The 144,179-nt window shown below is 40.3% G+C and overlaps 2 protein-coding genes across 5 annotated transcripts; one reads left to right on the forward strand and one right to left on the reverse strand.

Annotated features, from left to right (window-relative positions):
- Window positions 1–39,067: 39,067 nt before the first annotated feature.
- Window positions 39,068–44,947, reverse strand: nr4a2b (nuclear receptor subfamily 4, group A, member 2b). Its single transcript, XM_060918098.1, has 8 exons — window positions 44,692–44,947; window positions 44,443–44,520; window positions 43,350–44,191; window positions 41,540–41,669; window positions 41,264–41,427; window positions 40,975–41,177; window positions 40,700–40,878; window positions 39,068–40,613 (listed from the first exon to the last, which is right to left on the reverse strand). The coding sequence occupies exons 3-8, from the start codon at window positions 44,187–44,189 to the stop codon at window positions 40,378–40,380; spliced, it is 1,752 nt and encodes a 583-aa protein (XP_060774081.1). The 5' UTR covers window positions 44,190–44,191; window positions 44,443–44,520; window positions 44,692–44,947; the 3' UTR covers window positions 39,068–40,377.
- Window positions 44,948–50,484: 5,537 nt separating this feature from the next.
- On the forward strand, window positions 50,485–104,491 carry gpd2 (glycerol-3-phosphate dehydrogenase 2 (mitochondrial)). 4 transcript variants are annotated; one of them, XM_060918660.1, is made up of 18 exons: window positions 50,485–50,566; window positions 58,681–58,785; window positions 66,526–66,697; window positions 69,208–69,332; window positions 70,412–70,509; window positions 74,037–74,200; window positions 78,018–78,182; window positions 79,696–79,840; window positions 80,426–80,619; window positions 88,362–88,496; window positions 90,921–91,096; window positions 92,046–92,177; window positions 93,610–93,768; window positions 97,190–97,302; window positions 97,401–97,479; window positions 99,907–100,005; window positions 102,323–102,479; window positions 104,256–104,491. In XM_060918660.1, exons 2-17 carry the CDS (start codon window positions 58,687–58,689, stop codon window positions 102,446–102,448), a joined length of 2,181 nt encoding a protein of 726 aa, XP_060774643.1. In that variant the 5' UTR covers window positions 50,485–50,566; window positions 58,681–58,686; the 3' UTR covers window positions 102,449–102,479; window positions 104,256–104,491. The 4 variants fall into 4 exon arrangements, with proteins under 4 accessions (XP_060774643.1, XP_060774642.1, XP_060774644.1 ...); XM_060918659.1 differs by having other exon boundaries at window positions 102,323–104,491; XM_060918661.1 differs by lacking the exon at window positions 102,323–102,479.
- The last annotated feature ends 39,688 nt before the right edge of the window (window positions 104,492–144,179 follow it).

Here is a 144,179-nt window from a genome sequence, read left to right on the forward strand (position 1 = left end):
TTTTTGCTTATTGCTGCTTTTTTTTTCCTCCCACGTTTTTATATGAAGGTGCCTGTGTGATCTTGGATTGTCGATACACCATTAATACAAATTAGGCAACTGCCAGAGCAACATGGTGACTGTAAAAAGAAAAAGTGACCAAAAATGGTTATTCATGGGAGCTGTCCTAATGGTTCACATCCTATACAGATATTCAGATTTCCAGCAGAATCTAATGGTTTCAGTTACAGTTAGGTCCATATATATTTGGACACTGACACAAATTTTGTTTTTTTACCTGTTTACTGAAACATATTCAAGTTATAGTTATATAATGAACATGGACATAAAGTCCAGACTTTCAGCTTTCATTTGAGGGTATCCACATTAAAATTGGATGAAGGGTTTAGGAGTTTCAGCTCCTTAACATGTGCCACCCTGTTTTTAAAGGGACCAAAAGTAATTGGACAATTGACTCAAAGGCTATTTCATGGGCAGGTGTGGGCAATTCCTTTGTTAGGTCATTCTCAATTAAGCAGATAAAAGGCCTGGAGTTGATTTGAGGTGTGGTGCTTGCATTTGGAAAATTTTGCTGTGAAGAAAACATGCGGTCAAAGGAGCGCTCCATGCAGGTGAAACAAGCCATCCTTAAGCTGCGAAAACAGAAAAAAACCATCCGAGAAATTGCTACAATATTAGGAGTGGCAAAATCTACAGTTTGGTACATCCTGAGAAAGAAAGAAAGCACTGGTGAACTCATCAATGCAAAAAGACCTGGACGCCCACAGAAGACAACAGTGGTGGATGATCGCAGAATAATTTCCATGGTGAAGAGAAACCCCTTCACAACAGCCAACCAAGTGAACAACACTCTCCAGGAGGTAGGCGTATCAATATCCAAATCTACCATAAAGAGAAGACTGCATGAAAGTAAATACAGAGGGTTCACTGCACGGTGCAAGCCACTCATAAGCCTCAATAATAAAAAGGCTAGATTGGACTTTGCTAAAAAACATCTAAACAAGCCAGCACAGTTCTAGAAGAACATTCTTTGGACAGATGAAACCAAGATCAACCTCTACCAGAATGATGGAAAGAAAAAGGTATGGCGAAGGCGTGGTACAGCTCATGATCCAAAGCATACCACATCATCTGTAAAACACGGTGGAGGCAGTGTGATGGCTTGGGCATGCATGGCTGCCAGTGGCACTGGGTCACTAGTGTTTATTGATGATGTGACACAGGACAGAAGCAGCCGGATGAATTCTGAGGTATTCAGAGACGTACTGTGTGCTCAAATCCAGCCAAATGCAGCCAAACTGATTGGTCGGCGTTTCATAATACAGATGGACAATGACCCAAAACATAAAGCCAAAGCAACCCAGGAGTTTATTAAAGCAAAGAAGTGGAATATTCTTGAATGGCCAAGTCAGTCACCTGATCTCAACCCAACTGAGCATGCATTTCACTTGTTAAAGACTAAACTTCAGACAGAAAGGCCCACAAACAAACAGCAACTGAAAACCGCTGCAGTAAAGGCCTGGGAGAGCATTAAAAAGGAGGAAACACAGCGTCTGGTGATGTCCATGAGTTCAAGACTTCAGGCAGTCATTGCCAACAAAGGGTTTTCAACCAAGTATTAGAAATGAACATTTTGTTTACAATTATTTAATTTGTCCAATTACTTTTGAGCCCCTGAAATGAAGGGATTGTGTTTAAAAAATGCTTTAGCTCCTCACATTTTTATGCAATCATTTTGTTCAACCCACTGAATTAAAGCTGAAAGTCTGAACTTCAACTGCATCTGAATTGTTTTGTTCAAAATTCATTGTGGTAATGTACAGAACCAAAATTAGAAAAATGTTGCCTCTGTCCAAATATTTATGGACCTAACTGTATTTCAGAAAATCTTTTCATTACCTTATGGGGGGTGGGTGGGTGGGGGGATCACATCCATTTTACATGTAGTTATGTGAATAATACGTTTAACCAGGTTACGTCCTGAAAAGCATTCATGAACTCAATGAGATGGCGTGACAAGAATTATTCATGTTAGAAAAATCACATAAGTATGAAACCATAAACCACATATGTTGAAAAGTCACATGATTTGAAAATGATTTAATCATTTCTAAAAACTGCACATCATATAATTATGTACGTGTGAATTTTCTGAAAGGATTTATCAGGTACAGATCCAGAAATCTAGGCCTGTTTGCTGTGCCATTAAATATTGAAGAATTATTCCATGAAATCGAGTCGTACATGAGCTGATAGCCGACGAGGCACGTAGCACCAAGATTGAGTGGAATGACTGTTTTATTCTATCCACATTCACTGGATTTTGATAAAGAAAGCATTTTTCTTTTTATTTTTTGCAAATTTGATCAATAAAAACTTTATACAAAACGTCCGACAAAATCATTTCCGCTTAGAATGTAAACAAACCGGCGAAATGACAGGAGCAATTTGTGAAAAATGCGATAATAATAATAATCCTTGAAAAATAAAAAAGATAAGTTTTTACCATCAAATACTTTCATTCCATATTTTGTTTCTTTTTTTGTATTTTTGGGGGTTTTGTTTTCGAGTAGAGTTTTCATTTCATCCTCGGTTGGTTCACCAACACACTGCCATTTTGTTTTTCTCTCCTCACAGTAAGAGTTGATATCCTAGTATCTGATTAGAGTAGCCAATCAGAGTGCGCGATTACTTATATTCAGTGAATGTAGATAGAATAAATTGCTATATCTTCATGGAAGATTTTCTTTCTTGATATTCACTGATGTTTTTGCATGTTGACAATGATTGTGACAATACAGAGCCCAAGGGTTTGACATGATTAGCCCTTTATTTGAAGATAAATAAACCCCTGTTTCCTTGTTCTAATAAATTCTTATTGATTGTCCCATTACTGGTATAACTGGATCATGCTGTGTCTGTTGTTTCCATTGAATTTATATTTTACTTGGAAAAAAAAGAAAAGACACAAGCTTACAGTATATGCCAAGTAACTTTGCCCAAATGTGCAACCTGCATTCTTTTGTTATCACACTCATCTCTATTTATTGGCGTGCTCAGCTGAGCCATGCCTCCTAAGGCATCAGAGGCGTCTGGAGCCGGGCCCTATGCTGTGAATAAACCCATCATAATCCTCAAACGCTCTCAAATTCCTCCAGAGCGCCTCTTCATCTTAAATCTGCTCAATTTTCTTCAAACGGAGCCCTCGGACCCCAGCGAAAATGGTATGGATATTTAGTGATGGATGGGCGATGGAGGGTTTCTTCAAGTACACCATTTCCAAACATCCCAGCATGCACGCGCGCACGCACACACACACACACACACACACACACACAAACATCTGAAACCAGAGCAATGAGGAGTTTTTCTCAGGTCAGAGTGTTTGATTGATTTCCTGCAAGCTCCTAATTCCTTATCTTCATCGGCTTTAGGTCTGGAGTCGAACCGTCCATGTGAGCAAACCTGTAAAAAATTACAAGCTTGAAATGTTCTGCATGGAGGAGTTTCCAAGATGATCTCAAAGTTTCTACAAGTTCGTTTGAAATCACAGGAAGTGATTCAGAGCTGCTCAGCTCTCCAGCAAAGATGTCACCAAATATTACCTTTTCATGGGGCGCCAATAATTTTGCACTCTGGCATCTTGTAGCCTCAGGGTCTTTGATTTGATCCCAGCATGTTCTCCCCATGTCTATGTGGGTTTCTTCTGGTTTCCTTCCATCTCTCAAAACATGCCATGTATGTACTGTATGTATATAAGTTTGTGCATGTTTATATATGTGTGTGTGTGTAATGAACACACTCACCCTGCACCATAGCGGATGAATTATTGTCCAGTGATGTGGACAGCATGTTGGTGTAATTAACAGAAACGCATGTCTGTAGAAGCAGAAGCCGAGCCTCGGAGCACTTTAATTAGCTGCTGTACGAAGAGTGTGTGGAATATGAGGTGATGAATGAGGCCGTGATGGCTGGAAACTCTAATGACTGCACACTAATGGTCACACACACTGCCTGTTAGACCAGTGTCCAAAAAAGTGCAAAGCTGATGATGACTAGGAATTAGTACAAAGGAGATATGAGCTCTACCTCATTCCACACACTCCAAATATTTATGAATTCAGCAGTATCCATCTCACCTAAAAGCCATCAACTTCTCCAATTTGGTCACCTCCCAATTCCAACCCACCAACTAAATCAAGAAGTACCACCACTGAGCACGATGAAGGCTGACATGTCTCATGGAGTTCCTCCGAGACACATGGAACCAAAAAACATGGATGTTTTTCAAACTGCTGCTCATGCTTCATCACAGAAGGAAAGTGCTATCCGCCGTCTCCCACATACACGAGCTCATAGACGCCCAGCAGTGTAGTAGTTGAGTCACTAAATCTCGAGTCTGAGTCCAGTCACTAAACCTCGAATCTGAGTCCGGTCTCTAGTCCCTAGTGTTCAAGTCCGAGTCAAGTCCAAGTCATTAAAGAAAATTTCAAGTTGAGTCCAAGAACAAAACTCCAACGGCACCATTTAACGGTGGCTGTTGCTACCTTTAGGTGAAAGCGTCTCTGCTACTGTGTTGGACTAACGTTACTGCTCGACTGGCCCATTTTAGTTAAAGGAGAACTGAAGGCAAATTTTTTATTATCAAATTTCTATTTCTCTCATTTTATTAAATATAGGAATGCATTTTTGATAGCTATTTTGTCACTGCTATAGCAAGTTATGAGTGTTTGAAATATGCTATGTAATATCACTGGATCACTGGATTGGCCAGACTTCAGATGTTTCCATCGCTGGCCACAATGCGCCTCCATTCCATACGAGATGACGCCCTTCTCATCCATGTTGTCCCGAGATTGTTGTTCAGCTCATCTTTCCATCGTTTTGGAGGTCACCCACGTGGTCTTTTCTAATTTCTTGGATACCACTCAAAAATTGCGCGAGTCCATCAGTTGTCTTTAAGTCTGGCGACATGGCCTGCCCAGTTGAGCTTCCGTCTCCGGTATTCTGCGATCACGTCATTCACTCCACTTCTCTCTCATATCACCTCGTTTCTGATGTGCTCCCTCAATGAGATTCCCAGCATCCACCTTTCCATGGCCCTTTGGGTCGTACTCAGTCTTTACTCGTCTTTGCGTGTGGTGGCCCAAGTCTCGCTTCCGTATAGCATTGCGGGTAAGACTGTACTGTTAAACAGTTTCGCACGTGTGAGCTTGGAAATTTTTGCTGTCAGCACTTCTTTGATGGAGGTGAATGCCTTCCATCCTGCTCGGATCCTTCAGGAAATTTCTGTACCCTGATGACGTTTCATGTTTGCTGTTTGTCCCAAGTATGTATACTCTTCCACCTCTTCTATTTCATCGCTTCCCACAATCACTCTTCCACGTGCTACATTGTCAGACCGCATGTACTTGGTTTTGGTGCGGTTCATCTTGAGGCCAACGGCTGTACTATGTTTGTCCAGCTCGTTCAGCATATTCTGAAGTTGACCTATGGTGGATGCAATGAGAGCGATGTCGTCTGCGAATCTGAGGTGTGTCAGTATCTCTCCATTGATGTTTATACCTCCATCCCACTTGACCTTTCAGATGATGGATTCGAGACACGCGATGAAGAGTTTTGGAGAGATGGTGTCCCCTTGTTTGACACCTTTTCCAACTGGGACTGTCACGGGCGATGATAGTACTTCGATATCTGTTGTACATCCAGAGTTGGCTTCTTTCAGCACATTTATGTCCTGAGGCTCGACTCCTTGCGTGTGTAGAGATTTCAGCACTGCATTTATCTCGACGCTATCAAAGGCTTTTTCGTAATCCATGAAAGCAACGCACAGAGGAAAGTTGTATTCCCTCGCACGTTCCAAAAGGTGGGTATGGGTAAATATATGGTCAATCGTGCTGTATTTCCTACGAAAGCCAGCCTGCTCTCTCGTCTGTTGCTCATCAAGTTGTTGTGATAGTCTGTTGACTATGATTTTAGTGAAGAGTTTGTAGAGATGAGACAACAGGCATATTGGCCGATAATTTCACAGGTCTTTTCGATTGCCCTTCTTGTGCAACAGAATGGTTTTTGATTGTTTCCAAAGTGATGGTACCTTCCCTTCCCTCATATATCGATTGAACCATATCGCGAGTACTTTCCAAAGAGCCTCTCCACTGCTTCGAAGTGATTCTGTGTTTATGCCATCCTTTCCTGGAGATTTGTCATCTTTCATCATTTTGAGGGCATTTTCAACTTCACATGTCAGAACTTCTGGCACCGCTTGTGATATTTGTGACGGAGGAGGATCGATTGTGATCGATGACTTAAAAAGGTGCGTGTAAAACGTATCGATGATCATTTTCATTTCCCCTTTGTCGGTGGTGGTGTTCCCCTCCTTGGTTTTGAGAGCCGTTCTGTATTGGGCCATTTCTCGCTTGCATTTTTTCAAACTTTTCCGTTCCTCTGCCACCTGGATCAGCTTCTTCATCCTGATGTTTTGGAGGTCTTCCTTGAGATTGTGTCGAATACTTTTGCAGAAAATGGAATATTCTAGATGATCTTCGATATTCCTTTTCATATTCTTCCTTTTCTCCAGCAGTTTCTTTGTCTTCTCCGAGATCCTTCCATTATCTTCCTTCGGGGTGGGAACTTGCGCCTTTCGAATGCATGCTTTGATCTTCTGGGTAAGTGAGTCATAGTCCTCATCGATGTCCTCCAGTTGTGCCCATATTTCCTCTTTGATAGCGTATTTTAGAATGTTTTCGTCAACACTCTTGAAGCGTTGGTTCTTCATGGATATGTGCAATGCCTTCTTCTCTCTTATTTCATCTATCACTATCTTCACCCTCAGTAAATGATGGTCGCTACCGGTGTTGAATTGTGGGATGACAGAGACGTCTTGCAGAATTCTCCTTTTGTCGACTAGCACATAATCGATCTCGTTGCGGTATTGAACATTTGGAGATATCCAGGTCCACCTTTTCTCAGCTCTTTTCTTGAAAAGGCAGTTGCCTATGTATAACCTCCTTGCCTCCGCTTCAGAGACCAGCCGTTCTCCTCTCTGGTTCCTCTCCGCCAGGCCAAATCTTCCTGTGAACTTTTCTCCTGGCCGTCCTTTGCCAACCTTTGCGTTGAAGTTGCCCATTACGATGGTATATGTTGTATGTTTAACTAGTGCGGTATCTAGCATTCGGTAAAATTCTTCTACTTCATCGTCTTCGCTACTGCTTGTAGGGGCGTATGCTTGGATAACTTTCAGATTTGCTTGGCTTGAGAGGTTAATGACAAGTACTCCAAGGCATGATGATGTTATATCGCATGAGACGATTTTCGAGGCCCATTCATTGCTGATGATGAAACCGATGCCTCCTATTGATCTTGTGCCTTCTGCCTTCCCAAATCTTAGGGCACTCCCATCTTTCCATCTTGCGTTCAGTTCTTCTTTTCGACATGTTTCGCAGATACCGAGGATGTCACACTTGATTTTCTTCTTCTCCTCCATTAGATGGGACAAACCGGTGCTCCCTGCCAATGACCTGCAGTTGTAAGTACATATGGCAAGGTTTGTAATCCTTCGTCTCAGCGGCCTATGGGTACCTGAGATTATCAGCCTCTGGGCTCCTGGATTTTGTCCCACCGCCGTTGGATGATCCATTTGCCCTGCAGGGTACTGAGGCTTTCTTCTTTGCATTGTTTTAGCCATTCAATGACGCCACCCCACTGGCTAGGTGGGCAGGCCAGTTACCTCTCCAGTTTCGCTAGCTTCAACCTCTAGATGATAGACCATTATCCTGCTGGGGTATTGCAGAACCAGTCTTCCCCTAGGGTTGGTAGTTCAGTACCTTTGTAGCATGGTTGAACCTACCAGGGTGAAACACCCCACTACCATAGCTACCGAACAGCCATTGCCACTGTTGCACCATGATGAAGATTGGAGTAGGATTTTGCAACAGGCTATGTAATATATCAGTCCATATGTCAAAGCAATGGCTGTAAACGAGATTCATTGAGACCTGTGTGAGACATCGTAGGACGGAAATAATATATAGATTTAGGCACTGCCAAAAAGCTAAGCTCCCATCTGTTTCTGGGTTGTAGAATTTTCTTATATCATAGCCAGCCTCTTTTGTTTTATTTCTTTACCGGCTAACACTGGCCACTAGGCGGTGTGTATGACTGGTAATTACTAACACTGACCACTAGGCGGCGTGTCTCATCTCATCTCATTATCTCTAACCGCTTTATCCTGTTCTACAGGGTCACAGGCAAGCTGGAGCCTATCCCAGCTGACTACGGGCGAAAGGCGGGATACACCCTAGACAAGTCGCCAGGTCATCACAGGGCTGACACATAGACACAGACAACCATTCACACTCACATTCACACCTACGCTCAATTTAGAGTCACCAGTTAACCTAACCTGCATGTCTTTGGACTGTGGGGGAAACCGGAGCACCCGGAGGAAACCCACGCGGACACGGGGAGAACATGCAAACTCCGCACAGAAAGGCCCTCGCCGGCCACGGGGCTCGAACCCGGACCTTCTTGCTGTGAGGCGACAGTGCTAACCACTACACCACCATGCCTAGGCGGTGTGTATGACTGGTAATTACTAACACTGGTATGGTGGAGGCACGCACAGGACTGAAACCATCAGAAAACAACTCAATGGGTTTCTTTATGTATGCAAACTCTATGCCTATGGGGCTCCGCTCACGTGGGCCAAAGCAGGAGCTCTGCTAAAACGTACAGCGGAAATCAAAGTGACCAACATCTGCCAACGTTGTCAAAAGACGCGTGCGCCCTCTTTCGAATGCTGATGTAATCAAGCCGGAAGTTTTGTTTGTTTTGATAGCAATCAGGAAAGTTTGAAAAAAGTAGGCAGTAATCGTCATTTAAACTCGTTTTTGTGCAATATTTCGTTTGGAAAACAGTTTTCAAAATGGCGGCACTGACACCTGGCTGACACGTCACGTTTCAAAGTCTCGCACAAGTCTCGTGAAGATCGTGTGGATAAGCGACGCCTGCTGTGGACCAAACAAACTAAATTCAACATGGTTAAAAACCGAATAGACCGATAAGTATAATATTTAATTGCAATTAGTTGCCAATACGAGTCACGATATAAGGTTACTAAAACCCAAAACGTAATTGAATAACACGTTAATTAAGAAATAAAGCAAGTTTAAAAATGACTTCAGTTCTCCTTTAATAGGCTACAGATAAAAAGCTTGTTCATCGCTCAGCAAGCCCCACCCACTATCAACAGAGCAATGAGCATAACGTGTCACTTCCTTCTCTGGGTGGAGTCTTACCAAATGGTGATTGAAGTTCGAGGTTGTCCCCGCCGTCTCCTCGATAGTTCTTCTACATATGGAACACATAGCGGTGCATTTTTTCCCGCTGCAGGAGAAGTCTGTATAAGCAAAGCGGACAATTCTAGCGGCGTCTCTCCAGGCATTTTAGCGCCATTAACGTTAGTTTGTTCCTGAACATGATATAATGAACAGGTGAATGTGCATTCAATCTCATCATACACGGCTTATAGACAACTCGGTGCTACGCGCCTTGTCGGCTATCAGCTCATGTACAACTTGATTTCGTGGAATAACTGTTACATATGCAGTGTATTGGAAAGTAGTGTATAGAGGTTTTCGACCCACGTGACCGTTGCCATGTCAACAAGTAGACGGCGCCATTTTGACGGTCACAAATATGGCGACTACCGGTAGCGATACACTGTTGATCATGACGAAGTCTCATTGTCGAGTATTTTATCCGGCCTAGATAACGCGAGTAAGAAGCGATATCACCAGAAAATCAATGATGCTGGTGTACGTGATCCGTACACGTTACCAGGCTATCTTTTTCTGACTTTGCAGCGCGGGTGATCTTCCTGACCTGCAGTCAGGCGTGTGGGAAATACCAGGGAAAAAACATAAAAGAAAAAGGAGCGAGATGCAGAAAACACCTTCACTATCCAGCGACGTAGGGCATTTACAGGGCGAGCAGAGGGAGAGGTATTTGCAAAAATTGAGGTTAGCAGGCTTAGAGAACGACGTTTATCTGCTTCCACCAGGATTGTTCACTGACGTACGGAAGTACACCAAGCCCTCATCTTTACCTGATTTCGGCCCACATGATCTGTATACCTATGTCGTTAAAAACCAGGCTTGGTAACATGCCTACATCAGCGGGTCGTCCCTGGAGCCGGTGGTCGCCATCTTATTACAGCTAAGGTTTGTTCACATTTTCATTTACTTTCGGTCCTCAGGATAAACAAAATGTTATTAAATGTCATTGAAATAACTTCTTAGTCTGTTGAGACATGGCCCGTTATAAATTTGCTGTTATCAGGCAATGACCAAGAACTGTATTATTAGGGTCGGTGTAGTTGTAGTAGTGCACTAGCAGCTAGCTGTTAGCACTAGCTAATGTCAACAACAGTAGCTGGTATGTTACTGTAGCAATGTTTACGTTCAGTCATTTGGATGACTGTTAAAACCTTTCAGTCTCAAGTTTTTCCTTTACTGTATTTACTAGTTTACTGAGCTAGCGCGCTCGGGGAGGCTGGGAGCGAGCGTGCTAGCTCGGGCGGCTGCGCTCCCAGCCTGCCCGAGCTAGCGCGCTCGCTCCCAGCCTGCCCGAGCGCGCTAGCTCAGTAAACTAGTAAATACAGTAAAGGAAAAACTTGAGACTGAAAGGTTTTAGCAGTCATCCAAATGACTGAACGTAAACATTGTTACAGTAACATACTAGCTACTGTTGTTGACATTAGCTAGCTTGACCTTCAAAATGGCGGACACCGGGGCGTCACGTCACCTGTGACGTCACGTCGAAATCCTCTATACAAAGAAATATGCTGTGTTGGCCAGTAAAAATATCTTGAATATTGACAAATTCAACGAATATTTCTCTTGATTAGATTGTCTTCACACACGAATAAGATGATTAAGCCGATTTCTAACAATTTTACTCATTTCAAGCTTGAAAACGTCTTTGGAATTGCTTTTTGGCAGATAATTTTGCTTATTTTACTTCATGCACTTATTTCTAGAAAGAGCTCAAATTAACTGTTGATAGAATAAGAATTAGAATAAATTTACGCTTGAAATTAATACGTGTCTGGAAAAGGCTTTAATGGTCTATATATATATATATATAGTTATTTTATAATGAGAACTTTTGCAGTGTAAAATAAATACAGTATAATGTATTACTCTTACCATACTGTTAGCATGTACTGTAAATCAGAAGAATTGTTAAGAAGAGCCACAGCACCAGTCAGTGGTGTGTAAATTGTGAAAGTGTTTTTTTTTTCCTGTGCTATAATTTGGTTTCATAGTAAAGGCAGGAGAAAAGGCCAACGCTGGTCGTGTGTCATCAGTCATGGGCCGAGCTGCACAGTTTAATGAAGCTCTGTGAGAGGGGCAGTTAAATCTAAACTCCACCACACATAGCTGTGGGTTCTACACCATCCCCGCAGGGTGAGCTGTACCTGCTGGGGAATGGACTTCACCGTCCTTTACCAATTATCTGTGCACTTGGCAATGTGCTGCTTAGCCGCTTTGTTTTCTGTTTGTAAAAATCAGTGAGTTTGAATGTTAAAGTTTTTCTGATTTTAAACTACCAGCTTGCACTTTCTGTACATTAAAGCGAGACGGCCTTTCGATTTCATAAAATCTGTAAAATGTGGTGATTGTGATGTATGTTTATTTCTGTAATATCTCACAAAATATCAGGCCATTCTGTGGCTGGGAAGTTATTTAATTTGAGGGGATTAAAGCAAATAATGTGCATGAAATGGCTCGCTTTGCACAGTCAAGCAGACAGAGGAAGTCCATGTGCGCATGCGCAGGTTTACCTTCCTCTTCTTCTTCTTCTTTTGGGTTTTACGGCAGCTGGCATCCACAGTGTTGCATTACTGCCATCTACAGGTTTCCCTTTGAGCGTGCACTGACAGTTCCATCATTCTGTCGCTAAACGAACAGCTGATCACACCGAGGTGCTCGCTGAGCGCCGATATTTATTAGTTTGGTCCTGCGTTTCCTTTCCTTCGTATAGAACATAACGTCTTTTCTTCTCGCTTTCTTTCCATTACTGTAGTCGGTCTTTCACGTTTCATTTGCACACTCACGTCCTCCATTTTTCTCTCCTGTTTCAAATTTGTATCCCACAATGCCTTGCGCGAACGGGGAAAGTCCACCACGTGATGCATGATGTAATAACTTGAATTGGGTCATGGTGAAGCAGGAAAAAATAGCGGAGAATTTAGGGCCATGTGGAAATAAAGTCATTAATTGTTCTATTTTTAAAAATAAACAAAGGAAATTGGAAGTCGAAGAAACGAAGAAAATTGATTTCTCCAGTTTTCTGTTTTTTCATCTTAATTATTGTTTGTGTCACAATAAAATAAACAATGTGCACCTTTAAAGTGGTCGGCATGTTGTGTAAATCAAATGGTTCTAACCCTCCAAAAATCCATTTTAATTCCAGCTTGTAATGTGACAAAACAGGACAAACACCAAGGGGGATGAATACTTTTGCAAGGCACTGTAGTGTTTATAAATGTATCGATGCATATTACAGACCTATGACATATGACGTGATTACAGGCTTATTAATGTCTTTTAAATTGTTATATTGTTCTTATGAACATATATATATATATATATATATATATATATATATATATATATATATATATAAATAATGTATGTGTATATGTGTATATGTGTATATATATATGTATGTATATATGTATGTGTATATATGTGTATATATATGTATATGTTATTTCCCAGCTGGGAGGTCCGTATCGTGAAATACCGTGACCGAGGTCTTGAAAGTACTGAGCGAGGCCCTCTGGGCCAAGGTCAGTATTCAAGGCCGAGGTCACGGTATTTCACCATACGGACCGACCTTAAGCTGGTAAATAATATATATATTTTTTTTCTTTCCCAAATTCTAACAGAAAACGAGAGCGGCCGAAAGGGAAAACCGAGCCGAGCCGCCATTTTGAATCCTCATTCACGGCTGTCATGCAAATTGCTTCCTCCTCGGTATACAAGTGCACTTCCATGGCAGGAAAAAAACAATACATTTTGCCGCCTATGTAGTCCCCTATTTATACAAAATTGAGTCATTCAGGATTCAGCCATGTTTTTGCTCGGCGTTAGCAAGTTAGAGGTTTTTAGCTTTCTCCTGAAATGTTTTCTTTTATTTCTTCTTCGTCAGGGTAGTAAAACTCGCTTTCACTGCGAACACTGTCATTATCGCTGTCCATGCTGTAAAATTAATGCTATTCTCCTGAGAAATGCTGGCAAAAATTTATCAGATTTTTGATAATCTTATAAATAAATCTTGTAAAAAAAGAGATAAATGTTGACAAAAAAATGCTACTATGTTTGTTGTTGTTGTGAACGAGCGAGTCGCCAGAGGTCCGTAACCGGGGTCCGTACCGTAGGATACAGACCCGCTCGCCAGCCAATCAGAGCGCAGGATTTGATGGAAACTGCACCGCGAAAAAAATAAAATGCGTTATGTAATGTCATTCGGACATCATAGTCGTGTGCAATATTCTTTCTAAAGATTGTCATGTAGATAAGAACGCTTATGAGAGAGTATTTATACAGCCGCTATACTGTAAGTGTGCTATAATATGTTGTGCTGTTATTGAAGCATTTATGATTAAAGCATTATGAATACAGGATTCGTCGGAAGGGTTACTGATATGACTAACATTTGACTTATGCATTCATAACATGTCATAATGCCTTATGAACATCATTATTATTATTATTTTGGAAAAGGTATTACAGTTTGCAGCCTCGTTCGTAATGTGTTTATTAATTGTGACATGAATGCATTGTAAGTTGTGCTTATAACATGTTATATTACTATTACCCTGTATCTTCATTATGCACTATGCAATGTGATATAATGTTATGAAAAGTACTTGTGAAGAATATTTTCTAAAAGATTTAAAATGCATAATAAAGGTCGCTCTAAAGTGTAACGCATTTACATAAATTATTCTAGCAAGGTGTATAATGCCTTATGAATGCATTATAACATGATATCGTTTAACTTTTGGGAAAATTAAACTCAGGCACAGAACTGGACTCAGTTTCTCCACATTTAGTGCCGACATCCAGTTTTAAAAGTGTAGCACATGAACTATTTGGTTTTATCTCTTCTCGTTTAATTACTTCAAAATCAATAATAATTGATGACCCAAATGACACTTTAAAAATGGCGTCCTTTACCACAAACACGCCACAAATGGCGTCCCCCATTTTTAAAATTAATCAATTAATATATGTGATAAAGCGTGCACTCGAAATTAATGCATGTGCCAGTTTATTGTTTTTGTCTGTATTTACATGTGCTTTTAATGAATCTAATCAATTATGCTCAATGAGTCTTTGCAAGCCATGAAACATCAATCACTTCTAAATAAGAGCAAAATCAGCACGTGTGTAATACGCTCGCTGTTCAGATAAAAATGATGGAGTACAGCGACGATCTGAATCACAAAGCACTGACTCACACATTCAGAAGCCGATTATCAGACATTATCCGGGTGATTCTGTGATTGTAGAGTTGTAGTGCTGTTTAACCCTGAAAACTCTTTAAAATTAAATTTTTTTTAGTCACTTTTCAATATTGAATATAGAGTGGGTCAAAAAAGTATTTAGTCAGTCACCAATTGTGCAAGTTCTCCCACTTAAAAAGATGAGAGAGGCCTGTAATTTTCATCATAGGTACACTTCAACTATGAGAGACAAAATGAGGAAAAAAAATCCAGAAAATCACACTGTCTGATTTTTAAAGAATTTATTTGCAAATTATGGTGGAAAATAAGTATTTGGTCAATAACAAAAGTTCATCTCAATACTTTGTTATATACCCTTTGTTGGCAATGACAGAGGGCAAATGTTTTCTGTAAGTCTTCACAAGGTTTTCACACACTGTTGCTGGTATTTTGGCCCATTCCTCCATGCAGATCTCCTCTAGAGCAGTGATGTTTTGGGGCTGTCGCTGGGCAACACGGACTTTCAACTCCCTCCAAAGATTTTCTATGGGGTTGAGATCTGGAGACTGGCTAGGCCACTCCAGGACCTTGAAATGCTTCTTACGAAGCCACTCCTTCGTTGCCCGGGCGGTGCGTTCGGGATCATTGTCATGCTGAAAAACCCAGCCACGTTTCATCTTCAATGCCCTTGCTGATGGAAGGAGGTTTTCACTCAAAATCTCACGATACATGGCCCCATTCATTCTTTCCTTTACACGGATCAGTCGTCCTGGTCCCTTTGCAGAAAAACAGCCCCAAAGCGTGATGTTTCCACCCCCATGCTTCACAGTAGGTATGGTGTTCTTTGGATGCAACTCAGCATTTTTTCTCCTCCAAACACGACAAGTTGAGTTTTTACCAAAAAGTTCTATTTTGGTTTCATCTGACCATATGACATTCTCCCAATCCTCTTCTGGATCATCCAAATGCTCTCTAGCAAACTTCAGACGGGCCTGGACATGTACTGGCTTAAGCAGGGGGACACGTCTGGCACTGCAGGATTTGAGTCCCTGGCGGCGTAGTGTGTTACTGATAGTAGCCTTTGTTACTTTGGTCCCAGCTCTCTGCAGGTCATTCACTAGGTCCCCCCGTGTGGTTCTGGGATTTTTGCTCACCATTCTTGTGATCATTTTGACCTTACAGAGTGAGATCTTGTGTGGAGCCCTAGATCGAGGGAGATTATCAGTGGTCTTGTATGTCTTCCATTTTCTAATAATTGCTCCCACAGTTGATTTCTTCACACCAAGCTGCTTACCTATTGCAGATTCAGTCTTCCCAGCCTGGTGCAGGTCTACAATTTTGTTTCTGTTGTCCTTTGACAGCTCTTTGGTCTTGGCCATAGTGGAGTTTGGAGTGTGACTGAGGTTGTGGACAGGTGTCTCTTATACTGATAACGAGTTCAAACAGGTGCCATTAATACAGGTAACGAGTGGAGGACAGAGGAGCCTCTTAAAGAAGTTGTTACAGGTCTGTGAGAGCTAGAAATCTTAATAATTAGTTTTTCTTTTGTTTCAGACATGTAAAAGCTTTTTTCCCTTTACCTGACATGTTTCGACGGTGTAACTTCCGTCTTCATCAGAGGGTCACCCGGATGTTGGTGTGTGACGTGCCTTTATAATCAGCTGATGTTTTACATGTCTGAAACAAAAGAAAAACTAATTATTTTGATTTAAGAAGAAGACATAATGAACGTAATATATTTAGCCAGAAATCTTGCTTGTTTGTAGGTGACCAAATACTTATTTTACCGAGGAATTTACCAATTAATTCATTGAAAATCCTCCAATGTGATTTCCTGGATTCTTTCCCCCCATTCTGTCTCTCATAGTTGAAGTGTACCTATGATGAAAATTACAGGCCTCTCTCATCTTTTTAAGTGGGAGAACTTGCACAATTGGTGGCTGACTAAATACTTTTTTTGCCCCACTGTATTTATATCTCCCGATCAGCCATAACATTAAACCCACCGACAGGTGAAGTGAATATTTAAATAATATTGGCTGGCTTTGAGTGGTCTATCAGATATATTCCATTCAGCTAGCATAATACTGAATGAGTCAAAGACAAGTAGCTGAATGGAATATATCTGATAGACCACGGAAAAAAGCCAGCTAATATTATTATTATTATTATTATTATTATTATTATCAAACATACACACTCTCTTCATTCTCAAAGGCCAACGCTAGCTTACTCACGACTCGGTGCTGTTAGCACGGCAGTCCTGTTACCTTCCAGCCGGTGTAGTGTTAGCGCAGGCCAATGTTAGCGCAATCAAGCTGAATAGTATTATTATTTTCCCTGTACAATTTACAGAGGAGGACAGTAACGAAGTACTTGAGTTCTGTACTTAAGTACACTTTTTGAGTATCTGTACTTTACTTGAGTATTATTTTTTTGTGGAAACTTATGACTTTAACTTCACTACATTTGAAAGACAAATATCGTACTTTTTACTCCACTACATTTCCATCAAGGTCCTCATTATTATGAAGCAGCTTTAAAAGCCAATGTTTTTTTCTTTTTTTTTCTAAAACGTGATGGGTTTTTTTCCCAGGTGACACTGAGACAGACGATCAGTAATCACCAGGGTCACATCACATCCATAGACTGGATAAAATCAAGTTTAGTGATTTCTCAGCAGTGTTATTTGAACACGATCAGTTGATGGCAGAATGGAAGGAGGCGGTTCTTCTGGGGAATGAACACACCCACGGCTTTACCTGGAACCCATGTTTCAGTTTTCAGAAAGGAATAAAGTGTTGTTTTGTTTTAAATGTTTGCTTTGTTTGCTGAAAACGAACCACATCACGGCCTACAAAAACTCGCCGTTCGACCTGCGGAAGCATATTGAGGGATATAAACGTTTTATTCCAAGAGAAAGCTTGCAATGAAGTTGTCTGTGCTTTTAGAGCTAGCAATAATGTTGCAAACATAGCTATGCAGTCTGGTTAGTCAAATGACTTTCTATGGATTTGCCCGCCAATTTGCTGTAGCCTTGTCCACGGCTAACGTTAACACATAGCTAGTTAACTTGGACACTGTTAGTTAGCATGTAAAAACGGAGTTACACTAACATGAATAACGTTAACTTATCTGAAGTCCTTTCAGAAATATGTTTTAGCATCATCTTGCCAAATAAACAGAATGTAGAAATCTTTCTTTTCTAGTAACGTTAGCTACCCAATATGATTTTGAGTTTGAAAAGAGTTTGCTAGCATGTCAGGTGGAGTTTCACTGACTAGCTAGCTTAACGTTAAACCACCATGATGGCACAGCATGCGTTCATTTTGTGAATTCACATTTCTGTCTTTGGTAACAGCGTTACGTTTTGTAAGCGTTGTGGCAATAATACAACGATGCGTTGACAGAAAATGTACTTTTAATAGTTAAGTATTTTTAAAAGCAAATACTTCAGTACTTTAATTGAAGTAAAAATTTGACTGGAGAACTTTCACTTGTATCAGAGTCACATTTAATAAGTGGGATCTGTACTTTGACTTAAGTAATGAAGTTGGGTACTTTGACCATCTTTGGTAATTTATTGAGTTACTTTTAAAATCAACATAGACAGTGACACACACCGGAGCGACCTGGCAGCCAAAATTCTCTCAAAATCTTCCACTTTTAACGAAGCAAATCTGGTGGCCATGTTTGTTTGTTTACAAACTGTCACAGTCACTCGGTAGTACGGAAGTTTTACATCTCCAATGTGTCTCTTTTCCAGTTTTTCAATATCCGTTGGTATGTTTTTCTCTTGTAAATATATGTGAAGAATATATAATGAAGTTTTGGTAGCCTTTCAGGTGTTCAGCATGTCTTCAGTTTCAGTTTATTTATTTAGTGCTTAATCCTAGCAGTAGCACTGGATTAGCCTCGTCTTCTCTCTTTCCCGGCCGACAAAGAAATGATTGTGCGCGTGTGCAGCAGAAAAGTTTTGTCATTGGATCTTCGCATGAGCTCTGACGTGTGACGTTGTGTTGTCTTGACAACGTGCAATATTGTAACAATATTGCACGCTCATTCTCCATTGGGGAGAGTGACATAATACATGGAGGATAACGATATGCTAACAATATTGCATGCCATCAATAAACCCGCAAGAAGGGAATAGAACGCATTTTTATTCCATGGGAAAAGTGTCCCATGTGTATAATAATATTGATTATCTCATTACAGTGGCACCTGTGAAGGGGTGGGATATATCAGGCAGTGAAAAAGAGAACAGTCAGTTCTTGAAGTTGATATGTTGGAAACAGGAAAAATGGGTAAGCGTAAGGATCTGAGCGACTTTATCAAGGGCCTTGTGATGGCGAGATGACTGGGTCTGAGCATCCATCCATCCATCCATCCATCCATCCATTATCTGTAGCCGCTTATCCTGTCCTACAGGGTCGCAGGCAAGCTGGAGCCTATCCCAGCTGACTACGGGCGAAAGGCGGGGTACACCCTGGACAAGTCACCAGGTCATCACAGGGCTGACACATAGACACAGACAACCATTCACACTCACATTCACACCTACGCTCAATTTAGAGTCACCAGTTAACCTAACCTGCATGTCTTTGGACTGTGGGGGAAACCGGAGCACCCGGAGGAAACCCACGCGGACACGGGGAGAACATGCAAACTCCGCACAGAAAGGCCCTCGCCGGCTGATGGGCTTGAACCCAGAACCTTCTTGCTGTGAGGCAACAGAGCTAACCATGACACCATCGTGCCGACCGGGTCTGAGCATCTCTCTAAAAAAAAAAAAAGGCACCTTTTGTGTGGTGTTCCCAGTATGCAGTGGTTAGTACTGAACAAAAGTGGTCCAAGGATCCGATGGACAACCGGTGAACCGGTAACAGGGTCATGGTTGTCGAAGGCTCATTGATTCGCACAGGGCATGAAGGCTCGCCCATATGATCCAATCCCACAGAAGGAGCACAAACTGCTGAAAAAGTTAACGATGACACTCCTCTGTTTTAGCAGTTTGTAGCCCTTCTGCGGGATTGGACCATACGGACTTGCCTTATAAGTGCGACAAAAATGACACGCCAATCATGTAATCAGCCATTACACAATTACACGAAGCTTAATAACTGCCACACTGAAGCATTATCATATATATAAGAACAAAGAGGCTAGTGAGTAAACAACTGTTTATATTCTATCCACATTCACTGGATATGAGCAATCGCATGCTCTGATTGGCTACTCTACGGCTAGGATATCAGCTCATATTGCTGGGTTTCACGTGACGTCACATCCACCTCATTAGTTATTCAAAATTTAGCTGGTGGTCTACCAAAGCTCAGCTGACAAAGCGTTTATACGGAGAAGGTGCATTGCTTGCGTTGTTGTAAAGCTTTGTTGTAAAGACGCGAACGAAAAGCTTAAAAAAAACATACTTACACGGGCAAAAACAATACAGGATTCATTCAGCAGTGACTTGATAGTGAGGTCCTTTACCCAGCCACATACAAAAAAGTCGTAAGCCTCCATACTCTTCCACGCTTTCATCTGTTTTGCGGTGTACAAGGACGTCTGCAACACCAGATAGTTCGAGATGTCGGGGAACTCGACTGAAGGGTAGTTTTCGAGATCGTATGACAAATCCTTCTTTCCCAGACTGTAGGGGTCGATTCCATTGCACATAGCAATCTTCTGAATATATCTAAAGTGAGCAGTGGCTTCTAGATTACGAGCGTACTCTGATAAGTTATCGCTAGTTGTTTGCACTACGGCAGCCGTTTAGACCGCCAGCTATTTCACTTCCGCTAAAACTTTCCGCTAAGAAAAGTCACGTAACTGAAACCCAGCAATACCATAAGTAGAGAAAAACAAAATGGCGGAGCATGCTGGTGAACCAACCGGGGACGAAATAAAAACTCTACTTGAAAACAAAACCCTAAAAATTACAAAAGAAAAAAACAGCAACAAAATATGGAATGAAAGTATTTGATCGTAAGAATGTATCTTTTTTTATTTTTCAAGAATTATTATGATTATTATTGCATTTTTCACAAATCACTCCTGTCGTTTCGCCGGTTTGTTTACATTCTAAGCAGAAATTATTTTGTCGGACGTTTTGTGTAAAGTTTTTATTGATCAAGTTTGCGAAAAATAAAAATGCTCTGTTTCTCAAAATCCAGTGAATGTAGATAGAATAAAACAGTTATTCCATTCAATCAGTCTCGTCGTACATGGATTATAGCGCTATCAGCTCATGTACAATTCGATTTCATGTAATACCTGTTAAAGGGGTACCAATTATAATATATACAGTTGCTGATGTGACAAAGTAACATATTCTTAAGTATTCTATCAAATTTATATACTAGAAAACAACGAAATATCTTGGTAATTGTAAATATAATAGTCGGTACGCTAAACGGCACAAGAGTCGCCATTTTTAAAAGACCGTGACGTCAGCCCTACCCACTGCACTAGGAGAGAAGCGTGTAATCATGGCGTCGGGCGCATCAACTGAAAGCGACAGCTCTGTCGAATCATACGAAGAGATCCCGCAAGACACACTGCAAGCAGGCTATGGCTTAGAAGGGTACCAGTTTGAACCTAGGAGAGGTACTCTCGACTCCGGTGATGATGAAAGAAGAGAAGAAAGCTCGAACTCGCTTGGTGTTTTTCAGCGGAAACGAGTGAAAAGACACGTCTGGAGGATCGTTATGCTTTCCATCGGCCCTGTTATTACACCCGAAAGCAACACACTGTGGCATTGTGTAGCCGATCACTTACAATTCATCCTACTTTCCGATTCACACGTGCTATTCCCAACCTCAATGAGCCAACACAACTGGGCACATACATACGTCATGAGTGTTACGCAGAGGAAATGAACGTGCATTCTGATTGGATAAAATTAATATCATGGCGGGCTGTTCAAACTGCGGAAATAGTTTGCTCGAGCTACTTTCAAAACACTATAACTTTCCAACCTTAGAACAAAAAACTTTTGTAAGTCTTGAATAAGGTTCGTTAATGTGTGTTTTATTGTTATATTTACTCTATATATTGCCCTCTGTTCCCCTTTAAATAGCTGCTGTAACTTGTATCACTGAAAACTTGTAACTATAATTAGATAAAAAAGTATGACATGCCATTCTTTAATAAATAAATAAAATTTCTAATCATAGGTCAGTTTGTCATATAACAGAACAAAACCCTTCATAATCAACATTTTCTATCCCCTGCTTATAATTTATTTATTCATCATGTCATATGGCACACATAACACCTCGTGATGCTTATAACCAATACTCATAGTGCTCTCATGCATTCCTTTTCACACTACACTCTAAGGTTATGATGCAATATAATCGTGCACCATCATGTCATCACGCTTCATATATCTGCCACGGTGACGCGCTATAATCAGTCGCTCTCTTCTGTAACCCGTCGTGATGATTCTGATCTGAGCGTTAGCCTCTAGCATACTGATGGAGGAGGAGAGTGACCAGAGGCATCATGGGTAAACAGAGAGCCGTATTCCCTCCGGCTCGTCACTTATTGGTGACACAGTGAGAAATCGTGTTTGCTTCGCTTCTACAAGACCGTCCATTACAATGAAGCGACATAAATCAGCGAGCTGAGCTGAAGTAGACGCCACAAATTCGAATGCATTTCCTTTCTTTCTTTTTATTTAATTATTTATTTTTAATTTTTACTTAGGTAGAGGTTAACAGCTGCACTGTATTTTTCTTTCTTTTTTTAATTTTGTTGTCCTGTACAGATACAGGTTTTTAAAATGATTAGTTCATTTTCAGACATTTCTTAATGCTGGGTGAAACATCGACGACATTCGTTTGATGTCAAACTTAAACGGTGACCAACATCCTGTAATACGATGAATACTTTCTCACTCGATTACATTATTGTTGTACCTTTAAAGAAGAACGGAAGGCAAATTTTTTATTCTCAAAATTCTATTTATCTCATGTTATTAAATATAGGAATGCATTTTTGATCGCTAGTTTGTCGCTGCTATAGCGAGTTCTGAGTGTGTGAAATATGCTCTGTAATATATCAGTCCATATGTCAAAGCAATGGCTGTAAACGAGATGCGTTGAGACCTGTGCGAGACATCGTAGGACGGAAGTAAAACGTACAGCTGGAATCAAAGTGACCGACATCTGCCAACGTCGTCAAAAGACGCATGCGCCCTCTTTCGAACGCTGACGTAATCAAGCCGGAAGTTTTGTTTGTTTTGATAGCAATCAGGAAAGTTTGAAAAAAGTCGGCAGTAATCGCCATCTAAACTTGTTTTTGTGCAATATTTCGTTTGGAAAACAGTTTTCAAAATGGCGGCACTGACACCTGGCTGACACTTCACGTTTCGAAGTCTCGCACAAGTCTCGTGAAGATTGCGCGGATAAGCGACGCCTGCCGTGGACCAAACGAACTAAATTCAACATGGCTAAAAACTGAATAGGCCGATAAGTACAGTGGTGCTTGAAAGTTTGTGAACCCTTTAGAATTTTCTATATTTCTGCATAAATATGACCTAAAACGTCATCAGATTTTCACACAAGTCCTAAAAGTAGATAAAGAGAACCCAGTTAAACAAATGAGACAAAAATATTATACTTGGTCATTTATTTATTGAGGAAAACGATCCAATATTACATATCTGTGAGTGGCAAAAGTATGTGAACCTTTGCTTTCAGTATCTGGTGTGACCCCCTTGTGCAGCAATAACTGAAACTAAATGTTTCCGGTAACTGTTGATCAGTCCTGCACACCGGCTTGGAGGAATTTTAGCCCGTTCCTCCGTACAGAACAGCTTCAACTCTGGGATGTTGGTGGGTTTCCTCACATGAACTGCTCGCTTCAGGTCCTTCCACAACATTTCAATTGGATTAAGGTCAGGACTTTGACTTGGCCATTCCAAAACATTCACTTTATTCTTCTTTAACCATAATTTGGTAGAATGACTTGTGTGCTGAGGGTCGTTGTCTTGCTGCATGACCCACCTTCTCTTGAGATTCAGTTCATGGACAGATGTCCTGACATTTTCCTTTAGAATTCGCTGGTATAATTCAGAATTCATTGTTCCATCAATGATGGTAAGCCGTACTGGCCCAGATGCAGCAAAACAGACCCAAACCATGATACTACCACCACCATGTTTCATAGATGGGATAAGGTTCTTATGCTGGAATGCAGTGTTTTCCTTTCTCCAAACATAACGCTTCTCATTTAAACCAAAAAGTTCTATTTTGGTCTCATCCATCCACAAAACATTTTTCCAATAGCTTTCTGGCTTGTCCACGTGATCTTTAGCAAACTTCAGATGAGCAGCAATGTTCTTTTTGGAGAGCAGTGGCTTTCTCCTTGCAACCCTGCCATGCACACCATTGTTGTTCAGTGTTCTCCTGATGGTGGACTCATGAACATTAACATTAGCCAGTGTGAGAGAGGCCTTCAGTTGCTTAGAAGTTACCCTGGGGTCCTTTGTGACCTCACTGACTATTACACGCCTTGCTCTTGGAGTGATCTTTGTTGGTTGACCACTCCTGGGGAGGGTAACAATGGTCTTGAATTTCCTCCATTTGTACACAATCTGTCTGACTGTGGATTGGTGGAGTCCAAACTCTTTAGTGATGGTTTTGTAACCTTTTCCAGCCTGATGAGCATCAACAGCGCTTTTTCTGAGGTCCTCAGAAATCTCCTTTGTTTGTGCCATGACACGCTTCCACAGACATGTGTTGTGAAGATCAGACTTTGATAGATCCCTGTTCTTTAAATAAAACAGGGTGCCCACTCACACCTGATTGTCATCCCATTGATTGAAAACACCTGACTCGAATTTCACCTTCAAATTAACTGCTAATCCTAGAGGTTCACATACTTTTGCCACTCACAGATATGTAATATTGGATCCTTTTCCTCAATAAATAAATGACCAAGTATAATATTTTTGTCTCATTTGTTTAACTGGGTTCTCTTTATCTACTTTTAGGACTTGTGTGAAAATCTGATGACGTTTTAGGTCATATTTATGCAGAAATATAGAAAATTCTAAAGGGTTCACAAACTTTCAAGCACCACTGTATAATATTTAATTGCAATTAGTTGCCAAGACGAGTCATGATATAAGGTTACTAAAACCGAAAACATAATTGAATAACACGTTAATTAAGAAATAAAGCAAGTTTAAAAATGACTCCAGTTCTCCTTTAAGAGGTTTATTTAAAGCTAGACTGCCTTTCAGATTTTTCAAGTGTAGATCATAAAAAGAATTTTCCCGACACCCAATTATTTTTGTTTAGTGACCAAAAGCTACTGAATTTGAATCACAGACTTCCAAATTTATTCGTGTTTTTTTAAAAAAATAGAACAATTAATGAATTTATCTCCACGTGGTCCTAAATTCTCCACTATTTTTTCCTGTACACACCATATGTTATACTGATTTCAGCAGCATCGCATGTAGACGTGAGCTTGATGATGCTGTAAAGCTCGTTCGCGTGAAGATGAAACTGGCGTATCATTATTTTATATTCAGATTTACAAAGAAGTTACCTGAAATATGCTAAACCCAACTACAGTGATATATGAAATGATCAATAAATGCAGCAGGGTGTAGAAGAGAGAGAGAGAGAGAGAGAGAAGAAAAGAAACGAGAAGATAATTTGTTGATTTTTTTTAATACATCAGCATTTATCACTTCATCTCTGCTCGAGTCGTGGATGTGTGGAAATGATGCATTTGTAAAGCGGCATCCGTGCAAAGAAAAGTAAAAGAAGGAAAGTAAAGCAGCGTGCCTTATTTTGGGACTCGCATCATTAAAGGTGTAATTACGGTCATTAGGAGCACCCTCTGGTGGAAGGTAATTGGATGGGTTCACCGAATGGCGAGTACTTTTAAAGAAGTGACGACAAAAAAAAAATTGACTATATGTTCCACCACACAGTTACAGTATCAGACGCCAAGCAGGTTTGAATTTATGTATAAAATTTTACCCCCCAAAAAAAGGTTTGGTAGTAATAGTGTGGTGGGAATTAATCATGCTCGTGCAAGAAAATACCAGGAAATAAAACCAGGAAGTGACAAAGCACACACTTGGTCCAACATAGGTCTCGGAATAAAGCTTCAGGGCAGAACCACAGGAGAGAACCGTATGCAGATGAAGGGATTAAATGCGATTTCCCCCCTGCAGCCGTGACACACTGGAGCTCCAGGTGAGAGTCAAATGTGCCATAAGATTAAGTTCAGCTCGTCCTGCGAGGCCCATCCGGGACCCGGGGAGGTCGAGAACCGTACCTCGAGTTCATTTCCATCCCAGTGGGTTTAGAGAGAACCAAGTAAACAGGAAACTCGAACTCTACTGCAACAACAGTGAGGGATTAAACACTCCGTGTTGTGTTGTTGTAGAAAAATAATCAAAGGCAAATTGGTGTGATGAGGCGCAGAAACGGTTAACATCAGGACAGGATATTGCTTATTTTCCAAAAACAGAACGTCGATACCATACCACAGCAAGTTTCCAGCATGTGTGTGTGTGTGTGTGTGTGTGTGTGTGTGTGTGTGTGTGTGCGCGCACTGGCGCCATCTGCGGGGGGGCACGGACCTTTTTGACCCCCCCAAACATAAAGTTGGGGGGGCAAAAACACCCCAATAATGAAACGTGAAAAAGTAGTAAACAGTACAGATGAATTCATGTTAACTGATGATTGAAACCAACTAAACAAATAATAGCCTAGCTTTGAATGCAAAATAAGTAATCTATAGAAACGTCACCTAAAATGTTATGATCGGACATGACCCGCCCCCTTTTCCGCTTGCAATATTCCAATGGTTGGCAGTGAGTGATTGACAGGTTGCACTCCGCAAAATTTACACTGCGTAGCACTAGGCCTACGCGGCCCAGGCAAAAAAAAAAAAAAAAACAGAAATAAAATGGTTCGTTGCATAGCAACCAAGGCAGCACTACTGAGGCGAAAAGTTCTGTGTGGCCTCCCGCAACCGTTTTCACTGAACAGTGAACATAGAAATGAAGCAAAATGGACAAGTGGATTATCCGAACCAATAGGCCGGCAGCCACCAGCAATGAAGGTGATGATGTTGTGCAGAATTTGGACACTGAAGTCTGTGTTAAAGCCAATGCGGATATATGAGTTTAACGCGCTTAAGCCTTTTTATGGAGTATGGTGCACGGGTTTTTTTGCACTATTCTTGTCAGTTGTCTGCCGAATTCATCTCAAAGAAAATTGCATTAAACTAAATTTGTTTATTGAATAAATTGTGTTTCATACAATGTTTAAAGTCGTGAGATTTTTTTAATGCATCATAATAAGTTATCGTTAAAATGGGCGCTTCCTAGCCTGGGAAATCCCATGCTGCTTTGCACAATCGTTCCGATCTGAAAAGACAGCATGGAAACTATGGTCTAAAGGCTCGCCTGAGTTAGGGAGCCAATCAGAGAGTGGGGAGGGGTGGAAAGACGGTGACGCGTACTACTCGACAAATGGAAGCTTGTAGTTTATTTGGGACTGTTTACGGATCACATTTAACATGGCGGCGAGCGATACGAACCAAACTTTCGATCAAGCTTTAGACACTGTTCTGAATAGTTTAGAGCGAAAGTTTGTTTTAAAAAAAGAACAGCGTTTGGCGTTTCAGTCTTTCTCCGCCTCTTCGTCGCTCTAACTACGTCACCGGGTACAACTGCCATGATTGGCCATGGGCTACGTATACGCCAAATGATAGACATTCGCAACGTCCAATAAATGGCCGTTGACAATCGTAAACCACACCTCCCCTATGAGAAATTCAATAGGCGGATTCCAGACCATATTTCACTTGTGATATGGTCTGGTGTTAACCAGACTAGGCGCTTCCCACTTGCAACGGTGAATCGTAATGAATGAAAATGACTTACAACTGAGTCTTTGATATTCAACTGCATACACTGCCGACGTCATGACGTCATGGTGCAAGAACATAATTCTGACCCCCCAATGTTGACATGAAGTTGGCGCCTATGTGTGTGTGTGTGTTGTGGGCCTATTCATCGGTTAGATTGCCGGCAATAAGGATTTGTGAGAACGCGTCTCTCTGTTCCGACCTGCTGCAGATTGCGATCCCCTGCTCGAGCTGCGATAAGCTGTTTTCTGCTTTGTAGCCGAATCAATATGGACATCAAAGTGGCGAACACTGGACAGACCTCCGTTTCTCCGTTTTCTCCATGTTCTTCTTCTCAGGCTGTGGATGGAGAAGAGTTTCAGGGTTCTGCGTGAGGACCCTGTGAGAGCGAGCTGGCAGAACGAGAGCGTGAACGTGTACAGAGTGGAACAGAGGAATATTCATCATCACAACTTCTGTCTCTCTTTCCTTCTCTGTCTTTCTTTCAGTCTCTCTTTAAGTCTTTCTCTCTGCTTCACTCTGTCTGTGTCTCTCAGTGCTCCTTCTTCCTCTCTATCGCTGTCTCTGTTTCTCTTTTTATGTCTCTATTTTTCTTTATCTAGGTCTTTTTATCTCTCTGTCTCCCTCTACATTCCTACATCTCTCTCTGTCCATCTCTCACTCTGCGTCTAGGTGTCTCTCTCTTTCTGTCTCTCTCTGTCCATCTCTCACTCTGCGTCTAGGTGTCTCTCTCTCTCTCTTTCTCTCTCTCTGTCCATCTCTCTTTCTGTGTCTAGGTGTCTCTCTGTCTCTCTCTCTCTTTCTGTTAGTCTCTCTCTCTCTCTCACTCTGTGTCTAGGTGTGTCTATCTGTCTCTCTCTCTTTCTGTTAGTCTCTGTCTATCTCACGCTCTGTGTCTAGGTCTGTCTCTCTCTCTTTCTCTCAGTCTCTTTCTCTCTTTCTCTGTCCATCTCTCACTATCTATCTCTCGCTCTGCATCTTGGTGTGTCTTTCTCTCTCTCTCTCTCTCTCTGTTAGTCTCTCTCATTCTATCTCTTGCTCTGCTTCTAGATTTATTTCTCTCTCTCTCGATTTATGTCTGTTTCTCTCTCTGTCTATCTCTCGCTCTGTGTCTAGGTGTGTCTTTCTGTCTCTTTCTCTTTCTGCATCTTTGTGTGTGTGTGTCTCTCTCTCTTTATCTATTTCTCACTATCCCTCTCTCTCTCTCTCTCTCTCTCTCTCTCTCTCTCTTTCTGTCTCTCTCTCTCTCAGGTCAGTTGTTTGTTTACCCGCAGCAGACGGTCTTATTAACAAAGACGACCTTATTACAGAACGTGACCACTTAAATTCCACTCACATTTCAAAGCTTCATTCCCCACCATTTAATTTCTCTGAGCGTAATTAACAGCATCCACTCGGCCATATTTCACTCGTGTGTATCCATGGCGATAGCACATCCGCCACCCGCCTCCTCTGTGCATGAATTATGGGATGGATATTTCCACGCAGCACAAGTCGATCCATTTAACCAGAGCAGGGGCCATTAACTGGAGACGGCTGGGTTCGGGTTTACGGTGAAACTAATAGCAGAGGAGGTGGGCGGGGCCTTTATGCTCATTAGCCAATGGAAAGGTGAGGCTGTAAAATATCAGATCAAAGGTGAGGACACACACACACACGCGCACACACACACACACACACACACACAGTTTGATGGAAATAATTCAATGAATAAAAGCAGTCTGTACAGGAACCGATGAAAGTCTGCGGTAATCAACCTTGGGATTTTTTTGCATCATTTAATAACAAGGATTAATGGAATAATTAATGTTATTTGCTCACAATTACTTTAGATACATACATAAAAATATAGTATGTTTTATAGCAAGTCCAGAAATAATGGGACCCTTCAGTATAATAATAATAATAATAATAATAATAATAATAATAATAATAATAATAATAATAATAATAAAACATTGTATTAAATAAACATTGTCTTTTTTGAAATGTTTCATTCCTCTTTTTTTTCTCTTTAAAAATTTTCCAAGAAATCTGTGGTTTATTTAATGTATTAAATAAACATTACACATTTTGTTTAAAATGTTCTCTCATGGTTTTTTTTTTATTTTTAATTCCTCTCTTTTTATTATTTAAAAATTTTCCAGGTAATTTCGTGTCGCCTTTGATGAAATAAAATGACAAATGCATTTGTAATCCATCACTGTGTGGGATTTTCAAACAGCTTTGATAAAAATTGAGGGAGAAAAATGAAAAAAATGTTACAACAGACAAATTATAATAAAGTGAGGAAATTGTTTGAAGTTTAATCTTAGGTAATAAAAAATGAATTGCAGTGGATTATGTAAATGTTTAAAATACCATGAAATTCAATCCTGATAAATAAACATTTTTACAAATTCCTCGCTGATTCTGATGGTTGTTAAACTTGCAGGTTATTGTATATATTAACTTTTGCTCAATTTCAGGAAGGGTGCCAATAATTCTGGAGTTGACACCACCATGCATCCACACAATGCCAGGATATAAATGTCTCAGCAAATTATTAAATATGTTTCATCCTGAAGTTAGAATATGAAGAGTTCAGATGCAAAACCCTCTAACTCCACTTGACCACTTTTTGAGAAAAAGGCCATTTTTTATCAGGCCTTTGTATTTAAGTATAGAAACCTAGATTAATTTGAAATCACAAGGTTATTAGTTAGGGGAAACACTGTGTTAATCTCACAAATGTTACTTCAGCAAAATTACTGTTTTTAACAAATATTTTCTTTCTTTTGCATCAAAACCAGTGTGCAAAAACCTCTAAATCCATTTTTTCCTTACAGACATGGGTAAGTGTTACAAAATCACCAGAGATCCAACTGGAAACATTGAAAATTAGTATGCCACACATATAGGGTGGTTGTAATAGTGATGGTGGTGTGGTTGGCACATTCATAGCTAAGTTAATGGACCTATGATCATGAGATAATCGTGTCATGTTTTTAAGCAATACCTAAATAAATACCAACACTCCTCTTCATAAATGAAGGCAAAAGGCCTGTCATGTCAACATTTAAGGAATTCGAAATCCACACAGTTTAAACAACGCCAATAGGTTTATTTTCTTCACATCAGCAGACTTTTGCTTTCCAAGCAAATGATACAAAGTACTAAACCAAATAAAATACATTGGAATAATACTGAAGTGCAATAAAAACCTGGTGTAAACAACATGAAAATCTTAACACAAATACATGTACAGTAAATGCAACAAGCAATATTCTGCCAAGAAGGGCAAGTTTAAGTTAGTAACATTAACAACATTGACACAATAACTGTGATAATAACTAGACAGGGACACTCTAACGAGTGCAAACCCCGCCTGCACAGCCATCACTAGGGGTTAACAATCAGTGACAAACCTTGACAATGACCTTAACCTTAGGCCTTTTACTTTGTTCACAAGTTTTAGGTCATTAATACATTTGGCGAAAATTTCGAAGTTCTGCCATGACCTTTGACCTTTGACCTCCAAAATTTAATGGTTTCCTTCCTGGGTGATTGGCAACACATGTACAAAATTTGGTCCAAATCGATCCATTGGTTCTTGAGATATCTTGCAGACACACAGACAGACAGACAGACAGACAGACACACACACACACAGACTGACGCAGGTGAAAATAATAACCCCTCCGACTACTGTCGGCGGGGTTAATAATAATAATTTGATTTGATGGTAAATAATATTATTTATATTATATTATTATATATTATTAATAATATTATTATTAATATTATTTTAATTATTATTAAAATAATAATAATTAATTTGATGGTCACGTCTCTTTGTCGTCTCTTCCCCTCGTTGTCAACTTGTTCTCTCCTCCGCTTAACCGGCATAATATTCAAGTGAGACAGAAGTATAGCGTCCTGTTCAGCCTTATCTTTGGACGTGTATAACTGTTTTTTGAAGTAAGCCAGGTCGATCTGAGTTAAGCTTACCGCGGCGCACATCAAGCTGTTGTGATGGCAGACTATTCCATTTTCAACATTTTCGCCGCTATATCGCTTCATTTTCACTAAATAGCGACCATGATTTTCCACAACACGACGTTTCCTCCGCCCATTCACTGTCTGGAGGACAGGTTCATTCATGCCATCGTAATTCATGTCGGTATTAGCTGCCATTTCGCAAAAATCTTCCTGTGAATAAAGTTTTCCTGACGAAACTTTGTTTACAAACGTTATGGCACGTGAGTCCAGGTCACGTTCTGATTGGTTGTTGAAAGTAGAGGCTTTTGCTGCTAAAGTGAAGTGGCGTTTAGAGGTTTTTGATACTAAACCGATATTTTAGACAAGATGGGGAGTGGTTTTTATGTAATTTTTTTACAAAAATATTTCAGTTACATATACTAGATGTAGACAGGATTCACACAACATCATTAACTCATTTTTCACAGAGATGGCGTTTAGGGGGTTTTGCATCTGAACTCTTCATATGTTATGAGGAAAATCTTTTGCGCTGCTGGATTCTGGATGCTGATTGGTCAGAAGGAAGGTGTTGATTAATTCTCCAGAACAGCAGCTCTGACAGTAGTCCTGCTCCAAATCACAGCTTTATATTAACACGCTAGTTCTAATGTGCTTTCGTTTCTATAGTAACAGCTCATTCATGACGGAATTTAAAACCAATATTGATATGGTGAAGTTTCTCGGCTGTAAAGAGATGTTTATATGATGCTGATGTGTTTATGTTTTGTGGTTTCTCCGTAATAACAAGAGAACGTGAAGAGACGTCTGTCTATAACCGAAGCGGTACGATTCTACGTCATTAAATGTAACTTGAAATGGATAAAAAGATAACACATCGATAAAACACATAACCTTTTGCAAATTACTGTTAGATAACATCATATAAAAAGCACTGTTGTAAGAAAATAATAAACATCAGGATGCTAACAGTGACTCGCTTCATGATGCCACTCCATCGCTGATTATTTTCCCATAACAGCACAACACAGAGTGCTGAGGAGAGTCAGGACGCCTGTCTATAGCACACAGTACATCATGAGCAGCACATAAAAGCATCGGCTCATACTGAAGAGAAATTCAGTTGTGTCCATGTTCATCCAACACACACACACGCTTACTATGACTAAAATTGATAATAAAAATTGATAAATGAATAAATCATTAAACATTCAATCGTATTAAAACGCTTCAAACCAGTGTGAGGGTTTGAGGTGCTGAGGATTGTTACTGATTTTTCTCTGAAATAACAGCAGCTCTGGACCGCTCAATCTTTCCAGACATTTGAATTAAAGGTCATATGCAAATGTGTGTGTGTGTGTGTGTGTGTGTGTGTGTGTGTGTGTGTGTGTGTGTGTGTTCAACATCCAGGAGCATTGTGGGAAATCCTGGATCAGATATAAAGAGAGAGAGAAATGTACAGACAGACAGACAGACAGACAGACAGACAGACAGACAGAGACGAAGAGAGAGAGAGTGAGAGAGAGCAAGAGAGAGTGAGACTTTAAGAGAGACAGAAAGACAGAGAGAGAGAGAGAGAGAGAGAGAGAGAGAGAGAGACAGGGAGAGTGCAAGACAGACAGACAGACAAAGACAGAAAAGCGAGAGAGACACAGAAAGACAGAAGAGAGAGAGAGACAGAGAGCAAGACAGACAGAGAGAGACAGAGAGCAAGACAGACAGACAGAGAGAGAGACACAGAGGGACAGAAAGACAGAAGAGAGAGAAATACAGAGAGAGACAGACAGACAAAGAGACAGAAAGTCAGAGAAAGAGAGAGCAAGACAGACAGAGTGAGAGAGAGACAGACAGAGAGAGAGACAAAGAGACAGAAAAAGAAAGCAAGACAGACAGAGAGAGACACAGGGAGACAGAAAGACAGAGAGAGACAGCAAGACAGACAGAGACAGAAAGACAGACAGAGAGCGAGAGATTGACAAAGAGCAAGACAGACAGAGAGAGAGACAAAGAGACAGAAAGAGAAAGCAAGACAGACAGACAGAGAGAGAAAGACAGAAAAGAGAGAGACTGTTTGAAAGAGATGAAGAGAGAGAGACAAAGGGCATGAAAGAAAGAGAGAGTGAGGGGCATCACAACTTTCCTCTCTACTGTTCTGTATTGTTTGTTTGTTTGTTTGTTTGTTTGTTTGTTTGTTTGTTTGTTTTTGTTAAACACTGGAAGAGAAAAAGGTGACACTTTCTGTCCAGGTCATATTTATAATAAACTATGAGTACCTTTATATAACGTTATAACGCATTATTAATTCCTAAAGCATTATCCACGCTGTTATAATGATCAGTGATGACGCATGACACGTTACTGCTCTCTTTATTATGCATTACAGTGTTAATGATGAATTCATCATCAGTACTGTTCATAAAATGCTATAATCACCCAGCGACAGATTGTGTAGTGCGTTACGAGAAGACACAATGTGTTAAGCACGACTTATAATGCATTTTTTAACAATTCATAAATGCATGATAAGTTGTTGGTGTAAATCTGTACGTTGTTCAAAGCATGACAAAGACAAAAAGAATTTAATGAAAATGAATGATGTATAATGCCTTATGAATGCATTATAACATGTTACGAATGTATGAATGAATAAGTCATTATAGATCTAGCCTTTTAGGGAAGTGTTACCAGAAAAAAAAAAAGGCTTCATTTCATGGACTTTTATAGCACTACATAACACCTACATAAGCCCTTCATGACAATTAATATAAAGCTACATAAGCATTTCTACAGGGTTAATCTCACAGCTTAGATTTTAAACGTGTTTATTTTAATGTGAAATTATGTGATGTGACAGAGATCTTTATTAATACACTCTAATTTGGGGGAGAGGCAGAGTGCATAACACAGTCATTATGGTGTTATAACATGCCGTTGAGGTATTTATAAAACTCTGTCATTAAATACACCAGTGTCTGTTACTGTTGTGTGTTTGTGTGAGGTTGTCTCATATTCATAACAGAAATGTAACTCTTACTTTAATTAAGGTCCTTAATGAACGGTCATAGTGCTGTTATTACAGTGTAATGACTGTTTGACTGATAACCTTCATGACACAGTAGGTTTTCTGATTGATCTCCACCAAGTGATGATTTCAGCAGATGCTGCAGAGCTTCTTTTCAGTTAGGTTCCTATGTCAAGCTATGTCACATTAAGACTATGACATAAGAGTCCTGGAGGCTAATTGGGAGAGGTGTCATTTCCAAAGCACGCTCAGACTAAATGTCTATGGCGCAGGTGATATAATTAATAAATAATATGTATAAATTAGAATGTCATCAGTTCTTAATGCATAATAATCCCTTATGTATGCTTTATAACCTGTTAGGAATGTGTTCATAGGGCATTATGAATACAGACTTTGGAGAAAATGTTCCCAAAAGTCTTATAGCACATCTTTTACGTTACAAAAAGCTGTTATGGCAACTTTGACATCAAAATGTACAAGTGTTTTTTTTTTAAATGACCTGTTGTTATGAGCCTTTATAAATGCTTATGTAGGTTAATGTCAGGTATCATAAAGGATTCTGTACAACCATGTCATGCCATATATCCCTGAAAAACTTATTTTGTGATGAATATTTTACTGCATGTGTCATTATGATATGCACTTCAGCTTCCTCTAGAAACTTTATGAAACAGGAAATCACATTCTATTTTTATTTTTTCAGAAAATTTTTCTCGAAATAAATTTTAGATATTCAGAGCCGAGATCTTAGTTTCAAGATGATTTAAAGCATTTATGAAACTTTTGCCGCTTGCTTGTTCTATCTTTCTGAATATGCTTTCATAACGTAATGATTCCACCCAATTAAGTATGCAAATTTATGCATATTTCATTACATGGAGGCACGTGTTTGCATAACTAAATGTAAATTGTTGAATTTGTTATATTTTTAAATATTTCTTCTAAAAGCACGTGTGTTTTCTTCTTAATTTTAATTCCAACATCATATTAAATACAAGATGTTTGGCTTTATTAAGGATTCAAATTTGCATATATTTAATTAGATGTAGCCTCATTTGCATAAATGTAAAAAAGACATATTTTTGAGAAAAATACTCCAATACTAAGAAAAGTTTGATTTAAAAAAAATACATTATTGTTTTCCCCATTGCTGCACACACACACACACACACACACATTCCTGAGGCTGACCTGCAGAGCCGTGCCCCAGCCCGACTCCCACAGAGCTGCTCCTCCTCCACTCCTTCACCCTCATAGTTATAATAAATGTGACACATCTCCAATAATATCGATCTCCTGATTTTTGCATTTCAGCGTCGCTGACAGCCGAAAGCACAGAGGAACAGGAAGCACATCGATCCACTGCCGCATTCATCCCACACGCAGATGTGATCATTTTTATAAAGCCTTCTTTCTGAAAATAAATCAATATTTCATAATTCCCAAAGCATGGAGGAGGAGGAGACGTCACATACACGGAGAGAGTACTGACACCTGAGAGAGAGAGAGAGAGAGAGAGAGAGAGAGAGAGAGACGTACAGGCAGACAGACAAAGAGTGGGAGTCAGGGAGAGAGAGAGAGAGAGAGACAGACAGACAGACAGACAGACAGAGAGAGTGGGGGTCAGAGAGAGACAGACAGACAGACAGAGAGAGTGGGGGTCAGAGAGAGAGAGAGACAGACAGAGAAAGTGGGGGTCAGAGAGAGAGAGACAGACAGACAGAGAGTGGGGGTCAGAGAGAGAGACAGACATACAGACAGAGAGAGAGACAGACAGAGAGTGGGGGTCAGAGAGAGAGAGACAGACATACAGACAGAGAGTGGGGGTCAGAGAGAGAGAGAGAGAGACAGACAGAGAGTGGGGGTCAGAGAGAGAGACAGACAGACAGACAGACAGACAGACAGACAGACAGAGTGGGGGTCAGAGAGAGAGAGAAGACAGACAGACAGACAGACAGACAGACAGACAGAGTGGAAGTCAGAGAGAGAGAGAGAGAGAGACAGACAGAGAGTGGGGGTCAAAGAGAGAGAGAGAGAAGACAGACAGACAGACAGACAGACAGACAGACAGACAGGAAAGACATAGAAAGAGTACAAGTATGAGGGAGAGAATTAGAGAGAGAGAGAGAGAGAGAGAGAGAGAGGCAGAGAGACAGACACAGAGAGTGGGGGTCAGAGACAGACAGACAGACAGACAGACAGACAGACAGACAGACAAAGACAAAGAGAGACACAGAGAAAGAGAGAGAAAGACACAGGAAGAGTACAAGCATGAGGGAGAGAATTAGAGAGACAGAGACAAAGAGAGACAGAGAGAAAGGCATATTGAAATTGTGCTGGGGAGAGAGAGAGAGAGACAGACAGGCAGACAGACAGACAGAGACAAAGAGAGACAGAGAGAGAAAGACGTATAGAAAGAGTACAGATATGAGGGAGAGAGAGAGGCTGATATAGAGACACAGACAGACAGACAGATAGACAGACAAACAGAGAGAGAGAAAGACATAGGAAGAGTACAAGTATGAGGGAGAGAATCAGAGCGAGAGAGAGGCTGATATAGAGACACAGACAGACAGAGAGAGAGACACACACAGAGAAAGAGAGAGAAAGACAGGAAGAGTACAAGCATGAGGGAGAGAATTAGAGAGAGAGAGACAAAGAGAGACAGAGAGAAAGGCATATTGAAAGAGTGCTGGGGAGAGAGAGAGACAGACAGGCAGGCAGACAGACAGACAGAGACAAAGAGAGACAGAGAGAGAAAGACGTATAGAAAGAGTACAATATGAAGGAGAGAAAGAGGCTGATATAGAGACACAGACAGACAGACAGACAGACAGACAGACAGACAGACAGACAGACAGAGAAAGACATAGGAAGAGTACAAGTATGAGGGAGAGAATCAGAGCGAAAGAGAGAGGCTGATATAGAGACACAGACAGACAGAGAGAGAGAGAGAGAGAGAGAGAGAGAGAGAGAGATGCCTGACCTTATCAGATGGAATAGTTTTCCTGCTGATGAATACGGAGTGATGTAATGTCATAAATTCACAACGCAAAGACCAAAGTATTGATTTGTTTTTATCCTGTAATGAGTACCTTTAGATGTAGCCTGAGATTTTTTTAGATGGCAAAATTAAATCTTAGAGAAAAGGAGAAAAGGACATCTGGATTTATTTAACTAAATGTAACGTAGTTACAGATCTCTGATCCAATCTCTCTATCACACTCAGAGAGAGAGAGAGAGAGAGAGAGAATATGTCTGTATGTGTTTTATTGTGTTTTATCACCGAGCTCTCTCTCTCTCTCTCTCTCTCTCTCTCTCATCATCCTTCTTTCCTTCACCTGAGAAGTACAGTCGTATCATTACGTCGCTGTAGTTGTGTGTGGAGGTGTGTTCACAGGGTCCCGACATCTAATTTGATGCTTCTCGAACACACACACACACACACACACACACACACACACTCCAGCATCCCGAGTGTGTTTTGTTGCTTCAGCTGTTCAGTAACAGGCTCACCGTGAGCTGTGACCTTTTGAAAAGAGCAAGCTGCACTTTCACAGCCGCGCTCGTGGACTCTGCTGTAGCCTGTGACCGTGTGTGTGTGTGTGTGTGTGTGTGTGAGATGAACATCACCTAATCACACGTGTAAAGCAAACATTTGTGGAGTTTAATTGCAGTGATGAGGGAAAAGAATTAGAAAGTTTTGACCTTGACATAAATTTAACATTCAGACTAAAGGAAAAGAATTTCATATTATATTATATTATATTATATTATATTATATTATATTATATTATATTATATTATATTATAGCTTTAAATTTAATGCAATTTATTGGGCACTGAATGTGTTTTGGTTTTGAAATATTTTATTTATTAATTTTTACTAATATTATTTTTTGTGTGCGTTTCTTCCATGTTGAGACATTTTATATTTTTTATCAGCTTTGACGCAGCATTCTGAGTGTACAAAAAATAAATAAATAAAAGCGTGTTCTTAAAAGCAAAGCTCAGAGCCGGAGATATTATTTATAATAAATAAATGAATAAATTCCCCCATGTACTATTTTCAATAAATAGTTATAAATAATATTTATAATAAAATATTTAATTATTAATTTATTTTAACTTATTTACGTCTATTTCATGTTTCAGACATTTTAAATTCATAATCCTATTTGCAGCATTCTCAGGTAATATTATATAAAATGTAAAAATTATTTTTGGTGTCACCCGTGTAATAATTTCTATAGTGTCCTTTATTATTTGATTAATTTTGATTTTATGTTCATGATATTTTCAGTTCATTAGTCTATATCTATATAAGAATAAAATCAATAAAATTGTTTCAAATAAAACAAATTTTGAGCCCTTAATGGTGCCACTGAAAGAGCTGGAGATATAAAATGTAAATATTTATGATCAATAGAAGTTTTTATCAGATATTTCTCAGAAATCGAACGGAGTGAAAGCGACTTGGTGATTTTTATGCAAATCTTCCGACAGAAAACAGCCTGAATGTCAAGGTGTGTTTTTTTTTTTTTTTTTGAGATACATATGTGTTTAAATAAATAAATAAAACTCATATTTTATTAATTCACAAGTTTATTTTGCAAAGCAAAGCACGAGAGATTGATATCCATACCGACTTCCTTTATATTTCTATATGTGTGTGTGTGTTTAAGAGCTACACAATGCAGAGATGCAGAAACGACATCTTGAAAAATAATAAACAATAAAAAAAGCAAGTAAGTAAAAAAAGGAAACGTCGGCATGATGTTAATGATGAAGAAGTGAAAAGAAAACAGAGCACATGAAGAAAATATTACTGAAGAATTATTTCAATATGAAATGAAGAGGTTGAAGAGCTCGTCACGTCCATGCGTCAGAAGGGGATGCGGGAAAAATGACAAAGCTTTGTACACCATTCAGTCATAAACACAGCAAACTATCAGCACGTGGCCTTCTTATTTAAAAAAATCTGTGTATTTTTCAGAGGAATTCTTTCTTTCTTTCTTCCTTCCTTTCCTTTTTTCTTCCTTGGCAGCAACGCAAAAGCGCAAAGACGCTTTTCATTAGATGCGTCTTATTTATTTATATATTTATTTATTTATTTTTACTTAAATCAGACCTTTTGAGAGATAAAATAAGGCAGATGACATTTGATATTTTTTCAGAGAAAGAAAATAAAGTGTTTTGTCTTATTCATGCTGTAAGTTTGACTTTTTAATCACTGAAATGACAAAGACTTCGAGTCGGGGCGCGGTCGTCATCTTATCATCTTACCATCTTATCATTTAATCACGGGATCACGTTATCAAAGGGAAAAAACAGGTTTTGCACAAAAATAAAGCAATAAAACAACAATGTGTAGGTCGTGATGTCTCCTAACCCAAAGTTTCTGTGACTTCTAAATTAATTCATGATTAATAATAATTTTTAAAAAATGGTTCTGGTTTTATTTTCTCTCCATTCCTGACATATATCATTTTCATCACTATTTTGTCATAATAAATTAGTCAAATTTGCCGTGTAATCCCAAAAAAAATCCTGTTTTTTTTTTTCCACTGATAATGTTTTCTGTACTTTAATAAATGCATCACAAATAGTTTGGATATTTTTCAACTGCATTGATTAACTTTAATTAATTGCCCCTTAAAACCCCAAATCCAAGCTTATTACTCAGTTAAAAAGCATACCGTGAAATTATATTGAAAGATAAGCAGTTATGGAGTTAGGATGACGACGTCTGGAAGTTTAAAAGGTGAATAAGTGATTAACGAGCTCGTATGAATGATTTCTTTCCCACCAAAAAAAAGAAAAAGGTGACTCCTTGGATTTGCTTTAGCTCTTGTTGCATCTCAGACTTTGTGGACGCTTTTAGTCCAAGGAGAGTGGAAGAAAATCTCCTTTGCTTGATATAAAACTCTGATAAAGTTCCACGTGTTTAGAACGGTAACGTGTCACGAAAGAGCTTCTCGATGATGGCGGGCGTCGGAACCAAGTCTTCGAGCTTCAGGTAAAAGATGCGCTGGAGTCCTTGCGTGCACAGCGTGCGCAGCTCGGGCAACTTGGCCAGCAGTTTTGACAGATGTCCACTGCAGGCCACGTGATCCTTCAGGCAGGTTAAAATCTTGCTCTGAAGCTCCTCCGTCTTTTTGGGCTCCTTGAGGCCGTGCCTCTCTGTAGAAAAAAAAGGAGAAGAACTTGAGTATAACATCATGAGAAAAGGTTGTCTGGGGTGAAATCTGTGAAATCCGTGAAGTCACCTGTGATGATGGTCAGAGCAGCCATGCAGGAGAACGCCGGGACGTCTACGTGCATGCTCTGGAGGCTTGAGGAGAACTCTGCGATCGAGTCGATCCACTCTCCGAACGCTCGCACGCACTGCAGCCTGTGCAAGACGACGCCGCTGCAGAACACGAGCTTGTCCTCCATCAAGTTGGATCTGGATGGAAAAAAATTGGAAGAGAGAAGCGTTGATCTTGAGATGAAGAGACGACTGTAAAGATGTTGGAGGAAAGATATGCAGTAAAAGTCTCACCTATACGCCAAGCGCAAGACAAAAAGCTCCAGGAAGGCGGAATCAAACAGCAGCTCCTGGTCGCATTTTGGGAGCTCGCTGAAGCCAGGCATTTTCTCCGCCCAGCCACGGATGATGCTCATGGAGCCCATGAGGAGGTCATAAAACTGCTGGATGTGAAGGGTCTCGTCTCCGGTGCTGTGGAAGTCCGGGTTTGGCTGAAACTGGAGAGGAAATCTTTCTGTCATTCTGTAAAATTGATTCAACAAACCGTACACTACACCTGTCATTTCAACATCAGCTTACTCACTTTGGAGTAATCCAGGCGGCCTACGGAGGGGTTGGAGTCCATGTGGGCCCTCACTAGAGCGCTCAGGAGATTGGCAGGTGATAAAGAGGCGGGGATGTCCTGGGGGCCTTTGGGTTTGGATGGAAGACGACCCCGGCGACCTTTTAAACTGTCTGTTCTGACGACTGTAAATTAAACCCCCAAAGAAACCCCCTTGTTAGACTATAACCAATTAAATTTCATTTATCAAATACATGACAAACAGATAAAGCAAGATTTAAACAGTGTCAGCTGTACCTTCTTTTACCATCCCGACGACGAGGCACTTCTGGAAGCGGCAGTACTGGCACCTGTTCCGCCGCCGCTTATCGACAGGGCAGTTTTTGTTCGCCAGACACACGTACTTGGCATTTTTCTGCACCGTGCGCTATGGAAAGACAACACCAATTAGTAAGAACTTATAACTGACAGACCACAGTTTCATCACTGAAGAAAACAAAGGGGAAAGAGGCTCTCGGGTCTGCGTTCGACAAAGCAAAGCTGGCTAATACATTCAGGAGCAGGATGGGGCACATGCTGGGTAAATACAGAACCGTGGATTGTCATAAATCGGGGCTCCCACGACATTGACTCCCTGACCTCTCTTGTCGGATTAGGGCAATTATCCCATTAGAGCACGGCGAGCTAAAGAGGCGGCTGGGAATTTCACTTCTCACTCCTTCCCCCCCATCCAACGCCTCCAACCCCCCACCCCGTCCAAACAGGAAATTCCGATTAAAGAAATGAACACGGTCACATCACATCACATCACCCAGGTGCTGAAGGATACTCTAGACTTCTAGATTTTTCCTTCCAGCTTTATTCACAAATTCCCGAAGCGATTAATAAAGGCATCATGACTTAGATCTGGTGTGTTGGGATTGTTTTGGAAATGTACTCCTTTTTTAGGCGCCAATTAATTTGGGAAGTGTGACATTCCTCTTCGGTTCTGTTAATCATAAGATTTAACCAAAAAATTTCCAAAATATTTGTTTCTGTGTTAAGCCTTTGTTTTGTTTGGTTTGGTTTCCTTTTTCTTCCAACAGTCTGAGAATAAAGGATACCAAACTGTACTTCTGCTCATCACTCAAATGGCACAGCACGCAATCTTTCACCAGGAAAGGTGTTCACATTAACGCCTTTTTAAGATACAATAAAAACATCTTTAAAGGTACAATAGTGTTTTTCCATACGAGGGGAAGTCAAAAAGTTCTAAGACAAAATGAAAAAAATATATATTCATTTGTGAAAATAACAAAGCTATTTCTCTACATATCCTCCATTTCAGTCTAAATGCTTCTAAGCGATGTTTCCATCGGAGAATTCCTTCTTTTTCGAATTCCTTTTGAAATGATAACATCCGTCTTAGAACTTTTTGACTTACCCTTGTACATATTAAAGGTACGATGTGTGAATAAACGGACCACCTGTGAGACAAGGAACGGTACAGTTTAGTACGTTTTATGCAATCCATTTTTGGCACATTATTAGATAGAGTTTAGATGATTCATTTCTATTCTTCCATCAAGTACAGCGATCAGAATCAGCGATCAGAAATAAACACAGACGGGGAAAAAAAAGGGTTTTGCTTTCACTCTGGTGGTACCATCAAATGTGTATCGTTACACTTTTGAAAAATATTTTAAGGTACATAACCGGACTGAATAAGGATCACTTTTGTGCAGTTTTAAAGCTTTATTTTATATAAAAAAAAAAGAATTAAAGGTACACCATGTGGACTTTCCTACACAAAAGAGACATGAAAGGTACTAAAGGTGACCCTTGAGGTATGTCAGCGATGAGGAGTAACAGTACCTTTAGGAAAGGTAGCTTATGTGTTTGTTTGTTTGTTTGTTTGTTTGTTTGTTTGTTTGTTGTTGGGGGGGTTTTGAGGAAAGTTTTCAATGATGTGTCTTTCGAGGTAAAAGATACACCATGTGTGTCTTTTGCCTCTCATACCTCATATCTCATACCTCATAAAGGGAAGGGGTCCAGCAACAAGGATAGGTTCAGTTTATTGAGTACCCTTTCCGACTTGTGTGAAAAAGACAAAAAAGAAAAGCCATACCTTGAAGAACCCTTTGCAGCCTTCGCATGTGCGCACGCCGTAGTGCTGACACGCCGCGTTGTCACCGCACACCGCGCACAGACCCTCTCCATGCGCGGGGCCACGCGTGGCGGTCGGAGAGCACGCAGGAGACGAAGAGGACGCCATGGGGCTCTCCATCAGAACTCGTCCGTGACTGATGTGCAGGCCGTGATGCGCGAATCCCAGGCTGTGGTGCTGCTGCTGTTGGTGCTGTTGGTGTTTCCTCAGCGGCGCGAATCCGTGCTGCGCGGCGCCGTCGAAGCGCATATGACACGCGGAGACGTGCGCGCTCGACGCGGAAGGCTTGAACGAGAAGAAGCGCGTCACGGCGCCCTTGCGCTGCTGCTCCATCAGGTAGCTCTGATGGAAGCCGTGCAAAGACGACGCGTCGTCCCACGCTGGAGCGAAGCCCGAGTGACACGGCTTGTAGTAGGAGACAGCGGGGTCCTCTGCGTGCTGCTGCTGCTGCGGCTGCTGGTGGTGGTGGTGGTGATGCGCGTAAGCAGCGTGCGCCGCCGTTCCGTCCTCCGTCTTGACCGAGAGATGGTCGGTGGCGCAGTGTGGAGGAAGCTGGTACAGGCACGGCGGCTTGGCCTCGTAGCCCGCAGCAGCAGCAGCACCGCCGGCCGAGTCAGAAAACGTACTGAAGCTGGGCAGCGACGAAGACGCAGCGGCGAGCTCCGCGTTCGTCAGGTCCATGCTGAACTTGACGAACTCGGGCGTCAAGAAATCGCAGCTGTACTCGTTGTAGCTGTAGCTCTGACACGCAGGACTGGCACCCGGAGGAGACGTGCCATACTGAGCCTGCACGCAGGGCATCTCTGAGAAGGAGGAGAACAAAAATCAGCTCAGGTTCCCAAACTTGGTCCTGAAGGAGCTTCCTGTTCCTCCTGTCCTGCGCGTCACCCTGCTCCAGCGCACAGGACAGGAGGGCTCTCCAGGACACTTTACGCGTCATAGCCATAGCCTTGTACCGTACATAACCATAACCCTGTGTGTGTGTGTGTGTGTGTGTGTGTGTGTGTGTGTGTGTGTGTGTGTGTGTGTGTGTGATTTATTCCACTTTACACACCTGCTGATTTGGGTTCTCGTGAAATCTCTGCAGTTCGCTGGTTGCACCGGTGCGTCTCCTAAATTTATTTATTTTTTCCTGCCGATAAAAGAAAAAACCTGTTCTGTTTCCTCAAAATTGTAAAAGCAACTTCAGTTTATTTTATATGAGAGAGAGAGAGAGAGAGAGAGAGAGAGAGAGAGAGAGAGCAGCACAAGTTGGAATTATTCTGGGGTTTGTTTGGTTTATGTGCTAAAATGTATTCCTTACCTCACTTTCCGTTCCTAGATGTTTTAAGAGTTTTATCCATGTTTACAAAAAGAAAGAAAGAAAGAAAAGCGGGTCCTCTGGTGCGTTCTCGCTTCCCGGTGCGTTCACGGAACTGGCGCTCGAGCGCAACGTGCCTTTGTTTATGGGCTCGGAACGCCACAGCCCACGTGCCTTCCATGCAGACGTCATGAGCGTCAGCCCCTGACGCGCTCCGAGCCGGGGGACAGAAAGCAAGCCTTGTGTTTCTGCAGCTCTTGTCTCGGGTGGCGCACTTGTTCAGAGTAAAAGGACTCAGACACTAACACGGGGTCAAAGCACTTCTCTAGTGCACTAGTTAGTAGTCTTCTCTTTTCTACACAACTGGAACACGTCCGATTTGCGAATTATGTTGATCTTTGGCTCTACAAAACGCATGGACACTTCATTGATTTATTCTCATCTTTTCCCTCAACGGCTCAGGGTATCACTGCACTGGCACGGTCTCTGCCATGGTACCATCAAGGGTACCTTTAGTGCATGCAGTGTCAGAAACAGAGTTACAGTAGGAGTCCATTTCTGTCCCCCAAGATACAATATACCCCCAAGGTATCTCAAGGTAACCAGGTGTACCTTTCCAGGGCCAAAAAGGTCCACATACACTACCGTTCAAAAGTTTGGGGTCACTTTGAAATGTCCTTATTTTTGAAAGAAAAGCACTGTTCTTTTCAATGAAGATCACTTTAAACTAATCAGAAATTCCCTCTATACATTGCTAATGTGGTAAATGACTATTCTAGCTGCAAATGTCTGGTTTTTGGTGCAATATCTCCATAGGTGTATAGAGGCCCATTTCCAGCAACTACTGTATCACTCCAGTGTTCTAATGGTACAATGTGTTTGCTCATTGCCTCAGAAGGCTAATGGATGATTAGAAAACCCTTGCACAATCATGTTAGCACAGCTGAAAACAGTTTAGCTCTTTAGAGAAGCTATAAAACTGACCTTCCTTTGAGCAGATTGAGTTTCTGGAGCATCACATTTGTGGGGTCGATTAAATGCTCAAACTGGCCAGAAAAATGTCTTGACTATATTTTCTATTCCTTTTACAACTTATGGTGGTAAATAAAAGTGTGACTTTTCATGGAAAACACAAAATTGTCTGGGTGACCCCAAACTTTTGAACGGTAGTGTATGTTTGTTGGTACCTTTAGTTCTAGGTGCATTAAAAACCTGATTAAAGTTTTATACCCATCTGTCATGAATGTGTAATAAATATCACTTTTTTTTAGCATTACAACTCATATAATCTTGTTTTGTTGTTTTTCATGGTTAATATCCACTCATAAAATACACCATTTACCTCTTTGTGTTACTTAATGATGATAATAATATACTGGGGGGAAAAACAAACCAAAACAAAATGATAATGATAAGCAAAAGTGTAATAAAATATTCCTTAATAACTTGTATATCCTCTTCGTACACCTTTTGACTCTGTCAGATTAAATCCCCACAAATGATCTACCTAATGGTTAGAGAAGCAGCTTTGGGACCGAAGGTTGCCGGGTTGATTCCCTGGACTAGCAGGAATGGCTGAAGTGCCCTTGAGCAAGGCACCTAAACCCCAGCTGCTCCCCAGGCTGCCCTGGGTATGCTGTATGTCGCTCTGGATAAGAGCGTCTGCTAAATCAATCGGCCTAACAAATCTTGATAGACCTGTAATATATACAGTAGGTGTCTGACATTTCAGTGTCATTAGGCCGCCTTTTATTTTTATCGTCACTCTGTGTGAAAGCATTACAGTTTCAGCTTTAAAGATGTCAGAAAGACATGGATGAGCTATGAGCTAGTACATTCATTCAGATCCAATCAATTCTGCATTGCATTATATTTAGTTTAAGTTGCCCAGAATGGTGGAATGATGGTACAGCTTTAATGATGGTTGCGTTACTGCTTCACAGATCCAGGGTCTCTGGGCCGATCCTGAGCTCGGTTTATTGTCAGTGTAGGTTTCATCTGGGTTCTCTGGTTTCCTCCAACCTCCCAAAAACATATCAGGTGGATTGTCAATGCTAAATTGCCCTTAGATGTGAACACTGATACCCCTTTTCCACCAAATCAGTTCCAGGGCTGGTCCGGGGCCAGTGCTGGTGCTGGTTCACAACTCGTTCAACTTGCGAGCCAGCTGAGAACCAGTTTGCTTTTCCATAGCTCGGGGTGCTAAGGGGAGCCACGTCATTACGTTGCTGTATACGTCAGTTACGTCGCTGCGTTTGCATAAACCTTGGCGCGAACATCGAAGCAACAACACGGAGAAGAAGAAGCAGCAACAACAACAACAACAATAATGGATGACTTCGCGTTTGTACAGCTGCTGCTTCTCGTCGCTTAAAAATGGCGATCTTTCGCGGTCTTGCTATTGTTGTTAGCGCCCGTCCTCCGCTGACGTAAGCGGTTCTTTCCTCTGGCCCAGCAAAGAGCTGGTGCTAGCCTTGACCCGGTTTTTCTGGTCCCAGAGCCAGTTCTTTGTCAGTGGAAACAGAAAACCCGGTTCCAAACTAAGCACTGGCCCCGAACCAGCCCTGGAACTGCTTTGGTGGAAAAGGGGCATCAGTGTTCCGGGGATAGATTCCGAATCCATCATGATCCTGAGCAGCATAAAGCGCTTACTGAAGATGAACAGATGAATGAATGAAATTCTCTGATATGTTGTATGATATTTTAAGATGAATCAGCTCAGATTTTTGGTGCAACTAAAACCAAGGGTACTAATCTGTACCGTATCGTACTGTACATGTTGCTGGGGTTGTACTATAAACACAACGTTTGTACCATGAGTTCTTTTTTTTATTTAATAGTTTAATAATTTCCTTTAGAATATATGCATTAGCTTTAAAGCTTCAAGTTTCCAGGTGAAAGGAATGCATTAAAGGTATAACAGATTCAAATATCGGCCAATAAAATAAAAGTTTTTTTTTTTTCTCGAAGGCTATGACTGGAAAATGTTCCATACTGGTCAAATTTCCAAGCACATCTTAGACTGGGAAGATAAAAACATATGCAGTTTAAAAAGTATGTCCAAGATTACTTAATGTATGAGTTGAGGAAACTCCATGGGCTCGGTGTTCATATGCTGAACACACACAACACACAAACCCAAAGGTTTCAAAATGCAATTTGTTAGCAAGGGGATTCAGTTCAAACAAGATTTTCTTGTATTTAACAAATGACCAGTTCCTTTTCTAGAGTACAATGTAAACGTGTGGTGCGTGTGTATGTGTGGTTAGGCCTTCCCGTGGCTCATTGTTCAGAACAGAAGTAGGTTACAGCCCTTGTACCAGACACGTAATAATGACGTGATTGTCTGTTTTGCCTCTTTATCACGTTTTAGGGGAAGTTTCAGTAATTTGGGATGTTGTTTAATCTGAGCCCAGGCACAGCGTCGAGCTGAAGGCTGTCCATTGTGCAGAGGGAATCCCGAGCTGACAGAGGCTACTTTGTTCATTCTGCGGTGGATTGCGTCAGCGGTGACGGCAGCTGGAGATACCACATGAACCGTGCTGAGCTCAGGAGCTTACCTGCACCTGGCGCACAACACTGGAGCAAGAAGACACCTGTGTGAGGAAAAACATCCACAATGCAAAGTGATTTGTGATACACCTGTTCTGAACGTCACAACTCTGTAAAAAGTAACAAATGTCATGAAAATTCATTAGAAGTCACTTGGGAAAGCTCAGTCGTTTCTGTGGTTTAAATATAAAACCAACAAACAGTCAATAACACTTACGAAGACTTAAAGACACGACTGCACAACTGTTCATCACTGAGATTAGTGAATATGATCCTTAAATAATTTATTTGTCCCTATTTGGATCTTTCACACCTGTTTCAAAGTCTCACACACCTGTAGTTTCTACACACGCCGACAGTCTACACATTTTTCACAAGAACAGTGCAGTTTCATAATTTACATGATGTCATTACAGACATGTCACATGAGCAGAAAGTCACATGATGAATCACATGATTCATAAGTTCCATTTTCATAAATGTTTTATTTTGGCCATGTGATTATTCTTATTCTTATATTCTCCTTCTTCTTCTCCTTCTTCTTCTTATTATTATTATTATCACACAATTTATTTATTTTCCACATTTTACATATCGGGCTTTTTTTTGCACTGATGATTCAGCACATTTTATTTATATGCTGAATTTATTTATTTATTTATTTATTTATTGACAAACCTATAATGAAATTAAAAAAAAATTCTAGCTTTAGCGTTATTTTAATTCATGTTTATTAATGGGACTTTATATGAACCACTATTTGTTTGTTTGTTTGTTTGTTTGTTTATTGGCACACCTATAATAAAACAAAAAAATCTCTTTTCTATATTGAACAATTGTTTATCTATCTATCTATCTATCTATCTATCTATCTATCTATCTATCTATCTATCTATCTATCTATCTATCTATCTATCTATCTATCTATCTATCTATCTATCTATCTATCTATCTACTGACAGCTATAATTAAAAAAACAGAAATAAAATATCTTTTCTACCTTTAGATTTTTTAAAAACAGATTAATTAATGGAACTTTGTATGAACCACTATCTATCTATCTATCTATCTATCTATCTATCTATCTATCTATCTATCTATCTATCTATCTATCTATCTTTATTTATTTATTTATTTATTTATTGACACACTGACAATAAAAATAAAATCTCTTTTTAATGTTTAGGGTTTTTTAAATTAATATTTATTAATGGGACTTTATATGAACCACTGTTTATTTACTTATTTATTGACACACTTATAATAAAATAAAAAAAATTTTAACTTTAGGGTTTTTTTATTCATGTTTATTAATGGGACTTTATATGACCCACTATCTATCTATCTATCTATCTATCTATCTATCTATCTATCTATCTATCTATTGACAGGTACAATGAAAAAAAATAAAATAAAATCTCTTTTCTACCTTTAGATTTTTTTAAAACAGATTCATTAATGGGACTTTATATGAACCACTCTTTATTTATTTATTTATTTATTTATTGACACATCTACTAAAAAAAAATCTACCTTTAGGGATTTTTAAATTCATGTTTATTAATGGAAGTTTATATGAATCACTGTATAGTTATTTATTTATTTATTTGTTTGTTTGTTTGTTTGTTTGTTTGTTGGCATACCTGTAATAAAATAAGAAAAAGTCTCTTTTGTACATTTAGGGTTTTTTAAAATTCATATTTATCAATGGGACTTTATATGAAGCACTGTTCTTTTATTTATTTGTTTGTTTGTTTGTTTGTTTGTTTGTTTAAAATACACTACCTATTTAAATAACAAAAGAAATACAGATTTAAAGTAAAGGCTTAAATAGTTTCAAAAAGCAAGTACAAATCACTGAGCTCTTATTAGTCAGTCACTGTAACTTTATTGTTCCCTGAACCTCACATACCTGTAATTATATTATTATAATTTTTCAACCAATTTCAATATCCTTTTATTATTATTTTTTTGCCAGTGCTCTCCATTCTCCATTCTCCAACACCTCCACCTCATCACTGAACCAATATCACAGGGGCTTTTTTTTTTTTTGGTTCTTTATCGCGATATAAACAGTAAAATCCTCCTCCTCAACCCTGTATTCTCTAGTCTCGTGCGTCAGAAGAACCCCCCCCCCCCTCCCCTTTCCTGAACCACGATTGGCCAAAACTGAGGATGTCGCATTCTGATTGGTTCATCCTCGTGTCTGTCAAACTCACGGCGTGTCGCGCGTTACTTCCTGGATTTAAGAAAGAGAAAGCGGCGGAACTGTTGCCTTCAGCTTCCTAACGAGCGCTTCTGTTATGCTTCAGCATTCCGTCTCAGAGTGAGTACAGCATGTGTTCTTTGGTTCTGATGTTTATATTCTTAAAAGTCTCAAGATTCCGGGTGACATCTTAAAGCAGAGAGAGAGAGAGAGAGATGGCATGATGACTATTTTCCATCCCTCTGAGCTGCTGTCACGCCTTACAGTTCATTATCATGTGTTTATAATGAGTTGTAATGAATTCTATTGTTATTCTGTTCAAAATAAAAGAGAAGATAGCTGCCCAAAGCTCTCTTTGGGTTCTTACCAAGAACATCACCATGCCTGATGCTGAGGTTTGCACTTACTGATCTCCCAGGAGAGGTTTCCCTTTCATAAACAAGTAAACATCTGAAAGTTCAAGTGCAGAAATAGCCCTGTTTATCCCAAGAGCATGCCTTACCCTTTGAGTAAGGGGTGCCAAAACTTTTAGACAAGACCAGAAATATTAAACATCTTGTCTAACATCATTAATGATCTCTGAATACTGTACTTGTCTAATTGACGTGTAACAGGGTGGAAAGTTCAATCTGGGCTTTTAATAACTCTGAGTAATGGGTACTGAACGGTACCCTAAACACGGTCAGTACCGTTATCTTTTCTACCTTTAAGGAACCGGTGAATATTTCACCTTGAAAAACAGATATTGTGTACGACTTCCTGAGCGAAAAAGAAAGGCACAGAAGCTTTTTTTCTGAAAGTGCACAAATCTAATTTTTTTAAAAATTGTCAAACAGGTTGAGTGTGCTACGAAATTCATGTAAATTGACGAAACAACAGTTTGGCCCGTCTATGAAGCAGTACCAGTCCAAAACAGGTTTACGGTCTCAGGAAACAGATATAAAACAGGTTTACACCCTGCAGCTGAGTAAATCTTTTGCTCTTGGAATTGCACAGCAAGTGAAAAATGTTCACGCTGAGCGATATGACAAAAATATTACATGGTGTATCAATATGTAAATAATATTGGCTGGGTTTTTTTCATGGTATATCAGATATTTTCATTCAGCTAGCATGATACTGAACGAGTCAAAGACGAGTGGCTGAATGGAATATATCTGATATACTATGAAAACAACAGCCATTATTATTATTATTATTATTATTATTATACACACTCTCTTCATATCAGCATTCTCGGAGGCCAACACTAGCTTACCTGTGACTCGGTGCTGTTAGAGCAGCAGTACAGTTACCTTCCAGCCAGTGTAGCATTAACAAAGGCCAGTGCTAGTACACTCCAGCTGATTATTATTATTATTATTATTCATTTCCCTGTGTGGGCGGCACGGTGGTGTAGTGGTTAGCGCTGTCGCCTCACAGCAAGAAGGTCCTGGGTTCGAGCCCCGGGGCCGGCGAGGGCCTTTCTGTGTGGAGTTTGCATGTTCTCCCCGTGTCCGCGTGGGTTTCCTCCGGGTGCTCCGGTTTCCCCCACAGTCCAAAGACATGCAGGTTAGGTTAACCGGTGACTCTAAATTGACCGTAGGTGTGAATGTGAGTGTGAATGGTTGTCTGTGTCTATGTGTCAGCCCTGTGATGACCTGGCGACTTGTCCAGGGTGTACCCCGCCTTTCGCCCGTAGTCAGCTGGGATAGGCTCCAGCTTGCCTGCGACCCTGTAGAAGGATAAAGCGGCTAGAGATAATGAGATGAGAGATGAGATGAGATTTCCCTGTGTAATTAACTTAGTTTCTTTTAAAATCAACATCGACAGCTACACACACCGGAGTGACCTGGCAGCCAAAATTCTCTAAAAATCTTCCGCATTTTTTATTTAATGAATAAGTTATTTAATGAAGCAAACCTGGCGGCCATGTTTGTTTGCAAATTGTCACAGTCACTCGCTTGCGCAGAAGTTTTACGTCTCTGACGTGTGACATCATGTTGTCTTGACAACGTGCAATATTGTAACAATATCGCACGCTCATTCTCCATTGTGTAGAGTGATGTAATACACATAGGATAAGCGATATGCTAACAATAATGCATGCTATCAGTCAATCCGCTAGAAGGGAACACAACACGTGTTTTTATTCCATGGAAAAAGTGGCTTGTGTGTAATATTTCAGGACATTTCTACAATACATGATATGTATCTTGATGTATAAGCTTTCTAACAAGTTGACAGAGAAATAATAGTGCATGAAAAAAAAACCGTAATAATAATTAGCTAATAAACCTTAGAGACACATTCACAAACAAAAGGTACCCAAGTTTATCAAAACAATTCATTGATTTCCTCACGAGCGATAGAGATTTATGTCACGGTTTTGGTTCTCCATGCCCCAGATGGAGCTCGAGTGGTGAGTGGCGTATTTTCCAGACAAACACTCGTGTCTATATCATATATCATCATATCAACAATCTCTAGGGGTCTACGGTCTACTACAGGGTCTGCAATTTTTAAAAAATATTTATGACCGAGTTGAATATATGTAAACGGGTCGAATCCAAATTCACTACGTCAAAATACAGATAAGTCAGCTGAGAAATAATGGCAATTTAAATAACAAGTTCTCCACATGCAGTATTTGAGACGTTATCTGTGGAAATTATTTTACTGTTAAAGGCGTTCCTGAGATCCGCTGGTCTAGAATTAGATAATCTAACTTCGAAAACATATAACATCCTGTATATTTGTGCTACAGTTGATATTACGACTCTCGATTATCTGTAACAGCTACACTAAACATCTAAACATCTTACCTTTAATAAAACTCCCGTTTGAAGAGGTACATATTCAATGTTACACTTGTGTCTTTTTTCTTTTTGTAATTCCCAGTAAAATGAAATAAAACATAAATAAAATAAATACTCTAAACCACTCCACATGTTCAAACACTTTAGACTGTTAGTACATGTGGAATAAGACTCATTCGTATGAAAAAGACAGTCACATGACGTGATGTTTATGTTCACAATGTTACAGCCGTGCGTAGAATGCATGATAACAAGTGGTTATAAAAATGATGTCTCTCACACACACACACAGAGATCAGTCACAGCGTGCATGAGAATGTACGAGCAGCAGCTGAATGGTCAAAAGTTTTCTATTTCTGTCATTCAGTCACGTCGGGGGTGTCTACTGAGAGATCTTTTAGTGAAAGAGATAAATATTAACTAGAGATTGGATGAGAAATGACGCACAGGCCATCTACACACGTCTACACACGTCTACACACATCTGCACACATATATCTCATCTAATTTTTGGAAATAAAACAGTTTGGAGATCCTGAGAGCTGCTATATCCAGTATATGTGTACAATTACTGGATACTTTTTCACTTTTCTTTTATTCTGTCCATCAGTACAAATGGACCACTCCTGAGTAACAGCATGCATTTTCCCCCTCAGTACAGAGTAATGTTTCTTGTAACTGAACTTTTTACTAAGGAGGATACTTAGAAATAACAAAGTGTTCCTCAAATGTTCCTCAGAGGGTTAAAGGTTATCTGTTCCATTTTTCAGGGTAAATTCACAGCGTGCATTAAGGAGGTCAACATAGGCGTGCACTTACTTTCATCCTGTCATGCTCCAGAGCTCTACTGTATACACTACACTAATGTATATTATACTGTATGGTATATTAGAGCTCTATTTATCCAGTATTCTACACTGTACCATACTGTACTGTATAATATCTATGGTGTACTATGGTATGGTGTATTACAGTGTACTGTAACATACTATACTATATCTCAGCCTTGGAGCATGATAGAACAAAACTACCGTATTTTCCGGACTATACGTCGCTCCAGAGTTTAAGTCGCATCAGCCAAAAAATGCATTATGAAGACGAAAAAAACATATATACGTCGCACCGGACTACAAGTCGCACTTTTTTGAAAGGTTATTCTATCCATAGAATCTGTGATTGTATCTGATAAGCGGCGCGTGGTTACTGCGCGACTGCATTGTTTATTTAATAAACGAACAGCTGAGCAGTGATAACGCGCCCTTTGCCCTGTAAGTAGCCTAGTCTGATTATTTTAAATACCTACTACTATCTTTAATACTATCACTATCGTTATTACTAATAGCCTATATTATTATTATAACTAATATTAGTAGCCTATTTGTTTAGTGTTCGGTTTTGATTTTGATATCTGTTGTTGAGTTCTCTCCTATGACATCCACAAAATCTATGCGAAAGGGGAAGAGGGAGGGGCATGGGGTGTATACTTCCGCTCAGTAGAACACCGGGTTTTTTGTAGCTGTTAGCTTGCGCTGTGGAAAAAATGGCAAAAAAACAAGAAAGCTTACTAAAATGTTTAAAATGAATTCTCCAACTTGTTTTGTAAACCCTTTATTTCTTAACTATTACTTGAATTGATTGCACTTATGTTTGCTGGCACTGCTTTTAATGAGCAGGAGAAAAACAGGGAGGGCTCGGAAAATGACTGCAGGTCGGAATCGAACCCGGGTCCCCGGATTTATGGTATGGCGCCTTATCCACCTGAGCCATGAAGTCCCGCTGGCACTGCTTTTAAATACCCTATGTAAATCCTTAAAATGAGTCATTCAACTCATGTCTTGTGTGATATGATCTCCAATGGTGAAATAAACCGGTTGTGATATGAGTACAGTCTGTTATTTTAGAAGATAAATTTAATATATAATTTAATATATAGCCTAATAAAAAATAAGATTTTATAACATAATATCACGACATATTACTGTCTGTAACTGTTTGTCACTAAAGCGTTTTCTAAGATCATAATGTCTGATATTATTATTATTTTTTTTACACACACAATAAGCGCGTGTGCGTAAAGTTATAGTAAACCACCCCCTGCCTTTTTTTTTTTTTGAGTCGCCGGACCCACCCACCTCCTGCGTTCCGGGACCTCCCACTTCACAAATTAAGCACTGCCTAAAATCATTACATAACTTATTTAAATAACTATAGGCCTATCATTAATAAACACAGGTCAATCAACTTTATCAAGCTGGCGACTTCACTCCAAATCAGCAAATCCATTGAATTCCTCATCCTCGGTGTCGCTTCTGAACAACTCTGCCTCCAGCGGCAGACGAAGCGCCGTTTCCTCTTCTTCTGCGTGGCTGTCGTCAGACTCGGCATCAGCTCCAGTTATTCCGTGGTGAAAAAAAAACATATATATGTCGCACCGGAGTATAAGTCGCATGGCCAGCCGAACCATGAAAAAAAGTGTGACTTATAGTCTGAAAAATACGGTACTTGCATTCTTGTGTTAGTCTTGACCTCCCTATCCACCTATTTTATGAACAATCCAGTATTATACTACATTATGCTATGCTACAGAGATGTTCACAAATAATAAAATTCAAGTCCAAATCAAGTCTCGAGTCTTTACCTTTGAGTCCAAGTCAAGTCTTGAGTCTTTACCTTTGAGTCCAAGTCAAGTCTTGAGTCTTTACCTTAGAGTCCAAATCAAGTCTTGAGTCTTTATCTTTGAGTCTGAATCAAGTTTTGAGTCTTTATCTTTGAGTCCAAGTAAAGTCATGAGTCTTTACCTTAGGGTCCAAATCAAATCTCGAGTATTTATCTTTGAGTCTGAATCAAGTTTTGAGTCTTTACCTTTGAGTCCAAGTCAAGTCTCGGGTCTTTACCTTTGAGTCCAAGTCAAGTCTCGAGTCTTAACATTTGAGTCCAAGTCAAGTCTCGAGTCTTTAGCTTCGAGTCCAAGTCAAGTCTTGAGTCTTTACCTTTGAGTCCAAGTCAAGACTCGAATTTTTATCTTTGAGTCTGAATCAAGTTTTGAGTCTTTATCTTTGAATCCAAGTCAAGTCTTGAATCTTTACCTTTGAGTCCAAGTCAAGTCTCGAGTCTTTACCTTTGAGTCCAAATCAAGTCTCAAGTCTTTACCTTTGAGTCCAAGTCAAGTATCGAGTCTTTACCTTTGAGTCCAAGTCAAGTCTCGAGTCTTTATCTTTGAATCCAAGTCAAGTCTTGAATCTTTACCTTTGAGTCCAAGTCAAGTCTCGAGTCTTTACCTTTGAGTCCAAATCAAGTCTCAAGTCTTTACCTTTGAGTCCAAGTCAAGTATCGAGTCTTTACCTTTGAGTCCAAGTCAAGTATCGAGTCTTTACCTTTGAGTCCAAGTCAAGTCTCGAGTCTTTACCTTCGAGTCCAAGTCAAGTCTCGAGTCTTTACCTTCGAGTCCAAGTCAAGTCTCGAGTCTTTACCTTCGAGTCCAAGTCAAGTCTCGAGTCTTTACCTTCGAGTCCAAGTCAAGTCTCGAGTCTTTACCTTCGAGTCCAAGTCAAGTCTCGAGTCTTTACCTTCGAGTCCAAGTCAAGTCTCGAGTCTTTACCTTCGAGTCCAAGTCAAGTCTCGAGTCTTTACCTTTGAGTCCAAGTCAAGTCTCGAGTCTTTACCTCAAGTCCAAGTCAAGTCTCGAGTCTTTACCTCAAGTCCAAGTCAAGTCTCCAGTCTTTACCTTCGAGTCCAAGTCAAGTCTCGAGTCTTTACCTTCGAGTCCAAGTCAAGTCTCGTGTCTTTACCTTTGAGTCCAAGTCAAGACTCGAATCTTTATCTTTGAGTCTGTATCAAGTTTTGAGTCTTAATCTTCGAATCCAAGTCAAGTCTCGAATCTTTATCTTTGAGTCCAAGTCATGTCTCGAGTCTTTACCCTTGAGTCCAAATCAAGATTCGAGTCTTTACCTTTGAGTCCAAGTAAAGTCTCGAGTCTTTACCTTCTAGTCCAAGTCAAGTATTGAGTCTTTACCATAGAGTCCAAGTTAAGTCTCAAGTCTTTACATTTGAGTCCAAGTAAAGTCTCGAGTCTTTACCTTCAAGTCCAAGTCAAGTCTCGAGTCTTTACCTTTGAGTCCAAGTCAAGTCTCGAGTCTTTATCTTTGAGTCTGAATCAGGTCTTCAGTCTTTACCTTCGAGTCCAAGTCAAGTCTCGAGTCTTTATCTTTGAGTCTGAATCAGGTCTTCAGTCTTTACCTTTGAGTCCAAGTCAAATTTCAAGTCTTTACCTGAGAGTCCAAGTCAAGTCTCGAGTCTTTACCTGAGAGTCCAAGTCGGGTCTTGAGTTTTTACCTTCAAGTCAAGTCTTGAGTCTTTACCTTAGAGTCCAAGTCAAGTCTTAAGTCTTTACCTTATGGTCCAAGTCAAGTCTTGAGTCTGTATCTAAGAGTCCAAGTCTCGAGTCTTTACCTGTGAGTTCAAGTCAAGTCTCGAGTCTTTACCTGTGAGTCCAAGTCAAGTCTCAAATCTTTCAACTTGAGTCTTTAAGTCAAGTCCGAAGTCAACATAATCGACATGAGGAGTATATCAAGTCAAGTCAAGTTTATTTGTATAGCACTTTTAACAATAAACATTGTCGCAAAGCAGCTTTACAGAATTTGAACGACTTAAAACAAGAGCTAATTTTGTCCCTAATCTATCCCCAATGAGCAAGCCTGTGGCGACGGTGGCAAGGAAAAACTCCCTCAGACGACATGATGAAGAAACCTTGAGAGGAACCAGACTCAAAAGGGAACCCATCCTCATTTGGGCAACAACAGACAGCATGACTATAACATTAACAGTTTTAACATGAAGACAGTTTCGTTGATGTTATAAACTCTTCATTGATGGAAACTTGAGGGCAAAACTGTTCATGACAACTGCAGTCCTAAAGTTAGCAAGTCAACTGTAGTCCTCAGCCATAAAAGCATTACTGTAAGAGTCCAGAGCGTCTTCCAGGTATAACCCTCAACTGTCCCCATGGGGCCGTCCTCCACAGGAGCGATGCGATATATATATATATATATATATATATATATATATATATATATATATATATGGGAACTTTAACTGTATAGTACACATAATGAAAGTGTATAAGAACAGTAAAGAACAGAATTGTTCACAGTAAAGGGAATAAAACCACAATAGATCATATATCAACAGTTGTGTCCAAGTTGCCACTCTGTTTTAGAAATATCACTTCTTTTCATCGAAGAAAAGGCCGAAAACTCCAACAGGTGTCTGTTGCCCAGAATTAATAAATGAAATAAAGCAACTACACTCTTTTGCTTGAGACTGAACCCAACAGGAACATGAAGTGAATCTTATTAACACATCTTGTATGTTTATTTTATTTTATAGGTTAGAAAAGTATAAAAAGAAATCCTGATTCTCTGACATTATATTTTCCAGGGACTAATGGCATTTCGGAAAGCAGTGAAAGGGACCCTGATAGGGGGCGGGGCCATAGCTACAGCCTTTGGCCTATCACAATTCATCGAATACAGAAGGAATCAGGTAAGTGTTTATGATGGAGGTGTGATAGCGTTGTATATTATAATGTATATGATAATATAAGCTCCCTGGACATAAAGTCACATTCAGCATTAGGTGCATTGGCTTTGTTATCCAACATTTTGTGCACCAGGATGAACGTAATTTAGCATAAAAGCAGATTTTTGTTAGCAGTTTGGACCAATTGGTAGGTCAGGCTCTGAGGTTTTGTTCAGTTTGTATTTGTGAGCAGCAGCAGGACGAGGAGGAGGAGGAGCAGGATCTCCAGGCAACTCGTTTTACTACAAGTCTGAGCTTAACCTTGGAATGTGTTGCTTCTCCACATTAACATTCCTCCACACTTACAAGAACCTGAAGTCAAGCAGCTCTGAATAAACTGAGCATTAGCATTAGTGTGGCAGCGGGGGCATGGTCAAGCGGCGGTCTGTGACCGGAGGGCGGAGTCAGGGAAGGTAAGTGCACCTGATGTTGATTAACGTGTGTTTGTGTGTCTTTCCCAGTGACCGCGCCCTATTGACCGCGCCCTATTTAAGGAGAGAGCGATGGCAGAGGAGGAGCTCTCTCCCCAACCAGACACCTGATGTGTGTGCACGTGTCTGTGTGTGTACGAGAGCGTGCAAGAGACAACTGAAGAGTGTCAAAATAAAAAAAAGAGTTACGAAACTCAGTTCTGGCCTGCCGTCTTCTGTGCTCCTCCCACTCCTACAAACTGCCACAGTGGTGCTGAAACCCGGGACCGGAGCACAGAAGACGGCAGGCCAGAACTGAGTTTCGTAACTCTTTTTTTTTAGTTTGACACTTTTCAGTTGTCTCTTGCACGCTCTCGTACACACACAGACACGCGCACACACATCAGGTGTCTGGTTGCGGAGAGAGCTCCTCCTCTGCTCTCGCTCTCTCCTTAAATAGGGCGCGGTCACTGGGAAAGACATACAAACACACGTTAATCAACATCAGGTGCAGTGATTCTGCCATTTACCTTCCCTGACTCCGCCCTCCGGTCACAGACCGACGCTTGACCACGCCCCCGCTGCCAGAATTAGTTATAATGTATTTATTAACACCCAAAGACTATCTTTCAGCATATCACATTAAACAGTGACGCAAATCATAGTGGATTGACTATATGTGAGGAATAAAACACCATGCTGTGGTGTTATCGGAAAATAATCAATGATCAAGCAGAGTTACTGTTACAACAACTACAACCCCGATTCCAAAAAAGTTGGGACAAAGTACAAATTGTAAATAAAAACAGAATGCAATGATGTGGAAGTTTCAAAATTCCATATTTTATTCAGAATAGAACATAGATGACATATCAAATGTTTAAACTGAGAAAATGTATCATTTAAAGAGAAAAATTAGGTGATTTTAAATTTCATGACAACAACACATCTCAAAAAAGTTGGGACAAGGCCATGTTTCCCACTGTGAGACATCCCCTTTTCTCTTTACAACAGTCTGTAAACGCCTGGGGACTGAGGAGACAAGTTGCTCAAGTTTAGGGATAGGAATGTTAACCCATTCTTGTCTAATGTAGGATTCTAGTTGCTCAACTGTCTTAGGTCTTTTTTGTCGTATCTTCCATTTTATGATGTGCCAAATGTTTTCTGTGGGTGAAAGATCTGGACTGCAGGCTGGCCAGTTCAGTACCCGGACCCTTCTTCTACGCAGCCATGATGCTGTAATTGATGCAGTATGTGGTTTGGCATTGTCATGTTGGAAAATGCAAGGTCTTCCCTGAAAGAGACGTCGTCTGGATGGGAGCATATGTTGCTCTAGAACCTGGATATGCTTTTCAGCATTGATGGTGTCTTTCCAGATGTGTAAGCTGCCCATGCCACACGCACTAATGCAACCCCATACCATCAGAGATGCAGGCTTCTGAACTGAGCACTGATAACAACTCGGGTCGTCCTTCTCCTCTTTAGTCCGAATGACATGGCGTCCCTGATTTCCATAAAGAACTTCACATTTTGATTCGTCTGACCACAGAACAGTTTTCCACTTTGCCACAGTCCATTTTAAATGAGCCTTGGCCCAGAGAAGACGTCTGCGCTTCTGGATCGTCTTTAGATACGGCTTCTTCTTTGAACTATAGAGTTTTAGCTGGCAACGGCGGATGGCACGGTGAATTGTGTTCACAGATAATGTTCTCTGGAAATATTCCTGAGCCCATTTTGTGATTTCCAATACAGAAGCATGCCTGTATGTGATGCAGTGCCGTCTAAGGGCCCGAAGATCACAGGCACCCAGTATGGTTTTCCGGCCTTGACCCTTACGCACAGAGATTCTTCCAGATTCTCTGAATCTTTTGATGATATTATGCACTGTAGATGATGATATGTTCAAACTCTTTGCAATTTTACACTGTCGAACTCCTTTCTGATATTGCTCCACTATTTGTCGGAGCAGAATTAGGGGGATTGGTGATCCTCTTCCCATCTTTACTTCTGAGAGCCGCTGCCACTCCAAGATGCTCTTTTTATACCCAGTCATGTTAATGACCTATTGCCAATTGACCTAATGAGTTGCAATTTGGTCCTCCAGCTGTTCCTTTTTTGTACCGTTAACTTTTCCAGCCTCTTATTGCCCCTGTCCCAACTTTTTTGAGATGTGTTGCTGTCATGAAATTTCAAATGAGCCAATATTTGGCATGAAATTTCAAAATGTCTCACTTTCGACATTTGATATGCTGTCTGTGTTCTATTGTGAATACAATATCAGTTTTTGAGATTTGTAAATTATTGCATTCCGTTTTTATTTACGATTTGTACTTTGTTCCAACTTTTTTGGAATCAGGGTTGTATAACAGCACGGACCTAAGGGTTTTATTCTTTACATACCACAGCAGTTTTACAACTTTTTTTACTTTTTATCCATTTATAGTAGCATTTAATGTTGCGGAATGTCCACAAAACAGGTTAGTTCCTGTTCTTATATACATTATTGACTGTTACCAATTTCTAACACTGGAGACTCCTTCCATAAATGTTCAACAAACATCTCATGATAGAAAACATCACGCTTACAAGCATGAACAGTTCCATGTGTTTAGGTTGAGAGTGTGCCAGAACCAAATGATAAGGTATGAGCACGAAGAACTGCTGACCCTCTGACCAATCAGAACCCAGAATTAAACAGTGCTCTGGTTGAATGATGAATTCAGTTCTAACCAGACAGCAGAAAATAAATGTAAACGCAAAACGTGCCTTCGAGATGCTTTGTGATCTGAGACAGGTGTGTGTTATTCTCCATAGCTCGCTCTTAACACCGTTGCCTTATCATCAGCTCATATTTGTCGAAGGAACACGGTACTTAAAGAACACCAAACAAATTGTTCCTCACTTGAATATGAAATCATGAACAATTTCATTCCCATTCAAGGCACCAGGGACCGCAGCTCTCATCACAGTGTACCTGTGTTTAGACTGGCAAGGGCCCTAGGGGGTGCAAGGTCTCATCTCGTCTGGATGCTGCGCTAAATAACTTAAGGTCAAGTAGATTAAGATAATCAACAAGGCCTTCGGAAACAAACGAAGGGGGGGGAAAAACAGGGCTTGCACACACTCTTAAAGACCAACGGGGGTCCTGATTTACTCTCTCATCAGCTATTCAAATCCACCACAAAGCGTTTTGTCCATTATCCTCCCGTGTTCAGAGCTCCGGATCAGACTCGGGGGAACGACAGAATTACGGCCTCTCAAGCATTCGGTTGCCAAGGAGCTGCATAATGTGGTCAACATGCAGTTAAATGAGAGAAAGAAAGAGAGCGAGAGAGTGGATTGACGAAAGAACCGTGTCAGATTTCACAAACTGAAGTGTTTCATGTTGTTTGAGGTAACTGAATCATGTTCCTGTTGCACGGAGAGAGTGTTCGCATGCTACTGTGGCGAGCATGGCTTTCATCACATCGGCGTATGATGGCTCCTGAAAGGAAATGAAAGTACAAGTCCTAGTATTTTTTCTTTAAAAAAAAAAATGGCAGCGCTGCTTTTTTCACATGTAGGTTCCTCCTGGATTGTTGTGTTCATCAGCTGTTTAGACGCTCAAACTCAAGCCTCAGTGTCAGACTGAAGTGACGTCACTATGTTTTTGAACGTTTGCTTTTCAGTGCACATGCAGAACCGGTCTTCTACATTTTCACCCAAGTCATGTGACTTGGACTCCAGTTAAGTTGATAGTAACTTTAGATTGGACTCAGGACTCAGAAAGACTGAGAATCTCTCACTTGGAAAGCGGAGCTGTGCGTCAGGGTTTAAATAAATGTCACTGACGGAGACGCAGGAAGCCTGCTGAACAAAACACTTGCTTCAGTCCACACAGTTCTGTACTTTTTTCTGGTTAATAATAAATATTCTTTAATAATATTACTATTATTTATGCTATTATTTATTGTTATGTTAAAAATAATATTTTCTTTTTTATGACTATATTTATTATTTTATTTATTTTTCAGGATAACTTTCTTGTTTTCTTTCTATAACGAGCTTTTTTATTTCTTAATTTCTTTATAACTACTTGTTGCTTATTTATTTATTTATTTATTTATTTATTTGATATGATAACGAGATTTACTTCTTTAACATGTAAAATACCTTCATTTATTTATTTATCATCACTTTATTTATTTATTAATTTGACATGAATTCTAGTTTCCTTCCTTCTTTCTTTCTGTGACAAGATGTATTTCTTTACAGTGTTAATTGGCTTTATTTATTTATTTGACATGATAACTAGATTTACTTTTGTTTTTAACATTAAAACAATTTTTATTCATTCATAACTCTATCTATCTATCTATCTATCTATCTATCTATCTATCTATCTATCTATCTATCTATCTATCTATCTATCTGACATATCTAGCTTGCTTTCTTTCTTTCTTTCTTTCTTTCTTTCTTTCTTTCTTTCTTTCTTTCTTTCTTTCTTTCTTTCAATAACTTTTTTTTCTTAATTTCTTTATAACTGCTTATTTCATCTATCTATCTATCTATCTATCTATCTATCTATCTATCTATCTATCTATCTATCTATCTATCTATCTATCTATCGTATTAATTAACTTTATTTATTTGACATAACTAGATTTACTTCTTTGTTTTTAACATTAAACCTATTTTCATTTATTCATTATAACTTTCTTTCTTTTGATAACTATTTCTTATTTTTTTATAACTGCTTATTTATTTATTTATTTATTTATTTATTTATTTATAGTATTAATTAACTTTACTGATTTATTTGACATGATAATTAGATTTATTTCTTTGTTTTTAACATTAAAACTATTTTTATTTATTCATTATAACTATTTATTTGACATGATTTCTTTCTTTCTTTCTTTCTATAACTGTTTTATTTCTTAATTTATTTTTAAAGTTGCTTATTTATTTATTTATTTATTTATTTATTTATAGTATTGATAAACTTTATTGATTTATTTGACATGATAACTAAATTTACTTATTTGCTGTCAACGTGTAAACTTTATTTATTTATCATAACTTTGTTTGTTTGTTTATTTATTTAATTTGTTTGACATGATAACTAATCCTTTCTTTCTTTCTTTCTTTCTTTCTTTCTTTCTCTTTCTTTCTTTCACTTCTTTAGTTATTTAACACAATAACAGTTTAGTTATTTCTTTATTCAGCATAATAAATACCTCTTTTTTTATTTATCCAGAATAACTAGCTTTATTTAATAGTGTATAATTTCTTTGTTCCTATATTAATTTATTTAATAATTTGATACATGTGCATCGACATTTCACCAAGTTGCGTCTCAAAGGCTCCACTGAGATGTTGGTTTTACTGACTGTGGGTGAAAAACACCATGCTGCGTTCACTTTCTATTCCCATTAACAAACTTTTTTTCCTGTTTTTGTTCTTGATGTTTATTTTTTTCTATCTGTTTATTCATTCATCTGCCTCCTGCATTCCCTCAACAACGCAGCCTAAATGGGTAAGCTGAAGAAAAGAAGAAAAGAACAGGAAAAAAAAGATTTTGATTTTTAAAAATGAATCTGCAATCATGCATGTGTCAGACACTAATCTTTGAGATTGTGATGTTAATTTGGGGTGTGTGTTTGTGTGTGTGTTTGTCTCCTCCATGGCAAGGGCACTGTCACACTCGCTGGCTATCTGGCTAAGTGTCGCTCGGCGGTGGCCGATTGCGTATTTGCATGAAACTCGTTGTTGCCTGTGTGTACTCGCAGGCGTGATTGCAGGACAGCCTCTCCTTTAATTGTCTGTGGATATTTTAAATAAAATGTCCGTCCTTGGAAACAGGCACTAATTATTGAATCTTGTTTTTACATGCTGTTACGGTCTAAATTGCAAATGTCTGGCTTCATTTGGTCATTTGCAAGTCAAATACACCCCGCAGGCTTTCGGAGGAAAGATTGATGTAATCATTTAAACCGAATGCTAACAACAAAATGAATAAAAACGTTCCATTATGACTAAATATCGCTCGATATCTCACTTTCCCGCATCGTGTCTTATCTTAATTTGAAATTTTCTCAGGTTTTTTTTTTTGTCTCCTTACTAAGGACACCATGAGACAAACACACGCTTGATCATCTTAAAAATATTGACTTTGAGAACTTGCTTTAGTCCTTCATATTTTATATCTATCACTTCTATTTGCACCTGGGAGAAAAAAAAAGAAACAACAGTGGCCATACAAACATATATAAACAAATGAATAAATTATAAAATTTAAAGCTTACACACACAACTAATTGCCCCAGGAGTCTGACTTAATCTAACAAGCTAGCTAATGCTATGAAAAAGCACAATAAGCTAACTAACATTAGCCTGTTATATTGTGTAACCCTTTAGCCAGGTTCACTAGCAAGCTAGCAAGTTATAGACTATTATATTGTATAAATAAGCAGCAAGAACCTCTGGCAAACGAGCTAATTAACCAATAAATCAGTAGCCAAGGTTTCTAGCCAGGCTAGCTAATAATAGTAAGCTATCGCTTCTATTGTGGAAACAAATAGCTTCGTTTTAAGCAAGCTAGCTTACATTAGGCTAGTTTTTACACCAACAGTCACTAGGCAAGGTTGCTAGCAAGCTAGCTAACAACTACATTGTGTCTAACAGTAGCTAGTGTCACTAACAAGACAGCTAACATTAGGCTAAATGAGTAGCTAATGCCACTTAGCAACTTAGCTAATGATTTTGGCTAACTAAAATATTGCAAAACCATTAGCCATGCTTGCTAGCAAGCTAGCAGACATTAGTCTGACTAGCCAAGGTTGCTAGCAAGTCAGCTAACATTATGCTAACTATTATATTGGCTAAATCAGTAGCCAAGCAAGCTAGATTTTTTTAGCAAGCTAGCTAACAATAGGCTTAGCCAGGTGGGAATTGATAATGATTAATGATTACATTTGGTGAAATTAGTATTATGTTTTGTTTTTATCTATTTTAGGGACGTATACAGTTGTTTTAGAAGAAGGATTAATTTTTCTCAGAGGTTTTGTGGATTTTTAATCATTTTAAAGATCCTTTTGGTCACATTTCACACTGAGTGTTTAATGTAACATGCTAACTAGCCTGAATATTGACCTGTTTAACATGTACTTCCTTTATCGATTTGTTTTATCACGGGGGAAAATCCTTAAATGATTAATATTGCATGCGAAAACTTTTTAATTCTGTTAATTTGCCACTTTTCAGTCATTTCAGTCCACATGTTTGTTGAGATGTTGCGTGTGAACATGATCAGGCTCGGCTGGCGTACATGGAGGCCGAAGGGCAGCTGAAGATGCCGTTTGAGGACAGACTGCCGACGCGTGAGGAACAGCTCGCCACGCTGCAGAACACGCCCGAATTCGACGTGTTGGTGGTGGGCGGCGGAGCTACCGGATCAGGATGCGCTTTAGACGCAGTCACACGCAGTGAGAGCAACTTTTTTTGTCTTTTCACTGAAACGAATAAATCAGAATGCGGGATTAGTCCATGTGCACGGGTCATAGAAATCTTAAAATATGGTCTCAGCGCGTCAGGGTAGCCATACTGAGAGAAAACATGTCTGTTTCAAGCGAGCCCTGGCCACAAAGGCAGCGATATAGTCACGCAACATAACAACATTCAGACAAATGACACTAGCATAGACTCACTGGCCACTTTATTAGAAACACCCATCCATGCATCCATCCACCTGCTGTTTTGTTCGATGCAGTTCTCTAATCAGACGATCGCTCGACAGCAGCACGGTGCGTAAAATCACGCAGATACAAATCAAGCGCTTCAGTACATGTTCACAATGTTCAAACATCAGAATGGGAAAAATTGTGATCTCACAGTGAAGTGTGACTTTGTTTCACTGTGGCATGGGTGTTGGTTTGAAAAGCAAAACACAAACATCGAGTGAATGAGTCAGCGACAGTCCTGTGGGCGGAAACAAACGCCTTGATGATAAGAGAGTTCAGAGATCAGAAAATGGACAGATTGGTTCGAGAGTTATTTATTTATTTATTTTCATCAGGAAGGATATAGTAACTCATATAATCACTCTTTACTACGGAAGCCGAGAGAGGCCCTTCATCTCATCTCATCTCATCTCATTATCTCTAGCCGCTTTATCCTGTTCTACAGGGTCGCAGGCAAGCTGGAGCCTATCCCAGCTGACTACGGGCGAAAGGCGGGGTACACCCTGGACAAGTCGCCAGGTCATCACAGGGCTGACACATAGACACAGACAACCATTCACACTCACATTCACACCTACGCTCAATTTAGAGTCACCAGTTAACCTAACCTGCATGTCTTTGGACTGTGGGGGAAACCGGAGCACCCGGAGGAAACCCATGCGGACACGGGGAGAACATGCAAACTCCGCACAGAAAGGCCCTCGCCGGCCACGGGGCTCGAACCCGGGCCTTCTTGCTGTGAGGCGGCAGCACTAACCACTACACCACCGTGCCACCCGAGGCCCTTCATATAATCCTTTTTTTTAATTCACCTTGTTATCCCGAGATAACGACATAATTAATTCAGGATCTCGAGAAAACAAAACCATTATTCCGAGATCTCAAGAAAACAAAACAATTATTTCATGATCTCGAGTAAACAGCTGAGAAATGGTTCATTCAGGTGCGCCAAGAGACTTGTGATATGCTGACTTTGGGGCTATTTCTCATTCTGTATAGACGCAACTTTGGTCATTAGAATGTCTGGAATAATCGATCACCTAATAAGGCAATATTTTGATCAGGGGTTGACTCGAGATCATGAAATAATTGTTTTGTTTTTTCGAGATCACGGAATAATTGTTTTGTTTTCTCGAGATCTCGAATTAGTTGTGTTGTTTTCTCGAGATCCTGAATTAATTATGTCGTTATCTCGGGATAACAAGGTGAATAAAAAAAGATTATATGAAGGGCCTCTCGCGGCTTCCGTACTTTACAACCGTGGTGAGCAGAAAAGCATCTCAGCATGCAGCAGAAAACAGAAGAACACATTAGGTTCCACTCCTGCAGCCAAGAACAGGGATCGTAGAATCAACAACAACAACAACAAGTTCCTGTTAAAGTGGCCGGTGTGTGTAAACAACACTGTAAATTGATTCAAAACAGGAGCAGTCATACAAATGAAACAATTCCATGATGCTTACTGTAGCTAGCTTAAAGTAAAATTGTTTAAAAATGATAATAATAGACATTAGTGGATTTAACCTGTAGGTTCGTTTGTGTTTTGTTTTTGTTATCGAACAAATAAATTACAAAAAAAGGAACAAAATAATAAAATAAATGAAACATTAGTAAAATTTACATTTAAAAGTTTTTAAAAGTGTCTAAATGCGACAAAGATTTTGCATTTTACGGCACTGTCCTGCGTAACAGTGTGCTTATACTTCGGTGAAGTAAAACCTTTAGATTAAAGATTGAAAGGTTTAATTTGGGGGAAAAAATCATATTTAGAACATAATATTATTTTAAAAAAATTAGTAATATCACTTGATCATTGATGGCTTTGCTCTTTAAACTTTAGATCTTTTAATTTGCAGGATTTTCATTAATGCAATTATTTTTTTCAGGTCATCATTTACCTTCGTCTGCGTTTTGTCCTGATATTTAAATAACGGTTTAAATGTTTTACTAAAACATCATGCTTCATCCTGCCTGTTTTTAAGGTGATAATGAATAAAAATGTCCCTCCATTGTCACCCTGCCCTCTTCAGAAAGCAATATAGAGCCGATACGGGCCGAATGCAATATGCATGCTCTGATCTTTCCGTCCTCATGCATATTACAGACAGGAGGGAAATCCATATGAAAATGACACCGAGCGCAGTCTAAATATTTGGAGCTGTGGGAGCTCGAAATGCCAGTGCACCACTTAATCTGTTTCCTCCCTCCTTTCCTTCTTCCTCTCCCTCCTCGTCCACATCCTCGTCCTCGCTCAGATCTGAAGACGGCCCTGGTGGAGAGGAGCGATTTCTCATCGGGCACCAGCAGCAGGAGCACCAAGCTGATCCACGGTGGAGTGCGTTATCTGCAGAAGGCCATCATGAAGCTAGATTACGAACAGGTGAAGGTCCTCGGGTTTTCGTTTTTGCTCCATTTACCTGCGTGTTAGGAAGGACGATGGCGATAAGACACGATCGAGGACTTTGTATATTTGTGCTTTGAGGAGCAGAAAACAAAGAACGTCAGCAGAAGACTGGATTTAAAATCGATCTAAAAACTGTATTCATCTTCAGTGACTTCAGTTCAAAAGTAAAAATGACTGACACATTAAAAGTTCTTCATATTTCGAAGGTGTTAATTCCAGTTTTAATTATTCAAGGTTGCCAGATGTTTTTCCATTATCACCCATGGACAGGAGAGTGCTGTAAAAGTGTCTAAATTTCACTTTTAGTCAAACCAGACTGCCGTCGATTCATATATCTTTAATTGAACAAATATTTAACAACTATGCCACGAAATCAAGTTGTACATGAACTGATAGCGCTATAATCCATGTACGGCAAGATTGATTGAGTGGAATGACTGTTTTATTCTATCCATATTCACTGGATTTTGAGAAACAGAGCATTTTTATTTTTTGCAAATTCAATCAATAAAAACTTTACGCAAAACGTCCGACAAAATCGTTTCTGCTTAGAGTGTAAACAAACCACTGAAATGACATAATAATAATAATTATTGAATAATTAAAAAATACATTCTTACCATCAAATACTTTCGTTCCATATTTTGTTTCCTTTTTTTTTGTATTTTTTGTTGTTTTGTTTTCGAGTTGAGTTTTTATCTCGTCCTCGGTTGGTTCAGCTACACTCCGCCATTTTGTTTTTCTCTCCTCACGCTATATGAGCTGATATCCTAGTATATGATTAGAGTAGCCAATCAGAGTGCACAATTGCTCATATCCAGTGAATGTGGATAGAATAAATACTAATTGTAGATTATGAAATCAATATTCAAGCTTTCAGTTTTCTCTCAATTGTTTTTCATTTCCCGATATAAAATCTAAAATACAAATCGACAAAATACACAAAAACAACGTGCTTACAACGAATCGGCGTGTATTCTGAAGCAGGGTTCTTAGATGATGCTTCAGTCTACTCTAAACATCTCTCTATGTGTACTTGTTTCCTTTTACTTCAGTACATGATGGTGAAAGAGGCGCTACATGAGCGCGCTAACCTTCTGGAGATTGCTCCTCACCTGTCCGCTCCACTACCCATCATGCTTCCTGTTTACAAGTAAGACTGACAATACACTCATCATTTCCAGAGTAATTACAACATCAACTGCTTTGTTTAATGAATATACACTTCACGTAGTGTATTGACTTATAATTACTTCAGAAAATCAGCTAACACTTTACTTACGAACAGTGTTCATAACGCTGCATAAGCACTTGACATATTCATCCAAAAACATTGATGAAGGCCTATTCCATCATGCATCTGCACCATTTAGAGATATAAAGACTGCTTTCTTTAATCGGCTTATCAAGTAACATAATTCCAAGTCAGTCACGTACTTTGGAATTGTGTTGACATTATGTAGCATTATGACACTTTATAGACTGACACACATTCGCCTCTTATAACTGTGGTGTGAACGTTGGGCACCTTGATATACAAGCACCTTCTTTTCAACACTTCCATAACATCGTGAAGGTTTTGGTCGCAATACACCTTAGTGCATACTGTATAAGCACTTCATGACACTTGACATGCGCTTACACGACCATTTATAAATGCTTATTCCAACAGGCATCATCTGTCTTAAATATTTCTTTCTTTACTCCAGAGGTCAAGATGATATTACCAGTGTCAGCTAGGTGTAGACATAGAAGAGTGCTTTGACACTTTATAGACTAACATACATTACGTAGTGAAGGTGTTGACATTAGCATTACATAAGCAGTTCATGACACTTGACATACGCCTACACAAGCATTTATAAACGCTTATTCCATCCAACAGGATTTGTATCTGGATTGTAAAGACTTCATTGCTTTCCTTCATTTGTGAGTTATTTAGAATTTCGTTGGCCTAGAGGTGTGTTATGTCACTTATAGACTGACATACATAAGCATTTCATAACAGGTGACTTTGAGTCCAAATGTCAGAGTCGTAAGGGTGGTGTGACGTAGCTTGTCGAGTGAGTTTTAGTGGAAAGTTTGTGATAACGTTAACATTTTCTGTTTAACACTGTTGCGTAGGAAAGGTTTTGACATTAGGACTACATAAGCACTTCATGACACTTGATATACGCCTACATGACCATTTATAAATGCTTATTCCAACATGCATCATCTGTCATAAATGTTTCTTTCTTTACTCCAGAGGTGAAGTTGATATTACCGATGTCAGCGAGATGATCTCATGATATTTGTTGACATAGGAGAGTGCTTTGACACTTTATAGACTAACATACATTACGTGGCGGTGTTGACATTAGCACTACATAAGCACTTCGTGACACTTGACATACGCCTACACAAACATTTATTCCATCCAACAGGATTTGTATCTGGATTGTAAAGACTTCATTGTTTTCTTTCATTTGTAAGTTATTTAGAATTTTGTTGACCTAGAGGTGTGTTATGTCACTTATAGACTGACATGCATAAGCATTTCATAACAGCTGACTTTGAGTCCCAGTGTCGGAGTCGTAAGGGTGGTGTGACGTAGCTTGCCGAGTGAGTTTTAGTGGAAAGTTTGTGATAACGTTAACATTTTCTGTTTAACACTGTTGCGTAGGAAAGGTTTTGACATTAGGATGACATAAGCGCGTCATGACACTTGACATAACTTTAATAAACTTTGCTTGAACACTTATCGCAGCTGGCATTAGTGTCATAAAGGCTGTTTATTTTTTTAATTCGGATGCCATGTTGACATTACACCTGAGCTCAGTAATATGTTGGCATGGTGCTGTGTTATGACACTTTATGACACATTCATAAACTGTCATACCAGAGTTATGTGTTATTTTTCCTCACAGATGAAGTGAGTTGACGAAGATTTCTACAGCATCCAAATTGTCTTGTTTAAGTCTAGTGAGTTTAATTTTAATGGTTCATAAGACTGTTATGAAGGCTTATATCGATGTTATTTAAATTAACTTTCCGGCTGGAATAAAACTGAGTTTTGTTATTAATGCATGACACATGACACTGTTGTGTGGTTATAATGTTCCAGAAATTCACTGAGACACAAACAGACAGCAGATAGTTATTACATTCCGGTGCAGGTGTTATAAGTTATAAGAAATACTGTAGGTTATAAAGTGTTATAACTTATTTCAACAAAAATATGTCAGTTGACATAGCTGACGTGTCATTTTTGATGCGTACATTATTGAAATCAGTCTTTATGAAAGTCTTTAAGTGCTTGAAATCCTTTCTAAATGTTTATGTAGGTTGCCAGGAAGGGGTTAGGAAGGTGTTGTGTAGCATTATGAGCTTCATGTTCAGTAAAGTGTGATGAAAACTTGTACAGAGATGTTTGTCATGAGGTTAGTTTCCGATTAAGAAAGTACACATTGTAGAATAGGTTTGAGACAAAAGCAATAAGTTCGCTGAGAGGTTGAGGAAGATCTTGTCATATTCAGGAACATGAACGTCATATTCCAGCATACGGAATCTTCCAGAATGTTCCGACTTCTTCCTCCGAGTCCCTCAGAGCTCAGACACGAGCTCGAAGACACCGCCATGGCCATGTCTAATTACTCCTGGCATTTAGGCTTGGCTCTGATATTTAAACGAGTGTGAGTGATGTCGAGGGCTTACAGAACACCACGACCTCATGATCACATCACATTTCTGTCAGACATCGCAAAATGTGTCGTAAGGTCTCGCAGGACCGAACCCAAGATGAAATACGGACTGAGGAGGGCTGAATCAGAGTGGACGATTGCTGCTAATTTGGTTGACGAGTCCAAAAAGTTTAACGATTTTGGATTGCTGGGAATGTCTGGCATGGAAAAGACGTTCGTCTTAAAAGTGGTGGAATATCAGGAATTCAGTATGATCTCCAGAGTGACTTGAGTTCGCTTTTGGTCTGTGGTGTTACGAAGAGTAGAGTCTGACATATTTCTTTAAAAAAAAAAAACTTTAGTTGAGATATAGTTTCGGAGAAAGCAGATCGGAAAAACAGATCCTGTAAGAAATGACAAAAACTGGAATTGGATTTGGAAAAGGAACCTTTAAAATTACACTCACTGGCCACTTGTTGTTGTTGATTCTAAGATCGCTGTTCTTGGCTGCAGGAGTGGAACCCAATGTGTTCTTCTGTTTTCTGTTGCATGCTGAGATGCTTTTCTGCTCACCACGGTTGTAAAGAGTGATTATACGAGTTACTATATTCTTCCTGGCAAAAAAAAAGAACCTTGAACCACCTCACATCTGTCCATTTTCTGATCTCTGACCCTCTCTTATCAACAAGGCGTTTGTTTCCACCCACAGAACTGTCGCTCATTCACTCAACACAATGTTTTTTTTTGTTTTTCGCACCATTTTGTCATGTGTGAAAACCCCAGGAGGAGATCAGCCGTTTCTGAAACACTCAAACCAACACCCATGCCACAGTGAAAGAAAGTCGCACTTCACTGTGAGACCACAATTTTTCCCATTCTGATCTTTGAACAATGTGAACATCAACTGAAGCTCTTGATTTGTATCTGTGTGATTTTACGCAAGGGATCAGCTGATTAGAGAACTGCATCAGATAGCCATCTTTGCTTCGACGTCCTGTTATATTCTGTGTGTGAGTAGGTGGTGGCAGCTGCCGTATTACTGGGCCGGAATAAAGATGTACGACCTGGTGGCTGGAACTCAGTGCCTGAAGAGCAGCTACATCCTGAGCAAGAGCAAAGCCCTGGAGCTTTTCCCCATGCTGAAGAAGGACAAGCTGGTCGGAGCCATCGTCTACTACGATGGTGAGAAAAGGCAGAGAATTTTTTTTTCTCCCACTGAACAGTTTCATTGTTTGAATTTTGTAATACTGCATAAGCATGCCAAAGAATTCCATTTGCATATGATTTAGTTTTCTGAAAACCAGATGCTCGTTCTTTCTAAATTTGTTATAGTTTCTATAGAAACGGCTCATTCATAGGAACTGTGTACGGTGAACGCTTCTTATAAACGTGTAAATGTTGATACGGTGTCGTTAGGAAGGAGTCTCCAGTGTTAGGACTTTGTTAAAGCTTTACCTTTGACTGGAAGTAAGTTTTCAGAACAAAGGAGTTTATGCAATACGGTTTCTAGAGAGAGGAGAGGGAGAGAGAAGAGAAGGAGAGAGATAGAAGAGAGAAGAGAAGGAGAGAGGGAGAGAGAGAAGAGAGGGAGGGAGAGAGAGCAAGGGGGAGAGAGAGAGGGAGAGAGGAGAGAGAAGGAGAAGAGAGGGAGAGAGAAGAGAAGAGCAAGAGAAAGAGAAGAGAGGGAGGGTCAGAGAGAGAGCGGAGAGAGAGGGAGAGAGAGGAGAGAGGGGGAGAGAGAGCGAGGGGGAGAGAGAGAGGAGAGAGAGAGAAGGAGAAGAGAGGAAGAGAGAAGAGTGAGAGAGAGAAGAGAGGGAGAGAGAAGAGAGGGAGAGAGAAGAGAAGGAGAGGGAGGGAGAGAGGGAGAGAGAGCAAGGGGGGAGAGAGAGAAGAGAGGGAGAGAGAGAGAAGGAGAAGAGAGGGAGAGAGAAGAGAAGAGCGAGAGAGAGAGAAGAGAGGGAGGGGGAGAGAGAGAGCAGGGAGAGAAGAGGGAGAGAGAAGAGAAGGAGAGAGATAGAGAAGAGGGAGAGAGAAGAGAAGGAGAGGAGATAGAAGAGAGGGAGAGAGAAGAGAAGGAGAGAGAGAGAAGAGAAAGAGGGAGAGAGAGGAGGAGAGAGGGAGAGAGAGAGAGAGAGAGGGGGGGAGAGAGAAGAGAGGAGAGAAAGAGAAGGAGAAGAGAGGGAGAGAGAAACGAAGGAGAGAGAAGAGAAGAGTGAGAGAGAGAGAGAAGAGAGGGAGGGGGAGAGATAGAGAAGAGGGAGAGAGAAGAGAAGGAGAGAGAAGAGAAGGAGAGGGAGGGAGAGAGAAGAAGGAGAGAGGGAGAGAGAGGAGAGAGAAGGAGAAGAGAGAGAGAAGAGAGGGAGGGGGAGAGAGAGCAGAGAGAGAAGAGAGGGAGAGAGAAGAGAAGGAGAGAGATAGAGAAGAGAGGGAGGGGGAGAGAGCAGAGAGAGGGAGAGAAGAGGGAGAGAGAAGAGAAGGAGAGAGAGGAGATAGAAGAGAGGAGAGGGAGAGAGAAGAGAAGGAGAGAGAGAAGAGGGAGAGAGAGAAGAGGGAGAGAGAGAAGAGAAAGAGGGAGAGAGAGGAGAGAGGGGGGAGAGAGGGGGGGAGAGAGAGAAGGGAGGAGAGAAAGAGAAGAAGAGATGGAGAGAGAAGAGTGAGAGAGAGAAGAGAGGGAGGGGGAGAGAGAGAGAAGAGAGGGAGAGAGAGAAGAGAAGGAGAGGGAGGGAGAGAGAGAGAAGAAGGAGAGAGAGAGAGAAGAGAAAGAGAAGAAGAGAGAGAAGAGAGGGAGGGGGAGAGAGAGAGCAGGGAGAGAGAAGAGAAGGAGAGAGAAGAGCGAGAGAGAGAAGAGAGGGAGGGGAGGGTGAGAGAGTAGAGAGGGAGGGAGAGAGGGAGAGGAAGAGAGCTAGCGAGAGAGAGAAGAGAGAGAGGCTGATGAAGGAACAGTTGTTTATACAGTAGCTGCTGTATCGTAAGTGAGAACAGGAGTAAATTTGTTTCATGGACATTCCACGATGTTAAATGTATCTATAAACGGTTAAAAATTCAACCCAGTCGCACAGAAAAAAACCCAAAAACGTTTCCGTGCAACATATCTGCAGCGCCGTTTATCTGTCAGCAGCGCTGCATAGAAACGTGTCAAACTTTCACTCGAATGGTGTGTGAGGCGTTCTACACGGCGCATTTTAACCAGATACGCTCAAATAAATCCAAATTTATCATTAAATTTCTCCGCAGATTTGAAAGAGTTTTGGATACAAATCAGAACTGAGAAGAAATTAGTCCTGGTCGAGCGATTGCTTTAGTGAACCAGGACGGGTTTGTTTTTCTCTTGTGCTCCTGTGTATCGTAATATAATAATCTCAGCTGGAGGAAATGCCACTGGTCAGCACCGTGCATGTGTGTGTGTGTGTGTGTGTGTGTGTGTGTGTGTGGGTGCAGTGCAATGACTCCGCATGCTTGAGTCGCTGTGTCTCAAGCCTGTCCCTTTCATTCAAGGTCTCCTCCTTGGTGAGGAAAATAAACGCACCCTCCTCCTGCTCGCTGCCTGCGAGGACTTCCTGTCAGGCCGGATTTAACCCGCGCTGATACACGCAAGCGTAAAGACGGCATGTTTGCGGAGGGACTTCGGCGGCTATCTGAGCAGGGATCTGTCACATCGTGTCACTCTGTGGAGAGAGAGCAGGCCAAGGAGACGTCCGACCTCTCCGCGCGTTACGGTCGGCGCGTGAGAGAGCGCCGTCCTGAAATAGGGCCACTGTAACGACAGTTTAGAGATGCGTTTTATTCGTTTTATCCCCCATTCCTCCCCCTCCCCCACATCCCTCCTTCTTCTTCCTCCGAGTTGTCAGCTGGCTTTTCTTTCCAATTATTCAATCTGGAACAATCACGGCCGTGACATTTCCGAATCTGACCTTCTCAGCTGGAGATCGCGGCTCTGCCTGACGCTATTTGCCTCCCTCTATTTCTCCCTCACCCCCTTCTCTCTCTCTCTCTCTCTCTCTTGCTTTCAATCTCTCTCCTCTTTCTTCATACCTGCTCTGTCTTCATACCTGGTCTTCCGTCATAATATCCCTCCGTTGCCTCTTCGTCTTTCTCTCTCTGACGAAACTTCACTTTAACACGCCGAGACCTTTGCTAATCTGTTCTCTGTCATACTTTTCTCCGTGATGGATTTACGTTATTTTTTTTTTCATTTAATCTGATTCGATAAACTTCTTTATCTTTGTGTGTGTCTGTTTTTCTGTCATAAATTAAACCTTTCTAATCGGTCTTTAGGTTTCTGTCTGGCATGGTCCAGGGGAAAAAAACCAAACAGTCTCATCTTTCTGATATGAAGTGCGTTAAACGTATTAACGCTGTGGTGAATTCGCTCTTATTTACACTGCTTGTGGTTTTTGAGACTAGCTCATTGTGAACGTGGTGTTTTAACGATGTCTTTCATTCTTCCCACTACATACCGGTAGCTCACGCAGCAGAGGTTCACGGGATATCTAACGGAGCGAGCCGGTCTCATCGCTGCTCGTAATTCATTCGAAAATTTGCCCTTTAAAGGGGCTGCTCAGTTGCGCTATTACTTTATTGTCTGCTGGAGTCGCCGTGAGCATGTGTTAGCATTAGACATGGTTCTGTGAGTACCGCAGCCCTGTGGTACCATCCATCCACAACACGGCCCTCGCTTCTGGTGGCTTTTCAACGAGTAAAAAAAAAAAAAAGTGAAATCCGCAACTAGTCCTGCTTCAGCTGTGACTGAAACGCTGCCTGTTTTTAAAGAGGACACAGCATGTACATGTGGTGCTGCTATAGGAAAATAATCAAGGATAGTTGATAGACTGATGTGATGAAGCAGAGTTAGTGAAGTTGCTTACGTAGCGAGTCGATCCATTTGGTCCAATCACGTCGTCCTGTGGTGAATATGAGCTCGTGTCCAGGTGTTCTGGATGAGTGTTCAGGAGTACACGTGTCCCTAACCCGCTGTGACGTTGTTCTCATGATGTTGCAGGTCAGCACAATGATGCCCGCATGAATTTAGCTATCGCTCTGACGGCGGCTCGCTACGGCGCCACTGTCACTAACTACACAGAGGTGATGCAGCTGCTGAAGGCTACGGACCCGGCCACGGGTCAAGAGAAAGTGTGTGGAGCGCGCTGCCGAGACGTGATCACGGGTACGGACGCACACACACACACACACACGGGCGTATATGTATATAGCATATCATTATAGCTATATATTTACTTATACAACACATTTGACCTTTAATGCATGTCATGTTTTACTGATCTATTAGAGATTTAATTAATAGAGATCAAATTAAAGGTGAAATTAAAGAAGCAGTTTGGCATTTTTAGTGCCCTCTGCTGCCTCAGAAGTGAATTGTCAAAAAAAAATTCTGTATTTTTTGTTTATTTATTTATTTATTTATTTATTACAAATCTTGTTTTTCTTCACCATGCAACCACACCATATCTCTCCAATTCTAGACGCATCGTCATTTGTTTCTCAGTGGATAAAAAAATTTAGTGATTCAGAATTTATTTTGGTAAAAGTAGGTGGGAGGCGGAGCTAACTTCTTCATTTCTGATCCAGAAAAATACCCATAAAAATGCAAAGCTAGTCAAAGCAAAGCTCGTTTGATGCCGTTTCTTTAACAGAGGTATCACGTTATCAGAGGCTTTAAAAGTATTTATAAACACGCTTTAGTCTAATAAAGCACTTTGAAAATTACAGACTGCCCCTTTAAAGCTAGATATAATTCATATACCCTGTATGTTTTGCACCGAATACCTGGAAATCCTAAGCAGTAAACGTTCATCAGGCTTCATTTATCATTTTAAAGAAGAGTCAAGATTTAAAGTGTTTGTCATATGCACAGTAAGGAACGTCCTCCTGCACAATTAAAATCTTAGTTTGCCGTCCACCATGAACGCCAAATTACAACAATAAATAGGTGGAAGAAATAATACAAAGTAAAAGCACTGTAGCGCAAAATAAAAGCAGTATAATACAAAATAAAAGTAATATAGTACAAAATAAAAGTAATATAGTGCAAAATAGGAGTATAATACAAAAATAAGGCAATGATAAAACATAGAAGGGCTAAAATCAACATTTTTTCTCTTTAGAGTTTGAGCCGCTTTATTTATTTATTTATTTATTTTTTATTTGCCTTAATTTTGTAGCCACATTTACTTTTTTTAATTTTTGGATTTTATACGATGTTTAAGTTTATAAACTTTTTGTTATTTATTTTTATATATTATACCATTATTATTTTTTTCATTCCATCACTGCTATTATTTATTTGCGTTAAATTTATTTATTTATTTATTTATTTATTTGGCTATTTAAGAATTCTTTTGTTGTTGTTGTTGAGCTACATTTTAAATGTAAAGAATTGGAAATGTGATATGTAAATAAAGTTAATATAAACAAATTTAATAATAATAATAATATGAAAATTTGATGTAATATGCTCAGTGATACAGAGCCAGTCTGACAGACGTCATCTTCTTTCTTTGGTTCAATCCATCCCTCTTCTCTCATTCTGTTCTTGTTCCATCCATGCGTCTGGTTTCACTGATGCTCACACTCGGGATCGGTTTAATGCGAGTGATTTCAGGTCGCTGGCAGTTCCCCCGAGGAGTCTGCTCTTATTTTCGAATTCTGGCTGATTGCAGGCCGGGAGTTTAACGTTCGTGCCAAGTGCGTCATCAACGCCACGGGCCCCTTCACTGACTCGCTGCGCAAAATGGACAACCAGAAAGCAGCCAACATCTGCCAGCCGAGCGCCGGAGTGCACATCGTCATCCCCGGATACTACAGGTCATTTTCACACAATCTTTGTATATTAAAGTAATATTAATAGATAAAGTCTCATTCTGATGTAATAAAAATGTCACGGTAACACGAGACACGTTATAATTCACTAAATCCATCATTATACACTTCAATCTGTTTATCAGCCAGGAATTAACTGCATTAAAGTATCAATTTAGACGTGAAGTAAACAGTAAAAAGAAGGCTTTATTAAAGGATCTCTTCATGATTATGGGCGGAGCTTCCTTTAGGCGGGGTTTTTCTAATTAGACAAAATATATCCGTAAATAAATCCTTTGATAAGTTTATTTTTATTTTTTTTTACAATAAATCAATCAATAACTAACTTATATAGTTACACCTAATATGTAACGAATATAGTTAAATAATTATAAATTAATTAATTTTAATTCATATGCATGTTGATGCATTTATTTATCTATCAATTAATTGATAAATGTATTGAAAGATGTATTTAAAAAAGTATTAATTACTAAATAATAATAAATCCATAACTACGTGTTTAAGTTTAATTTTATATAATATCTTAAATGTTAAAAATGTTGTCTTTTTGTATCGAACATCTCGCAGCCCAGACAACATGGGGCTTTTGGATCCCGCCACCAGCGATGGGCGTGTCATCTTCTTCCTGCCCTGGGAGAAAATGACTATCGCCGGGACAACAGACACGCCCACGGACGTGACGGCCCACCCCATCCCCATGGAGGAGGACATCAACTTCATCCTGAGCGAGGTCCGACATTACCTCAGCCCCGACGTGGAAGGTACACCCGACGCCACGGTCACGCCCACTCAGTGATCCGAAAAGAAGTGTTTTAATAAGCAGTGTCGATGATTGATTAAAAAGGGTAAAACTGGGTTTTACGCACAATTAGAGTTAGTTCTAAAATTATTGTTACCCTTGGGGGGAAAATGAGGTAAATGTATAGATTGTTTTAATCGTAATAAAATAAAATATTATATACTGTTCATACTGTTAAAACAGGGAGTTTCGCAGACGTGGGGCAAGCTTGAAATCTGTTTTATTGTGTTTTTTAATCCAAATTACAAATTTTTAATCCACCATCGTATGTTTTACACTTAATTTTATACAGCAGGATGTGTTCGCTTTTAAAAAGTTTTTGACAAGTAAAGCACGCAAGCATGTTGTTGCTGTTTTTAACCTATTGACCAATCAGGTTGCAGCACAGGGGCCGCGTGAGAAAACATGCAACGAAACTTTTTTAAATGTCTGAATGGTCTTGCGCCTTCTTACTGACAAGAGCTTTTGACAGTGTAGAAACTTACGTTCCTTTACTTCTGCTATCCGGCTTGTCCCAGGCCATGTACACACGTAGCCGGGTATTTTTAAAACCGAACATTTCCCCCCCTCCGTTTATAAAAATGTTTTATCCACACCACCTCGTCTTCGAAAAAAATCCCTTCCACACATAACCGAACATCTGCGTTTTCAATCACATTCATAAGCATTCCAAACCTGTAGATGGCATTATTTCCCCAAATCCTACCCCCTAATCACATCAGAATAGCCCTCTGTTGGCGTCACTTCCGCCTAAACATAAAACATGGCGCCAAGCTCGTTCGTCTGGACAGACTCGGAGACAGAATTGCTTCTAAACACAATTTTGGAGTATAAACTTCAAAAGATGCAAGAAAACGTTGATTGGGAATCTTGTCAAATCAAATATGTGGACATATTGACCCTGTTTTTGGAACAGTAGTTGGGCTTCTAAAATTAACCCTTTGGTGACTGACCCCTTGAAAATCGTTCCTCCAGGAACGATGACGTTTCAGTTGTCAAGACAACGTAAAAACTAAAATACAAAACAGAAAGATTTTGTTGTAACTTGTTTTGTTGATAAACGTTGTAACTTTAGTTTTAGTTTTTCCGTTGTCTTGACAACTGAAACGTCATCGTTCCTGGAGGAACGATTTTCAAGGGGTCAGTCACCAAACATGTAAATAGCACCTGCACAATAATTAACGCTTTCAAGGCACTACTCCGATCCATTACTCTTTGTCCATGCTTAATCTGGCTTCTGCAGTAAACAAAGGTCGCACGTTTGACGTCAGGGCAGATTTGTTGTCATTTTTTTGGTGCAGATTGTGACGTTCTAAAACGCAAACCTCCGGTTATCTCTGTCTACACGAAAAGGCATACACGGAGTTTTCAAAAATCTTCACTTTGCCCGGAGTTTTTTTAAATATTCGTTTTTGATGTGTTTTCATGTGGATGACAGGCCAAAACGTAGAAAAATATCTTCGATTTAGCAGATACCCGGCTACGTGTGGACGGCGTCCCAGTCTCCTACAGACTGAACGATTATGGTTTTAGGTCTTTTTCTTCACGTGCGCCGTTTCTTTGGAATAAATTGCCTGACCATGTGCGTATTTCCGAGAACGTTAATGTTTTCAAAGCCAGACTTAAGACGCATTTTTTTCAGCTCGCTTTTAATCTGTAGTTTTTTTTTATTTTACTCTTATTTTTAGTTATTAGTCTTTTTAATTAGTTATTGAATTATTATTTACGAGTTTGTAATTATAAAGCACTTAGAGCATATTTGTAAAGGTGCTAAATAAATTGTATATTATTATATTATTATTAAAACCTTGTCAGTGAGCAAATACGAGGAGATGTATGACGTTTATTACGTACGTTTCTACGTGCGTGACGTGACGGCGCACTTCAGCTGTTGCTGCGTACTCTCAAGTCACATGACTCTGACTCTAAAGCGACAGTGATGTCTCACAAGCTCCCTCATCACCAGCTGTATTTCTTCTGCAGGACTGAGAGAGCGTGCTAGGCTAGTTAGTTATCTGCTAGCCGTAAGGGCCGGGACGCAACCAGTTAGCTCGGTTATTATTTTAAAAATAGCCAGGATGTACAGTGCCTTGCAAAAGTATTCATACCCCTTGAACTTTTTCACATTTTTCCACCTTACAACCACGAACTTCAAAGTTTTTTATTGAGATTTTATGTGATAGACCAACACAGAGTAGCACATAATTGTGAAGTGAAACGAAAATGACAAATGGTCTTCAAAATTTTAAACAAATAAAAATCTAAAAAATGTGGTGTGCATTAGTATTCAGCCCCCTGTACTCTGATACCTCTAAATACAATCCAGTGCAATCAATTGCCTTCAGAAGTCATCTAATTAGTTAATAGAGTCCTACTGTGTGTAATTTACTCTCAGCATAAATACACTTGTTCTGTGAAGGCCTCAGTGGTTTGTTAGAGAACACTGAAGGACAAACAGCATCATGAAGACCAAAGAACTCACCAGACAGGTCAGGGATAAAGTTCTGGAGAAGTTTAAAGCAGGGTTAGGTTATAAAAAAGTATCCCAAGCTCTGAACATCTCAAGAAGCACTGTTCAATCCATCATTCAAAAATGGAAAAAGTATGGCACAACTGCAAACCTACCAAGACATGGCCGTCCACCTAAACTGACAGAGCGAGCAAGGAGAGCACTGGTCAGAGAAGCAGCCAAGAGGCCCATGATCACTCTGGAGGAGCTGCAGAAATCCACAGCTCAGGTGGGAGAATCTGTGCACAGGACAACTATAAGTCGTACACTCCACAAATCTGGCCTTTTTGGAAGAGTGACAAGAAGAAAGCCATTGTTGAAAGACAGGCATAAGAAGCCATGTAGGGGACACAACAAACCTGTGGAAGAAGGTGCTTTGGTCAGATGAGACCAAAGTTGAACTTTTTGGCCTAAATGCAAAGCGCTACGTGTGGCGGAAAACTAACGCTGCTCATCACCCTGCACACACCATCCCCACTGTGAAACATGGTGGTGGCAGCATCATGCTACGGGGATGCTTTTCTTCAGCAGGGACAGGGAAGCTGGTCAGAGTTGATGGGAAGATGGATGGAGCTAAATACAGGGCAATCCTGGAAGAAAACCTGTTGGAGGCTGCAAAAGACTTGAGACTGGGAAGGAGATTCACCTTCCAGCAAGACAATGACCCTAAACATACAGCCAGGGCTACAATGGAATGGTTCAGATCAAAGAATATTCATGTGTTAGAATGGCCCAGTCAAAGTCCAGACCTAAAGCCCATTGAGCATCTGTGGCAAGACTTGAAAATTGCTGTTCACAGACGCTCTCCATCCAATCTGGCTGAGCTTGAGCTATTTTGCAAAGAAGAATGGGTAAAAAATTTCAGTGTCTAGATGTGCAAAGCTGGTAGAGACATACCACAAAAGACTTGCAGCTGTAATTGCAGTAAAAGGTGGCTCTACAAAGTATTGACGCAGGGGGGCTGAATACTAATGCACATCATATTTTTCAGATTTTTATTTGTTTCAAATTTTGAAGACCATTTATCATTTTCGTTTCACTTCACAATTATGTGCTACTCTGTGTTGGTCTAGCACATAAAATCTCAATAAAAAACTTTTAAGTTCGTGGCTGTAAGGTGGAAAAATGTGAAAAAGTTCAAGGGGTATGAATACTTTTGCAAGGCACTGTACCTTTTATGAAAGTATTATGAAAGTAAATCCGTAATAAGGAGCACTCACAGAGCAAAGTTTTCGCTCTTACAGACTATAAACATTGATTGCGGCTTTGTGGAAACGACTCTTACGACCATGGCATTATCACGCATCTCACCCCGAGCCTCTCTGGCACCCTGCTTTCCACCCGTGTGCCACGTGTCTGTCCTCTGGTGGGTTGGGGATGGGACTGTAGACAGACAGACAGGCAGGCAGGAAGGAAGGAAGGAAGGTTATTACGAGCAAATAAAAGCTAACTGCCCTGGATCCTCATCAGAGAGCGGAGCTATTGATTTTCGGAGCAGCCCTCTTAATTGGACGGAGTGCCACGACTGATTGTTGGATTGATTGAGCTGATAGAAGTAGAGCTCTTCCTGAATCAGAAGCGGATTAGCTAGATTAGCGGCGCTGCGTCCTGTCGGGGTTAAGCGCCTCATTAGCTTGGTGATAGTCACCATTCTGGTCATACAGCGACTCTCTGGAGGGACACGCAGGACTGAAAGTGAGCTGCAGCAGATTCGATGTTAGCAGCTAGCGTAGGGCACTTAGAATAAAGCAGACAAGTCCGACAAATCAGAGAAACGCTCTATTTATCTATCGATGTCTCTTCTACAACATCAATGACATCTTTTCTTCATTTCCTGTTTAATCTCTAAAATCTTGTAACCAAACGGTACACGATGCTTTTTTTTTTTTTTTACTTCATTGTGATTCTCGCTTGAACTCGGTCATTTCAAGATTTATTCAAGTAAGGGATAAAACACTCTGTGGCATCCTGTTATAGGAAAATAATCAACGTCAGGGCAGTTTGATGACGCAGAGTTGCACTCACCACTCCAAAGTTCATTATTTTCCAATAACTCCACATCTGGGTGTGTTTTATTCCTCTTATACTACAGCCATTTACATTTCTTTATTAATTAAACCCTGACATGTCATACTTTTTATCCAGTTAGAGTTACATAGGTAGGTGATGTACGGTATTAAGGAATACTCATGGTTGGTGTGTGTGTGTGTGTGTGTGTGTGTGTGTGTGTGTGTGTGTGTGTGTGTTATTGCCTCCTTGAGCCTGCTGTCTGCTCAGCTGCCCAGCCTTGTCATAAATGTTTCAGAGATGCCCTTTGATAATGAGCCTGCCGTCTTTCTTTCTATCTTTCTTTTTTTTTGTACCCATTCAGAAATATCAACCTGCATATTACAGTGGCAGGTGCGTTCTCGATCGAAATGCGACTCAGGTTTAATAATTAATGCCGGAGATGTCACTGCAATAGGGAGACCGATTCAGGACTCGTTCACGGCGTGTCGATGGAGTTAAAAAGCAGCACGAGGGGGAAAGTGTCAGGAGCGTAGCGGTTTGTGTCTTTGCGGTTTTGTCATATACAACCCCGATTCCAAAAAAGTTGGGACAAAGTACAAATTGTAAATAAAAACGGACTGCAATAATTTACAAATCTCAAAAACTGATATTGTATTCACAATAGAACATAGACAACATATCAAATGTCGAAAGTGAGACATTTTGACATTTCATGCCAAATATTGGCTCATTTGAAATTTAATGACAGCAACACATCTCAAAAAAGTTGGGACAGGGGCAATAAGAGGCTGGAAAAGTTAAAGGTACGAAAAAGGAACAGCTGGAGGACCAAATTGCAACTCATTAGGTCAATTGGCAATAGGTCATTAACATGACTGGGTATAAAAAGAGCATCTTGGAGTGGCAGCGGCTCTCAGAAGTAAAGATGGGAAGAGGATCACCAATCCCCCTAATTCTGCGCCGACAAATAGTGGAGCAATATCAGAAAGGAGTTCGACAGTGTAAAATTGCAAAGAGTTTGAACATATCATCATCTACAGTGCATAATATCATCAAAAGATTCAGAGAATCTGGAAGAATCTCTGTGCGTAAGGGTCAAGGCCGGAAAACCATACTGGGTGCCCGTGATCTTCGGGCCCTTAGACGGCACTGCATCACATACAGGCATGCTTCTGTATTGGAAATCACAAAATGGGCTCAGGAATATTTCCAGAGAACATTATCTGTGAACACAATTCACCGTGCCATCCGCCGTTGCCAGCTAAAACTCTATAGTTCAAAGAAGAAGCCGTATCTAAACATGATCCAGAAGCGCAGACGTCTTCTCTGGGCCAAGGCTCATTTAAAATGGACTGTGGCAAAGTGGAAAACTGTTCTGTGGTCAGACGAATCAAAATTTGAAGTTCTTTATGGAAATCAGGGACGCCGTGTCATTCGGACTAAAGAGGAGAAGGACGACCCGAGTTGTTATCAGCGCTCAGTTCAGAAGCCTGCATCTCTGATGGTATGGGGTTGCATTAGTGCGTGTGGCATGGGCAGCTTACACATCTGGAAAGACACCATCAATGCTGAAAGGTATATCCAGGTTCTAGAGCAACATATGCTCCCATCCAGACGACGTCTCTTTCAGGGAAGACCTTGCATTTTCCAACATGACAATGCCAAACCACATACTGCATCAATTACAGCATCATGGCTGCGTAGAAGAAGGGTCCGGGTACTGAACTGGCCAGCCTGCAGTCCAGATCTTTCACCCATAGAAAACATTTGGCGCATCATAAAACGGAAGATACGACAAAAAAGACCTAAGACAGTTGAGCAGCTAGAATCCTACATTAGGCAAGAATGGGTTAACATTCCTATCCCTAAACTTGAGCAACTTGTCTCCTCAGTCCCCAGACGTTTACAGACTGTTGTAAAGAGAAAAGGGGATGTCTCACAGTGGGAAACATGGCCTTGTCCCAACTTTTTTTGAGATGTGTTGTTGTCATGAAATTTAAAATCACCTAATTTTTCTCTTTAAATGATACATTTTCTCAGTTTAAACATTTGATATGTCATCTATGTTCTATTCTGAATAAAATATGGAATTTTGAAACTTCCACATCATTGCATTCTGTTTTTATTTACAATTTGTACTTTGGCCCAACTTTTTTGGAATCGGGGTTGTACGTGTAGCCTAAAACCGACTGATGTTGGTTCTGGTGCTTCTGACTGTGGGTTCAGGATCAGAGCTCGCAGTACAACCCGTGGTTTATTGTAAGCTCTCAACCCAAAACTCGTACTGTAGTTCTCAGTCAAAGGTGTTTTTCCTCAGTTAGGAGATGGGAATAATGGTTATTCCTATACGATGTGAATCCAGCACCAATTTGTTAGAAGTAACTTCTGTCATTAGTGTGCTTGCTCAAGCACACAGCAGCCAAAGGCAAGCACACAGTGTAATATTGGAAAGTGGACATAATGGAAGGTGGGAATAAAGGAAAGTTGGAATAAAGGAACGTGGAATAACAGGAAAGTGTGAATAATGGAAAGTTGGAATAAAGGAAGGTGGAATAATGGGAAAGTTGGAATAAAGGAAGGTGGAATAACGGGAAAGTTGGAATAATGGAAGGTGGGAATAATGGGATGTGTAATAATGGAAGATGGGAAAAATGGGATGTGTTGAGAATACAGCGTGAATGCAGCACCAATTTGTAGCAAATAATTTCAGCCTTTATTTATTCCTCCCTGCTTGAGAAAGGTGCTCCACACTTCCACACTTGCAGCTGTTATCATCGTTAATATTTTTGTTAATTTGCCAGGTTGAACGTTCCTCAAATACAGCTTTCATCTCCATATTTACTCACTTAATGCCAACAAAGGGGACGATGCTTTATGTCAACACACACAGAGGGGCGTGTCCCTGTTTCCTATAAATGATTGGCTCGTTGTCTTCTATATCCTCATGTATGAATAACGGGTTGTTTTTCTTTGCACACATCTTCTCTGTGTGTTGATGTTATAGTTCCGTTGTCATTGTGTTTGTGCAAATGGAAGTGTGGTGCATCAGCTGCTTCAGAACATACGGTAACTAAACACCAGACGTGGCGTCTTCATGAAGTGCTGGAATCAGTCTGCTCATATCTACGACATTTCCACTGCCCTCACTCTGTGTGTGTGTGTGTGTGTGTTCTGTGTCATCTCAGTGCGGAGAGGAGATGTCCTGGCAGCCTGGAGCGGCATCCGTCCACTGGTCACTGACCCCAACTCTAAAGACACCCAGTCCATCTGCCGCAACCACATCGTCAACATCAGCGAGAGCGGCCTGGTCACCATCGCCGGTCAGTTCAGCCGAACACAGTCATGTCTTTGTTTCGCCACTTGAGGAAATAAGTCCTGTTACGTGTTTCAGAGCGCTTCTGGTGTAGGATGTGCAGTGTGTTTGTGTCAGCGTCGCCTTCCTTTCATTCCCATCGTCAGAAGTGACGCACGAGTATCATTCACTTCGATCTGAATTACATCAGTTCTCATTCATCTCAGAAAAAATGGTTCTTTAAGGGTTCTTTAAGGGTTCTTCCAAACCCTATAAATATAATAAGTTGGCTCAGTTTTTTGCCTGTGCTTGGACCCTTTTCTGGTATTCACAGTCTGTTGTAGGGTTCTGCTGTAGATAGGAACTCTAAGGGTTCTCCTAGAGGAACAGCTGGAAAGCCTTTAGGGTAGTGTTTTTGTCTTTTGAATCTGATGAAATCAGTTTCAGGAAACTGTTCACGCTGTTCTCGGAAACTAATCAGCGACAGGCTGGTGTGATGACATGACATACTTTTTATCCATTTATAGTCGCATTTAAAGGATATGGGACATGGATTTTTTTCTGGGTATAATTATGTATAAAGGACATAAGAAATGCCATCTAAATCACTGCAGGGCGTCAAAAATGTGAAAATCATCACATTATTCAAGTTTTTTTATACGTCAGCGTAAAACAAGGATTCGTTAATGAGCTAGGTGGTCACGTGACCCGTGATGTAACAAAAACTTTCCAAGGAGCCAGCGCTTGGGAATCTAATGTAAACAGGTTACCGAAATGGACACCATCGAAAAGTGACATTCCCGATGTTTCACAGAGATGTGAAGTTAGACCCTATCAATTCGAACCGATAGCTGGAAATTCACATGAACATGGATCTTGTCTTTACTCTGACGGGTCAGATGATTCTGAGAGTGAGAGTTCATTCAATCCCCATGAAACTGAAAGCGGTCGGCTCGATAACACTTCCTGGTAAGTTAAAAACAATTCTGCTCAAAGGCTAATGATCTGTTGAAAGAAGTATTATTTTTGTATCATACATTGAAAGTTCATCATAGATCTAGCTAAAGTCCGTTGCAAGCTAGTTTTTTTTTTGCTGATATTTTTCGAGATTGATTGAGATACAATGCTTCCAGAGTCCGAGATGAAAACATTCAAAATGGTGAAACGCCGTCACACAGCCAAGAAAAATAATAAGAATTAAACAATAGTAGAAATAAAATATAGAATAATAAAATGAAATCTCATCTCATCTCATTATCTGTAGCCGCTTTATCCTTCTACAGGGTCGCAGGCAAGCTGGAGCCCATCCCAGCTGACTACGGGCGAAAGGCGGGGTACACCCTGGACAAGTCGCCAGGTCATCACAGGGCTGACACATAGACACAGACAACCATTCACACTCACATTCACACCTACGCTCAATTTAGAGTCACCAGTTAACCTAACCTGCATGTCTTTGGACTGTGGGGGAAACCGGAGCACCCGGAGGAAACCCACGCGGACACGGGGAGAACATGCAAACTCCGCACAGAAAGGCCCTCGCCGGCCACGGGGCTCGAACCCAGGACCTTCTTGCTGTGAGGCGACAGCACTAACCACTACACCACCGTGCCGCCCTAATAAAATGAAATAAAAGTTCAAAAAAAAACTCTTCTACAACTTCACCACAACTCTTCGATTTGGTACGTAAACAAAGAAGGACAGATATAAGAGTAAATGAGTCAGAATTATGATAATCAATAATTGATACACCCAAAATTAAAATACTAATCCTTACCTCGGCTTTCAGACGCTTAGCGAATGCACCTCGTGGTGGCCATAGCACTTCTGGTTTCACTCCGCCGTCTTGTTCCTGAATTGGGACGTTGGGAACGGCTCCATCTTTAAGTAGCCTCTTAAATTTGGCTTGGCAATTAATTTCGTTCAGTACCTGAGTATTAAAGTTGAAAGAATCCTCTGTGAAATGGTCCAAACACAGTTTGTGGGAAACAGTAGGTGCAAAGTTTTTTCTACGGCAGTAGGGGGAATGCAAAAAAACTTACTCCAGGGCATTTCCCATTGGAATTATTGGAACCATAAGCAGCACAATACACCATGATGTCCAATGTATGATGTCCAATGCACTTTAAAGACTATAAAAACAATTTTCTTGTCATCCACTTCTCCATTCATCTACCCGCTTGTGCTGTGCCCCAAAGTTTTTGTGACGTATGATCACGTGACAGCGGCTCTTCCGGTTGTCGAAAATGCATATCGGAAGTCGAGCAGAAATGCCATATAATCTTCACGAATATAAAGATTTTGCTGAATTTAATAGATGATTTTGTATTTGTTGATGCAATTAATTCATATTTTTAATGGAAAGAAACTGATATAGCGTGCATTTATGTTTCATGTCCCATATCCTTTAATGCACATTTCAAACGTTCAGATGTTGATTCTGTCCTTCCAGGTGGTAAGTGGACCACCTATCGCTCGATGGCTGAGGAGACCCTGGACGCTGCGATAAAAGAACACAAGCTTCAAGCCGGACCGAACAGAACCACGGGACTGATCCTGGATGGAGGGAAGGACTGGACCCCAACCCTCTACATCAGACTGGTCCAAGACTACGGTCTGGAGAACGAGGTCAGCTTTCAGAACGCAACATCACCCAAATACACCGGACTGAATTATCGTTATGAGCACGAAAAATGCACAGGTTAATATTAACATACATCATTGTTTCTATAGTAACAGCTCATCCTCGGGGGAGGCTGGTGAAGGAGCGACTGTTTATAGCTTCGAGAACTTGTTTCCACATCATTTTTAAACGTATCTATAACGGGCGAAAAAGTACAACACGTCCTTTAATAAATGAAAATTTGTAATCGTTGATGTCGCATAAGAGGAATAAGTAAGAGGTGGAAGTTGTAACTCGGCTTCGTCTCACCACCCTGTCGGTGATTACTTTCTTCAAAATGGACCCGGGTTGAACAGTTTTCTGGTTCTGATAAAACCAGGCGAATTACACAGTTGTTAGCCGTATAGCCTTCGCTCAGAGTCGTTTATTAGGATGCGTGCTTTATTTTCAGATGGTTTTATGATACCGGAGGAAGCGAGCCGTCCTTTTCTTCTGATCGCCACCCTCCGAGTAGATTGACTCCAGTTTGCTGTCGTCCCCCGAGGTTCAGTCGGGATAGAAGAGCGGCATCGCCCTCGTTAGGAGCCGGGATGAGCTCAGCGGAGCCCTGGCCTCTACGACAGGCGCTGTTTTTGCGGCATATTTAAAAAGGTCAGCATGCAGATATTTCTGACAGCACTTGACCTTTGGTAGAAGGCTTTGAATCGAAGTAAGTGCTGCGGTTTGGTTTTTTTTTTTTTTGTCTGTTTGTTTTTTTTTCTCCAAGCGTCTAACGAAGCGCCGGACGTGTAACACACTCAGCTGACTCACCTGGACAGAAAAAAAAAACGTTTTGGTGTCCAAACACAGAGGAGAGGATCCAGCAGAAGTGTGTCGCTGTGGAGGATGTGTGGGAATGACATGTCTCACATCTCGCTCTTTCTCTGCTGATACACACTCCGTCTCCATTCACAGGTTGCCCAGCACCTCGCCGCTACGTACGGAGGGAGGGCGTTTGAAGTTGCCAAGATGGCGCAGGTCACAGGAAAGAGATGGCCCATCGTGGGGAAACGGCTGGTATCGGAATTCCCTTACATTGAGAGCGAGGTACATGAGCCAAGGTTCTGAGTCATGTGTACGTGTGGATACGTTTTTATTATTTTCTCAATTGTCATCTCATAAAGTGAGAACTAAAAGTTGTGCTAGTGGTAAAAAAAAACTAAATAAATTGAAATAAAAAGTTCGCAATAAAGAGCAGAAAACCATCAGAGTCTAAATCACATCGATATTTACTGTAGGCAGGTTTGACCTTTTTAGGGATTTTTTTTAGATGAGTTACATTTTTAATGATATATATTTTGGCTTTTGACATTTTTTAACATTTAATTTCTGAAAGAAAAAGAGAAAGAAAAGAGACATGGAAGTAAAGAGCTAAAAAAGGAAGGAATAAAAGGTAAAAAAAGAAAGAAAAAGAAACAATAAAATAAAGAATAAAATGGAAAAATGAAAGTGAGGAAAAGTAAAATTAAGGAAAGAAAGAAGGAAAAAAGAAAGAAAGAAAAAAGCAAAATTAAAGAAAGAAAGAAGGAAAAAAGAAAGCAAGAAAAAGGAAGATTAAGGAAATAAAGAAAGAAAAAAGGAAAATTAAGGAAAGAAAGAAAAAGGAAAATTAAGGAAAGAAAGAAGGAAAAAAGAAAGAAAAAAGCAAAATTAAAGAAAGAAAGAAGGAAAAAAGAAAGCAAGAAAAAGGAAGATTAAGGAAATAAAGAAGGAAAAAAGAAAGAAAAAAGGAAAATTAAGGAAAGAAAGAAAAAGGAAAATTAAGGAAAGAAAAAAGGAAAAAGAAAGCAAGAAAACAAGAAAAAGGAAAATTAAAGAAAAAAGGAAAATTAAGGAAAGAAAGAAAGAAAGAAAGAAAGAAAGAAAGAAAGAAAGAGGAAAATTAAGGAAAGAAAGAAAGAAAGAAAGAAAGAAAGAAAGAAAGAAAGAAAGAAAGAGGAAAATTAAGGAAAGAAAAGAGAGAAAAAAGGAAAATTAAGGAAAGAAAAAGGAAAATTAGAAAGAAAGAAAGAAAGAAAGAAAGAAAGAAAGAAAGAAAGAAAGAAAGAAAAAGTAAAATTAAGGAAAGAAGGAAAAAAGAAAGAAGGAAAAAAGAAAATAAGAAAAAAGAAAATTAAAGAAAGAAAAAAGTAAGTGAGGAAAAGTAAAAAATAGAAAAATTAGTAAAATGAATAAAGGAAAAAGAAACTAAGAAAAGAGGAGAAATAAATAAATAAATAAAATATAAAGAAATAAGTAAAAGAGGAAAAAGTGGGAAAAGTGGAAAATGAGAAAATAAATAATCAAAAAGTTAAAAAATGTAAACATGCTGTGTGCTGATACAGGGTATATATACTTGTGTGTGTGTATGTATATATATGGTATTAAGGAGTACTAAAATGGTGTGTGTGTGTGTGTGTGTGTGTGTGTGTGTGTGTGTGTGTGTGTGTGTGTATATGGTATTAAGGAGTACTAAAATGGTGTGTGTGTGTGTGTGTAGGTGATATACGGTATTAAAGAGTACGCATGCACAGCCATCGACATGATCGCCCGGAGGACGCGGCTGGGTTTTCTGAACGTCCAGGCAGCAGACGAAGCTCTTCCACGCATCGTGGAGCTCATGGCCAAGGAGCTGAAGTGGAGCGAGGAGAAGAAGAAAGTACGTCATTCCTTTACTCGTTTATTCAAACCACAACAACAACGTCATCCATCTGTGTTTTAAGGTCAAATCATCGAAGTACAATTTATACTAGTGTGTGTGTGGTGTGTGTGTGTGTGTGTGTGTGTGTTCTTCATCAGATCTTGAGTTTGTTTTCTTTGCAGTACTTGTTCTTTTATTAACGTTTTCTAAACACTCCTTTTTTTTTCTGCACAATGCCCTCCGGAGCGCACGCCAAAGGTCTCGGCCCGGTTCCATGAACACACTCGAGAGCTGAGCTATTGTTAACACCAGCACTTAATTTACCGCTTAAAATAGTCACAATTGAATTGTACACAATATCAGCTGGGTACCGTACCTGCGTCTTACGTAGGTGTCTGAGGGGGTATATCCCTGTGCCCGTGTGTGTGTGTGTGTGTGTGTGTGTGTGTGTGTGTGTGTGTGTGTGTGTGTGTGTGTGAAGGGGTGATAGAGTTACATGTAGATCCAAGGTTTCCTGTCGAAACAAAAGGCCTAATAATAGCACAGATTGCTGCACTGCTTCCCAGGAGTTAAACACTCGGCCCTTCTTGAGGCACACAATACAGGTGCACCACACCCTACACACACACACACACACACACACACACACACACACACACACAGTTTCTCATACCTTCTCCGACATTAAGGAAACAACCGTGCCGTGTTCACACTTAGTTGGATTTATTTTTATAACCCATGACATAAAGTAGGCCTATATAAGCCTACATAAATGCTCATAAGCTTTTACATCATGCTGTGCTGTGTCTAATACGCTTCCATACCAATTGTAGTTCAGGACAAGTTCAGAAACCTGTCCTGCATGTTATAAAGTCCTGTAATGACTTGATATAATGCTGCAGAAATTGAAAGTGAATGTTATAATGCATTATAGCTTGCACTCAGAATACCTTATAATCCATGAATGACATAGACCTGAATATGAATTTATAAACCTATATAAATGCTCATAAGTGTTTATAAATCTTATTTCATCCTGTAGCTGGAGTAACACAGCACAACTCGGGGTGTGTGTTATAATGCATTATAACTTGCAGTGTGTCCTGTAGCACAGCACTCATAATATGGTTATGATTTCCTAATAATGTTTTAAAAGCTTACTTTATTCTGTCATGAAATGACCTATATATATTGGGATATACACAGTAGTGTGGAAGAGTCTGAGGCACGTGTAAAGAAATGTTGTCGACCAAAAATGGCTTAAAAAATAATGAAATGTTTCAACAAAACAGTAATCAGTAATAAATGAAACAAAGTCAATATTCGGTGTGATATATATATATATATATATATATATATATATATATATATATATATATATATATATACAGGGAGTGCAGAATTATTAGGCAAGTTGTATTTTTGAGGATTAGTTTTATTATTGAAAAACAACTATGTTCTTGATGAACCCAAAAGACTCATAAATATCAAAGCTGAGTATTTTTGGAAGTTGGAGTAGGGCTTTCTTAGTTTTAGCTATCTTAGGAGGATATCTGTGTGTGCAGGTGACTATAACTGTGCATAATTATTAGGCAACTTAACAAAAAACAAACATATACCCATTTCACTCATTTATTTTCACCAGGGAAACCAATATAACAACTCAACATTCACTAATATACATTGCTGGCATTCAAAAAAAAAAAAACAAATCAGTGACTAATATAGCCGCCTTTCTTTACAAGGACACTCAAAAGCCTGCCATCCATGGATTCGGTCAGTGTTTTGATCTGTTTGCGATCAACATTGCATGCAGCAGCAACCACAGCCTCCCAGACACTGTTCAGAGATGTGTACTGTTTCCCCTCCTTGTAGATCTCACATTTGATGAGGGACCACAGGTTTTCTATGGGGTTCAGATCAGGTGAACAAGGAGGCCACGTCATTAATCTTTCTTCCTTTAGACCCTTTCTGGCCAGCCATGCTGTGGAGTACTTGGATGCGTGTGATGGAGCATTGTCCTGCATGAAAATCATGTTTTTCTTGAAGGATGCTGACTTCTTCCTGTACCACTGCTTGAAGAAGGTGTCTTCCAAAAACTGACAATAGGACTGGGAGTTGAGCTTGACGCCATCCTCAACCCGAAAAGGTCCCACAAGCTCATCTTTGATGATACCAGCCCATACCAGTACCCCACCTCCACCTTGCTGGCGTCTGAGTCGGACTGGAGCTCTCTGCCCTTTGCTGATCCAGCCACGAGCCCATCCATCTGGCCCATCAAGACTCACTCTCATTTCATCTGTCCATAAGACCTTAGAAAAATCAGTCTTGTGATACTTCTTGGCCCAGTCTTGACGTTTCATCTTGTGTGTCTTGTTCAGTGGTGGTCGTTTTTCAGCCTTTGTTACCTTGGCCGTGTCCCTGAGTATTGCACACCTTGTGCTTTTTGACACTCCAGTGATGTTGCAGCTCTGAAATATGGCAAAACTGGTGGCGAGTGGCATCTTGGCAGCTTCACGCTTGACTTTCCTCAGTTCACGGGCAGTTAGTTTGCGCCTTTTTTTTTCAACGCGCTTCTTGCGACCCTGTTGACTATTTTGAATGAAGCGCTTGATTGTTCGATGGTCACGCTTCAAAAGCTGGGCAATTTTAAGAGTGCTCCATCCCTTTGCAATATATGTCACTATTTTTGACTTTTCTGAGTCCGTCAAATCCCTCTTCTGACCCATTTTGCCAAAGGAAAGGAAGTTGCCTAATAATTTTGCACACCTGATATAGGGTGTTGATGTCATTAGACCACACCCCTTTTCATTACAGAGATGCACATCACCTGGTATGCTTAATTGGTAGGAGGCTTTCAAGCCTATGCAGCTTGGAGTAGGCCAACATGCATAGAGAGGGTAATGTGGTCAGCATACTCATTTGCCTAATAATTCTGCACTCCCTGTATATATATATAATATAAAATAGTCGTCTGAGGTCCAGTGAGAGCAGTTTGATAAGGAAATGATCTGTAGGTTTTACTGAGCGTCTTAGAGAACCAGCCGCAGTTCTTCTGAACACTTTGTCACACTCGCTTCGTAATTTTGCACCAAAACCCAGGAGCCTCCATTATGTTTTCTTTTTTCATCTGAAAAGTGCTCTTTTATGGATGGAATATGCTGCGCAGACATTTACAAACATTTTTTTCTGTAACATTTAATTTTGTGCTGGAAAAAAAAGCCTGGACGTTTGGAACTCTAAAATGTTTTTGTACTGTTTTGATTCGATAATGAATGTAGAAGTCATAAAATAGAAATCTATAACAAAGTTTGTATGAAAAAAACTTTTAGGAGGCTAAGACTTTTGAACAGTACTGTGTAAATATAGTGTGTGTGTGTGTGTGTGTGTGTGTGTGTGTGTGTGTGTGTGTGTGTGTGTGTGTGTGTGTGTGTTTTAGGAGCAACTGGAGGCAGCTAAACAGTTTCTGTACCAGGAGATGGGATACAAAGCTCGCTCTGAACAACTCACTAAGACGTCTGAGATCTCACTCACACCCGAGCAGGTGGCCAGGTGCAGTGTGTGTGTGCGCGTGCGTGTGTGTGAATTGTAGTGCATCTGTAAGTTCATCTGTTTTTTTAACTGCCATAATTCTCTGTCACAATTTACAGATATAAGAAGCGTTTCTACAAATTTGACAAAGAGAGCAAAGGCTTCATTACAACTTTAGATGTGCAGCATGTTCTGGAGGTGAGGGCAAGACCACACTCACAGTGTATCCAGAGGCGATTCTAGAGTCTGTTGTGGCCCCAAGCAAAAATTTCCAGGGGGCCCTTCTGACCAGTGTTCATCACCAATATCTCATCTCATCTCATTATCTGTAGCCGCTTTATCCTGTTCTACAGGGTCGCAGGCAAGCTGGATCCTATCCCAGCTGACTATGGGCGAAAGGCGGGGTACACCCTGGACAAGTCGCCAGGTCATCACAGGGCTGACACATAGACACAGACAACCATTCACACTCACATTCACACCTACGCTCAATTTAGAGTCACCAGTTAACCTAACCTGCATGTCTTTGGACTGTGGGGGAAACCGGAGCACCCGGAGGAAACCCACGCGGACACGGGGAGAACATGCAAACTCTGCACAGAAAGGCCCTCGTCGGCCACGGGGCTCGAACCCGGACCTTCTTGCTGTGAGGCGACAGCGCTAACCACTACACCACCGTGCCGCCCTCATCACCAACATGTTATAAATAATCTGACACCAACAAAAAATGTATGAAACCAAAGTTTTTTAAATTCCAAATGTGAAAATACAATGGTAAAGAACAATAAAAAACAAAATAAATAAGCCCTCGGGCCCCGACTCTCGGGGGCCCCTGGGCCAGGGGGCCCCAAGCAGTTGCCTGCCTTGCCTGTTCACAAGCTGCGCATCTGAGTGTATCATTTACAGATATAAGATATATATACACACAGTGTATCATATACAGATATACATTACTCTGTCCACATTCACTGGATATGAGCAATCGCATGCTCTGATTGGCTACTCTAATCAGATACTCGGATATCAGCTCGTATACCGTGAGTAGAGAAAAACAAAATGGCGGAGCATGTTGCTGAACCAACCGAGGATGAAATAAAAACTCGACTCGAAAACAAAATCACAAAAAAAAAACAGCAACAAAATATGGAACGAAAATATTTGATAGTAAGAACGTATCTTTTTTTTATTTTCCAAGAATTATTATTATTATTATCTTGTATTTTTCACAAATTGCTCCTGTCATTTCGCCGGTTTGTTTACATTCCAAGTGGAAATGATTTTGTCAGACGTTTTGTATAAAGTTTTTATGGATCGAATTTGCATAAAAATTAAAATGCTCTGTTTCTCAAAATTCAGTGAATGTGGATAGAATAAAACAGTTATTCCACTCAATCTGGTCGTACATGGCTTATAGCCGACTATCAGCTCATGTACGACTCGATTTTGTGGAATAACTGTTAAATATTGTCTGGCTTTTTTTCGTGGTATATCAGATACTGTATATTCCATTCAGCTAGCATGATACTGAACGAGTTGAAGACGAGTAGCTGAATGGAATATATCTGATAGACCACGAAAAAAGCCAGACAATATTATTATTATTATTATTATTATTATTATTATACATACACATTGGGTGTTCAACACATCTTTCTCTTTCAAAATTCTCACAAAATCTTCCGTATTTTTTAACGAAGCAAATCTGGCGGCCATGTTTGTTTACAAATTGTCCCAGTCGCTCGCTAGCGCGGAAGTTTTACGTCTCTGACGTGTGATGACGTCATGTTATCTTGACAACCATGCAGTATCGTAAACCATATTCAACGTTCATTCTCCATTGGGTAGAGTGACGTAATACATGTAGGATAAGCGATATGCTAACAATACTGCATGCTATCAAACCAAATGAATGAAACCCGCTAGAAGGGGATAGAACACGTTTTTATTCCATGGAAAAAGTGGCCCGTATGGATAATAATAATCACTTTTATCGCACCGCGCTGCTGAATTCTGGATTGTGATTGGTCAGATTTGTGATTGACTGATTCATTTTCTCGAACAGCAGCTCTGACAGTAATGCAGCTGCAGATCACTGGATCACGCTCGTTCTAACGCGGTCGCTCAGCCACAGCATCAAACTGGATTTGATATGGAGAAGTTTTCTGGAAGGAGATGTTTATGGAACTTTTACGGAAGGAGTCTCCAGTGTCAGTGTTTTCGATATCATGTTTAAGAAGGGCTTTATAAGGAGTGAATGATCATCTTAACCACTAGGTGATCTGATTCGGTTTGGAAATCGATCCAAAGAGCGTCAAGGTCACAGCAAGGTCATATGTCGTAGTGGAGATTGGCATCGAGTTGGACTTGCTTTTAATTGATTTGTGTTTAGTCGTAGATTATTGTGATGCTTCTACTGTTACTATAGAAACAGTTCCAGTCATGTATGTGCTCTGATGTATCCATGTGATTCGAGTTGTCATAGAAGCAGATAAATAAAGTGTTTATGCAAATTAATTTGCGATTATATTTTGCATCTTGCGGATGTATGGAAGTTACTGATGGTTTTCTTTTTTTAAATCACAAATTCATAATTTCTTTCCTGCTTTTGCTTTTTTCTTTTGTCAGAAACTGAGCATTCAGATTGATGAGAACGCCCTCCACGAGATCCTCAACGAGGTGGATCTGAACAAAAATGGGCAGGTGGAGCTGGACGAGTTTCTGCAGGTACAGAGAGCGAGCCTGGAGTCGGCTTTACATCAACACGGTTAACGATTACGTTACAGCTTGTGTATTTATAGCTCATAGATCTTCCAAAGCACCTCATTAACTGTCTTTTGTTCCACCTTTATTCGAGTTTAAGAAGCGACGCTTGATAGAAACCCCTGCTGAGGGAGACCAAGGTGTGGCCACGTCACTACCGCGTACAGCGTGTCCTCACCTCAGTCCTGACAGGCCAGGAGTAATTAAAAGCTCTGAAATGTCCTCGTGGCAGTTAGAATAACGAGCGTGCGGTAAATTAGCACGAGACGTGTGGCTTTTTGTCTGCTTGTAACCGAGCAGGGATTAGATTACGGCTATAATTGATAGGAACGAGAGGACAGGTGTTAAAGTTGGACGATCTCTGTCTGTTTTAATTATAGCCCCGCTCCGAAGGAGGGGGGTACACTGGTTTACCTCTGTCCGTCCATTCGTATCTCCGTACCTCTGTCTGTCCGAAACACCCTTTTTCTCAGCAACCACAAATCATAGCCACTTGATACTTGGTACCGAGCTTCAGCTTGGGGTTCTATACCATGTAAAGCGTTTTCAGGTCTGTTGCACATCAACTTCCTGTTTACAGACTAAATGTATTTACGAAACATACATATTGTGTGGATTTACAAATTTTTCGTAACACTTTTCTCAGCAACTACAAATCACAACTGCTTGATATTTGGTACCGAGCTTCAGCTTAGGGTTCTATACCGTGTAAACTGTTTTTAGGTCCGTCGCACATCGACTTCCTGGTTACAGACTGAATGTATTTACGAAACATACGTATCGTGTGGATTTACAAATTTTTCATAACACTTTTCTCAGCAACTATGAATCACAATTCCTTGATATTTGGTACCAAAGTTCAGCTTGGGGTTCTATATCATGTAAACCGTTTTCAGGTCTGTCGCACATCGACTTCCTGTTTACAGACTAAATGTATTTATGAAGCATACGTATAGCATGGATTTACAAAATTTTCATAACACTTTTCTCAGCAACTACAAATCACAACTGCTTGATATTTGGTACCGAGCTTCAGCTTGGGGTTCTATACCATGTGTACCGTTTTCAGGTCTGTCACACGTCAACTTCCTGTTTACCGAATGAATGTATTTACAAAACATATAACATGGATTTACAAAATTTTCGTAACACTTTTCTCAGCAACTACGAATCGCAATTCCTTGATATTTGGTACCAAAGTTCAGCTTGGGGTTCTATATCGTGTAAACCGTTTTCAGGTCTGTCGCACATCGACTTCCTGTTTACAGACTAAATGTATTTATGAAGCATACGTATAGCATGGATTTACAAAATTTTCATAACACTTTTCTCAGCAACTACAAATCACAACTGTTTGATATTTGGTACCGAGCTTCAGCTTGGGGTTCTATACCATGTGTACCGTTTTCAGGTCTGTCGCACGTCAACTTCCTGTTTACCGAATGAATGTATTTACAAAACATATAACATGGATTTACAAAATTTTCATAACACTTTTCTCAGCAACTACGAATCACAATTCCTTGATATTTGGTACCAAAGTTCAGCTTGGGGTTCTATATCGTGTAAACCGTTTTCAGATCTGTCACACATCGACTTCCTGTTTACAGACTAAATGTATTTACGAAACATATGTATCGTGTGGATTTACAAATTTTTCGTAACACTTTTTTCTCAGCAACTACAAATCACAACTGCTTGATATTTGGTACCGAGCTTCAGCTTGGGGTTCTATACCATGTGTACCGTTTTCAGGTCTGTTGTACATCAACTTCCTGGTTACAGACTTAATGTATTTACGAAACATATAACATGGATTTACAAATTTTTCGTAACATTTTTCTCAGCAACTACAAATCACAACTGCTTGATATTTGGTACCGAGCTTCAGCTTGGGGTTCTATACCATGTGTACCGTTTTCAGGTCCGTCGCACATCGACTTCCTGTTTACCGACTGAATGTATTTACAAAACATATAGGGTGAATTTTGACACTATTTCAGAATGACAGTTTACCAAGATGCTGTTTGAAATCCCTGGGTTAATTATTTGTTGAAGTCAACGTTCATAATAAGTGTCCTATTCCTTCGATCGCTTGCGTTCTGATATAAGCGAGAGCGGGGGATACGTAAGTGAGCAATAGCTCACAGTTTATCTTTTTTAGACTGAATGAGAGGCCACTGGTGAAGTGTGTGCGCGTGTGAGGTAATATTATGTCACATGACCTAGACGCTTTTACTAGCGATGCATCTCATTAGATCCGCTTTCCTAATTGGTTTAGCTCATGAGTGCCGTCCAGAGGGGGCAGATCTCAGACAGCCGATTGGCCATCCTGATGAAGACAGCGGAGGAAGGGTTGGACTCGAGAGGACCCGTGTCGGTGGACCGCAGCGGTGGAGGAGTGTGAGAACTTCAGCGAGAACCACAGATCTAACCAGGTGTCCACTGAAAGGCAGAGATTTTTTAAAAAAGAAAGACCTCCTGAGTTCTTTTATTATTTGGAACTTTCAGGTTGTCTTGCGTTTAGCAGAGTTTAGCAGGAACACTTTCATACGAATGTCTGAAAGTGTTCTTTTACACACCGAGGGAACGAATTAAGACAATATTTGCTTGAGAGTGTGCCAAAAACGCATCATCATCATCATCATCATCATTATCACCTGACACTATTTAACCAATCAGAAAATGAGATTTTCAAGATTAAATACACAACTAACAGCTTCTTCGTTAGCGTAGGTGTGATTAACGCCTAGTCATAACCACTGACCAATAACTTAATAACGGCGCCAAACAAGAAGAGAGTCCGTATCGACACACAATGAAACCAAGCAAACGGTTGCAACTTCTAAGTTGACCAAGTCGGGCACTTAGTGCTTGGACCCCGTAATCACTGTTGAATTTATATACAGTTATATACGATTTTAATATTCTTAACTATTCAGCAGTAACACAAAAGCAAAGTTAAAAACACTGATCAGTGATGCAATACAAGAAGTAACCTGCTCTCTCTTGGCACCAAACTTGGTAGGCGGGGTTAAAACCACACCCAGTCAATGTTGTGGTGCTATAATTAGCTATAATGCACATTACATTTACATTCTCATGAGAAACAAGCATCTCCATTCCTTATGATATTATAACGTCTGTCGGTTGAATATTTATCGAACCAAATAACAAGTTATAACTTCCACATTGGCGCTTGGACTCATTAAACACTTAAATTTCGGTAGGATTTTCAGCGTTCTGGCAACCTTGGGTAAATTTTGAGCGAAGGTTGATTGTATCAGCGTGTAGAACACTGCGTGTGATACTGTAGATACTGTTGTATTTTGTTCCTGTTGCTGGTTAGCATGTCCGGTGCGTGACGAGTGTCCCAGCACCTTTATTATCATGTTTCTAGCTGTGCCATTTGGACTGAGTGTCTTGTCCAAAGACTCCTAAATGACTGGCGTAAACGTGTGCGAGATGCTGCGGGCCGAGCTACTGTGATGCACTTTTCCTGCACGTCTTCTCCTCTTCCTGTTCATGTTTACACTTGCTGCACGATTTTACACATCTACTGATACTGATTTTCCAGCACTCCTGCCATTTCAGTTATCTGTTTATATGATATGTCACTGATTCTAAGGGAATAATCGAAATTTGGGACCAAACGAAAGCAAAACGATGCTCCATCACTTGGGCTGCTTGGACCCCGTAATCGCTAACTAGCACAGTCCCGTTGTAATAGTGCTAGCCTGTAGTGTTCGCTTGTGATTTTTTTTTTTGGTATTGAATTAATGTTTTGTTTGTTTGTTTTTTTTCCTCCTGAATACGCACAATGTTTTTGATCCAGTTTTATTCAATCAAAAATCCAGTCAGTCGTAAATCGATTTGTTTGTACGACTTGTTCCTGCTTGTGAGGCTTAATATAATTTTAATCGAATTATTATTATTATTATTATTATTATTATTATAGATGTTTAACAGGATACATAGTGTACTACTGCAGTCTTTAGCAAGTGCTAGCTTTATTACGCATTTATAAAGAATACATTTAATGTGCCTTGTTTTCTATCAAGAGAACACTGGAAATGATTACACAATCGTATATTTTACTATTTTAATTTATTTGTGTAATAATTATACCTATTATTATTATTATTATTATTATTATTATTATTATTCAGACAGTAAATCCTGAGAAAGGCCACTTTTTTTTTTATTGTACCCAGATCTCTGGACACGGTGCGACAGCTGTTCCAGTGTCAGCGTCTGATCCAATAGGGGTTAAATGACCGATTTGTTTGTCATATGTTGTGTCTGGATGAAATTTCACTCCGTTCCTGACTGAGAGAGATGCGTTTCAGGAAAAAATAAATAAATAAATAAATAAAAACTGTACAGTAAATGACTCTGCAACACCTGAGAAATGCAATTATGGAATTAAACACAATGAAAGACAATGAAACATATCTGGTTGCATCATTTGGGGGTTTGGGGTCTTCTTTCGTTCATTTGTGTTCAACGACGTTGATGTCATTTTCCAATACAGATGAAGCAGGTATGTCTCTCTCTCTCTTTCTCTCATATACAGTTCTTCACTTTTCTAATCTAATTGACTTCAAATCCACCGTCTAAATCTATTACACCCTCATTTTGCTGATTGATGAGAATCACACATACTCGGCCCGTCAGCACTGAGGTGTCCCTTTCTTTATCTGCCTGTCCAATAATCCCTCAGACGGCCGGCTCCACGCCGAGGGATGAGGAAGGCCGTGGCGGTGCGATCAGCGCCTAGGACAATGCAATTAAACCACCAGCACAGCCGCGGAGCTGCCGCTAATCCTCGGCCTCGTCTGAGCTGCTGCAAGACTAGCCGTGTCAATCCGGCATGATTGCTTGATTATAATAACCATAATAACCTCGGTATGAGCCTTCGCAGGATCTGTGGCCAGACAGGCCAGAACTAGAAAGAGTGGAGGTCAGGAAATCAGAGCTGAATACCTACTTCGGCTGTTTTAGAGTAACAAGTGATCCTGCGTCTTACTCAATACTCGATATCTCACCATCTCGAAGTTGATTATTTTCCATTTTATCCATAAGCAGGCTATAAACAAAAAACAGCTTGTCATGTGAACAGGAAACCATGTCAGAACGAGACGGTCAGTGACGGCGTAGCTCACTCCGGCCCCGTCTAGTCCAGAAGGAAAGATCTAAACTGGGCCACCTTGCGCAATAAATGTTGCAAGCTATATATAGAAGCGATATCCACCCTAGGAATACCGACCTATTCACCAGAAAGAATCCAACACGGCGAGGAATTGACCGATTTTTGTTGAACTGCTCATTAAGGCTTAATTAGTCCATAACTTCATTAATAATTGTAATGAAGTAAATCTGGGTAGAAGTTCTATGCACCCTAGGTACCCCTACCTTCCTGCCAGGAAGAATCAAAATCAGTGAAGAATTGAGGCAGAAGAAGTGATTTTCGTGTGGAAACTGCTCGTTAGGGATTGATTAATTAATTCATATCTTCAATTATATATTAATTGAAATTATGCGCCCCAGGCAGATCTACCTTCCTGCCAAAAAATCGGTGAAGAATTGAGAGAGAAGCAGCGATTTTTGTGAAATGTGGACGATGACCGACAACACGTGATGGCGTAAGTTACAAAGCGCTGAAACTGGAGACTCCTTCGCTCCATCAGTGTCTCTTCATGCATATGGCGTATTCCTCATGAAAGCCTGTGTACGTTGTTACCATTGACACAATAACCAATAACAGGTTCAGACAAGTACGTTAATATAACCTGTGATTATAGACTTGCTGCTGTTATGGAAAATTAATCACCGTCTGACTAATCAGAACGCGGAATTCAGCAGCACCGTGGTGTCCGTTAAGCGCTGGTCCTCGCTTTTTGAAAGAATAACAGTAAACGAACATGCTGCAGCTCTTCTGATTCTCCTTTATCCAATGACGACGGTGACAATTCGATCCTGATAGGCGTGGCTTCTTTTAGGATGACTCCGCCCCCACTGACAAGCCCCAGGGATTCCGTGAACAGCTTGATGAAGATGAAGATGATGTAAATCTTCCGTATGCTACGGTTTTCACACAGTCTCCAGATGTCAGTCCAGTCCAACACTGATGAGAGAGCGACAGCGTTCTCCTCCACCATCATCATCACATCACTTGGAGATGTGTAGAATCTGAAGTCATCATGTTTTGGAGTCCAAACTACTTTATGTTGGGGGTTTTTCCACTTGTCTCTCATTTTCTGTGTTGTTAATAATCAAGGAGCGAATCTATCTGACTCATAACACTTCCAAAACATCCAGCTGGAACCGTGCTGGTTTTGTAACTTCCTGCTACGTCTCCATTTCCTCCCTGAAGATTCAAGAAGAAGGTTATAAACTGATCCCAAACAGAAGATGCGTCTTTGGTGCAACGGAGCATTTTTAATCATATCGAAGATCAGACAAATTACAGGGCATGAAAGCTTTTTTTTTTAAACACTCAGTTACACTCACCGGCCACTAGAAACACCCATCCACCTTCTGTTTTGTTTTCTGCAGTTCTCTAATCAGCCGATCCCTCGACAGCAGCATGATGCATCAAATCACGCAGATACAAATCAAGAGCTTCAGTACATGTTCACAATGTTCAAACATCAGAATGGGAAAAATTGTGATCTCACAGTGAAGTGTGACTTTCTTTCAGTGTGGCATGGGTGTTGGTTTGAGTATTTCAAAAACTGTTGATCTTCCTGGGGTTTTCACACACAATAAGCAGTCTCGAGAAGTTTACACAGAATGGTGCGAAAAACAAAAAACATCAAATGAGTGAACGACAGTTCTGTGGGTGGAAACGTCTTTGGTTTAAGCTGCCAGGAAGGATATAGTAACTCGTATAATCACTCTTTACAACCGTGGTGAGCAGAAAAGCATCTCAGCATGCAACAGCAAACAGAAGAACACATTGGGTTCCACTCCTGCAGCCAAGAACAGCGATCTTAGAATCAACAACAACAAGAAGTTCCTATTAAAGTGGCCGGTGTGTGTATTCATATCATGTTATAAAGCATTCATAAGGTGTAATTTATTCATGAAAACGCATTGTGAATAAGTTGTGTTCATAACAAGAGCCTTTGTACAATGCGTCATAACTCCTTTTTGTTCCTTTCGACTTTTTGAAAGTCTACGACTGAACACAACGCACTCATAAACCAGGGCAGAATTTATTTATGATACTGTATATGGTGATATAAACACTTACGAACACTGCTTTCTGTTAATTTATTTATATAACTGGATTACTAACAGTGCTATAAATGTTTCATGATCAATAATTATAACGAGGTGTATAATTCATAATGAATGCATTCCTAGATCAGTTTATATATACAGTTGTGGTCCTTGGACTTTCCCATTGTGTTGTGTGTTGGTCGATCCAATGAGTGCTGTAAACAAAGCCTTTTTATGAAGGCACAGAGATAGACTGGTACCAAAATCCAGAATTGTGACACCCAAAGGCATTTTTGAGACAAAGTCGGCAAACAGTCTTATTTTGTCAATTCGGGTGTGCCGAATTCAAATCTGCAATATGCCGAGCTCTATCTGACCTCTGTTGACCTCTAAAGGTCATTGAACTTTGGGCCTGTAAACGTCTCAGCTGAACCCAGTTTCTCAGCTTTCTAAGGAATGAAATGTACTAAAATGATTAATGAAGTTAGCAAATGGCCTCGTTTGTGAAATGTTTGGGTGCTGAATTCATTTTTCATTTGTAAAACGACATATGACCTCTGATAACCTCAAGGTCATTAAACTTGGCCTATAGGCCTATGCATTTAACGGCATTTTTAAACTGACTTTACTCCCCCAAAAAGAATATGAACAGACAAAAAACAAATAGAAAGGAACAAATACAACATTAAATGCCAGTCCATGTACATGTGACTTACTTTTCACAATGAGAATGCCTCGGCGATCACCTTACATAACATTGCATTACATTTAGCGGTTATTGTTTATACAAAGCTACTGAAAAAAGGACAGATTCAGCAGCATACAAAATGTGGGGGCGTACAGGGGATACAGGTTAATCAGGGTTAGTATATATGAGAGTTTTTTTCTTTGTTGTTTGTTTTTTGTAAAGGCTTTACCCCGTTTAAAACAAAACATTGTGAAAAGTAAGTCACATGTACATGGACTGGCATTTAATGTTGTATTTGTTCCTTTCTATTTGTTTTTTGTCTGTTCATATTCTTTTTGGGGGAGTAAAGTCAGTTTAAAAATGCCGTTAAATGCATAGGCCTATAGGCCAAGTTTAATGACCTTGAGGTTATCAGAGGTCATATGTTGTTTTACAAATGAAAAATGAATTCAGCACCCAAACATTTAACCAACAAGGCCATTTGCTAACTTCATTAATCATTTTAGTACATTTCATTCCTTAGAAAGCTGAGAAACTGGGTTCAGCTGAGACGTTTACAGGCCCAAAGTTCAATGACCTTTAGAGGTCAACAGAGGTCAGATAGAGCTCGGCATATTGCAGATTTGAATTCGGCACACCCAAATTGACAAAATAAGACTGTTTGCCGACTTTGTCTCAAAAATGCCTTTAACTCCTTAAATAAGCACTTTTTTGAATTTTGGTACCAGTCTAAGAAGCTACCAGCTGGAGTCAGTCATGATCACTAACAGGAAGTTAAGAGACCTCGGCCTTGGCAAGATAAGAGACATTTTAGAAGTTTCAGCACCTCTGAATTAATAATCTAAGTGAGCGTATGTACAACCCTGATTCCAAAAAAGTTGGGACAAAGTACAAATTGTAAATAAAAAGGGAATGCAATGATGTGGAAGTTTCAAAATTCCATATTTTATTCAGAATAGAACATAGATGACATATCAAATGTTTAAACTGAGAAAATGTATCATTTAAAGAGAAAAATCAGGTGATTTTAAATTTCATGACAACAACACATCTCAAAAAAGTTGGGACAAGGCCATGTTTCCCATTGTGAGACATCCCCTTTTCTCTTTACAACAGTCTGTAAACGTCTGGGGACTGAGGAGACAAGTTGCTCAAGTTTAGGGATAGGAATGTTAACCCATTCTTGTTTAATGTAGGATTCTAGTTGCTCAACTGTCTTAGGTCCTTTTTGTCGTATCTTCCGTTTTATGATGCACCAAATATTTTCTATGGGTGAAAGATCTGGACTGCAGGCTGGCCAGTTCAGTACCCGGACCCTTCTTCTACGCAGCCATGATGCTGTAATTGATGCAGTATGTGGTTTGGCATTGTCATGTTGGAAAATGCAAGGTCTTCCCTGAAAGAGACGTCGTCTGGATGGGAGCATATGTTGCTCTAGAACCTGGATATACCTTTCAGCATTGATGGTGTCTTTCCAGATGTGTAAGCTGCCCATGCCACACGCACTAATGCAACCCCATACCATCAGAGATGCAGGCTTCTGAACTGAGCGCTGATAACAACTTGGGTCATCCTTCTCCTCTTTAGTCCGAATGACATGGCGTCCCTGATTTCCATAAAGAACTTCAAATTTTGATTCGTCTGACCACAGAATAGTTTTCCACTTTGCCACAGTCCATTTTAAATGAGCCTTGGCCCAGAGAAGACGTCTGCGCTTCTGGATCGTGTTTAGATACGGCTTCTTCTTTGAACTATAGAGTTTTAGCTGGCAACGGCGGATGGCACGGTGAATTGTGTTCACAGATAATGTTCTCTGGAAATATTCCTGAGCCCATTTTGTGATTTCCAATACAGAAGCATGCCTGTATGTGATGCAGTGCCGTCTAAGGGCCCGAAGATCACGGGCACCCAGTATGGTTTTCCGGCCTTGACCCTTATGCACAGAGATCCTTCCAGATTCTCTGAACCTTTTGATGATATTATGCACTGTAGATGATGATATGTTCAAACTCTTTGCAATTTTACACTGTTGAACTCCTTTCTGATATTGCTCCACTATTTTTCGGCGCAGAATTAGGGGGATTGGTGATCCTCTTCCCATCTTTACTTCTGAGAGCCGCTGCCACTCCAAGATGCTCTTTTTATACCCAGTCATGTTAATGACCTATTGCCAATTGACCTAATGAGTTGCAATTTGGTCCTCCAGCTGTTCCTTTTTTGTACCTTTAACTTTTCCAGCCTCTTATTGCCCCTGTCCCAACTTTTTTGAGATGTGTTGCTGTCATGAAATTTCAACGAGCCAATATTTGGCATGAAATTTCAAAATGTCTCACTTTCGACATTTGATATGTTGTCTATGTTCTATTGTGAATACAATATCAGTTTTTGAGATTTGTAAATGATTGCATTCCGTTTTTATTTACAATTTGTACTTTGTCCCAACTTTTTTGGAATCGGGGTTGTACATTTTTGACCCTGTATGTATAGTTTTGACTCTGTTGATTTCAGAAAACCCAAAGAAAATTAAAACTTGTGCACCAAATTCTAGTGTTTTTATTTTTAATTAAAGCTGTATACTGTACAATCATTCTGCCACAGAAAAAGAACAGTTCAAAGAAATTACTGAAAGCCCAAATATTGACATGACATTCATATCCAAGATGACATTCATGTCACTGTATGTAAACTTCTGACCACAACTGTACATAGTACGTATATATATATATATATATATATATATATATATATATATATATATACACACTAGTGCATCTCAAAAAATTAGAATATTGTGAAAAAGTTCAATATTTTCCATCAGTTATTTAAGAAAGTGAAAATGTTATATATTATAGACTCATTACACATAAACTAAAATGTTTCAAGCATTTTTCTATTTTAATTTTAATCAGTATGGCATACAGTACAAAAACATTAAAAAAAAACCATCTCAAAATATTAGAATATTTCATTTCGAGTTTGAGTAAAACAGTATGAACACAGTGTATCTCTCGGTCTAGTTTAGTACACACAACCACAATCATGGGGAAGACTGCTGACTTGACTGTTGTCCAGAAGATGATCACTGATGCCCTCCACAAGGAGGGGAAGCCACAAAAGGTCATTGCTGAAAAGGGTGGCTGGAAAAGGTGCACAAGCAACAGGGATGGCCGCAGTCTTGAGAGGATTGTCAAGAAAAGTTGATTCAAGAACTTGGGAGAGCTTCACAAGGAGTGGACTGAGGCTGGTGTCAGTGTATCAAGACCCATCACGAACAGACATCTTCAAGAAAGGGGCTACAACTTTCGCATTCCTAATATCAAGCTACTCCTGAGCCAGAGACAATGTCAGAAGTGTCTTATCTGGGCTAAGGAGAGAAAGAAATGGACTGTCGCTCAGTGGTCCAAAGTCCTCTTTTCAGATGAAAGTACATTTTGCATTTAATTTGGAAATCACGGTTCTAGAGTCTGGAGGAAGAGTGGAGAGGCACAGAATCCAAGGTGTTTGAAGCCCAGTGTGAAGTTTCCACAGTCTGTGATGATTTGGGGTGCCATGTCATCTGCTGGTGTTGGTCCACTGTATTTTATCAAGTCCAAAGTCAACACAGCCATCTACCAGGAGATTTTAGAGCACTTCATGCTTCCGTCTGCTGATGAGCTTTTTGGAGATGCTGATTTCCTTTTCCAGCAGGACTTAGCACCTACCCACAGTGCCAAAACTACTACCAAATGGTTTGCTGACCATGATATTACTGTCAGGCTTTCGTCTAAACGGGGGAACAGGGGCGCTACGCCCTCTTACTCTCGGCGTGCGCCCCCTTACCGACTCCGTGAAAACATCCCAGCAACACTACGTGACAATGTGTCTGATCATCAAATACGTTATAATTGCTCCAAAAATATTCCAATCATAGTAGATACACAGCCAGACGGTGCAAAAACAATCTGAATTGGCGTTTTCCAGACTGAGGCGCCATGTTGTTTAGTTGTTTACTTGTCGCGGCTGCTCTCGCGAGATTTGACATGGGTTACATACAAGGTCAGCTGACTTGTAGCGCGAGATTTCTCGAGACTGAATGACCTTTCACCCACCGGCGCAGGAGCTTTTGACAGAAGTAGTTCGCGAGTTGTTTTTGTTGACACTTGGGCATTTAAAGATGTCATCCCGCGGCACGAAGCGGAAGAAAGCCAAAGACTGTCCGGGGCAGAAGAAGATTAGGCCAAATTTAAAAAAAAAAAAAAAAAAAAAAAAAAAAAAGTGTGTTTCCGGTAACCCGACCGATCGAGAATTTCCGCGTCGAAATTGCCGACTGTAAAGTTTTTATTACAAATTTCCCTCGATATTTTAGTGTAAGCGGCGTTAGTTTGTCATAATTTTTTGTTTCAACGCATTCAAGTTGTGAAAGAAACGATAAAAAGTAAAATGTTTCGCCACTTCTATCAGCCCTCCTCCATAAACTGAGCCGAGCCGCCATTTTGAATCCTCATTCAAGGTTGTAATGCAAATTGCTTCCTTTTCAGTATACAAGTGCACTTCCATGGCAGGGAAAAACACTACATTTTGCTGCCTATGTAGTCCCCTATTTATACAAATAGGAGTCATTCAGGATTCAGCCATGTTTTTTGCTCAACCCAAGTTCTACAGTAGGCTTGGCTAGGCCGTCTGCTTTTAATGGAAGTAGCCTAGCCAAGGACGTTATTTTCACGTTATTTCTTGATAAGGTGTTTTCACGTTATTACATGAAAATATCATGAAATATCGCTTCCATAGATCATAACTCGAACTCTCGCGATATTTTTTTTATTCATTTAAAGATTTAAAATACTTATTTTATGATGTGTGGTATAAAGGATTCTGTGCCAAAATACTATTTTGTAAGATGTTTACTTGTGTTAATTTTTTCGAACAAAATAAAAAAAAATTAAGGAAAAAAAAAAAAACCTTTCCTACCTACCGACCTTATTTTAGTATTTCATGTTACCGGAAACACACTTTTTTTTTTTTTTGGCCTTACTTCTTTTTCAATGTTGACAGACAATTTGTTACAATTTCCCTCTCAGATAGCCTCAGAATGTCCCATTGGAGCATTTTTCAAAGGCTTTGCACGGCGGGGGGGAGGAGGGGGGGGGACAACCGGCACCATCCCCCCCCCGCTTCGCTCCCTCGCCATGGTGAGCGCCCTCATACTAAATTTTTCTAGAAAAAACCCTGTTACTGTGTTTGATTGGCCAGCCAACTTGCCTGACCTGAACCCCACAGAGAATCTATGGGGTATTGTCAAGAGGAAGATGAGAAACACCCGACCCAAAAATACAGATACGCTGAAGGCCACTATCAAAGCAACCTGGGCTTCAGTAACACCTCAGCAGTGCCACAGACTGATCACCTCCATGCCACACCGCATTGATACAGTAATTCATGGTAAAGGAGCCCCAACCAAGTATTGAGTGTATAAATGAATATACTTTTCAGAAGCTGGACATTTCTGTATTGTAAATCCTTTTTTTGATTGATCTGAGGGAATATTCTAATAATTTGAGATACTGGTTTTCTGATTTTCATGAGCTATAAGCCATAATCATCAAAATTAAAACAAAAAAGGCTTTAAACATTTCACTTTACATGTAATGAATATAGAATATATGAAAGTTTACCTTTTTGAATTAAACTATGAAAAAAAGGAACTTTTTCATGGTATTCTAATTTTTTGAGATGCACTAGTGTGTAGAAAGTGAAATTTTTTTTACATTTTTTATCTATTTAAAGCTTTTCAAATACAAACAACACAGTATTTGTTGTGTGAGGACGTGTGTTAATCCCTGAATGACAGAGCTCAGGAGGATTTCCCTCATTGAAACGGCATTGTGGGTCGTGAAGGAATTTGCTCTCTCGGTTCCTTTCAGAAATATCTTGCCGCTGTCCCGCACTGAGCTCAAGGCCACTTTTTGTTTTTGGCGAAACATGTTTTTCGCTTCCCACACGCTCCATCAGCCAGTAGTGGGAAACTGGCGCGGTTATCCGACCCACATGAACGATTTACACTGAAATGCACACACTCCATCAGAATCACACTTATAAAGTACACTCCCCGGACACTTTATTAGGAACTTGTGGTTGATTCTAATTCTAAGATTCCTGTTCTTGGCTGCAGGAGTGGAACCCAATGTGTCGCATGCTGAGATGCTTTTCTGCTCACCACGGTTGTAAAGAGTGATTATGTAAGTTACTATATCCTTCCTGGCAAAAAAGCTCGAACCACCTCAAATCTGTCCATTTTCCTCTGACCTCTCTTATCAACAAGGTCTTTGTTTTGTTTCCACCCACAGAACTGTCGCTCACTCACTCGATGTTTTTTTGTTTTCTGCACCATTCTGTTGTGTGTGAAAACCGCAGGAGATCAGCAGTTTCTGAAATACTCATACCAGTAGTCCATCTGGCTCAAACCAACACCCATGCTACAGTGAAAGAAAGTCACACTTCACTGTGAGATCACAATTTTTCCCATTCTGATGTTTGAACATCGTGAACATTAACCGAAGCTCTTGATTTGGATCTGCATGATTTGACGCAAGAGATCGGCTGATTAGAGAACTGCGTAAACATTTTGAAAACACGTTCTAGTGTTGCATAATGGATTTGCTCAGTATGGACGGAAATAAAGGTTAATTTATTTCACTAATTTTTTGGAAGAAGCCTCCAATTTTAGTGGAAAAGCTAAGTCTTGGTCTCGGGACAGAGGAGTTTACTCTTTGCGGTTGCTCTGTAACAGAACATGACAAGCTGCGTTGTTGTTGTTTTTTGTTTTTAATTTAGTTTTGCCTTATTAACGAGAGAGAATGAAAAAGAGGCTGGTGAGGAAATGACTGCTGCTGTAATGTAAGTAGAATAGGAACTGATTTTTTTCCATGTCTTTCGCTAATAACTGAGACTGAGATTTGCATGTCTTTGATACTTTAAAATAATTCACGATAAATGTTTTGCTGTTCAGAGTTACGGTGACTCCTCTCCTTTTGATTACTTTTAAATAAGTTACTTTTAAATGCTTTTTTACTTTTAAAAGCATCGACACTTTTTAACTTTGACTCATCACTCGCTGTCTGTATTTACACTCTTGGAAGATGCTCATATCTAAAGAGATGTAAAAAAAAAAAAACATGCTGAAAGTTCTGCTCTGAAGCAAAGTTCTGCTCAGTAATGGTGTAGTTGTACTGTCGTTATACGCCAGGATATGAGGGTGAGGTTAACCTGGAGCAGACCGCAGTCCCCGGGCCTCAGCGCTGACAAACCTGTCAGTACCTGAACCAGGGAAAAAAATAGATTAGATCCCAATTAGAGCTCTTTCTCGTGCTGCTGTTAAAAGCAGGCGAGTCAAAGCTTGAGTAAAGGTCATCAGGAGATTTGAGTGACAGCTCCGGCGTCCTCAGCTCCTAATTTCCACTGTTTTCTGGACGTGTCTGGATCCAACAACCACCAAGAGCCATTAATTTCCAGGAGTAACGGGTTACAGAGCTGGCCGACGTACGGAGACGTGTTCTCCAACCACGGCAAGTGTCAAGAAGGGATTAGGGAGCGTGTAAGTGCAGCAGGGATCAAATCTGTGGACATCTGGTCATACATTACAGCCGAGCTGTCCGAAAGTCAGTCCACCTCCAGGAACACATTGGAACCATGATAAAGGCTAAACATGAGGTACGTAGTGTGTTTGATATTTCAACCCACAATTTAAACATTTGTCCCTTTTCAGTCCGTTCTGTTTATCTTCATGAAGTGCTGATGTAGTCGGGATTTAACTGAATCTATGGACACTGTTCGGATTGAAGAGATCTGAAAAGTGGGTGGAGTTTTCGGTTTGTTTGTTTTTTCTTCTTCTTTTCTTTTTGAAAGCTTGCCCGCTTCAGGGACCGAGATCCTTCTGGAGGAGATGAAACCCAAAAAGAAAGAAAAGCATTGTTTATGTTAATGCTGAGCTGTAAAGAGCGGGTCACTAAAGGTCATGGTGGAGGATTGCCTGATTTGAGAACGACTTGAAACTAACCTGAAATGTTGAGGAATAGGAAAAGGTTCATGTCTTCTTCTTCTTCTTCTTCTTCTAAGCTCGGCTCTTTTGAGGGGAATCCCAGCTCACAAAACTTTATTTTAAAAGAGTGGTACATGATAGCAATGGGAGATGAATTATTAGCTCATCCAGCCAACAAGTGATGAGTTTATGCTATCATGTGTTGTCCGGCGTCCGTCCGGCGTCGTCCACATTTCACGAAAATCGCTTCTTCTCTCTCAATTCTTCACCGATTTTGATTCTTTTTGGCAGGAACGTAGGTCTGCCTGAGGTGCATATAGATAACTTCTACCCAAATTTGTGTAATTGCAATTAATATATAATTGAAGATATGGAGTAATTAAGCCCTAACGAGCAGTTTCCACACAAATCACTTCTTGTCTCTTAATTCTTCACCGATTTTGGTTCTTTCTGGTATGAAGGTAGGGGTACCTAGGGTGCATATAACTTCTACCCAGAAGGGGGGTAGTACTCATTATGTGTACTATACAGTTAAAGTTCCCATATACTCCTCATGTAGATTATGTTGACTTTTGACTTGACTTAAAGACTCAGGTTTAAAGATTTGAGACTTGACTTGGACTCTCAGGTAAAGACTTGAGACTTGGACTCTTAGGTAAAGACTCAAGACTTGACTTGGACCATAAGGTAAAGACTTGATACTTGACTTGAAGGTAAAGGCTCAAGATTTGACTTGGACTCTAAGGTAAAGATTCGAGACTTGACTTTGACTCTAAGGTAAAGACTCGAGACTTAGACTCTTAGGTAAAGACTCAAGACTTGACTTGGACCATAAGGTAAAGACTCAATACTTGACTTGAAATTAAAGACTGAAGACTTGACATGGACTCTCAGGTAAAGACTTGAGACTTGGACTCTTAGGTAAAGACTCAAGACTTGACTTGGACTCCCAGGGTGGATATAGCTTCTATATATAGCTTGTATATAGTGTATATAGCTTGCAACATTTATTGGCCCACTTTAGATCGTTCCTTCTGGACTAAATGGGGCCGGAGTGAGCTACACCATCATTGACGGTCTCATTATTATCATTCAAGTGATTTTTTACACCATTTTGATTGGCTGAGCAAACTGCAAATAACTGCCTATAAATAATGTTCTGCTCATGCACAGGTGCTCCACACTTTTGTCAACGTGGCTCGCTTCCCAAAATTGACAGACAGTGAGTTGGCTTCTTTTGTTGAAAGTAAAAACAGTGAAAACACACACACAAAAAAAACCCCTCGTCGCTTGAACTTTATAATCAGTATTTTTTTTTTAACTGAATGATAAAACAATTATTGAACTCGGTTTTCACAAAATATCGTGATTTGTTTGTTTCTGCCTTCGGCATTGGCAAATAATTGCTTGCGAGACGCTAACAACTCACAATATTTTGTGAAAACCTCATCCAATAAATTGCTTATCATTCAGTTTCAGCGTTTACTGAGCTCCAGTAAAAAAATCGTATCTCATCTCATTATCTGTAGCCGCTTTATCCTGTTCTACAGGGTCGCAGGCAAGCTGGAGCCTATCCCAGCTGACTACGGGCGAAAGGCGGGGTACACCCTGGACAAGTCGCCAGGTCATCACAGGGCTGACACATAGACACAGACAACCATTCACACTCACATTCACACCTACGCTCAATTTAGAGTCACCAGTTAACCTAACCTGCATGTCTTTGGACTGTGGGGGAAACCGGAGCACCCGGAGGAAACCCACGCAGACACGGGGAGAACATGCAAACTCCGCACAGAAAGGCCCTCGCCGGCCACGGGGCTCGAACCCGGACCTTCTTGCTGTGAGGCGACAGCGCTAACCACTACACCACCGTGCCGCCTAAAAAATCATATTTCTGTACAAATGAAGGAAACACAACACACTATTTAATTCATTTTTAAAGTATTGTAGAAGTCATCTTTTCAGTCCTTTCACTGCTCGTCATTCTTGAATAATTGTTCTGCGGTGTTCTTGAAAGAAAATGTTCTCAGGCATTATAACGAAATCCAGATTAAAGGACCTGATTTTGAGTCGGGTCAGCGCTGTAAACACGTCCCAGCTTTAGAACAAATTCTGGTCACATATTGGTGACTTTTCTGATCTTTCTGAAATGGAACAAAAATCTGATAAAATATAGAAATATCAGATGGCTGTTGTTGTTGTCAGCAGTAGCCTAAATACTAATCTGATTAGGCAAAGATGTTGTTCTTGTTGTGAAACGTAGCTGATGTTAGCTTGTTTACTCAGGCACATTAGATAGAAGTCATCTTTCCAGAAAGTTCCTCAGGGCGTCTGGTTCCGGAGTGAAATAAAGTTTGAACAGTTTTAAGATGCAAATCCAAACAACGGCATTGAGCTCAACTCCTGCGCTAAACCTGGATACACAGGTGTCATGTAGCCTGATGACGAAGTGTTAGCGACACTGCTGACATATTTCTGAAAATTCTGCCATGACATTAAGCTGGAGATGTTCTGCTCTAATGGAGATGCAGGTAAGAAGAACCCACAGTACACTTTACTGGAGACTGTTTTTCCATCACACGTACACCATGAAGGAACTAATGGCAGCATGAGAACCGCAACTGTCTGAGAGGGAGAGGAGGAGAGGAGGAACCAAACACAACAACAACAGATATCACACACATTATTACAGACAGGACAATCCCTGTAAAGACTCAATTCTCTCCGTCATCTGTATTTTATTTTAATACAATTCTGACCTCGAATTATATCCTCCTTTTGTCCATCAATCAACTTCAGCACTCAAACATCGAACACACTTTGAATATGTTATAAATATCGATTTTTTTTTCTAAATATGAGTTTGTTTGGTTTGGTTTTGTAATTGAATTGTTCCATTTACATGTGAATACACGTGTGTTTTTAGTATGCTACGAAACAACTGTTAAAGTGCATATTCTGGACCAATTTCGCTTTTTTTTTTATATGAAAGTATGTCCCTTTACACACTCATCCAGAAGGGTAATTTTTCACAAGGCCATCTGTCTACAGCAGAAAAAAATAAAATGACAAAATGCGTCTGGAAAAATCCCAAGGGAGTCTGGAGCCAGATTCGTGACGTTACCTGCGGAAGCGCCAGCAAGCTGCGAGAGCTTTGCACGGTTTCAGTGCACAGCCTGTGTAGACCCATACATGTCAACCCCTTTGGGCGTCCACCTGTAGTATTAGAGGAAGAAATCCATAAAATCAACATAAAATCCTTATAGCCTTCGAGTCGCACCAAACTTAATAAATAAATAAGTAAATATAACTTGTCTGAGAACTTCGTCCAGCATGTCGAAAATTGCCTCGCCCGTGCCAATATTGCACACGGGCATGTCTATGATTCTTGACTTCGCCCCTCTGTTTATGTCGTAGATCCGCACCAAAACGGCCAGTCACTTGTCCGTCTTTTTGTCATTGGATTCGTCGATCATCAAGGAAAATGGCGACGTCCGGCAGTGCTGGATGATCAGTAGTGTAGCTTCGGGGGCCAAGCTCTTTTTGATTATTTGCGTTGTTTTGGTGCGCCTACAGCTGATAGATTTCGCAATCGTACTGTCCTTGCAAATTCGCGGCAACAGTTCTGTCAGGTGGTCCGCAACAGCTAGCGGCAAATTGTGCTGAGCAATAAAATTACAGATCGTAACTTCTGCTCTTATTACACTTGTTGGTTGATCATCGGTCTTAGGCTTTGCAAACATCGTCATTTGCGGCTGATTCTGTTTCTGGTGCAAATTTCGCTGATGTAGTTTGGACCTCATGTGTTCCCTCACGTCGTAAACTCCAGATGCCGCAACTTTTATATCTCGCACACAAACTGTGCAGTGCGCGTACTCCTCATTTTTCACCTGAACAATGACACCATTAAATGTTTCCTTCCATTCAGGAAGATACCGCCCGCCGTATCTCATTTTCTTTCTCGGCGTTCCCATTCTTTCACTCAGCAGACGCTATTCAAAATCTCTCAGGTGTAAACAATGTCGCTCTGCACAATGAGAAAATCGTTTGAACAATGACCGTTTGTCGCGTTTAAATGCAGATCGTGCGCATGACCGGAACGAGCGAAGTCTCGCAGTCGCGATACTGCACGAGGCTTGAGGAATAAACATCCAGTTTCACATAGTCTGGGTTATCTGCCCCTGCATACACACTGTTCTTTGTCTATAAATCGAGCTTTTGTATGTTTTTGCGACGATCAACTGACGATGTTCAAGTAAGATACACAAAATAAATTTAGGTCAGAAAATGCTGAAAATCCGTAAGACTTGGTTTATACGCCCGTACGCCCTTGAAATGAGCTAAAATCCGTATAATTTCCGGACAATCCGTATAGGTTGACATGTATGTAGACCAAGCGCTCCCATTTCTCTCTCATTGTCCGGCCTTTTGGGAAACGATGAGTGCTAATCCCATCAAGATTGGTGTTGCTACACCCTCCTACGATACATCTGTTAACCATTTTAATAATTACGTGATAACGTTGAAGAAATTTGCAGAAAACCACCAGGTCGTTTTCTCATAAACAAACCAGCGCCGACGTAGGATTCAGAAGGAGGCGTCCCGCACGCGATGTCACGAAAATCAATGTTTCCCGGGAAATCCAAATGCCAAGTTTTTTCAGAGGCGGACCAATTCGCCTCAAATGGCTTGATTTCAACTGAATTTCTCTGGTATTGCGCAAGGTAAAAAAAAATTGCACAAAATGCAAAATGTGACAGATATTTGACCAAAGTTTAATATAAAATAGGAGAATTACATTGATCTTGCTCCTGAATTTACCCGTGATGTGCACTTTAAGACGTTTATTGGACAGTAAATGTCCAATTTAAAATAGATTTTTTTTTTAAATCCTCTCTTACTTTTAAATGAATACATTTAAATTCATATGCGATGATGTACATAATGATCATTTATTAAATCATAATTTACAATCCTGGATTATTTATTTGTGAATTAATTTTTTTTTTTTGCATACATAAAACTTGATTTTATTTGGGGCAGGGTTATTTTCATTTTGAAATTTTTCATTAGTTTTTGTTTTTATTTCATCCTTCAGTTTTGTTTTGTTTTTAATTTCAATTTAGTTTTAGTTAGTTTTACAAGTGCATAAGTAGTTTTAGTTTTAGAGTTTCAGGTATGACTCAGCAAGTTTCTTCTTCTTCTTGTTTGGAGTTTTACAGCAGCCGCCATCATTACTGCCCCCTGCTGGAAGCGGTCTGTTACTGTCTCAAGGGGAAAATGGAAAAAAAAATGAAAACAAAACTGATTTTACCTGCAATTCTATTTCATTTTAGTTCGTGTTGAATTGTTCATTGTAGTTTTTATTTTGTTTTTTTAAAACTGTCTTTTCATTTTTATTTTTTACTTCAGTTAATGAAATTATTTTTTCTCTGCTAGTTTTAGTTTTAGTCTTAGTTTCCGTTAACTATAGTAACCCTGATTTCGGGATGCTAATCACCAAGTATGGTTTCTGTAATTCAAAGCATTCGATCAAATCTTAATTTTTAATTAACCGTTAAAAAGCGTTTCCAGACAAACAATATTGATACAAGTATTTATTGTAGAGATCTTTTTATGTGTATCATTATTTAAAAAAAAAACAACTTGGATGCATCAAGGGCTGAAGAAAAAGTTGTTAGTCTCCTGCCAGACGTGTAAAATCAGATTTCTGCGATGTAATCCATGCGTACTGAAGGAGTAAGCGCTAACCCTCCATCCTGCTATTAATAGTCAAACAGTTTTATTAGCGGCTTGTGAAAAGAGCCGTGGAACTCGGCACCACTATTGTGAGCGGCCGTATTTCTTACAGGTGTTAGTGCGATTATAGTGCTATTTATTTTTGCATCCTCATCATCATCATCATTATTATTATTATTATTACTGGCCTGGGATAATGCCTTTAGCGGACCTGCCTGAGTGAAAGGAGCGGTGAAGGAGAATAATAATGTCTGCAGCGGAAGTTGCCTGAGTCAACAATGTCGGCTTTGAGACAATGACGTCAGTGGGACGGGAATAGCCGCCGGCTAATGTGTGCAAATAGCAGAAGGAAGGCCTGAGAACATAATTTACTACAAATGTGGAGAGATTTTTAATCCAAGAATACAGTTGGTTGTGTTTGGTGTTTAATACTTTATGGAATGGAAATGATTAATATTCCACCCTGAGCACGCTTGGATTGAAATATCGGTGAAATCTGGCGCTGATTTGTTGGTTGGTGTTGTGTTATCTATCATGAAGAACAGAACAGCCAAAAAAACCCAACAGGAGCTTGTTTCCTCACTCTTCCTCATTCTTTTCCAGTGAGGTCTTGCTGCAGACTTTGGTCTCGAAATCCCAGAATGCAGTGCAGCTCAAGTCGTACACACTGAGTTCGCTGAGATGATGATCTACGACGGAGCTGAAGCTGTTCGAGCAGAGTGCAAAGATGAGGAGCTGAAAGAGCTGGACAGACTCGAGGACTAAAGCGCTGCTGCATCGCTCTCTTTGAATAGGATTAAAGTGCACTGGGATTTATTGGGAAATCTAGAAAACCTCAGGAATTAACTCAGGAATTTCGATATACGGTACATAAATCCTAGATCATGTTCATTATTCAAGACATTAAAACTGTTCAGATTTTTCAAGTGTAGGCCATAAAAAGAATTTTCCCCGACACCCAATTATTTTTGTTTGGTGACTGAAAGCTATTGAATTCGAATCACAGACTTTCAAATGTATTAGGTTTTTTAAAAACATAGAACAATTAATGACTTTAAGGCCACGTGGCCCTAAATTCTCCGCTATTTTTTCCTGCTTCACCATGACCCAATTCAAGACACTACATCATGCATGACATCACGTGGTGGGCTTTCACCGTTCACTCAAGGCATTGTGGGATGCAAATTTGAAACAGGAGAGAAAAATGGAGGACGTGAGTGTGCAAATGAAACGTGAAAGATCGACAACAGTAACGGAAAGAAAGCGAGAAGAAAAGACGTTATGTTCTATACGAAGGAAAGGAAATGCAGGACCAAACTAATAAATATCGGCGCTCAGCGAGCACCTTGGTGTGATCAGCTGTTCGTTTAGCGACAGAATGATGGAACTGTCAGTGCACGCTCAAAGGGAAACCTGCGCATGTGCACACACACGGACTTCCTCTGTCTGCTTGACTGCGCAAAGTGATCGATTTCACGCACATTATTTGCTTTAATCCCCTCAAATTAAATAACTTCCCAGCCACAGAACAGAACGTCCTGATATTTTGTGAGATATTACAGAAATAAACAAATATCACAATCACCACATTTCAGACAGAACTAAATTTCACCGATTTTGAAAAATGAAATCGAACAGCTGTTTCGCTTTAAGAATGTTTTTCGTTTAGCTGGAGAACCCTAAAATATCACAAACCTCGTTTAATCATAATCTGCACGTGTAAATATTATTAACACAGAACTACGTTTGAGCACACGGCTCTAAATTTGCTGAGAATTGAGACATTATCTGTCAGGCAGAGCGGATTGTACACAGCCGGGGTCATCAGGGGCTCCTGGGAGTAATTGGAGAAGGTTGAATAAAAATCTCAATCCCATTCTTTCTGCTTATACACACACGCTTGCAGAGGGCACTGGTGTGTCAGGTGCTCCTAATTGCCAAGGAGCAGGTCTTAATTTAACAGGCGGGACAGAGGTCATTATCATGCGAGCTGCAGCCATCCGGGATGTTTGCATCGCTATCACAGGCTTTCTCATCAACGAGCCTTTAATTAGTCTTAATTAGAATTAGCCCGAGTCAGCAGGGAACGCCGGGCCCCAGTGAAACAAGCTCACAATCCGAAAGAGGAATAATAATAATAATAATAGCATCCATCTCATTCTTCGCTTTGTGCCTCTTACTCGCTAAACTGATTTGGTCAAAACGAATATCCTCATGGTATTAATTAAACAGGGAACGTCTTGTTATGGAGCGTGGGGAAGGACAGACACCCCCTTTCTCCATCACATTACATTAACACACACACACGAGCTCTCTGCTTCTCTCTTCTCCAGTTTACATACAGTTCATTTCAAATGACATCCATTTACACTACCGTTCAAAAGTTTGGGGTCACTTTGAAATGTCCTTATTTTTGAAAGAAAAGCACTGTTCTTTTCAATGAAGATCACTTTAAACTAATCAGAAATCCACTCTATACATTGCTAATGTGGTAAATGACTATTCTAGCTGCAAATGTCTGGTTTTTGGTGCAATATCTCCATAGGTGTATAGAGGCCCATTTCCAGCAACTATCACTCCAGTGTTCTAATGGTACAATGTGTTTGCTCATTGCCTCAGAAGGCTAATGGATGATTAGAAAACCCTTGTACAATCATGTTAGCACAGCTGAAAACAGTTGAGCTCTTTCGAGAAGCTATAAAACTGACCTTCCTTTGAGCAGATTGACTTTCTGGAGCATCACATTTGTGGGGTCGATTAAATGCTCAAAATGGCCAGAAAAATGTCTTGACTATATTTTCTATTCATTTTACAACTTATGGTGGGAAATAAAAGTGTGAATTTTCATGGAAAACACAAAATTGTCTGGGTGACCCCAAACTTTTGAACGGTAGTGTATATTACTTATAAGTCTCAAAATTAGCATTAAAAGTAACTACAATCGGATAAAAAGTACGTCGTTCTTGAATAACTAGCACTTTGTAACTGTGAGTGAGTGTAGTATAAGAGGAATAAAACACCTTTGACGTGCTCTCGTAGGAAAATACAGTAATGAACAGCCTGTTCCTGTTGTTGATTATTTTCCTCGAAGAGCATGAACCACAGTAGGTTATGCCTCAGACACCATCTGTAAACCGTCCAGTCGTTTCCCCTCACTCAGTACATTATAAAAGTACTGACAAGTCCCGGGATAATCAGAACACTGTGGACGTGTATTCCAGATTCTGATTGGTCAGAAGGATTAAACATCACAAACGTTGGAAAACGTGTGTAATCGTTGACATGGTGATAGATTTCGTTCAGGTCAAACTCGGAGGCTTTTTTGCACTTTCTCACGAACAAGCCACATTGCTTTGTTTTATTCCCTTCAACAGAGAGAAAATGACGTAAGTGAGAAGAGGAGCTTGTTTCACGGACGTCCTACGATGTTAAATATAAATATAAACAGAAAAGAGTACGACGTCATCGAGTTGCCGTGATATAAAAAGGGTTTAAAAACCACTGCGATGTGGACGTCCAGTAAAACCTGTCTGAATTTATTTGACCTATAAAAGGACACGATAAAACCTACAGACTTTATCACCTCACCAGGTAACTAGTTACACACACAGCGTTTTACTAGATGAGCTGTAACTAGTTAACTAGCAGCCGCATGTTGCAGATTACCTGTTAACTAATCAAAGCACAAATGTTCTCTCATTAAATAGTGAAGGCCAAAATGTCCACTAGTTACATTTGTTAGTGTCTTTTTGAGCTTACTATTTCAAAAATGATGGTGAGTTTCAGAATCTTTACTAGTCAACTAGTAAGAGCCAAAATGTCCACTGGTTACATTAGTAGGCATCTTTTTGACCTTACTAGTTAACTAGTGAGGGTCAGAATCTTTGGTTCAACTAGTACAATCCCGATTCCAAAAAAGTTGGGACAAAGTACAAATTGTAAATAAAAACGGAATGCAATGATGTGGAAGTTTCAAAATTCCATATTTTATTCAGAATAGAACATAGATGACATATCAAATGTTTAAACTGAGAAAATGTATCATTTAAAGAGAAAAATTAGGTGATTTTTAAATTTCATGACAACAACACATCTCAAAAAAGTTGGGACAAGGCCATGTTTCCCACTGTGAGACATCCCCTTTTCTCTTTACAACAGTCTGTAAACGTCTGGGGACTGAGGAGACAAGTTGCTCAAGTTTAGGGATAGGAATGTTAACCCATTCTTGTCTAATGTAGGATTCTAGTTGCTCAACTGTCTTAGGTCTTTTTTGTCGTATCTTCCGTTTTATGATGCGCCAAATGTTTTCTATGGGTGAAAGATCTGGACTGCAGGCTGGCCAGTTCAGTACCCGGACCCTTCTTCTACGCAGCCATGATGCTGTAATTGATGCAGTATGTGGTTTGGCATTGTCATGTTGGAAAATGCAAGGTCTTCCCTGAAAGAGACGTCGTCTGGATGGGAGCATATGTTGCTCTAGAACCTGGATATACCTTTCAGCATTGATGGTGTCTTTCCAGATGTGTAAGCTGCCCATGCCACACGCACTAATGCAACCCCGTACCATCAGAGATGCAGGCTTCTGAACTGAGCGCCGATAACTCGGGCCGTCCTTCTCCTCTTTAGTCCGAATGACACGGCGTCCCTGATTTCCATAAAGAACTTCACATTTTGATTCGTCTGACCACAGAACAGTTTTCCACTTTGCCACAGTCCATTTTAAACGAGCCTTGGCCCAGAGAAGACGTCTGCGCTTCTGGATCATGTTTAGATACGGCTTCTTCTTTGAACTATAGAGTTTTAGCTGGCAACGGCGGATGGCACGGTGAATTGTGTTCACAGATAATGTTCTCTGGAAATATTCCTGAGCCCATTTTGTGATTTCCAATACAGAAGCATGCCTGTATGTGATGCAGTGCCGTCTAAGGGCCCGAAGATCACGGGCACCCAGTATGGTTTTCCGGCCTTGACCCTTACGCACAGAGATTCTTCCAGATTCTCTGAATCTTTTGATGATATTATGCACTGTAGATGATGATATGTTCAAACTCTTTGCAATTTTACACTGTCGAACTCCTTTCTGATATTGCTCCACTATTTGTCGGTGCAGAATTAGGGGGATTGGTGATCCTCTTCCCATCTTTACTTCTGAGAGCCGCTGCCACTCCAAGATGCTCTTTTTATACCCAGTCATGTTAATGACCTATTGCCAATTGACCTAATGAGTTGCAATTTGTTCCTCCAGCTGTTCTTTTTTTGTACCTTTAACTTTTCCAGCCTCTTATTGCCCCTGTCCCAACTTTTTTGAGATGTGTTGCTGTCATGAAATTTCAAATGAGCCAATATTTGGCATGAAATTTCAAAATGTCTCACTTTCGACATTTGATATGTTGTCTATATTCTATTGTGAATACAATATCAGTTTTTGAGATTTGTAAATTATTGCATTCCATTTTTATTTACAATTTGTATTTTGTCCCAACTTTTTTGGAATCGGGGTTGTATATCAATTAGTATGTCAACTAATAAGTCAGCTAGTAAGAGCCAAAATGTCCACTGGTTACATTAGTAGATGTCTTTTTGACCTTACTAATTAACTAGTGAGGTTCAAAGTCTTTATTAGTCAACGAGTAAGAGCCACAATGTCCACTGGTTACATTAGTAGGTATCTTTATGACCATACTAGTTTACTAGCGAGGTTCAAAATCTTTACTAGTCAGCTAGTAAGAGCCAAAATGTCCATTGGTTCCATTAGTTAGTGTCTTTTTGACCTACTAGGTAACTAGCTACATACACATCATTTTATTAGTGAACTAGTTAGGTCCAAAAAGAGTGACTAGTTAACTACTCATGCACTAGTTGACACTGTCAGAGCACTCGCTAGTAAACTAGTATGGTCATAAAGATACTTTCTAATGTAACCAGTGGACATTGTGGCTCTTACTCGTTGACTAGTAGAAGCAAAGATTCTGAACCTCACTAGTTAACTAGTTAGGTCAAAAAGACGTCTCCTAATGTAAACAGTGGACATTTTGGCTTTTAGTAGTTGACTTACTCATTGACATACTAGCTGACATACTGGCCAACTAGTTGAAGCAAAGATTCTGACCCTCAGTATTTAACTAGTAAGGTCAAAAGATGCCTACTAATGTAACCAGTGGACATTTTGGCTCTTACTAGTTGACTAATAAAGACTTTGAACCTCACTAGTTAATTAGTAAGGTCAAAAAGACATCTACTAATGTAACCAGTGGATATTTTGGCTCTTACTCGTTGACTCAACGAGTAAGAGCCACAGTGTCCACTGGTTACATTAGTAGGTATCTTTATGACCATACTAGTTTACTAGCGAGGTTCAAAATATTTACTAGTCAGCTAGTAAGAGCCAAAATGTCCACTGGTTCCATTAGTTAGTGTCTTTTTGACCTACTAGGTAACTAGCTACACACACATCATTTTGTTAGTGAACTAGTTAGGTCCAAAAAGAGTGACTAGTTAACTACTCATGCACTAGTTGACATTGTCAGAGCACTCGTTCAACAAACCTACTAGTTCTGCATTAGGTACAGAGTAGTTTATTTTAAAAAGGGATTTTTTTTAATCCATAATAATACTGACATTAAACAGATATACTGAATTCACCTAAACATCCAGCACACACACTTTTACATCCTGAAATGTCTTTGTTCTGACTGTCTTCGAGTCCCAGACACTGAGCCGTGTCCTCTCACACGTCTCTCTCACCCTCACCTCGCTCTCCTCCTGTACGCTGGGATTCGTCCTTCATTTTGTATGTATGGGAAAGAGCACAACTTTATTATCTAGGGTCTGATTAACAGCATAATGGGCCGGACTCCGACCTGAGATCCAGTCCAGGAGCCATGTCCAGGGAATACCGGCATTATCCCGGTTTAATTGGGTTTCTCCTGCATATGGTGGTGGAGATGGAGAGTGAGCTTTAAGTCATTATCAGTTACAGACATTGTTCCAGTTCCCTCACTGATGTCTGAGGAACAGGCTGAGAACTTGTTGAACTTCTTGCTTTGGCTGCTGCAGGGAGACAGGACAGCTTTTGAAATCTGGACTCTGATTGGTCAGAAGGTTCAGGTTCATTTTCTATCATGGTTTCGAGTTTTATTGTCATAAAGCATAAAGAGTTCTGTAAGCATCTCAACGTATACAGTAAAGTTCTCGAGCTGCAGTAGCACACTCATACAAAGACACAAGCACGACTAGTTCAACTAGTGACGTGCGAAACTGCCTTACATGTTAAAGTGCCATTCCACCATTGGATGGATTCTTTGGCATAAAATACAATATATTTTATGACAACATGACTAGACAGAGAAATCTTTTAGTTTCAAAATGATATATCAAACATAATTTTTTGACAACGACAAGTATATTAATTTTGCGACCAAAGTCACCTACCCTTTTAATTTCCACGCGGTAGTGAAACGTGATGTCATCGGCAGGTTCCCCTTCTTGTGTACCACGTCACGTGTGACGTGGCACAGATTATCAGCAATGGCGGATAGAACGCGATTCCACTTGTCGATTGCTGTGCCGATATTCACCATCGACCGTCTCCTTTGGGCATCACTTGCTATTTTCCTTCGCTTCTTTTCCGAAGCTGACAATCACGTTCTATCCGCCATTGCTGATAATCTGTGCCACGTCACACGTGACGTGGTAGACAAGAAGGGGAACCTGCCGATGACATCACGTTTCACTACCGCGCGGAAATTAAAAGGGTAGGTGACTTTGGTCACAAAATTAATATACTTGTCGTTGTCAAAAAATGATGTTTGATATATCATTTTGAAGCTAAAAGATTTCTCTGTCTAGTCATGTTGTCATAAAATATATTCTATTTTATGCCAAAAAAATACATCCAATGGTGGAATGGCACTTTAACTAGGGAAATTTTATCACATCACTAGTTGAACTAGTTGCACGTCGACCAGTGAGCAGGTTTGTCGAACTAGTGCACTGAAAGCGTTAACTAGTGCACGAGTAGCTAACTAGTGACTCTTTTTGGGCCTAACCAGTTCACTTCTAAAACGATGTGTGTAGCTAGTTAATTAGTAAGGTCAAAAACACACCAACCAATGTAACCGGCGGACATTTAGTCTTTTACTAGTTGACTCCTAAAGAATTTAAAGCTCATTAGTTAACTAGTAAAGTCAAAAAGATGCTAACTAATGTAACCAGCAGACATTTTGTCTTTTACTAGTTGACTAGTAAAGATTTTGAACCTCACTAGTTAACTAGTAAGGTCAAAAAGGCACTAACTAATATAACCAGTGGACATTTTGGCTCTTACTATTTAACGAGCAAACCCTTTTGCTTAGACTAGTTTTTTTTCCCACGTTGCCTTTAAGCTCTAATCAGCGCTTTATTGATGATGATTAACCCCCGGCCGCAGTCAAGTGTGTGTCTTTATGTTTGTGTTTTTCCACATTTTTCTCTTCGGTCCATTATGGTGCCTATTAATAACCGTCTCAGTCTCTGCTTTCAGGAAAAAAAACAAACCCATCGTCCAGAACCACATTGATCATTAAATACATAAACAAGCACTCGCTAATAGATCACTAATAGATCGCTAATAGATTTCTCATCCCAGCCTTAACAGCTCTCAGGCAGTTAATAACAGGTGCTACGCTTTTGTGGAGAAACCACAGCTTTCCTTCGTCCGAACGTGTAAAAGACGCAACACGAGTGTTTACAGGATGTAATATTTATTCTGCGTGTTGTCTGTGTTCATGTCACACAGAGTCGTGTGTACTATTGTATACGGCACCACAGTCACTTCAGTTAAAGTCAGGTGTGGTTTGTTAGGAGTGGAGATTAACAGAGTAAAATCAGGACGAGGAACGTTCCGGAGTCCTCGAGGAACAAACAATTTCCGACAGGAAGTCTCGAGCGAGACGTTAACGTCTTTAATGTTAACACGGACATTAACGTCCTCATTAACCTGCTCACCTTCCCCCTAAAGACCAATTAGGACACACATACAATATCTTAACCAGTGAAAGCATACAGGAAAACATCTCACCTCATCTCATTATCTCTAGCCGCTTTATCCTGTTCTACAGGGTCGCAGGCGAGCTGGAGCCTATCCCAGCTGACTACGGGCGAAAGGCGGGGTACACCCTGGACAAGTCGCCAGGTCATCACAGGGCTGACACATAGACACAGACAACCATTCACACTCACATTCACACCTACGCTCAATTTAGAGTCACCAGTTAACCTAACCTGCATGTCTTTGGACTGTGGGGGAAACCGGAGCACCCGGAGGAAACCCACGCGGACAACATGCAAACTCCGCACAGAAAGGCCCTCGCCGGCCACGGGGCTCGAACCCAGGACCTTCTTGCTGTGAGGCGACAGCGCTAACCACTACACCACCGTGCTGCCCACAGGAAAACATATCATATATATATTACTAAATTTTAATAAAAATAATTACATAAAACTTTGTAAAAATTAACCTTAATACCTTAATAGCATGTGTAAATATTTATTTATATTATTTACCTTTTTTTTTTAATCCAGAGTGTTTAGAAGATAATTGATCATTAATTTTAAATTAAAATAAATTACTCAAGGCATGAGTATAAATCTTTATGGTAAGACCTGAGTTAAGGGTTAAAACGACTGTGTGTGTGTGTATTTTTTAATGTACTGTCACATCCTGTATTTTAGTCTATTTTTAAGTGGCATAATTATGGTCATGAAAGAACATGGGTCAGGGTTGCCATAGCAACTCGATAAGCACACATGTTTTAGCGAGCTCGGCCGTTTCTCACATCTCTCACGCTTCATATCTTACATTACTTAAAAACTCATGATGTTACATACTGTATTCTTTTAATATTACGTATATTATATATGGGCGGCACGGTGGTGTAGTGGTTAGCACGGTCGCCTCACAGCAAGTAGGTTCTGGGTTCGAGCCCCGTGGCCGGCGAGGGCCTTTCTGTGCGGAGTTTGCATGTTCTCCCCGTGTCCGCATGGGTTTCCTCCGGGTGCTCCGGTTTCCCCCACAGTCCAAAGACATGCAGGTTAGGTTAATATGGGACGGCCTTGGGCTGAGGTGCACTTGAGCGAGGTACCGAACCCCTGACTGCTCCCCGGGCGCTCTGGTGTGGCTGCCCACTGCTCTGTGTGTGTGTGCGTGTGTTCACTGCTTCAGATGGGTTAAATGCAGAGGATGAATTTCACTGTGCTTGAAGTGTGCATGTGACGAATAAAGGTTTTTTTTTCTTCTTCTATATTTACCGTACATACTCTACACACCACACAGCACAGTTCTGGATTCTGATTGGTCAGAAAGTGTCGATTAGTTTTCTATAGCAGCAGCTCATTCGGACAAATCGTTATCATTTCTATAGTAACAGGGACTTGTACGCTGAAAACGGGACGATGTGGTGCAGTCTTCTGGAAGGAGATGTTTATTTCAGGGGCGATTCTAGCATCTGATCTTTGGGGGTGCTTAGCCCCCAGAGCTGACAGAGGCACCTGGCTTGAACGACAGTGTTTCCACGTTTATTCCGCATTTAGACTAGACTTAACTAGACAAGAAGACTAGACTAGACAAGACTAGACTTATGCAATGTTTTAACAGAAGCTGACCCAATAAACTATGATATCTACACATTTACAGCCACTGACACAAATATTTACGTTATATTTTTAACTAAACAAGACCTACTACTGCATTTGTAATGTTGGAGCTATTCATTTTGAACAGTGGTAATTAATAACACATTAATTAATGTGTTATTGTGTAATAATAGTGTGCATTATGATTTTACATTAGTTTACATTAGTAAACGCTATGTTACATTAAATAAAATTGACTAACACACGGTGGTCTAGCACCGTAGCACTTGTACAGCTCTGCACAAAAGTATCTCGATATGGATGATAAATGTCGTTTTTATCATTCTGTTCATAGACCAGGGAACATCAGTATTGCATTATGCATATTATTGTGTTGCGTTTAACAATTGTAACTCCAGTCCGTACCTTCACATCTCGCTATGCCAGTAATACTCAGGTGTTACTTCGAGTTCCTCATCGGCATGGAATCCAGTTTAAAAAAAAAACACCATGTCGTTGCAAGCACTCGCACGGACAGGCAACCCAATCAGAGGGGACACAAGGAGGAGAGGTATTTTACTGGTCATAGAACTATCACGTAACAGGTGAATTCAAGAACACACACACGCCCGCGCACACATTCATTGCGCAGTGCGCAAGGGCACTTATTTCTGAAAATTACGTCCAAAAGCAGTGTCTTTGAGGGTGCTGAGCTCGTTTTTGGGGGTGCTTGAGCACCCCCAAAAATAGGATAAACACGCCCCTGGTTTATTTCACACTGATGGAAGGAGCCTCCAGTGTCAGTGACACTGTTTGAAACAGTCAGACGTAAAGACGTAACTTTACCAAAGTTTTCCGACATCTTCAGGACAGGCGAGTTTATGCTTTGCACTTTCTTGGTAACATGACAAGCTGCCTTGTAAGGATGATGACATGCCTGCACCGTACACTTTTCAATTATTTTATATTATTCCGGAAAATGGTTTTGTAAAGGTTGTGGTTTTGTGAAGGTTTGTGAGTTTTTTCAAATTAAAAAAAAAAAGCCTTGGTTCTTTTTTCCTCACGCAGGTTTAGCATGATATGAAAACCCGACAGGATAAGACAGGCCAATTGTGAATAGACAGGCTGTGCTTTTAAATAATAAATATGTAAATAGCTTCACTCTGATTGGCTAAGCCTAAACCTGTGGAATTGTTTTGTTATGGTTTTTAAAGCAAGATGGCCTTTCAGATTTTTCAAGTTAAAGTCATAAAAAGAATTTTCCAGACACCCAATTATTTTTGTTTAGTGAGCAAAAGCTACTGAATTTGAATCACAGACTTCTAATTTTATTAGGTTGTTTTTTTTAATTAGAACAATTAATGAATTTATCTCCACGTGGCTCTAAATTCTCCGCTATTTTTTCCTGCTTCACCATGACCCGATTCTAGATACTACGTCATGCATGACATCACGTGGTGGGCTTTCCCCGTTTGCGCAAGGCATTGTGGGATACAAATTTGAAACAGGAGAGAAAAATGGAGGACGTGAGTGTGCGAATGAAACGTGAAAGACCGACTACAGTAACGGAAAGAAAGCGAGAAGAAAAGACGTTATGTTCTATACGAAGGAAAGGAAACGCAGGACCAAACTAATAAATATTGGCGCTCAGCGAGCACCTCGGTGTGATCAGCTGTTCGTTTAGCGACAGAATGATGGAACTGTCAGTGCACGCTCAAAGGGAAACCTGTAGATGGCAGTAATGCAACACTGTGGATGTCAGCTGCTGTAAAACCTGCGCATGCGCACACGGACTTCCTCTGTCTGCTTGATTGCGCGAAGCAAGCGATTTCATGCACGTTATTTGCTTTAATCCCCTCAAATTAAATAACTTCCCAGCCACAGAACAGAACAGCCTGATATTTTGTGAGACATTACAGAAATAAACATATATCACAATCACCACGTTTCAGACGGAACTAAATTTCACCGATTTTATGAAATCGAAAGGCCGTCTCGCTTTGCTGTTTTTACACCCATCATGACATCCAGATGTTTGTGTACGTATGAAAGGTACATATAATATTTACATAGTTTATGTGCCCTATCACATCCCGCACATTGAGTAGGCTAGCAAGCTAGCCAAGCTAACCTGAACTAGCAACAGCTAACTGGCTGCTGTGGTGAAAAAGAACCAAACAAATTTATCAAAATCACACAAAAGGGAGTTGTTCATGACTCCAATACTATGGTTAATTCGGATAATATGTCCTAGCAAGCTACATATGTCAAACAACATGTTTTATCGAACATGTTGCATCATGGAAAGAATGCTAACATTACCTGAGGGCTTTGACTGGTCATGCAAGCGAACTAAGGTTCAGTCCAAAAGCAGAAGTCAATTACAATATTCTAAACAGTTTGCAGACTGACACTCAACTCTAATGGTGATGATACACGGGGCAACTTTTTGGGCAATGTTGCCGAGCAATGTTGCTGGCAACGGGCAACTAGGTGAGACACAGGGCAACTTTTCAGGGCAACTAACAATGGGCAACAACAGTTAGCAACAGCAGTTTACAGTTAGCTAAAAAAAAATCGATGTCTTAATTTTTGCTGTGACCATTTAATCAAGCTGTCTGTTGTTTTTTAGAGCTTTGGTGAGGTAAATTCCTCCATATAGAATATTAAAATAACAACTTACCGGCGTAAAAACAGATGAGGAGTCTCTCCATCTCTTCACTCCACTGACACTGAGCGGCCGCCATATTTGTTTGAAATTTCTGATCCAAACCTCACCGGAGGTCACATGACTCGATACTCACGTTCTGATTGGCTTATCTCAAAAAGTTGCCAGAGATTATCAAAACCATTCAGAAAGAAACAATGTTGCCCAATCTCAATAGAAAAGAGTCAAAACGCAATTGCCCAGCAACATTGCTTGGCAACATTGCCCAAAAAGTTGCCCCGTGTATCATCACCATAACAGAGTTACCATGGCTCCATCTTCTTGATTCAGGTTTCAATATGGGGTCATATGTTAATGAGGGGGTTGTACCATCATCAATAAGAGGAGATTCTGCTTTTCTAACTGGTCTGTTCTCTCTGTCTGTTTTCTTTCCGTGGCCGTGACAGACTGGGAAGCCGACAGTCCACTTAGAAAGGTATCGTATCGAAACCCCGTTGTCATCGCCACTCATCACTCATGGGGTGCCACAAGGCTCCATTTTGAGGACTTTGCTCTTCAATTTATACATGAACGACCTACCAAGATCCATTGGAAACTGTCAAGTGGAGTCATATGCAGATGACACAAAGCTCTACCTTTCCTTCACCCCTGTGAATATTGAAGAAAGTGTACATCAAATCTCTCAAGACCTTCGCAAAGTTGGTGAGTGCTGTTGCTCCAATAAATTACTTATCAACCCAGACAAGACAACACTCACGTTCTTTGGAGTTAAACAGATATTAAATACTGTTTCTAATGTTACTGTCCCCAGGCTTGTAGTACTCGAGTCTGACTCGTGCCCTAATTTTAAAGACTTGTGACTTGACTTGGACTTGAGCACTCATGACTCGGACTTGTGCATTAATTGCATTCAGATTCGTAAGTTGGAGACGAGGACTCGGATTTTTACTTTATTTTTTGTAACATGCCATAATAATTTGGCATAAGATGTTTATATCTGCATTAATTTTTGTACTAATTTCATGCAAGAGTGTCACACCTGCACGCCTTGGAGTGTGCATCATATAGACTCTCAGGCGTGCTCCAGACAGCACACGCACCATAAACGACTCACACCTGCACAGGATTAAAGGAGAACTGAAGGCAAAATTTTTATCATCAAAATTCTATTTATCTCATTTTATTAAATATAGGAATGCATTTTTGATCGCTATTTTGTCGCTGCTATAGCAAGTTATGAGTGTGTGAAATATGCTCTGTAATATATCAGTCCATATGTCAAAGCAATGGCCGTAAACGAGATTCATTGAGACCTGTGTGAGACATCGTAGGACGGAAGTAAAACGTACAGCGCAAATCAAAGTGCCCAACATCTGCCAACGTCGTCAAAAGATGCACGCGCCCTCTTTCGAATGCTGACGTAATCAAGCCGGAAGTTTTGTTTGTTTTGATAGCAATCAGGAAAGTTTGAAAAAAGTAGGCAGTAATCGTCATTTAAACTCGTTTTTGTGCAATATTTCGTTTGGAAAACAGTTTTCAAAATGGCGGCGCTGACACCTGGCTGACACGTCATGTTTCGAAGTCTCGCACAAGTCTCGTGAAGATTGCGCGGATAAGCAACGCCTGCCATGGACCAAACGAACTAAATTTAACACGGCTAAAAACTACGGCCGATAAGTATAATATTTAATTGCTGCCGATACGAGTCACAATATAAGGTTACTAAAACCGAAAACGTAATTGAATAACACTTTAATTAAAAAATAAAGCAAGTTTAAAAATGACTTCAGTTCTCCTCTAAGGCACAATCAGTCTGCCTGTATAAAAACTGAAAACACACTCACTTTGCGAAGTATTGAGTTGTGTTGCTGACGTGTTACCAAGCCTTATTTCCCTGTTTGGTTTCCTGATTTCCTGTTTCTCGTCTTTGATTCTGCCGAGTCTACGATAGCCTGTTTGTGCCTCGCTTGACTTATCGCCTATTTCACCGTTCTACGAGTTTGCCTGCCATTCTGGATTGTTTACCATCTTCACTTGTATTAATAAACACACCTTCTGCACTTACATCCGTCTCCCAACCATCTCTGACAGAATACTTCACACTCCCTGATAAAGAGAAGCACATTCACCTGTTCATACGGCATGTTCAGGAACAAACTCATGTTAATGGTGCTAAAACAGACGCCATCAAATGGTGCAGTTGGAGTTTTGTTCTCAGACTCTACTTGGACTTGAATACTGAGGACTCGAGACTGGGCTCGGACTTGAGGTTTAGTGACTCGACTACAACACTGACTGTCCTCTTCCTGGGTCAAGACCTGGTTCCTGTCATGTCATGCAAGGACTTGGGCGTCACCTTGGACCCTAGCCTGTCATTGAATGATCACGTTGACTCTTTGACATCATCATTACTGGCTGGATTCGGCCAAATTAACAGAATTAGGCGCTTATTCTCAAGGGATGTTCTCCAACTCATTGTAAACGCCCTGATTTTTAGCGAGTTATTTGACCATTCCACCGTATGGTCTGGCGCTACTAAAGGAAGCATTCAAAAGCTACAACTTATACAAAACTTCTCTGCACGAGTTATAAGAGGGGTAAGAAAGTTTGATCACATTTCACGAACTAACGTGGTTATCAGTTGAGGAACTTTGATGACTCTGTGCTGTTACCATGGTGTACAAATGCTTAAATCAAATGGCGCATGATTACCTCAGAAATTAGCCAAGAGATCTGATACACATATTTACAACACAAGAGAAAAGGACATCATCAATACACCATGGTGTCATGCAAAGACAGCTTGACGCTTCTTCTTCTTCTTCTTCCATGGACCCAAATCAGGGAACTCTTTACCAAACACAGTTAGAGACTCCAACACCATCTGCGCTTTCAAGAGGAGTGTTAAAGAATTTTTAAGGAACAATGACATTTCATACTTGTATTTAATATTCATATATTTATATTCATATGCGGGCGGCACGGTGGTGTAGTGGTTAGCGCTGTCGCCTCACAGCAAGAAGGTCCTGGGTTCGAGCCCCGGGGCCGGCGAGGGCCTTTCTGTGCGGAGTTTGCATGTTCTCCCCGTGTCCGCGTGGGTTTCCTCCGGGTGCTCCGGTTTCCCCCACAGTCCAAAGACATGCAGGTTAGGTTAACTGGTGACTCTAAATTGACCGTAGGTGTGAATGTGAGTGTGAATGGTTGTCTGTGTCTATGTGTCAGCCCTGTGATGACCTGGCGACTTGTCCAGGGTGTACCCCGCCTTTCGCCCGTAGTCAGCTGGGATAGGCTCCAGCTTGCCTGCGACCCTGTAGAAGGATGAAGCGGCTAGGGATAATGAGATGAGATGAGATATTCATATGCTTTTACAATTATTATATATTGTTTAATATATATCTTATTTCAAAAACAACAAGAAATAACAGCATTTCACGGCATGTCCCCTTTAAATGTAACTGTAAATGGATAAAAAGTATGGAGGTTGTGATTTAAATAATTAAAACATCATAAGTGTATTCATCAGCAAATTGATGTGAAAAATAATCAGGACATGCCGTTATAGGAAAATAATCAACTTTAAGCTAGTAACAGTAACCCGACTTCATCACACCACCCCGTCGTTTATTATTTTCCGATAACAGAATGACACAGTGTGATTTATTCCTTGCGAAAGTGAGCAATAATCTGCAATAACGGCAGCATCTGGAGATTAAAGGTTCCGATTCTGATTCCTAATTTCTAAAGCAGTACAGTGATTAAAGCTCATTCCTTCTTTGTTCATTAAAAAAAATCTCCATTATCATGTGTGCTAAATATAAAGTCGTGGTGATGTCAGGAGGAGATCATCAGGAGGTGATGTCAGCTTGTTTTTGTGCGCCACACATTCAAAGCACTTTTGCCTTTGAAAGGAACTCGGACGTCTATCTTGGGAAATCTTCTCCTGTCACTTCTTCATAATGAAAGCAGACGCTCTTTGTCAGCGCCGGCCGTCATTTAGCATCATTGAACCATCATGGTGTTAAACAAAGCCTCTGACAGATCACCTAACGACCGAGACATAGATAAGGAGCATCAGGAGCAGGCGTGATTAAGCTCGCTAAATGTAGACCACGTTCAGTAAAGCAAGTACAGCAGGACTGCTCAGCATGGCTTTATAATACACTCACCGGCCACTTTATTAGGAACACTCATCCATCCACCTGCTGTTTTGTTTGATGCAGTTCTCTGATCAGGCGATCGCTCGACAGCAGCACGATGCATCAGATCACACAGTTAATGTTGACGATGTTCAAACATCAGAATGGGAAAAATTGTGATCTCACAGTGAAGTGTGACTTTCTTTCACTTGTTGGTTTGAGCCAGATGGAGCATGAAGGTTTGAGTATTTCAGAAACTGCTGATCTCCTTCCTGGGGTTTTCACACACAACATTCTCTAGAGTTTACGCAGAATGGTGCAAAAAACAAACATCGAGTGAGTGAGTGAGTGAGTGAGTGAGTGAGTGAGTGAGTGAGTGAGTGAGTGAGTGAGTGAGTGAGTGAGTGAGTGAGCGACAGTTCTGTGGGTGGAAACAGGAAACGCCTTGTAAGAGAGAAGAGAGAGGGTCAGAGATCAGAAAATGGCCATGGTTCGAACTTTTTTGCCAGGAAGGATATACCGTAGTAACTCATATAATCACTCTTTACAACCGTGGTGAGCAGAAAAGCATCTCAGCATGCAGCAGAAAACAGAAGAACACATTGGGGTCCAGTCCTGCAACCAAGAACAGCGATCTTAGAATCAAGAACAAGTTCCCATTAAAGTGGTCGTTGAGTGTATACTGAGTTTATACACCACAGTGCTGTTGAATTCTGGATTCCAATTGGTCAGAAGGTGGCATGACGGTGTCCTGGTTAGCACTGTCGCCTCCCAGCAAGAAGGTTCTGGGTTTGAGCCCAGCGGTGCTCCGGTTTCCCCCCCGGTCCAAAGACACGCAGGTTAGGCTCATTGGTGGCTCTAAATTGACCGTAGGTGTGAATGTGAGTGTGAATGGTTGTTTGTCTCTATGGTGGGGTTTACATTAGACCGTATCAGCGGATCATCAGATTAACGTTTTTAAAACGATTAGCGTGCACACAGCAACGCCAATACACGATTCGCGTGCACACAGCAACGCCAATACACGGATACGCTCGGCTCCGCAGGCATCCTGCGCTCCAAATCACTCCGCCCTGAACAGCGAGTGCCCTCTGGAGGGTGTGCACTCCGGCCCTGCGCAGCTCACAGAGCGCGCGAGTGAAGCGCACGAGCAGTGATTCAGGACTGAGCCGCTGTGTGTGTGATCCCAGTGCATATCGGGCATGCGCGTCACTTACCACTTGCAAGTGGAAGGATGGCAAGCCTAAAGACAATCATAACTACACAATGGGCAGTATTTGCATCAGTATTTGCAGTATTTTCATACTTTTATACTCTTTAATGAAAGGTGATACAAGGCGGAAGTCCGCGCCGTTTTTCAGCAGTCGCGTCACATGACCAATGCGAGCGAATCAGGAAGGTGGATGTCACAGTGACGTTGTCCAATGACGACGCCAGCTAGAGCTCAGCACAGCGTATCCGCGTATTCTCAATGTTTACACAGCACCGGACCAGACACGATCTGGATTGAATACGTGGACCCTGGCGGATTCCCGTTTCCCGGCGTTTCCAGGCGTTTTAATGTAAACGGACAGTGCATCCGCGAAGAAAACGAGACAGATACGGTCTAATGTAAACTTGGCCTATGTGTCAGCCCTGTGATGACCTGGTGACTTGTCCAGGGTGTACCCCGCCTTTCACCCATAGGCAGCTGGGATAGGCTCCAGCTCACCTGCGACCCTGTACAGGATAAGTAGCTACAGGTAATGGATGGATGGAATGGTCAGAAGGTGTTAATTCAGTTTCTATAACAGCAGCTCGGACAAATCACAGGTTTATATGAATGCGTTATCGTTACTATAGTAGCAGCATGTTCAGAGGGATTTGTACGGAGGACGTTTATTTAACATTTAACATGGAAGGAGTCTTCAGTTTTGCTAAATCTTCAGGACAAGTTTACACTTTTTGCTGTTTCTGGGAAGCTGTGTTTGTTTGTTTGAGATATTTAAAGGAGAACTGAAGGCAAATTTTTTATTATTAAAATTCTATTTATCTCATGTTATTAAATATAGGAATACATTTTTGATCGCTATTTTGTCGCTGCTATAGCAAGTTCTGAGTGTGTGAAATATGCTCTGTAATATATCAGTCCATATGTCAAAGCAATGGCCGTAAACGAGATTTGTTGAGACCTGTGCGAGACATTGTAGGACGGAAGTAAAACGTACAGCGCAAATCAAAGTGACTGACATCTGCCAATGTCGTCAAAAGACACACACGCCCTCTTTTGAATGCTGACGTAATCAAGCCGGAAGTTGTGTTTGTTTTGATAGCAATCAGGAAAGTTTGAAAAAATTAGGCAGTAATCGTCATTTAAACTCGTTTTTGTGCAATATTTCGTTTGGAAAACAGTTTTCAAAATGGCGGCACTGACACCTGGCTGACTCTTCACGTTTCAAAGTCTCGCACAAGTCTCGTGAAGATCGCGCGGATAAGCGACGCCTGCCGTGGACCAAACGAACTAAATTCAACACGGCTAAAAACCGAATAGGCCGATAAGTATAATATTTAATTGCAATTAGTTGCCAATACAAATCATTACTAAATCCAAAAACGTAACTGAATAACATGTTAATTAAGAAAAGTTTAAAAATGACTCCAGTTCTTCTTTAACAGTTATTCCATGAAATCGAGTTGTACATGACCCCGATAGCTGGCAAGGCACGTTATTTTGTATTTTGTTTCCTTTTTTGTATTTTTTGGGTTTTGTTTTCGAATAGAGTTTTTATTTTGTCCTTGTTTGCTTCAGTAACACGCTCCACCATTTTGTTTTTCTTCTTTAGGGTTTTTTTTGGCAGTTGTCAAACCAAATTAAAGGTGCATTACTGCCACCAACTGGGCTGGAGTGTGGAGCAGGCGATATTGGTGGGGAAACAAACTATATTCTTTTAGCTATTTCTGTTTCTTTTAAACCCTTGATGACAGTGATATATCTGACTTGATGCGCGCTGCCATTTTGTTTTTCTCTCCTTATGGTATATGAGCTGATATCCTAGTAGTAGAGTAGCCAATCAGAGCGTGCGATTGCTCATATCCAGTGAATGTGGATAGAATAAATACATATGTATAAAGTGAGGCAGGTGACAGAACAACCGTTTATACAGTAGCTGCCATAACATCAGTGAGAACAGGAACTTTATCACAGATGTTCCACAGCATTAAACATTACAACTATAAATGGATAAAAAGTACAACTTCTTGTTCTTTGTTCTTTAGTAACTGAGAAATAGTGGTATAAGAGGAATAAAGCACTAGTGTTATCGGAAAATAATCGACTTGAGAGTGATAACTCTCCGCTTCATCACACCACCCTGTAGTTGATTATTTTCCCATAACTGCACAACACAGCGTGATTAATTCCATATTTACATTAACATATAGCACATTCTATCTTCTCTTCATTTATAATTTTTTGTCACACGCTCCCACCAAACTTTTCTTTATCCTCTTTGCTTTTTTTTTCCCAAGCCCCATGAGATCATCCCACGCTGAAATATACGGAAGGATATTAGAATAAATGGCACTCAAACTGTGAGAAATGAGAGATCTGGGCTGAGGACGTCCCCTGAGGCGCTGGGCGGAGGACAGAGGACGATTTTAATACCCTGAAAGTGTGAGTGTTTAAATGCCACTAATATGTGTGACGGAGAGAATCGGGGTGTGTGTAAATACTGTAAACACCTTCAGCGCGCACACTCGCTATGAGCTGATAAACACAGAATCAACAGGGTCCTGGTCTTTAAATGCTAATACTAATGACATGATGCTAAAGAAAGGGGAGCAAACGTTTTATCTTTTATTGAGTCAGGGACATGGGTTCGCTTGCACTGATTCTCGGGTAAACTTTCATTATTATGCGGATAAAAGAGCAAGAATGGGTGATAAAGGAGACGATAAATTTCCACCTATCGGTAATTATCACTGAAATATCTGTGAGACCTGAAGTCATTGTGCCTTTATGCTAATTTTATTTTAATTAGCTTTAAAGGAAGCTGTGAGATTGTGTTTAAAAAGTGACGATTTTGCTTATTTAAGCTGTTTTGGTCAAATATTGAGGAAAATATTGATTATTGTATACATGTAAGATATAGTGTATAAGCTACATTAAAAAAAAACAACAACTTTGGGACATGATGTTATCAGGGCTCGACATTAACTTTTAAACCCATTTGCCCTGTTAAAAAAAACTACTTTTTTTTAGGAAAACCATAGAATAGTTGTGAATTGCAACATAAAACGAAGATCACACATTGAGTTGAAGTTTGGTTATTGATTAAGTTTATTATTAAGTTTGGTTATTGGTTATTTTTTATGGTTTAAAATAGTTTTTCCTGCCTTAGTCGATTTATTTCCATTTCACATGCATGCAGCTGTTGTAAAGTTCAGTGTGTTTGTGCAGAACTCTCTCAGACTGTAGGTTCATTACTCTATAATGTAGAAATCATCTCATCTCATTATCTCTAGCCGCTTTATCCTTCTACAGGGTCGCAGGCAAGCTGGAGCCTATCCCAGCTGACTACGGGCGAAAGGCGGGGTACACCCTGGACAAGTCGCCAGGTCATCACAGGGCTGACACATAGACACAGACAACCATTCACACTCACATTCACACCTACGCTCAATTTAGAGTCACCAGTTAACCTAACCTGCATGTCTTTGGACTGTGGGGGAAACCGGAGCACCCGGAGGAAACCCACGCGGACACGGGGAGAACATGCAAACTCCGCACAGAAAGGCCCTCGCCGGCCCCGGGGCTCGAACCCAGGACCTTCTTGCTGTGAGGTGACAGCGCTAACCACTACACCACCGTGCCGCCCTGTAGAAATCATAAAATAGAAATCTATAACAAGGTTTGTATGAAGAAAACAATAGGGTGCCAAGACTTTTGAACAGTACTGTGTTTGAGAATATATATTGTTGTTGTTGTTGTTGTTGTTTTTGTTATATCATCCACCTCTAGGTTAAAAAAAAAGAACCCGTGCTGCGTCATGATGGACAGGATAATGTTTGAGT

The sequence above is a fragment of the Neoarius graeffei genome, chromosome 4, assembly GCF_027579695.1.
Source record: "Neoarius graeffei isolate fNeoGra1 chromosome 4, fNeoGra1.pri, whole genome shotgun sequence".
In the NCBI taxonomy this organism is placed as follows: domain Eukaryota; kingdom Metazoa; phylum Chordata; class Actinopteri; order Siluriformes; family Ariidae; genus Neoarius; species Neoarius graeffei.

Excerpts from the sequence above, each read along its gene's own strand:
- nr4a2b (XM_060918098.1), bottom strand. The coding sequence starts at position 44,189 with ATGCCCTGCGTGCAGGCTCAGTATGGCACGTCTCCTCCGGGTGCCAGT. Across the intron at positions 41,670-43,349 it reads GCTGCAAAGGGTTCTTCAAG|CGCACGGTGCAGAAAAATGC; the intron begins GTATGGCTTTTC and ends GTCTTTCCATAG. Across the intron at positions 40,879-40,974 it reads GTCTTGCGCTTGGCGTATAG|ATCCAACTTGATGGAGGACA; the intron begins GTGAGACTTTTA and ends TTTTCCATCCAG.
- gpd2 (XM_060918659.1), top strand. The coding sequence starts at position 58,687 with ATGGCATTTCGGAAAGCAGTGAAAGGGACCCTGATAGGGGGCGGGGCC. Across the intron at positions 58,786-66,525 it reads TCGAATACAGAAGGAATCAG|GCTCGGCTGGCGTACATGGA; the intron begins GTAAGTGTTTAT and ends GAACATGATCAG. Across the intron at positions 70,510-74,036 it reads ATCATGCTTCCTGTTTACAA|GTGGTGGCAGCTGCCGTATT; the intron begins GTAAGACTGACA and ends GTGTGTGAGTAG.